Source organism: Gracilinanus agilis, chromosome 1 (genome assembly GCF_016433145.1).
Source record: "Gracilinanus agilis isolate LMUSP501 chromosome 1, AgileGrace, whole genome shotgun sequence".
Taxonomy (NCBI): Eukaryota; Metazoa; Chordata; class Mammalia; order Didelphimorphia; family Didelphidae; genus Gracilinanus; species Gracilinanus agilis.
The window spans coordinates 779,699,680-779,840,725 of record NC_058130.1 but is presented as its reverse complement, the minus strand read 5'-3'; the positions used below and the strand labels follow the sequence as shown (position 1 = coordinate 779,840,725).

At 39.3% G+C, this 141,046-nt stretch overlaps 2 protein-coding genes across 2 annotated transcripts in view; both read left to right on the top strand.

Moving 5' to 3' along the window:
• The first annotated feature begins 65,728 nt into the window (after positions 1-65,728).
• LOC123232448 (solute carrier family 5 member 4-like) lies at positions 65,729-121,574 on the top strand. Its single transcript, XM_044658896.1, has 15 exons — positions 65,729-65,863; positions 74,992-75,063; positions 76,328-76,432; positions 88,512-88,571; positions 89,012-89,116; positions 95,656-95,761; positions 98,132-98,212; positions 103,524-103,744; positions 109,398-109,533; positions 110,676-110,783; positions 112,525-112,675; positions 117,438-117,606; positions 118,096-118,311; positions 119,426-119,528; positions 121,357-121,574. Exons 1-15 carry the CDS (start codon positions 65,729-65,731, stop codon positions 121,572-121,574), a joined length of 1,986 nt encoding a protein of 661 aa, XP_044514831.1.
• A 17,827-nt stretch (positions 121,575-139,401) lies between these two features.
• LOC123232447 (solute carrier family 5 member 4-like) overlaps positions 139,402-141,046 on the top strand; it is a 55,654-nt gene continuing 54,009 nt past the window's right edge. Inside the window, exon 1 of the mRNA XM_044658895.1 lies at positions 139,402-139,545. Within this exon, the coding sequence (XP_044514830.1) occupies positions 139,411-139,545 (135 nt within the window). The 5' untranslated portion in view covers positions 139,402-139,410. The remainder of the gene's footprint in view (positions 139,546-141,046) is intronic.

The following is a 141,046-nucleotide window of genomic DNA, read 5'->3' as shown; positions in this document are numbered from 1 at the left end:
GACTAGAAGAAAGCCAGAGAAGGTAAGAATAAGAGGTGAGAGGGAGAGCATTCCAGGAATGGTGGCCAGCCAGTGAAGATGCTTGGAATTGAGAGATGGAGTCTTGGGAACAGAAAGGAGGCCAGTCACAGGATCGTAGGATCTGTAGAAGGGAGTAAAAGCATAAGAATGTTGGCTAGGTTGGAAGGAGCCCAATTATGAAGGGCTTTAAAAGACAAACAAAGGATTTTATATTTGATTCAGGGATCAGTTGTAGGATTGGAGTTCACTGACTAAAGAATGCCCTTCACAGTAATAGGAAAAACAGGCCTGTGGGGATAATGAGTTCATTTTTAGTCAAGTTGAATTTAAGAGGTCTATTAGACATCCAGTTTGACATGTCAAAGAGGCAGTTGAAGATGGGAGACTGGAAGTCAGCAGAGAGGTTAGGAGTTTGAAATAATTTCTTTTCTTTCTAAGTATTTACCAACTATCCCTTTTACGATCCTTTTTAGAATTTCCCAGGAAAATAACACTGGACTATAGTTCACAGGTTTGATTCTCTTTCATTTTTTGGAAATTGGGACCTTTGTCCTTAAATCTTGTCACCTCTCCCATTTCCCATGATTTTTCTGATTTCATTGAGGAAGCTAGGTGGTATAGTGGCTAGAGAGCTGGTCCTGGAGTCACAAAGATCTGGATTCAAATCTTGCCTCAGATGCTTACTAGCTATGTGACCCTAGTCAAGTCACTTAACTCTTTTGGCCTCAGTTTCTTCATCTGTCAAATGAGCCAGAAAGTGGCAAATCCTTCCAGTATCTCTGCCAAGAAAACCCTAGATGGAATTGGGAAGTCTTGAACATGACTAAAATGATTGAAGAACAACAACAGGGTCCAAAAGACAGAATGACTGAGGAAACAAAGGTTCAATCTTCTAAGTATATTTATTTATTAATTTATTAAAATATAAATATAAATATTGTATATTAATCCCTCTGAACAGAGAGGGACCTAGCCTCTTCCATAGATTGTATCCCAAATAAAGAGGGAGAAAGACTTTTTAAAAACTCCTTACCTTCTGTCTTAGAAGGCATACTAAGTATCAATTTCAAGGCAAAAGAGCAGTAAAGGCAATTGGGATTAAGTGACTTGTCTAGGGTCACACAGTTAAGAAGTATCTGAGTTCACATTTGAACCCAGGACTTCCCATCTTCAGGCCTGGTTTTTTAATCCACTGAGCCACCTACCTGCCCCTGAGATAGACCTTTATACATTTAAAACAATCAGATTAATTAATTAAAAGGAATTAATTCTTACTTAAAAGGAAACTTAATTACTTAAAAGGAAACAATACAATATTAAATAATCTGATTTCTAATTGAATGAAAGATTAGGGATTTTCCAACTTGAGAGTGGGAGGGGGAATAGGTGCAGTTTTCTGAATTCAGTGTCCCACTCTTCCCCAAGCATCTATGAACAATCAAAGGAATATGGAAACAATAAGTATGTGGTCTTTTAAGATAAGACAGATGGGCTAAGATGTACAATTGTAAGAAAACTCCTTGCATCGATCTTAGTATCTGATTGCATTTCTGGTTAACATAACCTAGGTCTCTAAACAGCAGGTACCAGTTGGTCCAGTTTCCCAGCCAAGCATGGCTAGGTTCAAACAATGCAGTTCCCTGAATCACATAGCCAATAAGCAATGAGTCAGGATTCACCCCTTCCCCCCAGTTGCTCTTCCCATTCACAGCCCCTTGATGCCTCTGCTTGGTCCATTCCTCCACCCGCTTGTCCTGTGACCTGGCCTCCTCTCCCCTCCTCATCCTGCTTTTTCTCCTCAGACCCTCTCCAACTTAAAAAGAATTAATTTAATTTTTATTATCCTACAGAATAGACTTCCACAGTGTAAGAGGACACTCCTAGAAAACCAACCCCCAAATAAAACCATAAACACACTGATGTGAAAGATAGCCTGCTTCGATCCGCATTCATCTGACTCCAACAATTCTTTCTCTGGAGGTGAGAGCATTCCCCATTTTAGCTCTTTCAGGATTGGCCCAGATTAGTGCATTCCTAAGAGTAGCCAAGTTTTACAGATAATCATCATCCAATATTGTTGTTACTGTGTACAAGGTTCTCCCAGTTCTGCTTATTTCACTCTGCATCAGTTCATGCAGATCTTCCCAGTTTTTCCAAAATTATCTTTCTTATCATTTCTTATGACTCAATAGAATTCCATCACCAACATGTACTACAATTTGTTCAGCCATTCCCCAATAGATGGGCATCCCCTCAATTTCTAATTCTTTGCCAACACAAAAATGTAGCTATAAATATTTTTGTACAAGTAGGTCCGTTCTGCTTTTTTTTTAAATTATCTCTTTGGGATGCAGACCCCGTAGTGCATTTCAGGATCAAAGGCTTTGCACAAGTTTATAGCCCTTTGGACATAGTTCCAAATTGATCTCCAGAATGATTGACCCAGTTCATACCACCACCACCAATTGTCAGCATATTTATAAATCAACAGGTGCATGCACTTCATTTTTCAGCAGAAGAAACTGAGCTCCAGGCAGGCCTTCCAAAGTGGTATGCTTAGAATTTATGTGATGACAGCAGGAAAGCCATATCATCAGAGACTCCATATTCATCCTGCCTGCCAGACCCCTACACTGTACCCTCTGAGAGCACCTATATGTAGATTCATAGATTTAAAGGTGAAAGGGGCTTCAGAGGCCATTTATTTCAGACTCCTCCTTTGATAAATGACTTACCCAGAGTCACTTAGCTTGTAAGTATCATTCTCATTTCTATCCTTGTTTTTCCCTTCTCAGCAGGGTGGTACAGTGACCAGAGTTATTGCTCTGTTGTACTCTCTGCCCCTTATGATTGGAGAAGATGGAGGATGATTAGTGACGAGCTCATGGGAGAATGTCCATTTAAAAGGAGAGCATCCAGGCAAGCCATCTTTTCATTTCCCACCAGGCTATCCCTTGGACTTCATCATATTCTGGCTCCAGGTCCCCATCCTTCTGCCTTCCTTTTCTAACCTCACTAAGTTACTGACTCTTTAAAAAAAGGTGACCATCTTCTGCCCTTCTTTCCATTGATAGTGCTTAGTATAATTCCTGGCACATAGTAAGCGCTTAATGTTTATTGGATGACTGACTGACTGTCAGAGGAGGACCTGTGAGATCATGGGCATATCTCTTGGAACTCAGTTTTCCATAAGAAGAGAGTTGGATTAGCTGACCTCTAAGGACTCCACTAGCCCTAGATCAAGGATTTTAGTTCTTGCCTCATTATGAGTTCTTGCAGTGCTCACATATTTAGTCCCCGGATGCTGCCCCACCTTTCCTCTAGACTTTGGCCCATGCCTGGTTTAGCCTCTCTCCCCTGCCAACATCCTTAGAGACATCATCATGATTGTTTAAGATCCCTCTAACGGAATATATTTAAGGATCCCCAAACCCCCTGAAGTCTCATGACTTACACAACCATGTGGCTTTTGGCATCTGAGACCTCATCATCCCTTGAAACAGCTCCCCCTCCCAGATCTCCAGTTCTGTAAATTCTTTCACTGAACACCCCCTTCCCCCGCTCCTACCCTTCTACAGCTCCAGCTCTGCTCCTACCTGCAACTTGGCTTCACTGTCTGAATCTTCTCTCAGTCTCCCAACTCCAGGTTCCATTCCTTCACTTGGGAGCTCAGAGATCATTTAATTCTACTCCAAACTCCTTTTGCCTTTCTTTGTAACTCTAGTTATTTTGCTTAATAAAAGGAAAATTGTTGGCTTGGACTTGAGAAATTAAGGGATTTGAAAGAGTCCACACAGAGCTCAAGTCCTCCATTCTCCAAATATTATAATGATAATGATGATAGTAATAATAGTAATAGCTAGCAATTATATAGCCTGTTAATTATATATTATATAGTCTATTTTACAAAGCACTTTACAAATATGGTTTTGTTTTAGCCTCATAAAAATTCTGAGGAGTCAGTGCTATCCTAATTTTACATATGAGGAAACTGAGGCAGAGAGGTTGAGTAGTTTGCCCAGAGTTACAAAGCTAGAAAGTATTTGGGGTTGGACTTGAACTCAGGTCTTCTTGACTCCAGGTCCAACACTCTAATTACAGATAGCTCCTGATCTTCTTCCATTTGGAACATGGTGGCCCCAAAGTTAGCAAAGTACATCATATATCTAAAGAGAGCAGCTTTCTAAAGAATAGAGGCTTCCTTCCTGTTTCAATGAGGGAGTAGCCACAAAGGTAGGAAGATTCAGGTCTAGGAGCTGTCCATTGGAAAGCCAAGGCAAATGGAATGGCAATAGTAGAATAGATGAGTTAGAACTAGAACTGAATTCTTTGCCTCTTGGCCCCATTCCCTCCTACCCTGAGCCCAGCCTACCTCAATGTTATCTTCCTCTCTTCCCCGTAAATCTCTTCTATGTTTGGTCTGCACTTCAAGGATCTTAGAAGCTTTCCAGATCAACTGTCTCATTTTGTAGAGAAGGAAACCAATCTTTAAAGAGATTCAATTACTTGTCCAAGGTCACAGTGTTCTAGCCAAATTTTCATCCCAGTTCTCTGAGTCCAACTCTAGAATTCTGTCCATTAAATCGGAAGTGATAAGAAGAGTTCACTTTTTCAGTTCATTGTGGTCCACATTTTCCTGATGAGGCAACTCACCCAATTGTGGTTTGGAACCCCAATCCTCAGACTCCAACTTCAGGGGCCTTTCCACTGCACTCCACTGTTGCTTTTTACTTATTGAAACCTATAAGGATGAAAGAGCTGACTAGCATAATGCCCAGAGTCTACAAGAGATCACAGGAACCAAGTTTCCTGTCAGAAATAAGAAGAATAGTGAACATATTTGGATTCCAGGATAAGGAATAGAGGATGACCATGTTCTTTCTTTATCTCTCTCTTCCAATCATCCCCTCTCCTTCTGACCTTCTTTTAGTAACTGTCCTTAAGCTCCTCTTCTCCTTGTTTCTTTCCACTCAAACCCTGTCTTGCTGAATGTATGTCAGCATTTGGTGGTCTTTCTGTTTTTTTTTTTAAATTTCCATCCAGGAGAATTCCTCACTTACCCTCACTTGCAAGGGTCTGTGTAGAGATGAGCCCATTGGGAATCAGGTCAAAACCTTGAGACCAGGGCAGCTAGGTGGTTCCATGGATAGAAAGCCAGGTCTGGCAATGGGAGGTTCTGGATTAAAATCTGGTTTCAGATACTTCTTAGCTGTGTGACCCTGGGCAAGTCACTTAACCCCAATCACTTAGCCCTTACCACTCTTCTGTCTTGGAACTGATGCTTAGCAAAAAAAAAAATTAAAGAACTTGGCTCAGGATCAACATCTCCTTGGTGCCTTCAGTCTGTACTTCTGCCTGTCATGGGCTGACTCTTCAGTTCTTTTCTTTTTCTTTAGAATATTTTTCCATGGTTACATGATTTACGATCCCCACCTCCCCTGCTCTTTCCTCCCCCCTCTGGAAGCTGACAATTAGTTCCACTGGGTTATACATGTATCATTGTTCAAAACCTATTTCCATGTTATTCATGTTTGCAGCAGAGTGATCTTTTAACATTAAAACCCTTACCATATCCCTATTGAACTATCATCGTATAGTGATCGATCATACATTTTTCTTCTGCATTTCTACTCCCACAGTTCTTTCTCTGGATGTGGATAGTGTTCTTTCTCCTAAGTCCCTCTGGATTGTCCTGGGTCATTGCGTTGCTGCCAGTAGAAAAGTCTATTACATTCAATTGTGCCATAGTGTATCAGTCTCTGTGTACAATGTTCTCCTGGTTCTGCTCCTTTTACTCTGCGTCAATTCCTGGAGGTCTTCCCAATTCACATGGAATTCCTCCAGTTCTTTGTTCCTTTCAGCACAATAATATTCCATCACCAACAGTTACCACAATTTGTTCAGCCATTCCCCAATCGATGGACACCGCCTCATTTTCCAAATTTTTGCCACCACAAAGAATACAGCTATAAATATTTTTGTACATGTCTTTTTTTCTTATTATCTCTTTGAAGTACAAATCCAGCAGTGGTATGGCTGGGTCAAAGGGTAGCCATTCTTTTAAAGCCCTTTGGGCATAGTTCCAAATTGCCCTCCAGAATGGTTGAACTAATTTACAACTCCACCAGTAGTGTATTGGTGTCCTAATTTTGCCACATTCCCTCCAATATTTATCGCTTTCCTTTGCTGCCATATTGACTGGACCTCTTCAGTTCTTGAGGATCTTTTGGCCTCTAGTTCTTGATTTCTTGGCTCTCCACCCAGACTTTTTTCAAAACTCCATTATCCATGGGTGTATTTGTCTCAGTGGATTTCATCTTCTGACGTCCTTAGGTCCTGTTTACAGAACCTGACTTTGATTTCTGGTACTCATATATTCCCTGACCCAATCTCATTTCCTTTCTCTCTGACTTGCTGACCAGCCCTTACTTTCAACATGTGTGTACCTCCTGCCTGGCTGCCTCCTCATTAACCAGCTTAAATACTAATGAAGGTGTTCATTATAATTAAAAGAGTGTCATTCTCTTGTTCACTGCCCTAGTCAGAGAATATATGTAGCATTGGGCTCAGTTCTATGAACAACATTTTGTGAAGGACACTGAGAAACTGGAGAGCAGATAGGATAAATAGGGGGAGAAAAGATACAAAGATAATTGAGAGATGGATGCATATGTCAGTAGGTGGATAGATGGAGAAGACTATGGATGAATGAATTGATAATGATGATGGATAGATAAATAGCCAATGAGGATGAGGATGGATATGGAGAAAGGGTCGATGGATAGATGAGTATGGAAACAAGTGTATTTGATTATGTAGATGAATGAATAAATAGGTGGGTAGATGGATAACTATATGGATTAAAGAAGGTAAGAATGAAGAAGATGGATAGATGATAAGGAAGATAGATGGATGAATAGATTGTTATGAGAAGGAAGAAGATGAGTAGACAGACAATGAGTTTGAATAGGTGAGGGGGGGGGAGAAGGATGGATGGATGACTGCATCATGTAGTCTCTCAGGATTCTTATCTGACCTACTTATGTAACTTCCTATCTGACCTACTACTACTTGCTTTAGAGTTCTCAACCTTTCCATCTGCCCTGCATTATATCTCCAGAGTTTAGCATAGTGCTTGGCTCATGATGAGGACCTCACAATGTCTTTCATTCATATGTGGAGAGGATGGATGGAAGTATAGATAGATGGTGATGATGATGATGATGATGATAAGGATTAATGAATAGATAAGGATGAAGATGGATGAATGAGTAGATGATATGGAAGATAGTGATAACAAGGATAAAGAGGAGAATGAATGGTGATGGATAGATAGAATGAATGGAAAATGGTGATGAGTGGCAGCTTATATTTATATAGCAATTTAAGGTTTACAAATCACTTTACATACATTACTTGCTTATTTCAATTTATTAGTTTTTTTCTGTGGTGGTGTTATTATTCAGTTATTATTCAGACAATATTTCTTTTGCTGTATATAATGTTCTCTTGGCTATACTCATCTTGCTCTTCATAATTTAATGTAGGCAATTGCATGCTTTTTGAAAATCAACCTCTTCCTCATTTCTTATGGTACAGTAATACTCTAACACAAACATATGCCACAATTTGTTTAGCTATCTTCAGTATTAGCTATCTGTATGAACATGGGAAAATCACAGTTTCTTTGGGATCACAGTTTACTCTTCCCAAGGTGTGGTTAATAATCCTTACACAATATTCTTCTCTGGTTTGTTAATAAAGGTGACTGACTCTGATATTCTCTATTCTAAGTATTCTCTCAGCTCTGAAATTCTAGACTTTAGAGACTAGAATTCAACTTGGCATTCCTTGTTCTATGGCTCTCCCAGCTCAAACATTTCCTCTTCTAGCTCTGACATATTCTCTTCTAAGGCCCCTCTCAGATCTACAATCTATTAGAATTGTCCTTCAAGTACCAACAGTGAAATACAGTTAGTTGTCCCTATAGATAAAAGAATTCATTTCTTTCATTCCCAATAGCCCACAGCCACTCTCTGGCTAATACCCACAAATGATCACCCATTTATTTCACAGTGCAAAGCTTTATTGCCCTTTTCCTCCTCAACATAATGGTTTGTTTGTTTAACTGATGCCCTGTGAGATTATTGAAGACTTTCATCATAACAAAATGTCATTCATTGAGCTGGGAAAATTGAGCAAACGCTGCTTGTTTTTAGTCTTCCTTTGCCAAAACTAATTATGGACTTTTCAAGTACCCTTTGGATGTGGTGTTGAATCTAATGAGGAGAGTGAAAGTAGCAAGCCAATGGAGAATAATAGTGTGCAACCCTTGGATAATCTGTTCATTCAACCTTTGACTAGAGATTTTAATGGCCCTTTGCCATGACAAGCATGTGAACAATTTCATGCAGATTATGACCCATGTTTTAGCTAACTCACAGCATCTCAGAGCTGGAAGGAATCTCAGAGACAGACCTCTAGTCCATTCATACTTGCTCTACTCCATCCCAGATGATTTACTCGGAGTAAAGGACAAAGGGAGGAAGTTAGTAGATCAGTGTACTGTGGTATCCGGGGATAGAACATCAATTTGGGAGTGAGGACAAGTCATTTGACCAGTCAGGCTCAGTTTCCCCATCTGTAAAATGGGAATAATAATAGTGCCTACCTCCCAAATGAGATATTGATTTTGTATTTTTAATGATCAATGATTATTTATTTTTTTAATTACCTGTAGAAACAATTTTTAAAAACTATTTTCAGGCATTTTGCAATATAGATTCTCTTCCTCCTTTCCTCCCTACCTCCCTATCACCCCTCCTGGAGTTGGTAAATAATCTGATATGGGTTTTATCAGTGCTGTCATGCAATACATATTTCCATATTCTTCATGCCATGATATATATACATATATATTCTTGAGTTTTTTATTATATATGTGATACATGTGTATATCACATATATAATACATATTTCCACATTCTCCATGTGAAGGTATACATATCTTGAGTTATATATATTCTTTAGTTTTTTTATTATATATGTGATAGGCACATCACATATATAATTTTTAAAAGCTCAAGGAGGGAATAAGGTGAAAACTGTTATGCTTTGATCTTCATTCAGACACCAATGGCTCCTTCTACAGCTATTGATAGTATTGTTCATCATGTGTTCTGTGAAGCTATCTTGGATTCTTACATTGCTCATAATAGCTTAGTCTTTCACAGTTGGTCATTGTACAATATTTCTATTACTGTATACAGTGTTCTCCTAGTTGCTCACTTCACTTTGCATCAGTTCATACAAATCTTTCCAAGTTTTTCTGAAATCATCCTGCTTATTATTTCTTATAACACAATTGTATGCCATTACAGCTATATACCCCAACTTGTCCAGTCATTTCCAACTGATGAACATCCCCTTAGTTTCCAATTCTTTACCATTACAAAAAGAGAGCTGCTATAAATGTGTGTGTATGTGTGCTAGTGCATCCTTTTCCTTTTGCTTTGATCTCTTTTAGATGCAGACCTAGTAGTGGTATTACAAGGTCAAAGTGTATGCATGCTTTTCTGGCCCTTTGGCTATGATTCCAAATTGCCCTCCAGAAGTGATTGTTATTAGTTTACAGTTTCACCAGTGATATATTAGTACCCCAATTTTCCCACAGCGCCCCTGACACTTATTTCCCTTTTTGGTCATATTAGCAAATCTTATAGGTGTGAAGTGGTAACTCAGAGATGTTTTAAGTTGCATTTCTCTAATCAGTAGTGATTTGGAGCATTTTTCATATGCCTAGAGATAGTTTTAATTTCTTCTTCTGAGAAATGCCTGTTCATATCCTTTGACCATTTTACAATTGGGGAATGATTTGTATTCTTATAAATTTGAGTCAGTTCTCAAACGAAATATTTGTAAAGTGCTTTGTAAACCAAATAGAATTATAGAAGTGCAAATTATTATAATATCAGCAGATCAGTGTGAGGGTTGCTTGTTCTTTTGTTTTTTACTGAACTGCTTTTTGTTCTCTCTCTTTTAGTCATGTTAACAAGGAATGGATGACTAAATATGGGGGAGGGGAAAGATACATTTGGAAATGAAGATGATATAAAAACAAAATATACCACTCCATATGGCTTTAGTTTTTAATGATTTAAATTTTATTGGTATCTTTTATTTTTATCACCTTCATTCTCAAACCTGTGAATACAAATTAATTTCTTTTTTAGCAAGAATTATTTTGCTTCTTCTAAGAGGGCAGAAATAAGAGCAATGAATGGATTAAGGCAAGGCAGATTTACAAGGGATTTCAGGAGTAAATTATGCATAAAGAGAGCTGAACCAGGGACTCTAGAGTTCTCTAAACAAAGAAGGGCAGAACATTTGCCATGAATGCTATAGAAAGGATTCTTGTTGTGAAGGGAATGGCCTAACTCACTCTGGAGACCCTTTGCAGCTCTGAGAGGCTCTAAGTCTGTGATTGACTCTGGAGACTGTTATGGTAGAGATTATAGAAATATAAATGAATTTAAGTATAGGTAAAAGTGAGTTTGAAGAGGCTAGCATCACTTCATGCTAGGAACTCTAAGACAGAACCAGTGGAAATGCGCATCGGCTAATGGGGGGAAGGTTAGGGGGGGTCAAGGGGGAAGTAAGAGCATGAATCACGTAACCATATTAACTTTTCTAAAAAATAAAAAATTATTAAATGTAAAAAAAATAAGACAGAGATTCTGGAATATGGGAGGAGAGATTTTGAAGGAGCAACTACCAATGGAACTCTTCCTCGCTTGGAGCTGAGAGAAGAAGGAGGTTTTCTCTACTGATCCTGTTTCTGCCAGCTTGTGAGTGAGAGAAGGGAAATCTTTTCATTTCTCTGGGAGTAGCTTTACTCACCAGAAGAACCATCCTGAAGAAGATCCTACAGACTCTCAAACCTTGACTAAAACATCGTGGTTCAGAGACAGTTGTTGGTATGAAGGCTGAGGGTCAAACCTCAGACCCGGCCCAGCTGGGGTTGAACTCCAACATCCAGAATACATTCTTTTCATCCTGAACCTGTCATATCCTGATAAATCAACAAAGGGAGGATTTATAGTGTCAGGAAGAATAGAGAGGGCTTTTTGGGTCATTAGCCAGAAGCAGGAAGGATTTTAGGGAGCCTCGAGAAACAGAAGAATCTTCTTTGCAGAGGACTTAGATGGGGTTGGGAAAGAGAGAATTAGTGATTAGGGCATCCTCAAACCTCAATCCTCCCTCCCTAACCCTTATTCACCAATAAACCTGTTAGTTTTTTTTTAACCCTTGTACTTCAGTGTATTGTCTCATAGGTGGAAGATTGGTAAGGGTGGGCAATGGGGGACAAGTGACTTGCCCAGGGTCACACAGCTGGGAAGTGGCTGAGGTCGGATTTGAACCCAGGACCTCCCATCTCTAGGCCTGACTCTCACTCCACTGAGCTACCCAGCTGCCCCTAGTTTTTTTTTTTTTAACAACAACTGCCTGGAAGACTTGGTTGCAGCTGGCCCAGTGTAGTAAGGCTCAGACTGCTTTACTGCACAAAAGGGGACTGAGATATAATCTACACACCTCAGTGTACCCACTATTTCTATTCACTCTTTCAACACTAGCATATTGCTAGCATATAACATAGCTGTGTGGCCCTGGGTAAGTCACTTAAACCCTGTTTGCCTCAATTCTTTATCTGTAAAATGAGCTGGAGAAGGAAATGACAAACAACTCCAGGTTCTTTGCCAAGATAAAACCCCTCAAAATGTGGTCACAAAGAGCTGGACACAACTTAAAAATGACACAACAACAAAAATGGTTGCATGTAATCCTCCACATTCTATGATCTAGGAGCCAATGGCAGATAAAGAGCACTGAGCTGGGGTTCAAGGCGACATGGGTTCTAATCTCCTCTTCTAGTAACCACACGAGTGACCTTGAGCAAGTTCCTTCCTCACTCTGAGTGTAGTTTTCCTCATTAAATGGTGAAAGGAGGCTGAAGTAGATCCGTTTTAAGGTCTCTCCCTCCTCTAGGATCCTCCTGCTTCTGACATTCTGTGCTATAAATGGAGGTAGAGTATAGTCTGAGACAGAGGATCTCTGAGTATCCCCAGTTTCAGGGACTCCTGGCAATATTCTGTTTGCACTTGGACCTCCAGCCCACCTCCCTGTAGCCAGGGTTGGGAGGCAGCGAGGTGGCACTGGCCCTGAAGACTTCAAGAAGACTTGAAATCCAGTCCTAACCCAGCAGACCTCCAGCCCCTTTTCTAGATGCCCCGAGTTCTGGAAAGGTCTTCTCTATCCTTTAAGGCTTAGTTCTGACATCACCTTCTCCATGAAATTCCCCTGGATTCTGGTAGAAGTGATCTCCTTCGAGAGATAAGGCATATTGCTCTGCTTGAGCTTTGGACTTCTCCAATGTGCTAATCACGTTCTACTAGGTTTTGTGTTTATTTGTGCACGTGTTTCATATCTTTTATTACACTCTAAAGTCCATGAGGCCAGAGATATTTCTGTATCCCCTGAATCTGAGTCCATCAGTCAACAAGTACTAATTAATGGTGGCGAGGTGGTGGATTTGGGAGTCAGTTATAGGGAGCCGTACTGCACAAAGTACAGAGACTGGAGTCAAGAATATTCCTCTTCTTTAGTTCAAATCTGGCCTCAGAGAAATAACAAAAGACAGAGTGAAGCAGGATTTCAGTCAAAGAAAACATAAAGGGATAACAGGAAATTCTGGTCTCTCTGAGCCAAGAGGGGAGAGCAGTGGAACTAAAACAGCATGAGGATCTGCCCAGTTCATGCAGAGGAGCACCCCAATACACACTGAGAAGCTTGAGAAGCAGTCAAATGCAAGCACACCCAGGGGAACCCTTACTAGAAGGGGGAACCCAGTGATCTTGACACCTGGCAGCTGAAGGGCATGATCCAGCTCAATCCAGTGCACTCATATGACACCCAGGGGAAATATTCTCTCCAAGAGTAGAGATGACCTTCAACGTATAGGCAAGATTTTTAAAAATCCCCTACAAAATGAGCAAAAAACAAAGAAAAAGTCTGACCCTGGAAAACTATTTCAATGATGGGGAAAACCAAAATGCAACTTCAGAAGAGGATAGTAATCCCAAAACAGAAATGTGTGAAGCTTCAAAAACAAATGTAAAAGGGCGTCAGGACCAAAATAAAACCTTAGAAGCTCTCCAAGAGAGGACCCCAAAACAAATAAAAGAAAAATTGTGAGAGGAAATAACATTTCTACAAAAGGTAGTACAAAATCACAAGCAAGAAAATAATCCCTTAAAAAAGGTGGATAAAACTTCAAGCAAGAAAATGATTCCCTAAAAATTAGAATTGGACAAATGGAAACTACCAACCCCATAAAACAGTAGGAAACAATAAAATATAATAAGAGTGAAAAAAGAGAAGAAAATCTGCATTATCATACTGGAGAAACAACTGATGGAAAATAGATCCTGGAGAAATAACCTAAGAATCCCTGAACTTCCTGAGAGCTATGATCAAAAAAAGAGCCTGGACACCATATTGTAAGAAATTATCAGGGAGAACTTTCCTAATTACTTGAACAGGAGGGGAAAATAAAAATTGAAATATTTTACCATTTGCCTCCTGAATTAAAAAACTCCTAGACCATTGTAGCCAAATTCTAGAGCTCCCAGGCCAAGGAGAAAATACTACAAGCAGCTCGGGAAAAATTTAAATATTATGGAACCACAATAAGAATGACAATTCTTCATCTGTAAAATGAGCTGGAGAAGGAAATGACAAGCAACTCCAGGTTCTTTGCCAAGAAAACCTAGAATTTGACAAACCCAAAGATCATTTAACCCATGGGAATTGATGACCAACGGTGATATATAGAGGGAGAAGAGGTATACCTAGGATAGGGCCACCCAGTTGATGGGAATGACCTGGATGAAGATCCTGCAAAGGAAACAGAGAAGGAGCAGTCCAAAAGGTGAAAGGGACCTCAGTGGCCTCTGAATCTAATCCAGATTTGAATTTCATCCCTTCTCTGGTATCATCCAGATATACTTAAAGAATTTCCACTGGGGAGAGGAATAGGAAGATTCATGAAATCATAAAGCATTCTGTTCAGCATTTAGTCAGTTTTCTTACTTTATTTATTTGTTTTTAAAACCCTTACCTTCCATCTTAAAATCATTGGTTCTAAAGTAGAAGAGTGGTAAGGGTGGGTAATGGAGGTTAAGTGACTTACCCAGGGTCACACAGCTAGGAAGAGTCTGAGGCCGTATTTTAACTCAGGACCTCCTGTCTCTTGGCCTGGCTCTCACTCCACTGAGCCACCCAGCTGCCCCCTAATTTTCTTACTTTAGCTTACTCATCTGTAAAATGAGAAGATCAAGCAGGAAGAGTACTGGATTTGAAGTCAAAGGAACTGCATCTAAATACTGTCCCTTTGACTCTTACTAGTTGTATGACCCTGAGCAAGTCACTTAGCCTCTCTGGGCCTCATTATCCTCATTTGTAAAGTGTGAATTTAGACCAGATGGCCTTTAAGGTCCCTTCCAGACCAAGATCTATGATCCTATAAGAGCCTTCTGGTCCCATGGTCTATGATTATGGTCTAAGTCATTTCACTCTCCTGATACACAAGCTCTCTCTTGTGGCCAAGTGGTTAACTGCAGGCTTTCCTCCAAAGGCTGTTTGGTGGAATTTTGTAGGCAGGCTTGAGGTGTGAGGGAGAAGAGCCAAGAAATACAGTTTCTACCTTCTCTTCTCCCAGTGGCCTTCTTGGAGTCTTCTATGGGGGGAAAAGTGAGGGTCTTCCTTTATGCAAGCAAAAGCTGAGGAATATAGCTGAGAGCTAGAAGGAGAATGAACCAAAGACTTTAAGGTCATCTAGTTCAACTCCCAAATTTTATAGATGAGAAAACTGAGGTGGAAGGGAAGAGACTTACCCAGGGTCACATGGTGGAATTAGGAACTCAGGCATTGAGAGGTTAAGTAATTATCCAAGATCACTAGACAACACACAGCATAATTGGAATCTGAACCCAGGTCTTCTGACTCCAATCACAAGAGCTATCTCAGTTGTTCCATACGACCTTTACAATAGCCTCTTGAGGTAGGCAGGACAATGATTCTATTTCCATTTCATACATGAGAAAAAGGAGACCTAAGGAGGGGGAGAAGTTTGTCAAAGTTGGCCCCATTAATTATTATCATTATTGAGTTTATTATTAGTGAGAGATTAGAGGCTAGAACACTAGGCTCCTGGTTCCTACTGCAGGACTGACTCAGTTCTACTTTTTCTAGGCAAAGCTCTCCCAACATGCTCTGTGGAGAAGTAAAGGGTGGACAAGGAGACCTACAGGAGAGAATTTGATTCCTTAGGTGGCAAGACCAAGTCTACTGATTCAGGACAACTGAGACTCCATTCCCTCAATGAGGCATCCCTGGCAGAAGAGACCCAGAGCAGAATAGCAAGTTAATCTTGTTTCTGTGTCTATAGATTGAACCTTTATATCCCAATACAGTTATGCCTGTCTGAATTATGCTCAGGAGACTGTGGGAGCCTGTGGGTCAAGGCATTTGCAAAGAATCTATCCATGTGTGCATGCAATCCATTCATTTAACAGAATTATTAAATACTTACTATGTGCAAGGCACATACTAGGTTTCAGAAATTTTACAAAGGCAAAAAAAGAAAATAGTTCCTGTTCTCAAGAAGTTTACGTTCTTTGGGGGGTGGAGGTGGATAATAACAATAATTACTAGCATTTATATAGTGCTTTAAGGTTTGCAAAACACTTTACACATGATATTTCATTTGATCCTCACCACAACCCTGTGAGATAGGGTGCATTATTACCCTAATTTAATATACAAAGAAACTGAGACTGAGATGTTAAATGACTTCCTTAGGGTCGCACAGCTAACAATATAGATGCAATATAATTTAAGGAGCCAGAGAGGAGTGAATAGTATCTCTCTCTCCCTCTCTCTCTCTCTCTCTCTCTCTCTCTCTCTCTCTCTCTCTCTCTCACACACACACACACACACACACAGAAACACACACACTTTTTTTAGAAAGTGTTTTAAAAAACCCTTTTCATTTGTCATCAATTCACCAACCCTAGGCCACTGTATAACCCAGCCTGCTCTAATAGACCAGATGTTTAGTTTCAGAACCACGGACAGTTTCCTGGGCTCCTTCAAGCACTCTAGAATTTATAGCCAAGTTTGCCAACATTTCATTAGTAATTGAAGGAATAAGAGGCTCACAGGTTTTTAATGTTGAAAGAGGCCTTTGGAATCCTCTAGTTTGGAGAGAACTCTCTAAATCTAGCCATTCTCATTATCTCCTGCAAGAGATTCCACTCAATTATGATAGCCTTTGAGAGCCCAGAGTCCCCTTAAAGTCAGGAGAAGGATGTTAGTCGAAGAAGAAATGACATCAATGAAACTTTTATAGGAAGAAGCAGTAGTAGTGCAAGACGTGAAAGGCCAACCTCAGCATGAGCCTAGATTCAAGTCCTGCCCCAGTCATGTGCTGGTGATGTGATCCTTGGCAAGTCATTCAACATCTCAGTGCCCCATGCAATTCCCTAAGACCCTAAGTTGCTAGGCAAATTACTAATATTCATTGATAGAGGGGCATTTATTCATCAATGGTTCACTAAACCAATGAAATCATGTACCTGGAAAGAAATGGAAAAATCCCTAAAACATTTGTAATGTTCTTTATGGCTACAAAATCCCTTATCATGTGAAAGACTTACATGAACTGATGCAGAGTGAAGTGAGTAGAACCAGAACAATGGAAGACTATGAATGACCTAGATCCAAGATATTCTTAGAGACTCATGATGAAAAATTCCATCTGCCTTCTAAGAAAGAACTGATGGAGTTGGAATGCAGATTGAAACACATTTTATTTCATTTTCTTTATTTTCCTTTCATTGGAGACCTCTTCTATAAAATGACAAATATGAGGAAATGTTTTGCATGATTGAAAATGTAGAATCTATATCATATTGCTTACTATGTTTAGGAGGTATGAGGGCAGGGAATGAGTGAGGAGGGAGAGTCAGAAGAAGGGAGAGAATTTTGAAGTCCAAACTTTAAAAAAGAATTTTAAAAATTGTTTTTTCATGTAAGAGGGGGAAAAAGAAAATATTGTCTAAAAAATAAATTAAAAAGTAGCCCTGGCACCAAATCCTACCTCTCATCTTTTTTGGCTGCATCCCCTTGTGTAAGTTACTTCACTTGTATAAGTATGAGTTTACTCATGTCCAGAGACACAGAACAGAAGGATAGGAGCTACTGCATAACATGTTTTGTGGACTGGACTCACAGAAGGGGCCCAAGATGATCAAGAAGAAAGAGGCTACCCTAAAGATGAAGATAAGGGACACCTCAGAGAAACCCTTGTGGAATAATCAACATCAATAGCATCTTTCTCCTGACTGTGGCTGTCTTCTGTCATGTTTACTTTATATAGGTTTAGCTGGTCCTCTACTGGAGACCAGGTTTCTGAAACCCAATCTCTTATACTTTCTCCATCCACTGGATTCCATGATGTGATGTTACTGGGGACAGGGGAAGAGGGCTATAATTGTAAATTATAACTAAGGACATAAGTGTACATGTTTTAAATAGAGCCTATACAAATGAAAATAATTTTCTCATTGTTAAATTATGTTTGAATCAAAATGAAGAAAGTTCCATATACTAAAACCGTTACAAAGGACAACAGCCACTTGAGTTTTCCTGGGAACTCAATTCAATTTAATTTAATGGAACCAACATTTATTAAGCACCTGCCATTGTGCTAGGTGCTGGGAATATGAAGATAAAGATGAAACAGTCCCCGCTAATGTGCAGATCTACAGAACTTGGTTCCTATGAGATTAGCTGCATTTTAGCTTCATGTGGTTTCATTGGGGGAGATATGATTTTGAAGAATAAAGCCACTAGTGTTTTGGTAGTCATTCTGCTGGTGATTTCTTTCCCCCAGATATTCACTGATGGCATCCTATCCTTTGAACCTAGACCCCAGGAATCAGAGAAAGTATCTGTGATAATTATTTGAAGAATCAGAGTTGTTGGTGACCCTGAGACTCAGAGTCAGGAAACATGGGTTGGAGTCTTATCTCTGCCAATAATTTTCTGGGTTACTATGAGCAAGGTCTTTCCCTTTCTGAGCCTCAATTTTCCCATTGATAAAATGAGGACATTGGACTAATGTCTTTCAAAGAAAAAATAGAGCTGTCCTAAAGAGGAATGGGCTATATTGAAAAATGATGATTTCCTCCTCCTTGGAGATATTCAAACAAGGGGGAGATAACCATTTGTTAGTCATATTATTGTGGGTATTCCTTTCCCATATGAGTAGCACGAGGTGATCACTAACGGCTATCCCATCCCTTAAATTCTCTTCTTTGATTGGATGGGAATAAAGGTTCCTTCATTTCTAATACAAGAGAAAGTCTGGGTCAAAGGATATAGAAGGAGAGGCCTAGGCTTAACTCCTGCCTCTGGGGCTGTCTGGCTATGTGACTCTCCCTTCTTGATGTTTCATTTTATTTCCCATGAATCTACCTTTTGTGCTTGACACATGTTCAGAGACTGGAAATATGGCAAATCTGTTATCCATCATAATTTTTAAACCATTTTTGAGTCTGGTTCACTGAGTGATTAACAATATGTAATGGGAACTTTAGTCTTTCGTTATATGAATCTCTTGTGAGAAAAGATTGATAGCTATAAGTCTTGGACTGAGAATCAGTAAAACTTGTATTTGAATTCTGCTTGTGACACTTAGTAACTCTAATCTCAAGGAATGTCAGCTTTCTCCTTTTTAAAATGGGGATAACAATGCCCCTTTATGCTCCTATGTAAGATGAAGGGCAGGTCAAGAAAGAATATGTATTCATGAAGGCCAACTTCAACTTTAGGAGGTGCCTGGACATGCAGGCAGGTGTATCATCATTCTATTACTCTGAAGTAGCAATTACCTTTGAAATCCTCCTGTTTCCCATAACATCAGGAAACAGAAGCTTTTGGGCTCTCTTTAGTACTTATCCCAAGTCACAGCTCATTCCAGGCTTTAGGATGGAAAGCAAGAGAGAAATATAATTCCAGGGATCCTTAGGCATCTTCCTGGGATATTCTCTTCATAGACCATTAGCTCCTCAAATGAAGAATATTCATTGATGGTTTCCAACTCAGCTCTTTTTAATTTTTTAATTTTTTACTAGTTACATGTAATAACAAATTTCCACATAAATTTTCTGAAGTTATATGATCTTAATTGTCTCTCTCTCTTCTTCTCTCCTCATTCCTGGACCTGGCAAATAATTCAATCTGGGTTATGCATGTATTATCGCACAAAACCATTTCCATATTGTTCATTTTGGTAAGCAAATAATCTTATAAAACCAAAACCCCCAAATATACCCAAATAAACAAATGAAAAATCATATGCATTCATCTGCATTCCTACTCCAACACCAACTCAGCTCTTGTATATTTCTTATTTGCCGTTTCTAAGATTTGTTCTTTAGACTACTCATTGCTTAAGATTATATTATTTAATCACCATTTAAGTTGAATCCTTTGTTTAAATTCCCCTTATTGACTATAATTTTCATTGGTCTATGATCAACAAAGACTATATTTAGTAATATTTACACATCTTATGTTTAACAATATTTATGAATTTGAACTTTTATGCCTTAGCAGATGGCAAGTTTTTGTAAAGGTGCCATATAAAGCTCAGAAATTGTATAATCCTTTTGATCCCCATTCAGTAATCACCAAAGTTCCCTCATATCTAACATATCTTAAATTTTATCTAGGTTCTTCTTTAATCCATATCTTTTTTTTTTATTAGATTTGCCTAGGCATGAAAGGACAGCATTTAGTTTTATAACTATTATACTTTTGTTGCCCACTTTTTCCTATACATTGATTAGCTTTTGCTTTAAGTACTTAGTTTTATGCTAATGATTCATTATAAGGTGACTTTAATTTCTATACCAGAGAAATATAATCTCTGGAAGGTGTTGCTATGATGGAAAGCCCTGAAAAGGGACTGGGCCTATTTCCCAAGCACCAATCTGTCTACCTACAGAAAGACACATCACTAGTAGTTCAAAAGAACTCTATTAGCATCGAAGATAGGGAAGGCAGTGGAGACAGTCACAGGTGAGCCACACACAGGTGAGCTCCATATGTGCCACTTTGGGGGCCTGTGGTGGTAACTAATACATTTAAGGAGGAAGTACCACTGATCACTGCTGGCCAAAACTTTTTATACTTTTCAGCAGATTATTTTGGTTTGGGAGTAAGATTCAAATAAAGTTATAGATTTAGAGCTGAAAAGTACTTTAGAGATGATCCAGCTCAACTTGATAATTTTACAGATAGGAAAATTGAGACCCAGCGAGGACAAATAGTTTGTTCAGGATCCCAGGCGTCATGGCAGACTCAGGATTTGAACCTACATTCTTTAATTCTTGTGTTAGTACTCTTTCCACAAGTACATCCTGATTTTCTTGATTCTGTGTCATGTGAGGTTTGGCTGAAAGAACTGAGATTTTTTAGGATGGAGAATATAATATTTAAGATGGACATGATAGTTGTCTTAAAGTATTTAAATCAAGGAGGCAGTCATAGGTTTTCTGCCCCCAAGGTGCCACTCATTTCAGAGCAATTATACGTTTCATGGCCACTAAAATAATTGGCAGCATGGTGTCAGGGGAAGAGTATTGAATTTCAAGTCCAATGGTATATCTTTGAAGCTTCCCTATCTGTGTGACTTTGAACAAGTTGCAATCTCTTTTGGGCATCTATTCCCTTCTCTCTATAATGAAGGATTTAGACAAGATCTCTACCACCTCTACCTACCTATGAACCTACGAACCCTCCTTCTCTGATGCTCCATCATCTGATGTCAGGAAGATATCCTAGAGCCTCTAAGGCTAGGTCATTGTAGTGCATGAATTCTGACAGGGCTTACCCAAAAGTGAGGGCAATGATGGACTGTGCTCTACATTAGTTAAGGAGGAAAAGGACATTCACCACCAATTTGACCAGTAGGACACCAATTTTTTTGACTATAGGAACTGTGAAAGATTGACTACAGAAGCACAGATGAGATGTGGTCTGCAATTGTGGAGGGACTACCCCCAAACAAATCAGAGATCATGGAAGTGTAAGAGCATTAATGGATAATTAGAAGTGAGAAGTTTGGAAGACCACTGAACCTAACTCCCTCATTTCACAAATGAGAAATCAAGGATAACAAAGGGGAAAAGATTTGCCCAAATAGCATGATAATAGAAAGAGTTGAGATTCTAAACCAGATTTTGCCTCCATATCTAGAACTGTTTCCATTGTACTACAACACTTTTCTATAATCTTGGTCTTCATTTTGTAGAGGAAGGGAGGGAGAAAAGATGGAGAGAGAGAGAGAGAGAGAGAGAGAGAGAGAGAGAGAGAGAGAGAGAGAGAGAGAGAGAGAGAGAGAGAGAGAGAGAATTTGTCCAGGGCTCTGACTCTAAATTGTTTCTTTCTCTAGTCATCATTAGTCCCTTAGCAGCTGTGAACTTTTCTCCTCTTCTATCCTGAAATCTTCTTTTAGCTTCAGGTGGACATGTTCTCTGGAGCTGTATTCATCAAGATGGTCCTTAGGCTGGATATTTATGTGGTCATTTCAATTTCTTTAGTCATCACAGGATTCTTCATACCTTCATGTGGGACCTTAGGGCTCTGGCCTCCACTGAAGGTTTTCTGGTTGATTTATTTCCTTTTAGAACACATAATCTCCACAGAAATGTTTATTTCTTATAAGGCAGGGTGAGACAGCAGAAAGATCACTAGCCTAGAGCATAAGATTTTGCTCTACCCCTTACTTTAGATTTGAGTGAAATTGTTTCAGGTTCTGTCTGTTTCTTATAAACTGCCTATTTTGAATTTTGCTTTCCAATCCATTCTATTAACCACCTCCATTTTATGGGTGAGTTCAACTTACTTATGTTCACAATTATGCTTACTAATTATCTATTTCCTTTGTTCCTAACCTCTGATCATTTTTCCTCTTTGTTCCTTGCCACCTATTTAAAAAAGAAGGTGGTGAGAAGAAAGGAGTCTGTTCAGTAGTAATGATTTCAAACTAAGCTGATCTACTTTTGTTCCCATCTTACTAATCTCCTCCCTCCATCCTGGCCCCACCACAGATTCTTACCCTTTTCCCTTTAATTCTCACTTTCACAATTGATCCTCTGAATCTGGAGTTTGTTTTGCTTAGGAGTAATACCTCCAAAGATCTAACATCCTTCCTAAATTAACCTCCCTTCTCTCTTTTCTCAAACAAATCTCTCATGAATTTAGTATATTTTTACAGTTAAATATCTGGCGTTTGCGTATTTGTGTATATACAATCTTTTTTGCCTGGTTCAAATGAAAGTGAGGTTCGTCATTGTACTTATGAGAAAGAATGCTATCCAAATTCAGAGAAAGAACAGTGGGAGTGGAAACACAAAAGAAAAACATATGATCGATCATGTTGTTCGATATGGATATGATTAGGGTTTTGATGTTAAAGGATCACTCTACTGCAAATATGAATAACATGAAAACAGGCTTTGAACAATGATACGTGTATAACCCAGTGGAACTTTTTGTCAGCTCCAGGGGGTGGGGTGTGAGTAAAGAGTGGGGAGGTGGGAGGAACCATGAATTGTGTAACCATGGAAAAATATTCTAAATTTAAAAAAGGAAAAAAAAAGAAAGTGAGGTTCATATGATTTCCATTCTCCTCATCACTTCCTTCCTGTTTATGGAGTCTTCTTTCCCCACACCCTGATTACATGAGATAGTAAGTATTTATTAAGCACTTACTATGTTCCCCACACTGAGATAAGTGCTGTTTTTAGCTTGGAAAAGAGAAGACATAAGGGTCATATGACACCTATCTCCAAGTATTTTAGAAGAAGGGTCAGACTTATTCTGGTTGGTACCAAGAGCAATGGGAATAGGGAAGTTTTAAAAGAACAAATTTAGACTCTTTGGAAAGAAAAACTTCTCAACAGTGAGAGCCCAAAGTCAGATGGGCTATGTCAGGAGGCAGGCCCCTTCCTCTCACTGGAAGCATTTGTGTAGAAGTTGTATGAAACCTCATCAAGGATAATATAGTGGGAAGATAGGAATTGGACCCAATGGCTATTGAATAAAAGGAGTTAAGGACCTTCAGTCCATTGTGATAGTTGAATAATCTACAGGAGAATTCAAATATAATCTCTCTATAGACACACACTGAATACAAGGGACAACCCAATGGAGCAGGTAGCATCATGCAAAAAGCATGTGATTAGACTTAAAAGGCTTGACTCTGATGCCTTGGTGATCTTAAGTGAGTCACCACCCTAACTTAGACCTCATTTTCTTTTTCTGAAAAATAATGGGGTTCCTTGAGGCTCTAAATCCTATATAGAAAACAATAACTGACCGTCATATGGGGCTTTACACTGTCTTGTTGGAACCTTATAATATTTCTAGGGGATCTGGGCACTATAGTTAGTACCACAGCTTTGGTGACACAAGGAGACTCATAGGTCCAACCCCCTCAGTTTGCAAGGTAGGAAACAAAAGCCCAGGTGATTTTGCCTGGACCACAGAAATTTAACAATGGTAGGTACTTAAATGTTGATTAATTAGCTTAAGTGTCAGAGCCAGAGTTTGAATCCAAGTCATCTTGACTTCCAAAGTCAGCCCTATACCTTTCTCTGTTACTATTATTGTTATTACCTCCAGTTTATATATTAGGAAATTGAGAATCAGAGTGGTTAAAAGGCAGGCAGGAAGAGGAATATGCATTTATAAAACACCTACTACATACTAAGCACTCACTTTACAAATATTATCTCATTTCATTTTCTCAACCCTTAGAGGTAGGTGCTATTTTTATGTTCACTTTATAGGTGAGGAAACTGAGGTAGACAGAGGTTAAAGGATTTACTCAGGGTCATAATAAAGGCCTGACAAAATTTGAACCCAGATCTCTCTAGACTCCATGGTGTAATAAGGGAATATTCAGGGAGGTTAATAAGGGGATTAGGTTAAGGGTAGTAGCTGGTTGGAATAGGGAATAAGGCACTGTGAATAGGGGTTTGTGAATCCCGAAGGCAGTAAAGTGAATAAGGAAGGCATAATGGTAAAGGTGGTAAATTGAGATGGTAGGAGAAGTAAGGAAATGTCTGAGTTTAGGGAATAAAAACACGGAGGTATAAAGAGTTGCAAGGGAGAGGATGAGTTAATCTAAGGCAGGCAACAACAGCAGCAGGAAACACAGACTGGATACTCAGGTTAGAGGCAAAACACTGAAGGGAAACAGACTGAGCCCTTCAAGTAAAGGACACTTTACAGAGCCAGGTTAGAGCCAGCCAAGAGGCTTCTAGTCAGTTTCCCAGGTTCACTCAGGAAGGGACTAGAAGGAAGTATTGAAGTTTCACTTCCTCCAGATGGATACCTCCAGCTTCCCTCAACTCCAGAGAGAATGTTATTTCTCTCTCTCCTCCTCCCTCTCTAATTAATCAACTAATGAAGTAGCCAAAAGGTTTTGATTAAAGACAAATGGGGTTTATTGTTTTCTAGGGTTGATTGGAAGGGATAGAGGATACAAGGTAGCCCTAACAGCCGCCTGGAGAAAGCTTCAGGTGGGGGAAGGGAGACAGGAACGTGAGACTGAGAAAGGACCAGCCTACTCAGCCCCAAGAGGGTTTGTAGCCAAAAGGGGTAGGAAAGTTGGATACAATGATTCAATAGATAAATTTGTAACAAGGGTGAGCCCTATTTGACTAAACTATCAAGTTTGAAACTAGCACTCAAATATACCCTCCTTTCAAAACTTCTCAGACATTCAGGTAGGGAAAATGAAGATGGGAATAAGGAAGACTAGGGATATTCAAAGGAAATAGTTAAACTAATAATTTTTAAAAGAAAAGCTGCAAAATATAGGCCATGTTTCAATCCAAAGAAGGAGCTCAGATTGATCCTGATCCTCTCCATGAGTTCCCAGGACCAACTGAATTTCCCAGGATTCTAAAACCCTTATCAACTGACAGAAGAACTCTGCAGCAAGGCTTGCAGGGCTGTTATGCACCCTTTTTGCACAACATTATGCCCCTTTTCTCTTTAAAATTTGCATCTTGCAACATTTTAGTAGTTACTAAAGTCTTTGTGCTTTCATTCATTCGTTGTCATCAGTTTCTAGATCTGGTATTGATTGTAAATCAAATGTTGTGTCTTCTTCTTTCATTGATTCTTTTCCATTGTCATAATTATTTACAGATGATTCTTCTAAGTGATTGGGATTGGGATAATTGTTAGGGACCAAGACTTTAAGAAAAGATAGTCACTCTTCTAAGAATAGATATCATTCACTCTTCTAAGATAAGATATTGATCATAGGCCCAGCCTTGCTTGGAGATAGTAAGACGCCACCAGAGATTTTCTATGCTCCCTTTCCGCATTCCTTTCCCCCTTAGTATCTGCCCACCCCCTTCTGCCCTCAGCGTATATATTCTTGTCATAGATCTCCAATAAACGAGCCTCGTATCCATCAAAACGACTCTGTGTCTTGCACGCGAGGTTTCCCCTCTTCTTCCCCTATGGGTAATTAGGTTGCCGTTTCCCCGGACCCCTCGGTTGTGTCCGGCTGGACCCGGACAGATAATCATTTGGGTATAAAATTTGGTGTAATATCTGATTGTTTGCTGGCTCTTGGTCTAATTCTGGTTCTGATTCATGCTCTGATTGTTGTTCTGATTGCTTCTCTGGTTCTATGGTCTCATGTATAGATTGTGGACTTTCTGAGGGCTTATTTGATTGATTGATTGGTGCTAGTTGATCTTTGTGCTGTATAGTTTCTGGGTCTTTTGGTTGTTGTTGGGACATGTCTTTTGCTGGCTTGACATGGGTGACATGGAACCAAGGATCCTTTCCGTCAATTTTGATTGCACTCGGAGAAATTAGAATTATTTGGAAAGGTCCAAGCCACTTGGGTTCTAACACAGACTTCCTAGCAAAGTTTCTGGTGTAAACATAATCTCTGGGTTGGAAGTTGTGTAGATTAAAATCAAAGGGTACTCTTTGATGTATCAAACCTAATTTGTGGAGTTGATTTAATTGTTGCTTGAGTAATTTAATATATTTGTAGAGTTTGCATTCCATACCTAGGTATGATAATTGGTGAATGCTTTGAGGTGCTTTGCCATGGAATGGTGGATGTCCATACAGCATTTCAAATGGTGAAACATGTGTAATGCTGTTGGGTTGGCTTCTTAGGTGGAATAGTGCCAATGGTAATGCATCAGGCCATTTCATGTGAGATTCTGCACATAATTTTGCAACTAGAGTTTTCAGAGATGTATTCACTCATTATGCACCCTCTTTGCACAACAATGGTCACTACTACAGCTGCTATATCAGATCATATGTGATTACTCGCCATTATAGCAGAGTATTAGGTCAGGAACAAGGTAGATTAGTAGGGAAGAATCAGGGGAACACAGGAACCAAAGGACTCTCCTAGTGGGTGATCCAAAGCCATGACAGGGAGCCAGAAGTCCAGAAATCCCCAGGGAGGATGAGAGAAGGCAGATAAGACATCAAAGCAGCAATGACTTCTATTGCCCTACAGCATGTTCCTTTCTCTGGAATCCAAATATCCCCATTTCTCTCCTTGACCTTGACAAGTGGCCTGGCCTCTAAGATTTACACTGACTGCTGACAGAGAGTCATTATGCATGTCAGCTCTTTCATCTTCACAAGCTATGATAGATATAGCCAGGCCAGGTCATGAAGGAGTTAGATGAGAGCCAGGAGCCAGAGAAACATTCCAGGCTCCGTCTGTCTACCCATTTGCTCTTGATATCTATTCCTGCTTCCTGGAAAGCTGTGATTTTATTCATGAAGGACCCTTAGGAGAGGAAAAGTCCACTTTATCATGGGAAGTAGTGTGGTCTAGCAGAGAGGTCCCTGGGACTGCATTCAAGATGAACTGGATTCCAATCCCAGTTTTGACAGTTAATTCTGTGTTCCTTGCCAAGTCACTTTCACTCTCTTTGCCTCAGTCTCCTATAAAATGAGGGGAGTGGACTAGATGACCTCTGAGATTCCTTTCAGTTCTGGATTTATGATCTCAGAATCTCAATTTCCTTATCTGCATTATGGGGATAGTAATCCCTAAACTCCTTATGTTCCAGGGGTACTCTGAGGAAAGACCTATAGAAAGGAGCACTAAGTGTCATAAATGACATTATGATGTCATTTTTGTCTTTTATTTATTTTATTTTATTTAAAAATTTTTCCTGTGGTTACATGATTCTTGTTGTCTCCCTTCCCTCTTCCCTCCCCCTCCTAGAGTTGACAAGAATTTCACTTTTATACATGTATTATATGATGTCATTTAGTGAGATATCCTGCCCCTCTCTTCTTATTCTGGGCTCACTATTCAGCTTGCAGCCAAAGTAGTATAGTGGAAAATGGAATGGCTGGATTTTGAATCAGGAGACCTTGGTTCAAAACTGCTCCTTAACTACTTATGTGGCCTTGTCCACATCACATCACTTTTCTGGGTCTGTTTCTTTCTCTAAAATGAAAGAATTCTGTAGAAGAATTGTATGTAAGCAATTAGGGGAAAATGATTTAGATTCTATCTTTTGTTATTTCTAAGTGACATCTTGACCTGTTATTTCTTGTAGTACTTACACGTGTGTATGAGTTCTATTCTGAAAGGTAAGCAGATTATAAAAGGGCATGGAGAAGATCTAAGGACATTACTCTATGTAAGTATAATACCTATTTTCTTTGAGCATGGATATGTGAAGATGGAATTAACTTTACCCTGCCTATTTAGATTTTAGCCACCAGGAATGTATATACCCCCACTTAATCCTTGAGTGTGGAGGGGGAGGACTATGACCCATGTGTGCTAGTGAGTGACAAATCAAAAGTGATTGACTGCCCCCTGAGCAGTCCAAAGCAAAGCTAAGCTGTAATTGGTCCATGTAAAAGTGGAAGGAAGGCACAGGAAATGACACAAAGAACTGCCTTTAAAAATAGTGGCAACTTCCTGTGACCAGTTTTGTCTCCTTTGAACTTGGCCTTGGAGGAGCTCCAGCTTGGGACCTCAGACTGCTCTTAGATCTTCTCTTAGGATTGCCACATGGGTGAGTGAAGAGGCTTCCTGGCTTTTTGGAGGTAATAGCCTCCAGAGAGGCCCCTCATCTTGGAGGAGGACTCATGGCTAAAACCCTTGTTTAATTTGGGACTCTGGGTCCCCCTTTGCTGGGGCCTCTGAAGCCCTGCCTGGTTTGGATTGGGCCAGAGTAATTCTCTCTCTCTCTCTCTCTCTCTCTCTCTCTCTCTCTCTCTCTCTCTCTCTCTCTCTCTCTCTCTTTCACTCTTTCTATTTTGTAAATAAACTACCACAAAAAGTCATTCTGACTTGAGTAATAATTTCAGTGATCATATAAATTTAGACCAACCCTTTAATTTTTAACCCTTTGCAGATAGAAACTGGTTCTGTTTGACTATAGATAAATTGTTTGATATATAACATGATTATCTAGCTTTTTATGAATTCCCTCCCAAGTTTATTGTTATAATAGAAGGGTGAAGCATCTTTTGGATGAAGTTACATGTTATTATCTAGCTTAGGAATAGAAGCTACATTTTGCAAAGAATGTTCTTATTGAAAACTCTTGCAGAATGATAAGATTCTTAGCTGAATCTCATCCTTCAGAGGAAGGGATTGAGAATTAAACATGGAGAAAATTAAAATAAATAATAGACAATAGCAAATAATAAATAATAACAGTAAAAATAATAGAAATGAGATCATAATTGAAATGAAAGTTTTTGAAGAAAGTAGAAAAGGAGAAATATCAGATGACTACATATGTTAAATACGTTTCCAGTTGTTTCTAAGGCATTGAGCATGTTTTAAGGCCAAGTTTAAAAAAATTTTTTTTTAGAAAAGCTAACTCTAAAGGATAAATCATTATAGATGTTTTAAAATTCCCCCTCAGTTTGTTATTGTCAGCTTTCCAAAGCAGGTATCTGGTTCAGAGAGAAGAATAGCAAAAAGTTTAAGAAACGTAAATTCTTTATATCCTTTATATCAATAGAGTTAGAATCCTAAGGTTTGAGTTTGCACTCACCATCTGAGCTATTGGCAATGCAAAATTATACTGACTGTGTTAAGTTGTATTAAGATCTATTTCTGAGCAATTTGAGGGAAAGAATTTGTTCAGTGATCCTGACCCAGGAGAAAGCAGATCTGCCAAAGTTGCTGCTGTAAGGACCAGCACGACTCCAGACTGCTGAAGACTCCAGACAGCAATAGCAAAGGACTCCAGGAATCAGGCTGCTGCACCAGGAGACTTAGGTGCTTGGACATAATAGACTGGATAGTAGGGGTTGGGCCAAATACCCCTTTCATGTCTCTCTAATGCACCATTTCTTTTGTTTGTTTGTAAGACCCTTGTGCCAGGAGGAGAGTGGCTCCTAATGGCTCCCTGAGTCAGGCCTTCCATGTAATATATAGTCATTATCTTTGGGATGCTTCATGGGGAAACTGAAGCTCAGTTTCCCCAAGAAGCAGAAGGGGGATTGTGAGAATTTATTTTTCATATACTGCATTAATTCCTGGATATTAGGGAGAATTATTGTATAGTTCTGTGTCTGGGCTCTCAAAAGTACTCAGTCTGCTGCCTTTTGCATTTTCTTTGTCCTTAGGAATCTCAAGAATGTCTTCCTTTTTAACAGAATTTGGTTAATAAATGAAGGTAATAAGAGTTCTTTTCTTGTGCATATGTTCCCCTTCACAAGGGGATGGAGAAGGCCTGAGAGTTTGATGGACTACCTCTTAATTAACCATCAACAATTAAAGATGTCTTAGAATGTTCCAGGGAAGGGCTGATAATGAGTTTCTAAGAATCTATTTATAAATTGTCTGACCCAGTTCAGGTTTTCCCTGATCACAAGAGAGCCATGGAGATCTCTATCACTTTATTGGTTATGATACTGATCTAATCAATAAATCTGATCTAATCAATAAACTCATATTCCTACTAAAAAAATCAGTCCTGAAAGAAATTCTAATCATAGCTAGATACAGTCACCATCTGGCTGGAACAAAGCAGAAACTAACCAGGTTGCTGCAGATAATGTCCACACATGGTTGAGGCAGTCGGCACAATGGCTCCACCTGGGGGAAGAATGGCTGCCCATTCAGTTCTGTCTTAGGGCAAGGATTAGAGGAATTGGCAGGTGGCTGCCATATGTCTCTGGTTTCTAGTTATTTACGTTCATTTTCATTTCACTGAATGGATCCAGTATTTTTTAGTAATGAGCCTATACTTTTGTGGTTCAATTTAGAAAGATGGTGGCACCTGTAGGATCTACCCGCTGTAGCTCTGGAGAGCACATTTTTTATTCTTCTGGCATGTGAGGTTCCTTTTCTGGTGCTTCATGATTACATGGAGGTGGCCCCGAGTTCTTCAAGGCTCTCTGAAAAAAAATGAAATCTTGCCTACTTGGAAAGACTTCGTATGTGAGTCCACTGGAAGGATGATCTAGTCACCAGCTGAGCTAAGGTTCACAGGGTAGTGAATTCTGGATCCACAGAAATTCATAGATCAACTGGCAAGCATTTATTAAGTGCCTACTATGTACCTGGCCACTGTGTTAGGCACAAAATATAAAAGGCAAAAATCTTCTAGCCCAGCCCCCAAGTAGCTAGAGCACCATGGGGTGGAATTATACTATCTTCTTTGGTGATGATATTCTAAGTGGGAACACATGCCTCACCCCAAAACAATCCATAGTCCTACAGTCTGGTAATGAGCCTCTCTGACCTTAGCCAGGCTGGTCCTTTGGCTGATTCTAAAGATGCTGAACTTTGTACTAAACCTTGCTAGCTAAGCAGGACCTGTATTCTCTGTTGTCTTCACCTTTGGGAGTCGGGGGAGTGCCTAACTTGATAATGAGACATCAGAGGAAGGCCAAATAGGAAGGCTTTTGCAGTTCAGTTAATTCCACAAGCATAAAGTTTTTACCGTGACACTGTACTGGGCACTAGGAATCCAAAAACAGAAAGGAAATTGTTCCTGCCCTCAGGGAGATTGCATTCCTCTATGGAAAACATCTCCTCAAATAAATGTGATAGAAAATAATTTGATATAGGAAAGAGGATGACCTTTTAGGGATCTGGGGTTGGAAGGACTGAGGGAGGGGTGGGAAGACTATAGGTTTGGGACACTGTGGGTACTGATGACATTCAGGAACATGTTGTCATGGTCTGAGGACAAATTCACCTTGTGTGATCAGAGAAAATTTTTCTGATAGTTCCCCGTCTTTGCAGAGGTGGGAGGATATGAAGCTTTCACCAAGAAGCACATGAAAACTATTCCATCTGTTGTCATAGATAAAAACATAACCCTGCAGCCAGAATACTACACATCCAAAGCAGACTCCACTTCCTCCACAATCCCATCACCGGAACTCTTATAGACCCGAATGCTATTGGAATGAACCTCATTGCCATTTGGTATTGGTGGACCAGTTAAGAAGCAGACTCTTGGTCATAGGGATTTTCCAGCTATAGGCTCATGTTGATGTTAGCTTCTGACTTCCACAAATAACCTCACTGGCAAAGATGGGGCAAGGGTTCTGAGCTAGCGCTCAGGGAACCACTCCCTTCCCCCTCTTCCCAGTGCCCGAGGATATTTTTTTGCATGCCCCACCCCTCTGTCTAGTCCAAAGCAAGCACTTTCTCCCTCCAGTCTCTAGGATAATCTCAGGGCTCTTGGACGGTTTGAATTTGCCCTCTGGGCACTGGAACTCTTTAAAGGTTCGCCACTGCTGGTCTATAAAGAAGGACTTAAGGACCACCTAACCTCTCTATACAATAGAAAGAGTGGAGTTGTAAATTTAGGGCTGGAAATGACCTTTGAGATCGTCTATTCCAGCCCTGCTCATTTTGCTGATAAGGAAATTAAGATCCAGAAAGAGAAAGTGATTTGTCCACAATCACAAGACTAGTAAGAACTGAAAGTGAGATTTATAGCCAGGTCTTCTAACTCCCAAACCAGTTCTCAGTCCATTGTATACTTCAGCCACTTCGTTTTACATGTTAGGAAACTCTGAGTTTAGGGATTTGCCCAAGGTCACCAAGGTAGAAAGTAGAGGAAATCCCTTGTCTGGGATCCTCTTCCTGGCCCCACTCTCCCCCTCATCTCCACCTCTTAGAAGCCTTGTCTTCCTTCGATTCTCCTCATTATCACTTGAATTACTTTGCCTTTATTTACTTGGGTACCTGGTACATTCCCTCCGTTTAAATTCCTTGAGGAATGGAATTCTTTCATTTTTATCTTTGTATTCTCCAAGCCTAATTCAACGCCTGACTTTGAGTAGATGCTTTTAGGAGGGAATATTTATTTTGGGAGGCATAGTCATAATATATAAACATATTAAAGCATAGTCTTCCTTCCTCTTCCCTCTCAATAGGTCCTCAGTCTCTGGGGAAGGCAAGAGGATTAGGTTAGTAGTTTAGCTCTATTTCCATAGAGCATAATCCTATTCTAAGTCTAAATAACTCCCCTGCAAAAAGCAAAGCAAAGAAAAAAGGATCTATTTAGACAGAAATATGCCTGGACTATTGCAATAGCTACTGGGAGTCTGCCTGCCTTGAGTCTTTCCCCATTCTAATTTATCCTTTATTTGGCCCAGAGTGATTTCCCTAAAGACAACTATGTCAGTCCTCTATTCAAAAAACTCCAATGGCTCCCTATCATTTCCATGCTCAAATATAAAATCCTCTGATTCTCAAAGACCTTCATAACCTCGTTCTCTCCTACTTCTCCAGTATTCTTAGACTACCCTCCACCCCACCCTACACTTTGACCCACTGATCTTGGTTTCCTTGTTGTTCCTTGAATAAGATATGCCTCTCTACTCCTGATATTTTCATTTGGTTGACCCCCATAACTGGAATGCTCTCCCTCCTTATCTGTATCTACTGACTTTCCTGGTTTCCTTCAAGTCTCAGCTAAAATCCTATCTTCTAACAAAAGCCTTTCCCAATCCCTCAGTTCTAGTGCCTTCCCTCTGCTGATTTCCTAGTTGTTTGCATGTGGTTGAACTTGGAGTTCTTCAAGGTCAGGGACTGTCTTTTTGCCTTTCTTTGTATCCCCAGCACTTAGAACAGTGGTTGGTACATGGCTAGTGCTTCTGAATTCCCTTCCAGCCCTGAGGACCAGAAATTCTATTAACTAGGATTAAAAAAAAGCATTTTGTTCCTCATTGCTCCTCATCTTGTGCTGCCCCTACTGCCCCACAATGTCCTTTTTAACCCACTTAATAGAATTTCAGGACTCTGGGTTTGTAAGGGAATTCAGAGGCCATCTGGGTCAACCCAAGAATCTCTGTCCTGGTATAATATCCACAGCAAGTGATCATTCAGCCTTTGCTAGAAGTCCTCCATTAATGGGGGGAAGTATATCCTGAGGTAGCCCATTCCTTTGATTACTTTTATTAAAAAGTTATATTGTTTCTATTCTATTCTATATTCCACATTTCTTGTTGCACTCTTCACTCCTTCCTTCACCAAAGAACCATCCCTAAAAATAGTAGGAAGGGGGGGGGGGAAGCATTTTAGTAAAGGCAAAACTGAACATTGACCAAGACTGACAGTGCACACAAAGTTCCACGCTCATAATGTCCCATCTCTGCAAAGGGAAGGAGGTTCATTTCTTCAACAGGAGTAAACATGATCATTACAATTTCATATACATAGCTTTCAGTTTCTGACTCTTTCTCCTCTCTCCCATTTACATTGTATTCATTGTGCAAATTACTGTCCTCATTCTACTTACTTCACTCTATATCAGTTCATAGAAATCTTCTCATGGTCCCTTGTAGTTTTCATGTCCACCATTTCTTTTCTTTCTTTCTTTTTTTAAACCCTCACCTTCCATCTTGGAGTCAATACTGTATATTGGCTCCAAGGCAGAAGAATGAATGGTAAGGATAGGCAATGGGGGTCAAGTGACTTGCCCAGGGTCACACAGCTGGGAAGTGTCTGGGGCCAGACTTTGAACCCAGGACCTCCCGTCTCTAGGCCTGGCTCTCAATCCACTGAGCTACTCAGCTGCCCCTGATGTCCAGCATTTCTTATGGTGCAGTGACATTCCATTCATTCATGTACTGAAATCACTCTCCAATCAATGGGTACCTCCTTTGTTTCCAACTTGTATTGTCACAAAAAATGCTGCTATGGACATATTGGAGTACATGGGACCTATCTTTGATCTTCCTGAAATCAATGCTTAATTGTGGGACCTTTACCACTTCTATTTTCTGGTTCCCTATTTGTCCATCTGTAAAACGAGGGAGTTGTACCAGATGATATCAGCTGATGGAGAAAAGCATGAGCCAAACAACTCTTTCAGTGAAAGTTAGTAGTTTATTAGCTAAAGATTTCATGCCTTGACTGTAAGCAAGCAATGATGGCAGGGCCTGAGTTCCTTCTAGAAAATGTGGTTATTGGGCAAAATCCAACCCATTTTCATTTACTAATGGCACAGATGACTTCTACAGAAGCGGAACATTTTATTCAAAACTAATGATTAGTCTTGAGAACAGTCAGGAAAACAGGCTACTAATTAACAAATTTTCTCATTATTCTTCTTTGCTGCCAATATTGGGTGCCTTTGTGCCTTTGGATACTTGCATATGTTTTGATTATTCCATTAAGGGGGCTTGGTCTCCCAACCTTTATGGAATGGCTTCATATGCAGAATGTTCTTCCTGGTACTGAGTGGCATCAGCATTGCCTGGGACTCTATAATGCAGGTGGCTCAGAGAGGACAGCTCTTTGACTATATCCAGTCTATCAGCAGTTACCTGGGGTCACTCATCACTGCTGTTTTCCTGCTTGCTTTTTCCTGCAAGAAAGTCAACGAGCTGATGTGTCTAAGCCTTGGAGACATTTCATTATACTAAGATATTTTGGACCTCTTCCCCTGAAGTTTAATCTTTCCCTATGCCAGTGGGTTCTGTTTCTCAAAGTTGTGACCATCCCCAGAGTCCTTAGATCTAGGCAGCAGTGAGGAAGAATTAAAAAGCAGAACTCTTGGAGGCCGTGAGCGAACCAACTAAAGGCAGGGACAAGCCACCATGTAAAGAAAGACACAGAGACCTGAGTTCTCGTCTTGCGTCTGTTATTGAACAACTATGTGATTTTAGTCAACTCACCTCTCTTTTGGCCTCAGTTTCTGCATCTGCAAAATCAGAGGGTTGGACCAGATAGACTCCGAGATCTCTTTCAGTTGTAAAAGTCTATGATCTTATGAGACCTTTGTATCTCCCCCCATTCCCAAATGAGTGCCCTGAATTTGGTTGGAACTCAACAAATACCTTGACACCTTTCATGTCCTCAGATCCCTTGGAGATTCTTCTAAGGGTCAAAAATTTCTGGAAATCGAATAAGAAGGGGTCCAGAATGACTCCAGTTGTGACAGAGCAAAGAAGTATTGAGTTATTCTTCCATTTCCATGCTGTGTACTGGGAGAGATGCAAGAGAACTCTAAGGCATTGTTTTTACTTACAGTGTCATGGAAATAAAGCTTGAAGAGTCTTGAGATAAAACATATATATGTGTATATATAATATATGTAGATATGCCAAGCAGCATTAGACTTAATAACAAGAATAACTCTAAGATTCCCAAGGTATTTTTCTCACAACAGCATAACAAAATGATACTGTTAATGGAGGCTATAAAATGTAGATTTGGGATCTTAGCTTTGATTCCTAACAAGATTCTAAAATGTGTTATTAAAAGGAGAGTTAGTGGATATCGAGAAGAGAAGGCAGTGACCACAAGTTGCCAGTATAGCCTCATCAAAAACAGACTGTGCCCAAATCACCCAATTCCCATTTCTGACAATAACCACACTGATATAAACACAGGAACTGGTCAAAAACCAAATAAGCAGACTTGGATCAACAAAATGTGGCACATATGGTCTACCTAAATTTTAGCAAAGTGTCTGCCAAAATCTTTCTTGTTACCTTTTTGTGGAAAATATGGAGAGATATGGGCTAGATAACATTGCAGTTATTAATGACCAAAGACAGTAGTCATTGATGGTTCAATGTCAACTCAAAAGGAGGTCTCCATTGTAATACTCCAAGAATTTGTGCTTGCTTCTGTATTTCTTTTCTAAAAATTTTACCTTCTGTCTTTGAATCACTACTAAGTAGTGTTTTCAAGGCTTGATAGGTCGCTGTATTTTTATTTTTATTTTTATTATTATTATTCATTCATTCATTCATTCATTCATTTATTCATTCATTTATTTGTTTGTTTGCTTGTTTGTTTGTTTGTTTATTTTTAAACCCTTACAATCTGTCTTAGAATAAATACTGTGTATTGGCTCCAAGGCAGAAGAGTGGTAAGGGCTAGGCAATGGGGGTCAAGTGACTTGCCCAGGTTCACATAGCTGGGAAGTATCTGAGGCCATATTTGAACTCAGGACCTCCCATCTCTAGGTCTGGCTCTCAATCCATTGAGCCATCCAGCTGCTCCCTGATCCCTGTATTTTTAAACATCTTTGTTTGTTTGTTTGCTTTTGAACCTTTACCTTCTGCCTTGAAATTAATTCTGTGTATTGGTTCCAAGGCAGAAGAGTGGTAAGGACTAGGCAACAGGGGTTAAGTGACTTGCCCAGGGTCACACAGCTAGGAAGTGTTTAAACATCTTTGTGAGTGATTGCATAATTGATCAGACAGTGTGCTTATCAAAGGTGAGAAATGTGAATGATATAAAGTGGGGAGGGATAGATAACATGTTAGAGTCTGGATTCAAAAAGATTTTGAGAGGCTAGAACTTTGGGCCGTGCCTAATAAGATGAAAATTAGTAGAGATAAAGTCAAAACATTCAACAGATTCAAAACACATGCACAACTTAGGGGAGACGTGGCTAGTTAGACAATTGTTTGAAAAAAGATCTACTCTGGGTTTCAGTATACCCCAGGCTCAATATGAGTCCATGTGTGATTTGGCAGCCCCTAAACTAATGCACTATTTGACTATATTAAAAGAGGCTTTGTGTCTAGAGTAAGGAAGTTCTAGTTCCATTATATCTTGTCCTGGTCTGGCTACATTTGTCAGTGCTGGGCACATATTTTAAGAAAGATTAGAATAAGATGAAGAGGTTCTAGTGGGCAACCAGGATTTGACAGTCTCCTGCATCACACCTTATGAGCATCCATGGAAGGAACTGGGGATGCTTAGCCTGAAGAAGAGGAGATGCAGGGGAGACATAGTTGTCTTCATATACTTGAAAGGATGCTAACTATATAAGGGATAAGATTCATTATGCATAGCCTCAGAGAGCAGAACTGGGAATAATGGGAATAATGGGTTGGAGTTTCAGAGATGCCAAGTTAGGTTTGATGTAAGAAAATCTTTTTCCTGAAAAATCAAATGTATCAAAAAGTCAATCAGGCTGCCTTAGGAGGGCATGGAATTTTCCTCACTTGTATTGTCAGAAGTGGGACTTGAACATGGATCTTTTCTCATTCCAAGTTTAAGACTTTTCTGAGTTATTTCTTGGTTTCTTAGTGAATGTCCAGTAGACAATTGGACCCCTCTTTTTTCATTAAAAAACATTTTTTAGACATTGTTTTATCATTCATTCATTCATTTATTTATTTAATTTATTCCATTTATTTATTTATTCATTTATTCATTTATTTGTGCTGTCTATTTGTTTTATTATTTATTTATTTATTTATTTATTTATTTATTTATTTTTAGGGATTTCCCCCCCCATGGTTACATGATTCATGTTCTTTCCCTCCTCTTTTCCCTCCCCCCTCCCAGAGCCAACAAGCAATTCCACTGGGTTATACCTGTATTATCAGTCAATACCTATTTCCATATTATTCATTTTTATAATAGAGTAATTAAAAAAATCAAAACCCCAAATCACATACCCATATAAACAAGTGATAAATCATGTATTTTCCTTCTGTGTTTCCGCTCCCACAATTTTTTCTCTCAATGTAGATAGTGTTCTTTCTCAAAAGTTCCACAGAATTGTCCTGGGTCATTGCATTGCTACTAGTAGTAAAGTCAGTTACATTCAACCATTCCACAATGTTTCACTTTCTGGGTACAAGTTCTCTTGGTTCTACTCATTTCACTCCTCATCAGTTCATGGAGGTCTTTCCAGCCCGTATGGAAATCAAGCAGTTTATCATTCCTTATAGCACAATAGTATTCCATCACCGCCATATATCACAATTTATTCATCCATTCTCCAATTGAGGGACGCCCCCCCCAATTTTCCTTTTTTTTTTTTTTTGGCACTACAAAGAGCACAGCTATGAATATTTTTTGCAAACATTTTTAATTATTATCTCTTTGGGATACAAACCTAGTGGTGATGTTGCTGGACCAAAGGGTATGCATTCTTTTAAAACCCTTTGTGGGGGCAGCTGGGTAGCTCAGTGGATTGAGAGCCAGGCCTAGAGATGGAAGGTCCTGGGTTCAAATGTGGCCTCAGACACTTCCAGACTTGCCTGGGCAAGTCACTTAACCTTCCTCATTGCCTAGCCCTTACTACTCTTCTGCCTTGGAGCCAAAACAAGACGGAAGATAAAGGTTTAAAAAAATACCCTTTCGGCAGAATTCCAAATTGCCTTCCAGAGAGGTTGGAACAATTCTCAACTCCACCAACAATGTATCAGTGCCCTGATTTTGCCACATCTCCTCCAACATTTATCATTTTCCTTTGCTGTCATACAGTTAGTCAGCTAGGTGTAAGGTGGTACCTCAGAGTTGTTTTGATTTGCATTTCTCTAATCAGGAGTCCCTCTTTTGTTAATTGATAAATTTTATTTTAACCAAGAATACAAATTAACAAACACAAGCAAATTTCCAAATATATTCCCAGAAATCAAAACAATCCTAAAGAGGGGGGCTTATGCTTCATTTACCTTTATTCTTTTGTAGAGGAAGGCCACACACTTTTAGTCTCTTAATATCAATAACTAAGCACCATGAACATATACTTATGTATATACATGTATGTATATATGTACACATATATACATACACACATATATAAGATCTCATTGAGCTTCGCAACAATCTTGTGAGATAGATGGTCATATTATCTCCATTTCACATATGAGAAAACTAAGGCTGAGTTTTGTTTCTATTTAATATTGGCTTTGTTCACATATTTACAGTTGGTTTGTGTACCATGTGCCATAGATCCACTTTCTTGACTCTATATCACTTCCTAAATTGCTTTCCATATTTCCCTAAATTCTTCATATATGTTGTTCCTTGTGGTGCAATAATCATTCATTATGTTCACATAGCACAGTTGTTCAGGATATGGTTTAGTCCCATTGATTTGCCTTTAGGAATAGTGTTGCTATGAATATCTTTGTACTGATAAATATTTTCTTCCTGTCATTAATTTCTTTGGGAGTATAAACCTAGCAGTGGAGTGACTATATCAAAGTGCAAGAAGAAATCTGTAATTTTTTTGCACAATTTCTTTATTTCCCTTTTATTTGGATCTGTGATTTCATTAGGGTAGGGAACTTTCAATAGGGAAATGCTTTTTGCCCATGCATATGGACACCTGCCCTGTAAATCAGTCACAAACAGTTGCCTGTAATGTCTAAGAATATAACAACTTTTCTAGGGTCACACTGCTAGTATATGTCAGAGACAAGCATTGAAACTAAGTCTTTCTGAGGTCATTTCTCTATCCACTGTGTCAAGCTGGCTCTCCCAATGGTTACCTAAAAAATAGCTGAATCAATTAATACACAAAAGTGAATCAGTGTATCTGATTTCCTACAGTTTAGCTAATTTTTTTTTCCCAAAAAAAGATGTATCCTTCACTGGGGTCTGCCAATATGTGGAAAATTAATATTGAATTCTGATAATTTTTATAGAAACTTTTCTTAAACCTCAGATTTCAAAGGTTTTCCAGCTTCCAAATAATTTAATCTTAGGCCTCAAAGCATCTCATTGAGCTGGCTTTTGTTATAAGCAGGGTGGAGACCTAGTCCTTATTTACCTGTAAACAAGGGCTCTTTTTAGGTTGGAAAGGTCAGCAAGCTCTAGTTCCCATTTTGAACTGTATTAATCTGGCCACCTGGTAGAGAGGAAGGGCCCTGCTGTCATTCTTTTTTTCTTAATTTTATTTACCCCCAGTTACATGTCAAAACAGTTCCCAACATTTTAAAAGGAATTTTGAGCCTTAAATTCTCTCTCCCTCCCCACCACAACTCCCCCAGATGGTAAGCAATCTCAGATAGATTTTACATGTTCAATCATGTAAAATATTTTTTCCATATTAAACCTTTTGTGGAAGGAAACTAGAACAAAAAAAAAAATGAAAAAAGTTTACCTTGGTCTGGATTCAGACTCGATCAATTCTTTCTCTGGAAGCAGATGGGACTTTTGGGGGACCATTGTATTGCTAAGAACAGCTAAGTCACACATTTTTACTTTATCCTGGTGTAATGGTAAAAGATGCTGGTCCATGCCTAATCTCTGCCCTAGTGCTTTCCAGTTTTCCTAGCAATTTTTGTCAGATGGTGAATTCTTTCTCCCAAAGCTTAGATCTTTGGGTTTATCAAAGACTAAATTGCTATGAATATTAACTGGTATGTGTTGATTACCTAAACTATTCCATTGATCCACCACTCTGTTTCTTAGCCAGTACCATATTGTTTTGATTATTACTGTTTTATAGTTTAATTTGAGATCTGGTACAGTCAAGCCTCCTTCCTTCATATTTTTTTCATAAATTCTCTTCATATTCCTGACTTTTTGTTCTTCCAGATGAACTCTTTTTGTACTTGAGAGCAGTTCATAATTTTTCTTGGAGGCTTTAGATGCAGCAATATTGGGTTTGTTGTCTCCCGAGTTTGGGTTTTGGTCTTCCCTATCACTAAAATGATGTCCTATGTTGATTTTGTTGTTTGCTAATTTTCAAGCTTTCTCTTTTCTTTTAATTTAAAAACTGTTGAAGTTGGGCTTTGTAACTATGGTAAAGGAAAGCTTCAGGTTGCTTTTGTAGCTGTCTTCAGAGCTAGCTCTGCAGATCTATAAGTTTTTCATCCAAAATCCATTTGAATCCAGTTGGTTAATCCAAAGTAGTATGATGTAAGGAGAGGTGTGTTTAATACTCTCCCAGCCTGTGTTCTGGTCTGTGATTAATCACAAGCATTCTTTTCTATCTTGGAACTATGACCAGGGTCCCCTGTTCCCCAGTGGTTTCAAGTGCTGGTGTATACTACTGCTTCTCCTCATCCTGAAACCATGGCTCAGGACTGTGACTTGGATCTGCATATGGGCAGTGCAGTAAGAGTCTTGTAGCCAGTCAGCAAACGGACCCATGTAATCTCTTTCTGAGCAGTTGTCTAACCCACCTTACCAGCTGTGGCTGAGAGCTCTAGAAGCCTTGCCTGGTGATCCTGCAATCCCCTAAGCCTGTTTTTGCAGTGAGATCATGCTGCTTTGTGCTCTACTTCCACTCCAGTGAAATAGATCTTCCATACCAGGCTTCTAAGTTGATTTGGGCTGAAAAATTATTCCAGCCCATTTTGGGGATGGATATGCTAATTAAGAATTCATTTAAAAAAAATTTTTTTTTACATTTTTTTAAACCCTTAACTTCTGCATATTGGTTCCTAGGTGGAAGAGTGGTAAGGGTGGGCAATGGGGGTCAAGTGACTTGCCCAGGGTCACACAGCTGGGACGTGTCTGAGGCCAGATTTGAACCTAGGACCTCCTGTCTCTCGGCCTGTCTCTCAAACCATTGAGATACCCAGCTGCCCCTTAAGAATTCATTTTGAGGAATTATATCACAGTTTTTGGGAGGATAATTTGGCAGAGATTAGGTAGATGAGTGTATATTCTCCTCCATCTTGGTACTGCCACATGTTGATATCCTTAAGCCTAGCCTCTTCCTGTGGAAGAAGAGTTGGAGTCTCTGGCCCCACATCCTGAGTCACTGTTGGCCAATGGGAAATGTCTTGGGATATCCAGGTTATGGACTAAAAGGAATCTCTCTCTCTCTCTCTCTCTCTCTCTCTCTCTCTCTCTCTCTCTCTCTCCCCCCCCCCCACCCTGTTCATATTGTGGAGGAACCTGCTGGCCATTTTGGATTTTTTTTTCCAGTGGTTGATTAATAAATTAACTTCAAATTAAGAAATGCTGCCTCTTGAAGAATCAGTTATTACAAATCCTTTCTGGAAACTGTAGTTAATCCAACTGCTGTGTCATAAATTGTGTGACCGGAAATATTTCCCTTACTAATTCACTTTTGTTTTTCCCATCCTCTCAGCTTTATTGTTTATGTTGGAGTTTGAGGAAGAACAAGGAAAGGCATATTTATCTAGGAGCAGATGAGATCTTGAAGAAAGATTGGAAATAGGTGTGTTAGGACCCCAGTCCTTTTTATCAACCTCAAATCATTTATTCCCACAGTGACAGTAAGATCTCTTAGCTAAAATTCATTTTTTTTTTCCTGTGTGGTTCAGTCTGGATTGGAGTTTGGGACCAGAATCAGAGCAGATGTAGGATGATGATGGTGTAGTGACATAACCATAGTCTTTTCTCCTCCCTTTACATATTTTTTAGCTAACAAGAAGGATGTGGATTCTAGCCCCAGATCTGTTATTGACTTGCTATATAATTCTTTTTTTTTAACCCTTGTACTTCGGTGTATTGTCTCATAGGTGGAAGATTGGTAAGGGTGGGCAATGGGGGTCAAGTGACTTGCCCAGGGTCACACAGCTGGGAAGTGGCTGAGGCTGGGTTTGAACCTAGGACCTCCTGTCTTGCTATATAATTCTGATGAAGTTGATTTTCATCATCAGGCTTCAGTTTTGTCCTCTATTAAGATAACAAGATCTCTCAGTGTAACAGAATGAACACTGGAGTGGGAGTTGCAGGACTGGACATGAACTTTTGTGACTCTCTCTCTGGGCTTCATCTACATCTATAAAATTAAGGGATGGGACTAATTGATATCTAAGGTTCCTTTTGACGCTAAAGCCTAAGAGCCTATAGCCTTTTCCTTGTAAAATTCAGATGAAACTGGAGAGTTCTAAATTATATCTAGGAGCTGTCCACAGTTCTAAAACTAGACTTCTGGTTCCCAGAGCCTACAACAATTCTGTCTTAATGATAAAAGACACTATCAGCTGTTCTGCTTGCTTAAATGGCTATTGCCAAAATAGCAGAATGAAAGGAAGGAATGAAAGTCACGGATGCATTTAGGTCTAGATATATTAAAGCACTAAGTATGGAAAGCACTAGTCCTCAGACCTTCTAAGAGATCCTTGCTACTCATGGATGATCCCTGCACTATAAGCAAAATAGATGGATAAAAAATAAAATCATTACCATTCATCATTTTAAAAAAAGACTTTGCCTTTTGTCTTAGAATCAATATCAAATATAAGTTACAAGGCAGAAGAGCTAGACAGTATCTGAGGTCAGATTTGAACCCAGGACTTCCTGTCTCTAGACCTGACTCTATCCACTAAGCCATCTAACTGCCCATTCTCATTCAAATACCCCTAGTTCAGTACCCTCAAGAGTCTCAGAAAAGTCATAGATTTAATTTTTTAAATTTTTATTTTTTTCAGGTTTAAGGTGATTGATTTGTTTGTTTGTTTTTAGAAAAAATTTCCATGGTTACATGGTTCATGTTCTTACTCTCCTCTTCTCTCCCCAACCCCCTCCCCCCCATAGCCAACATGCATTTCCACTGGTTTTTACATGTTTCATCGATCAAGACCTATTTCCATATTATTGATAGTTGCACTGGGGTGGTCATTTAGAGTCTACATCCCAAATCATGTCTGCGTCAACCCATGTGTTCAAGCAGTTGTTTTTCTTCTGTGTTTCCACTCCTGTAGTTCTTCCTCTGAATGTGGGTATTGTTCTTTTCCACAAATCTCTCAGAATTGTCCTGGATCCTTGCATTGCTGCTAGTACAGAAGTCCATTACATTCGATTGTGTCACAGTGTATCCATCTCTGTGTACAATGTTGTTCTGGCTCTGCTCCTTTCACTCTGCATCAATTCCTGGAGGTTGTTCCAGTTCACATGGAATTCCTCCAGTTTGCTATTCCTTTGAGCACAATAGTATTCCATCACCAGCATATATCACAGTTTGTTCAGCCATTCCCCAATGGAAGGGCATACCCTCTTTTTCCAGTTTTTTGCCACCACAAAGAGTGCGACTATAAATATTTTTGTATAAGTCTTTTTCCTTGTGATCTCTTTGGGGTACAAACCCAGCAGTGGTATGGCTGGATCAAAGGGCAGGAAATCTTTTATCGATCTTTGGGCATAGTTCCAAATTGCCATCCAGAATGGTTGGGATCAGTTCACAACTCCACCAGCAACGCATTAATGTCCCAATTTTGCCACACCCCTCCAACATTTATTACTCTCCCCTGCTATCATTTTAGCCAATCTGCTAGGTGTGAGGTGGTACCTCAGAGTTGTTTTGATTTGCATTTCTTTAATTATTAGAACACTTTCTCATATGCTTCTTTAGGTCATAGATTTTAGAGTTGGGTAGGAGATGAGAAAGGGAACCTGTCTAAGATCATAGAAAGTAGTAGTGAGAATTTGAACTCAGGTCCTCTGAATACAAGTCTAGCACTGTTTTTTGTCCTTTCCAGAGTCTCTGGTGGAAGGAGGAACATGAGCGGGTCATCATTATCATTCATAATGATATGATGGCATCTCTGCTATTAAGCTCTTACATTCATCAGGTACCTTATAATTTACAAAAGCACTTCCATGCCTATGCAATCATATGGCCATCATAATAGCCATGCTATGTAGGCAAGGTAATAGTTCTACTTTTCATTTTATAAACAAGAAAAGGGAGGCTCAGAGAGGGGGAGAAGTTTGCTAAGTCTGGCCTAGGCTCCTAATTCCGCCTGCAAGGCTGACTCAGTTCTATTTCTTATGGGCACAGCTCTCCCAGCATCTTCTCTGGAGAAGCAGAAGGTGGACATGGAGGCCCAAAGGAGAGGATCTGATTCCTCAGGTGGCAAGACCAAGACTATTGATTTGGGAAAACTTCAGACTCTATTCTTTCAATAAGACATTACTGGCAGATCAGAATCAGAGCTGCATAGCAAATTAACCCTGCTGTTGTGCCTAAAGATTCAGTCATTATGTCCCAGTGCATTTATTTTCATTTTTTCATATTTCCATAGTATTCATTTTTTGTAACTAAATAATCTTATAAAACCGAAATCCTGGGGGCAGCTGGGTGACTTAGTGGATTGATAGCCAGACCCAGAGATGGGAGGTCCTGGGTTCAAATCTGACCTCAGATATTTCCTAGCTGTTGTAAAAATTAAAATTAATATATGATAATAACTTTAAATATTATGCTTTTATAAGATTTATTAGTAGTCACTAGGAGTAAAGGAATAAAAAGGTGACAAAATAAAACCGCGTGCCCAAGCTAATCTACCTGTTCAAAAATCCCGAGTTCACAGCTGCCCTCATAGCAAGGAAAGAGAGGTAGCCCCTGAAATCCACCAGATTTATCCCCTGTCTATGTCAGTATGTAACAGCTGTCAGTGGGCTTCTGGGTAATGTAGTTTTAAAAGTACAAAATTTCCAATAACACACTGTGTGACCCTAGGCAAGTCACTTAACCCTCACTGCCTAACCCTTTCCACTCCTCTACCTTGGAACCAATATACAGTATTGATTCTAAGATGGAAGATAAGGGCTTTTAAAAAAAAAAAACCAAAATCCCAAAACATGTATATGTTTTGTCCAATTAAGCAAGTGATAAATCATATGTTTGCATCTTCATTTCTATTCAGTTCTTTCTCTGAAGATGAATAGCATTCTTTTTTCTAAGTCCCTCAGAATTGTCCTGGATCATTGTACTGCTGTTAGTAGTTAGTTAGTGTTATTATCCCTATTTTTTATACAAGGAAATTGAAGCTAGAAGGTTAAGTGCCTTCCCCAGGTCACACAACTAACAATATAAAGACAGTCTAATTAAAAGAGACAGAGAAGAATGATTAGTTTTACAAATGAGCAAATGCATGTATTTTAGAGAGAGTTTTAAAATTTTTTTCAACATTTCACATGTTATGAATTTATCACCCAGAGGTTGCTGTCTAACGTAGCCTTCTCTGGGAGGCCAGTTGTCTCATTTCAGTACCACAGACAGCTTCCTGGCTCCCTTCAAGCACTCTCCTGGATTGATAGCCAACAAGCAATCGGAGGAGCCAGAGGCTCTCAGGTTTTGGTGTTGAAATGGACCTTCAGGATCCTCTCATTTGTGGGAATCTCTCCAAACTTAGCCACTCTCATCCTCTCCAGCATGGAATAAACTGCCTGAGCTTCGACCCAATTGTAATAGCCTTTGGGAGCCCAGGGTCCCTTCCTGCTCATCATGTGCCACGGAAATAAAACATGAATGGATGAATAAGTAAATGATCAGCAGTGACTTTTCTAGCAGAAGCAGTAGTAGTTGAGGGCATAAACGACCATCCTTGGAATCAGGAGAGCCTAGGTTCAAGTCCTGCCCCTGTCACATGCTGGTTATGTGACCCTTGGCAAGTCACTTAACAACTCAGTGCCACAGGCAAGTCCCTATAACACTATATTGCAAGCCAGATTATATTACTATTCATTGATAGAGAACAGTTCCTCACCGGGGTTCACAACCCCAGTGAAATCATGAATATCAACATAAAAAGACAAAGTCTCAAAACATTTGTAGTTCTTTATGGTTGAAAGGATGAATTGGGCCACTAGGTGGTACATTGTATAGAGGATTGGACTTGGAGTCTGGAAAATCTGCGTTCAGATAGAGCTCTAGACACTAGCTGGGAGACCCTGAGCAAGTCACTTTGCCTCAGTTTCCCCACCTATCAAATGATTGAGAGAAGGATATGGCAAACCACCCCAATGTCTTCGCCAAGAAAACCCCCAAAAGGGTCATGAAGAGTTGGATATTTCCGAAATGTCTGAACAACAGAAATAGCTGCAAAATACCTTATAACATGAATGCTTCAATTGGAGTCAAGAGCCCTGGTTTCAAATCCTGCCTCCCATCTTCATCACTTATGCCACCATAGGCAAGTTACTCCACCTCATTGCAAAATGGAAATAATAGTATTTACTTCACAGGGTTGCTTTTAGCACAGAGTGAAAGAAGGTATGTAAAGTACCTTGAAAACCTTAAATGTTTACAGAAATGTTGACTATCTTTATTAGGATGTCATATTCTCATTATAAAAAGTATAAGTATCATGACCCATATTGGCCCCCAGGGATCCTGGCCCAAAGACTCAGGTTCTTTTCTTTCCTCTTTGCTAGCCTCCTTACTACTGACAGTCAGGTACATTCCCAAAAATATTTGTTATCATTTCCCTTTCTCTAAACAAATATAGAGAAAGTCATCTTTGGGACAAAGAAAAATTGCCTCGGTAATAAGAGCCTGGCTGTCTCTTTGCTATTTTCAAGCTCCTCCACCTTCTCTCAGAATTTTCTGATGCATCTTTAAGATAGAAATCATCGCTTAAGAAGATAAGAGCTGCTACAAGTTTATCTCTGACCTGCTCTATGGAGTGGAACAGAAGGAAGGGCCCAAGCTGACCCAGGAAGAGTTGTGTATGCTCCAGATGAAGAAGGTAGACACATCAGAATATGCTTTCTGGAGAAAAGCTGGTATCATCAATGGCATCTTTCTCCTGGTTGTGTGTGTCTTCTCTTGTGCTTACGTTGCAGAAATTCAGCTAGCCCTCTACTGCAGACCAGTCTACTGAAGTCCAATCTCCCATCCTTTCCCCATCCTTTAGACTCCATGCTGCATTGTCATGAAGGAGAGAAAGAGAGGAATACAGCTGAAAACTGAACTAAGGCTGAGTGTACATGTTTGTAATTAGAGCCTATTCAAATGAAAATCATTTGATCATTGTTAAATTTTGTTTGAAGAAAAATGAAGAAAGGTTTATATACTAAAGCTACTGCAAAGGGGAAGGACCACTTGAGTCTTCCTAGGAATTCAATTCAATTCAATTTAATGGAACCAACATTTATGAAGCATCTACCATTGTATTAGGTGCTGGGAACATGAAGATAAAGATGGTACATTCTCCACCCACGGGCAGACCTAAAGACTTGGGTTCCCATGAGATCAGCTGCATGTTGGCTTCATGTGGTTTCATTGTTTTTGAAGAATGAACTCATTAGCTTTCTGATGGTCATTCTGGCTGGTGATTTCTTTCCTTCAGAGATCCACTCAGGGCATCCTATCTTTTGAACTTGAGCCCTAGGAATAAGAGAAAGCATCTGTGATAATTATCAAAAGAGTTGGGGTAGGTGGTGATCCTGAGACTCAGCATCAGGAGACATGGGCAGAGTCTTCTCTCTGCTAATAATTTTTAGGATTACCATACACAAGTCCCTTCCCTTCTCTGGGCTTCAATCTCCCCATCTGTAAAATGAGTGCATTGTATTAGAGTTTTTTCAGGGGCAGCCCTAACAATCAGGGGTGTCCCAAATGGGAATGAGCTACTTTGGAAAGTGATGAGTTCTTCCTCCTTGGAGATATTCAAGCAAGAGAGAGATAACAATTTGTGAGCCATATTATTTTGGGGATCCCTTTCCCATGTGGATTAGACTAGGCCACTAAGGCCTCTTCTATCTCTTAAATTCTCTTATTCTTTGACTGGATGGTCTCTGAAAGTTCTTCCTATTTCCAACACAAGAGATCTTCTGGCACAAAGAACAAGCAGGAGAGGCCTGGACCTGACTCATTTCTGACACTGCCTGGCTATGTGACCCTCCTTTCTTACTGTATCCTTTTATTTCTCAGGAGTCTACCTTTTGTATTTGCTACCTATTCAGAGACTAGAATGATCGCATATCTGTTGTCCATTAAATAAAATACTGTTGGGGGTTTTTTGGGGGGAGAGTTAACCATTTATGAGCCTAGTTCACTGAATGCATCAATAAATATTGGAATAGGAGTAATAGGAAGTAATAGGAACTTGAGCATTTACATTCAGGAATTTGTTGTGAGAAAAGTTTGATGGTTTTAAATATTGAATTGAGAATTAGGAGGACCTGTGTTTGAATCTGCCTCTAACACTTACTGGCTGTGTGACCACAAATAATCTCTTAACCTCAATGAATCTCAGTTTTCTCCTTTCTTGTTCCTATATAGGTTGGAGGACAAATCAAGAAAGAGTATGCATTAGTGAAAGCCAGCTTTAACTGCAGGAGATCCCTGGACACCTAGAGCAAATTGCTAGAAATATTTTTGTATAAGAAAGTCATTTCCCCTTTTTTATTATCTCTTTGGGATACAGACCCAGTAGTGGTATCACCCAATCAAAGGGTATGCACAGTTTTATAGCCCTTTGGGTATAGTTCCAAGTTGTCCTTCAGAATGGTTGGATAAGTTCACAATTCCATCAACAATGCATTAGTGTCCCAATTTTGCCACATCCCCTCCAACATTTACCACTTTCCTTTACTGCCATATTGGCTAGTCTGATAGGCATGAGATGGCATCTCAGAGTTGTTTTAATTTGCATTTCTCTAATCAAGATTTATTTAGACATTTTTTCATATGATTATTGATGGCTTTGATGAAATAACATAGATAGGACTTGCCTGGGTCTTCAGTGGCCTCAGACCAAAATTTATCTGCTCTAGTCTAAGGATAGGAAGATACCCAGCAGTCATTCATAATTCACCACAATGGCTCAGCCCCTATCTGATTTTATAATCTCATTTCTTTACCAATTTCTAGTTGCTACCAACCATATATGGAGATGATCAATCATGCTAAAGTTATGGAGTATAGACATGCAAAAGACAAATTAAATACTTATAATACCAAGCAGGTGGCAGCAGAGATCTCTTCTAGTAACACTAAGACAAAACTTGTACTAGGTAGAGGGATTCCTCAGGAAATAGAGAATTGTGGAATTTCTGGGTGGGAAGAAATTTCAGGGACTGTCTAGTCAAATCTGACCTTGATCCGCAATCCCTTTTCCAACATGCCCCAGATGGTTATCTTCTTTTTCCTTGAAGAGGGCAGAAGGTAAAGGGAATGACCATTTATTAAGTGTCTACTATACAGTGCTTTTCAGATAGAGATCTAATGTAGGAAAGCTCACTACCTTTAATGGCAGCCCATTCCATTATGACACACTGAAAATTGTTAAGAAGTCTTTCTTATGAGGATCTTAAATCCATCTTTCTGTAATTTCCCCTCATTGATCCTAATTCTAGTCTCTGGAGCCCAACATAATAAGAATAATACCTCTTCCATCTGAAAATAAGAGAGGTTGACTACATGGCTTCTAAGGTCACTTCCAACTCTAGATATAGGATCCCATAATCCCTCTCTGGACCTCAGTTTTCTCAATTGTTAAAAGGCAAGGATTGGCTAGATGGATTCTGGGGTCTTTTCTAGCTCTTTTTCTACATATGACTTTATGAATCCATGCCTTCATAAGCCTAATCAATACTGAAAGACATAAAGATTTTAAATGATCACATCATACTCTCTAAGATTTCTCTTCTTTGGACTAAATATCCCTATTTTGACTATTGATGCCAGGTTACCCTTTCCAAGCATCACCAGATTATCAATGCACTTCCTAAAATGTGGGACCCACAACTGAGTATAACCTAACACTGTGATAGTGAACCTATGGCACACATGCCAAAGACAGCCAGGCTCTGCCTCCCAAACACAGGGGGTAGGAAACTGGGTCTCTGAGTCATATAAACTGCTAGGCTTCCTCCACCTTCCCTGCTGGGCTTGGGCAGCAGCCCCCTCATTCTGCCCACCCCTGGGGTGGCTGGGTGCAGGGGCCTTGGTCCCCATGGCTGCAGGAGGCAGCTTCAACCCCCCTCCCCAAGGCTGACTGGGAGTTAGGCTTTTCCCCACCTTCGATGCAGGGGGTGGGGTACTGCATACAGTCTGGAGGGACAGGACATGGGCAGGGCGTCCCTAAAAGGTTCCAAAAGGTTCACCATCACTGACCTAAACCAATGTGGTCTGGTCAGGGCAAAGCCCAGTAGGACCACTGACTCCTTAGTCCTAGACACTTAGATATCCTAAGGCAGCCCAACCTCTCAGTTTTTTCTCTGTCTTATTGTACTACCTATTCCTATTGGACTTGTAGTCTATTAACTCCTCTTTCTCCTTTTCCTCTCCATCCCAGTAAGCCTTTGTTTCCTGAAAATTGTTGACTAACTATATCTCATTTATCTCCTACTTGTGAAAGGGAATTCTTTATTCTCTTTGTCTATGTTGAGCTAATCAACCAAAAACTTAAAAACACTCCTACTTAACACTAAGTAAGGGAGTTCACAGTCACTTACTTGGAGAGTTCCACCCTTTTCACTCAGTCAGAAACTTGTGAAGCCTTTGATAAGAGCTGACATCTTCAGAGAATGAGAGGTGTGAATCCCACAGACACTGTTCCTTGGGCAGTGCTAGACAATTTGGAAACTGTGATTGGTCCCTGTGAAGAGGGGAAGGGACAAGAAGTCACCATAAAAGCAAGCCCCAAACTCCTTCAGGGAAGATTGTATTTGAGAAGATAGTCTGAAGAGATTGTCTTCTAGAGATAGTCTTCTGACTAGAGAGAGTCTTCAAGGGAGCTATGCTGGAGACTGGGGCTTGGATCGTGGGCTTGGAGCTCATCTTCAACTTAGACTGACTCTTGGACTATTTCATTGGGTAAATGAAAGGCTGACTCTTTTCCTAGTTTCCTAAGAGACTAGCTTCCATCCTGAAGGAGGCCTCATGGTTACTCACCACTAGCCTTCCTGGTTGAGAGCTAATTAATCTCTCCCTGGATTAAGCAAACCCAGAGTAAACATTTAGGTTGATAGGATAGCTAACTTCTCTAACCTCTTCACATTTCTCTACATTATTGTTTCCTCTTCATTTTGTAAATAAATTTCTGACTCAAGACATAATAAATATTGGTGACCACTTAATTTCATAAAATTATTGTCCAACCATTAATTTTCACCTTTACACACTTATGAAGTGAATTTTTGACCTTCTTCCCTTCTTCTCACTGCTGGACTCTTTATTAAATTGAAATAAGAGAAAATTTAATAAGATTTTACCTAATATTCTAGTCTGTTGGAATAATTTTGCCTTTTGACACTGTTATTGAGTATATCATTCCTAGCTCTGTAATCTGCACCAAAGTGAGAGATAAAATCACTAAGCACTGTAAGGGGTAAAAAAGGGTTTTGGTTGGGAGGATATTAAAAGGTCTGGCCACCAGGGAATTGAAGAATTATCAATCCCCAATTAAAGAATAACTTCAAGTCAAAATGACCTTTATGGAAGTTTATTTACAAATGAGGAGAGGAAGAGAAAACAAGAAAATCAGAAAGAGGATAAGATAGGATAAGTAACCTAACACACTAAGTAATTTGCTCTGTCCCCCTTGTTCAACTCAGGCAGATCCAATTAGTCTTAAGCCCAAGGCCAGAGGCCCTGAAGGGCCAGAGATGAATGAAGCAGGAGCTTCAGTCATAGAATCTCTTTTGAAAGGGAAGTTCCTTAAGAGAAGTTCAGGAAGATTTAGTCTTTACACTCACCACATGGAACTCCAAAGAAAAGATTTAAGAACAGTCTCACCAAGGTCTCAGGGTCCCAGGTCCAGCACTCCTCCAAATCCAAGTCACGAACAAGAAGTCCTTCAGGTCCAAGACATGAACAAGAAGAGTTCTCCCAGTCCAAGAAACGAGCCAAGAAGAGATGAGCTGAACTTACTGAACTCTCTTTTAAAGGGGCTTCTTTTGCATCAGTTCCTGTGCCCTCCTCTTAGTTTACATGTCCAATCACAACAGATGCTTTTCTTAGACTGCCCAGGAGGCAGTCAGTAAATTCTGATTCATCACTCACTCTAGCACACATGGGTTGCAGACCTCCCAACTTGTGAGTTAAGTGGAGTTGTTTACACTTTTTGGTGATTAGATTTGATAATGGGCAAGGTAGATTTAATCTCATTATCACAGCAATATGAGGAAAAAGCAATACCCTGATCTTTTAGTTCCTCCACCATCTTTATTCCATCATTCTACACATAAAGATGGTCACCTTCCTGATCTTGCTAACACCTACTAATACTCTATTTCATTGCTTAAGAAAAAAACAGATTGGAGTCAGAAATTTTTAGAGGAACATTAATCAACTGAGGGTTCTTGCCTCACTCAATTGATAAAATTACAGAATGTAAGGGTCGGGTAACAACACATTTGTGCCTGATAAAGAGTGTTCCCTTTTTAGGTATAGAGATAACATATTTTTATCTTGTAAAAAACATGGATCTTTCAAAGTTTGAGTGTATTGTTTTGCATCATGGCAAGGAAGTGAGACCCTGAATGGCTTATATCCTGAGTGTTCTATTTCCAGATGGTGAAGGGTGCTAAACAGGGAATGAATGGCTCATTAATAGGTTTTAAGAAAGCATAAAGAAGTGTTTATGCTTCATTGCTCCTTTTAGGAATTATAAAGAAGCTTATCTATCAAATTGATGGAACTATAAGAAACCTAATCACTAACTGATGAAGGATCACTCACATCTTGGGTGGTCTTTAAAAATTTAGTTAGCTAGCTTCACAATCAATCATAAAAGGAATCATCCTTGGCATTTGAAAGAGTTATCCCTTGCAGTTGAGAAAGGAGCCAGCTCTTGTGAACTAATTTCACTTTCCGTTTTCCTTGAGCTAGGGAAGAAGGGAGAAAATGAGGAGAGCATTTCTAATTTTAGGTATACATGAGATGTTTTTATTTATTGATTTTCTTAGTTTTTTTCAGCTGACATAAACACAGATTTTGAGAGTAGGAAGGGTTATCTAGTCCAATTCATACATGAACAGAATCATCACTATACCTTATTCTGCAAATGGTTGTCCAGCCTCTGCTTGAAGCCCTTGAAGGAAAAGGAAACTACTACTTCTACAAATATCCCAAATCATCAATTTGCTCTTTCCCTCTTTTATTCATAAAAGTATTTATAGAAATAAAATTTCTTCTAAAGGCTGCTTTAGAACCACCCCAAAAGTTTTGGTTATTTGCCTCATTGTTATAGTTTTGTTAGATAATTATTTATTGTTTCTATGATTTGCTCTTTTGCCTACATATTCATTAAAATTATATTATTTAGGGAGCAAGTAGGTGACTCAGTGGATAGAGAGGAAGGCCTGAAGATGGGAGGTCCTGGGTTCCAATGTGGCCTCAGACATTTCCTAGCTGTGTGATCCTACGCAAGATACTTAACCCAGTTGTCTGGTCCTTACCCTACTTCTACCTTAGATACTTAGCATCAGTTCTTTTTTTTAAACCCTTATCTTCTTCTTAGAATCAATACTGCATATTGGTTCTAAGACAGAAGAGTGGTAAGGGCTAGACAATGAGGTTTGAGTGACTTGCCCAGGGTCACACAGCCATGAAGTGTCTGAGATCAGATTTGAACCCAAGACCTCCCATATCTGGGCCTGACTCTCAACTCACTGAGCCACCCAGCTTCCTGCACTTAGCATCAATTCTAAGACAGAAGGTAAAGATTGTTTTTTTTTAAAGAATGTATTATTTAGTCTCTATTTAAATTGGAATCCTTTTTTCAAATTCCTTTTATTGATCATAATTTTGGTTATATTTTGGTTAGTCTGTGATCAACAAAAGCTATGTTTAGTAATGTTTACACATACTCTATTTAACAATATTTATGAATTTTATGACCTAGCACATGGTCATTTTTTATAAAGGGGCCATGCAAAGCTCAAAAGTGACATGATCCTTTTGATTCCCTTTAAATAATCACCAAAGTTCTATCATATCTAACATATCTCTCCATGTTATTTGTTCATCCATACGTATATTTATTAGGTTCAAATTGAGGTCTGAAAGAACAACATTGTGGTTCATAACTATTATAATTTTGCTGTCCATTTCTTACTGTAGTTTGATTAACTTTTGCTTTAAGTTATGAATTCTATATTGATGACTCATCATGGTGCAGAGGTGACTTTAGGTTTTATACCAGTGAAGTATAAGTTCTGGAAGGTCTTGCTGTGCTAGAAAAATTTAGAGTATAGCCCTGGAAAGGTATTGGGTCTGTTTCATAAGCATCAATATGTCTGCCTACAGAAAAGCACATCACTAATTAGCTAGACATTTCCTAAGGAATTTTTTTAAACATGGCAACCCAAGAATCTTAGATGTCATGCCATTCAGAAAATGTATAAAGAAGTGAAATAATTTCTTTGTCTATAGAACCTTTTAATATAATGTGGTTTCCCTGCCAATGTCTTTTAACTACATTTATTTTTACTGCTGCCTTCTTTGAGATGAGTATTTCTTGTAAAAAAATTGTTGGATTCTGCTTTTAAATAATTTCTGCTATCCTCCATTTTGAGGGGAGGTTAATACTATTCACATTCATGGTTATGATTATCAGTTGTGTATTTTCTTCTATCTTCTTCTTTCTTATTCCTGTCTATTTTCCTATTGAATTTAATATATTTATGCTCAGAGCTCTTTGAGTATGTGTGTATATTATATGTGTGTTTGTAATATGTGTGTGTATGTTCAACCCTCACTTGTCTGGTTAATATGAGTGATTTCATATTTGTAAACTCAACTAGATTGTTACAATTATAAATAACAGTAAGTCCTTCTCCTGTTTCCTTTGCCCTGCCCCATCACCCTTTTCTTATCCAATTTTGTAAAATAGAACAAAATCATATCTAGGCTCTGTGTTTGTCTTTTTTTAATTCTTTCCACTGGAGATAGTGAGGTTCTGAGGTTCTTGTATCTTCTTCTCCAATAGAATGTAATCATTTGGTATTTACTTAATTGTATCCTATGACTTAAATATATTTACCTTTCTAGGTTTCTCTGAACTTCTGTGTTTGAATTTCAAAGTTTCTACTCAGATCTTATGTGTAGTCATGGCAATAGTAGCAGTCTATGAGTCAGAATAGACCTGAATTTTAAATCCAGCCTTGAATACTTAATAGCTGGGTGACCCTGGGCAAGTCACTTAACCTCTGTTTGCCCCAAGTTCATCATCTGTGAAATGAAGATAACTCCTGTTTACAAGAATTGTTGTCATGATTGTATGAGATAACTTACAGAAAGACCTTTGCCAAATTTAAAGCATTATCTCTTTATGAGTACATATCCTGACCTCTTTACTATCTCCTAATCCTCCTGATAAGTTAAAGGAATCCTGAAGGTGTGTCCAAAGTGTCTTCCAAGTGTTCTGTGGTCTAGAACCAACTAAAGAAACACCTGAAGCTGGCCAAGGAGGAAGAAGCTGACAGAGTATTTGTGGAGGACTATGGTGAATGTCATTACTATCCTGGTCTGGGTCATGTGCATCTTCTATCTTACATATTGTGCCTGAGCCCTTCCCAGGAGGCAGAATAGGACCTGCCTCCAGAATTTCTAATCTGCCTCTTCTGTCTCATTCTCTTTCTGGGCAAAGGAAAGTAAGCAACTGAGTATCCATGAGAGGATAGCATGGGTGGCATGGTGTGGCAGGCAGGGTATTGGCTTTGCATCCAGACTTCAAATCCAACCTTTGACAAAAGCTAGTTGTATGATACTGGGCAAGTTACTTAACCTCTCCAGCAACTTTCTTAAAATACATGTTACATATGAATTGCTCATCTGCATTGGTAGAGAGAACTTCCACAAAGGGACTTCTGTCCTATTGAATTCATAGGTCTGAATCCTAAAGAGAAGCTAGGGCTGATGAGATAAATGTATGTAAGTTCAGTGGATAGAGTACTGGTCCTGGAGTCAAGAAGAGCTGCTGTCTGTGTGACCCTGGACAAGTTATTTAAGCCCTGTAGTACCTCTGTTTCCCTTCCAGAAAATGCAGATAACAATAACACCTATATTATAGGATTGTTGTGAGGATCAAATGTAATCACATTTGTAAAAAATGCTTTATAAATCTTTAAGTACCGTATACATGTGTAAGTCAGGGAACTTTATGAATGTGTAAGCCCAACTAGGAAACCGGGACCTAAAGGTAAAATGTTACCTGATAAATCTCTAAGTCAAATGCCACTCTCTGTCACACTTTTTTAGAGAATAATTAGAATATAAAGGGGGTCATTTAATTTAGTTCTATCTTAGTAGGAATTCTTTGCAAAAACGGTGACCATCCCCTCTAAGTGAGTTATCAAAGCCCAGAGGCTAGGTATCACACAAAAAGAAGTAGCTATTTTACAACAAGGGGGCAAATTTGACCTTCTATGTATTATTGAGACTTGGTGAAATGAAAATTGTTACTAGACCATGACTCCAGATGGATATACATGATTGAAAAGAAAGAGAATAGGAAAAGTGAGTGAGTGAGTGAGTGAGTGTGTGTGTGTGTGTGTGTGTGTGTGTGTGTGTGTGTGTAGCATTATATATTAAAAAAGCATACTCACGTGAGGAAATCTAGCAATGAAAAGTAGAAAGAATGGAGAATATCTTAAGGTTAAAGGGAAGAGAAAAGAATCCACAGACCTGGAGAAAAAAAGGAATTAGATGAAAAGTTTGGTAAATAGATCACAAACCTGGCGCAGGCTCATGATATAGTCATGATGGAGGACTTCAGTTATCTGGACATCTCCTGGACCTGCCTAAAGAAAATAGAGAAGCCAATAACTTCATGATTTACCCTACTGCTAACTTCATCCTTTAAAATATGTAATCTCAACAAGGAGAAATTCCATTCTGGATGTGATTCTCACTAATAGGGAAGGAATGCTTGGTGGAAAGAAAATTGCCAACACCCTGAATCAAGAAAGCAGATCTTTTGGAGAAGGTGACATAAGGATGCCTACAGAAACCACACACTGCATCAAAAGATCCAGAGTGAACTTTGGGATATAATGAACTGAACTGAAGGGGGTTGAACATATTACGTATTCTGAATATAAACTCATATACCAAAGGGGATTGTGTAAAGGGAACTCCCTCCCCCTAGTCATCCCAGGAAGGATTAAATTCTGAATACACAAAGGACAACAATGACACTAGTGAGACTGATAGGTTTTTGTCAATGTGTCTATCAATCATTTTTGTTTTCTTTCTCTTTTCTTTCCCTCTTATCCCCAAATTATTGTAATTCCCTCTAGGTAAAGTGCGATGTTTTACACACCTCTTGTAAAAGAAGCTTTAGAGATATAAGCTGGTTATGTGAAATGATACATTGGGGAGACTAGGCACATTAATCTCCCAAGACCCCAAGTGGGGAGATTTTAATATGGTTGTCTCCTAATAGAATCACAGGAGGGATTGTGTAAAGGGAACTCCCTCCCCCTAGTCATCCCAGGAAGGATGAAATTCTGAATACACAAAGGACAACAATGACACTTGTGAGACTGATAGGTTGCTCAGGGAATTCATGAATTAACTTGATTTTAAAATGAATTGTACAGAAAATGGAAACAAGGTCACGTAACAAGAGGGTGTTTATAAGAGTATGTCATGGACCTATAAATAGAATATCAGGAATACTGACACTCGAAATGAGCTAAAGCTGGTAAAAAAAAGGCTAAGGATGGCAAAAAGGCTTTTTAAACTAAATTGTGAGAAAAAAGTTTCAAAGAAAGAATAGAATAGAATGGGTTGCTGATAACTGACAACACAGAGAAAACAGAGCCAAAGGAAGACAACTTTTATGCTATAAATGACAGTTGATGAATTCAAGTTCTTTGGCCCAGATGAATTACATCCTCAGGTTCTGAAGAATCCACAGTTGTGATTGTTGAGCCACTGTTAGTGATAATGATGATGTAGATAATAACCACCAGAATTTACATAGCTCTTCAAGATTTGCAAGGTATTTTACAAATATCATATTTGAACTTTACAACCATGTGAAGGGGGTGCTATTATTATATTCATTTACAAAAGAGCAAATAAATAAGGAAATGAAGTGATTTTGCAAGGGTCTCACAGCTAGTAAGCATCTGAGGCAGAATTTTAATTCAGGTGTTTGTGACTCTATTATGTCATCTAGCTGCCTCAGTGAAATCAGAAAAATCATGGAAAATGGGACAGGTGATACAAGATTGGAAGACAAATGTCTCAAATTCCAAAATAGAAAATAAAATTTGTAAACAATAGACCGGCAAACTTGACTTAGTTTCATGGGAAATTTCTGGAGAGGATCATCAAAGGAATAGTTAGTAAATATTTAGAAAATGAAACTATGATTATTAATCCCTAACCTCTCTACTAATCTCCAATAACCCATCTTCAACTGCCTTAACGATATTTCAAACTAGATGACCAGTAGACAACTTAAACTCAACATGTCTAAAACCAAACATATTATTCCCCACTCCCAGCCCTCTCCTCTTCCTATTTTCCCAGTACTGTGAAGATTTGGGAGTTGGGGTGGGGAGGAGGGTATGGAATGTTCAGGGAATTCTAGCTCCTCTGATTAAGGGACTTTCCAGGCCCTTTTCAAGGTTGTTCACTCACCTTTTGTGTCCACATTTCCCCCCAACTCTCACTTGTGACTCCAAAAAGCTATAGCATACACAGAAGTCACAGCCTGATAAAACCATCACATTTGAGCTTAAACAGGTTGACAATAATCAATGGGCTTTAAAACTCTTGGTGATCTGGAATATCTACTTCAAATACGTGAAGACTTTTCCTTTCAGAATGGGTGGATGGGAATAATTTCTTCTAACAGCCATGAAGGTGGGTGAAGCAAGAACTGTGGAGAGTTTAGAGCTTTGTCAGATGTCAAAGATGCCAGTTATCCACTGCATCCCAGACCATCACCAGTGTTCCTGACTTTTGTCTTGCCACTGGATTTAGATGACTCTGAAGAGAGATTGAGACTGACAACTTTGTGCAAGTTAGTCTCACTTAATTTTGATTCACATACAAGTCAAGACATTACCCTTGTGATTTCATCAATCCTCCTCAGAAATTAGGATAGACAATAACTATTAAGTGCTCTCTTCTATTCAATCAATCCCAGTGGCTTCCTAGAATTAATTTCTGAATCAAATATAAAATCTTATGGTTTGGTTTTTTTCTTTAAAGTCCTCTAAAACTTGGCCCTTTCCTACCTAACCAGGCTTCTTACACTTTACTCCTTTCCATATATTCTATGATTTTTCTGTTCCTAAGACTCCATCAACTCAACTCTATGCATTTTCACTGGATGCCCACCCACCATTCCTGGAATTCTTTTCCCCTTGCCTCTCCCTTTTACCTTCCTTGCCTTCCCTTTAAACTAAGCTAAAATTCCAACTTTTGCAAGAAGTCTCTCCCAGGCCATCTTTATTCTTCCTCTGATTTTCTCCAATTTATCCTGGATATATCTTATTTGTATATAGTTGTTTACATAATATCTCCCTGATTAGACTGTGAATTACTTGAGCACAGGGAGTGTTTTTTTTCTTTTGTTCTATCTTTAGTTAGAAATGTATGCTTGTGGAGAACCTAGGGAGGTGACAGGTTCAAATCTGGCTTCAGACCATTGCCTACTCCTTACCACTCTTCTGCCTTGGAATCAATACATTGTATTGATTCTAAGATGGAAGGTAAGGGTTTTTTTTAAAAAAGAAATGTATATCTGTCAATTCCAAATGACATTTTAATTTTACTACAGAAGATTTCATGAGGTAATGGAACTGTCTAATTTGTTTCTTAGAGCTGTATAATTTTATGTCATTCATAGACATCAAGTAGCTAATATAACACTTTGCTTCAGCTTAATAAAGTTATTCATAACTCTTAGATGAGATGATAATAGTTTAAGACTAGACAAAATTATAATGGGCTTACTCCTTGAAAAAGAATTCCATGTTTTATATAAATTGTTCCTGACATTATTGGGCTGGCAGTATGTTTTAACAAAAAATACTTTTCCATGTGGATATAAAATATTCAGGTCCCTTCTAAATGTTTAAAGTATGTGAATAATGAATAGGAGCCAAGTCTGTAGATGGGAGATCCTGGGTTCAAATCTATCCTCAGATACTCTCTAGTTGTGTGACTTTGAGTAAGTCACTTAACCCCAATTGACTAACCTTTTCCACCTTTCTGCTTTGGAACAGATACTTAGTACTGAATCTAAGACAAAAGGTAAGTCACTCCCTATTCAATTTGGGAATGGCTGAACAAATAGTGGTATATGCTGGTGATGGAATACTGTTGTGCTAAAAGGAATAATAAATTGGAGGAATTCCATGTGAACTGGAATGACTTCCAGGAAGTGATGCAGAGTGAAAGGAGCAGAACCAGGAGAACATTATACACAGAGACTGATATACTGTGGTAAAATTGAATGTAATGGACTTCTGTACTAGCAGCAATGCAATGACCCAGAACAATTCTGAGGGATTTATGGAAAAGAATGCTACCCACATTCAGAGGAAGAATTATAGGAGTGGAAACACAGAAGAAAAACAACTGCTTGAACACATGGGTTGATGCAGACACAATTTGGATATAGACTCTTAATGACTACCCTAGAACAATTTTCAATAATATGGAAATAGGTCTTGATCGATGATACAGGAAGAAACCAGTGGAAATGTGCATCAGCTACTGGGCGGGGGAGAGAGGGAGAGCAAGAACATGAATCATGTAACCATGGAAAAAAAGTTTTCTAAAAATTAAAAAAAATAAGACAGAAGGTAAAGATTTCTTTTTAAGAACATGAATACACCATGAATTCAGAACTGAGTAGAAAGCTTTGCAATCATTAATACAAAGGCAATATGTATGTCATTGTGCTTTGGGGCAACTAAGGGGCAGAGATAATAGCAACCTGGACCTGAATATATGAGTTCAAATCCAACCTCAGATACTTATTAGTTATGTGACCATGGGCAAGTCATTTAACCCTGTTTGCCTCAGTTTCCTCATTTTTAAAATGAGCTGGAGAAGGAAATAGCAAAACCATTCCATGATCTTTGCCAAGAAAACCCCAAATGGAGTCTCAGAGAGTTGGGTGTGACTGAAGATGAATACCAAAAGTGTGATGATTACTGGATAGATAATAAGTTGTTCATTATAACCCTGTAATTTTTTGGAATACATATTTTGCTCTTCACTATGTTCCTTTCTTATAACTTCTTTTAATAACATAAGCTCAACTTTGAATGTAATTATTCTCATCCTTTGGTAATAGACATGCCTTGTCTTGTTAAGAAAGGCATTAATGTCTGAGCGTAAGGGGGTGAAGAACTTTACAAATATTCCATGTTTGGTTCCTTTCCAAAATTATTTAGATTTTTGAGCTATTTAAATGCTCCTACATTTAATCCCCAACTGACAATGCCCAGGAATGTGTATAGCCAAATTCAAGAACTACTAGAACAAGGAAAAGATACTATTAAGAAGAAATCATTCAGTTATCATGGAACCACAGTTAGGATAACACAGGACCTGGCTGTATACACGCAGAAGGACCAGAAAGCATGGAATATGCTATTCCAGAAAGCAAGGGAACTGGGTCTTTAGTCAAGAATCAACTACCCATCAAAATTGACTATATTTTTGCAGGGGAAAGTATGGTCATTTAAATAAAATAGAAGACTTCCAAACATTCCTAAAGAAAAAGACCTGACTTAAACAGAAAATTTGATGTCCAAACACAGAACTCAAGAGAATCACCAAAAGGTAATTAAGAAAGGGGGAAATTTTTTCTTAAGGGGTCCAATAAATTCAAATGATTTGTATGCCCATAAGAAAAGATGATATTGGTAACTCTTAAAAATTGCAATTATTATCAGGATATCCAGAAGAAGTATACTTAGAGGGTACAATAACAAACTGTATAGGATATGTCAAAAATATTAAAAACTAGGTGTAAAAAAAGAGGATAATACTAAGAGAAATTGGAAAAGAGATAAAATAGGGCAAATATATATTGCATAAAGAAGTGCATGGGGGAGGTGGGGAGAAGACCAATACAATGGAAGGAAGAAAGATGTTGGAGACAGTCTTCAAGAAAATTTTAATCATTACAGTGGTCAGAAAGGTTCAAATGGAAGGAAAACCTCCAACTGCAAATTCAATCATCATCATCAACAACAGCAACAACATCATCATCAACATCAACAACATTATCAATGTTTCCTGGCCCAGGAAAGATTTTTGCTGGGTGACCTAACCTATACTATGCATACTATGCAGAGTACTGAATGAGAGCCCAAAGACCTAAACTCTAGGCTTGAGTACCACTATGTGTCTTTTGGGGGCAAAAAGAAAGCCTTCTTTTTCCTAGACTCAGTTTCCTCATTTATGTATGAATGAAGCTTACCTGGATTCTTCAGTGTAAACAACAAAAATAAAATAAAATATTTTGTATTCAAAAAATAAATGGTTGTCCTGCATGAATTGGCAATATGTTGTTGTTTGACTTGGAGTTAAAGGTATTATTTTAAAAAATAATATGATTCTCTAGCCTAAAGATGGTGAGATCTCTTTCCATTTTTTGTTATGAGAGATTCCTGAAATATAATAAAAGTATTACTCTTCACAAGCCACTTAACAGATATAAAATTGTTTGCTTGCTTTCAACCATTGACAGTGAAGCATTTCTAGCCTGTGAGATATTCATATTTCTGATTTGTTCTGATGTAATCTTGCTTTTCTTGAACAGAAAGAATGAAGGATATCTATATTCATCTAGCTAAGCTCACAGGAATTTTAAGTAAGAGCAACCTACAGCCCTAGGTTATCCTGTCTTTTTATTTTTTTAGATTCATAAGACAGTTTCATCCTGCTAGCTGGAGTGCCCAGTGATGTCTCCAGAGTCTAGTTTAGTAAAAGCCTAGAATTCTCTACAGATCTTCACATGGACTTTAACAGTTTCAAGGCAAATGAAACCCTGTAGGTGCGTCATCCTGGCTAATATTCCCTCTACTTTGTTGTGGTTGCCTCACTTTCCCTGTTGGAATTTGAGGGAGTTATCATTACCATTATCATCAAATGTTGCCCACAATTTCCTGGATATATCATTAATCCATTTCAAATTTAAGGATGATGTTTTTTAATAAACATTATATTTAAAACACTCAAAGTTTCCAAATTACCAAAAAACTTTCAGTGTAGATCCCTGGATAAAGAGACTTGAGGCATATGTGAATAGGCTAAGGAGCATGCCTTCCTTTTGGAGTCACTGGGAGGATGATCATGTCCATGATAGTAGTAGGATAATTATGATGAGGGAGAGTTTGGGGGGGGGGGGGAAGATGATGTAATCAGATATGGGATGCAATCCCAGCCCCAGCCCAAAATGAAAAGTGTATCCAAGTGCATCTTACTTCTTTACACATTGCCTCAAAGAGAAGATCCTATCAATTATGGGGCACATGGAGCAATCTCAAAGTGATTCATTGGGGATGGGGGGAAGGCCGGGCTCTATTGGGGAGGGGAATAAGTGAATATTGCCTTTAGGTACCTGGATCCCCTTTGGTTTAAGTCTTTAGGGAATGAATCTAGCCCAGGCAGGAGATGCCAGGAGTAAGAAGGGCAAAAAGATGGGAGTGTTGAGAGATATGTTGGGGTAAAGGGTAGGAGTGGAATTTTGCTGGAGACAAGCCTACAATCGACTATCATAAGAACCTTGAGATGTAGCCAATCTTCCCTCTTGTTTATGCCATGGTCCCCTGGACATCAGATTTATAGCACTAAAAAGTGAAGTAACTTACCCAGGGTCACACAGTCAGTTCGTCAAAGGCAGATCTTGAACCTAGATCTTCCTCTTTTTGTCTCTAGCCTTCTAGTTATGCTGTCTCATCATTATAAGGATTATTATCTTTATAATACATATGTTATCATTATTATTAATAGCCAACATTTATATAGCACTGTAAGGTTTACAAAACACCTTATCATTTGAGTGCAGAAGGCAGAATATACACACCCAAGGATAAAGATAATATTACTTGGAGGAGCAAAGGGCCATCTAAAGAATGAGCAACCTGATGAACACTGATAAGGGGGAGAATGGCCAGAGGAGGCAGGGAAGGGCCCTGAGGCCATGTCCTTAGAGGACCTAGTGAAAGAAATGGGTATGTTTAAGTGGGAGAAGAGAAGACTCAGGGGGACATGAAGAGCTGTGCTCAATGAAGAGCTGTCATGCGGAGGAAGGGTTAGCTCTGCTCTGCCAGGTGCAATTTTCCCTTGTCCTCACCCCAGTTCCTGGGGAGTCTTCCCTCTCTCTCCTCCCCAACCTCCAAATCTCTTTCCTTTAATGAGCCACTAATTAGGGAAGCTTCCCCCTTTTCCTCACTCCTCTTCTTCGGAGCACAGAGACACCCTCTCCCCACACCAGCTGGGGCACTCTCCTCCTCTGCCCTGCCCTTCTTCTAGTCCCCCTCGGGATTGTGCCCTCCTCCTCTGCCCTCCCCTTGGCAGACCTGGGCTGATCATTAACACAGATGGCCAACAGAGCCTGGAGAAGAGCCACCATAAAGAGGTGAGCAGCGGGCTGTGGGCAGGTAGGGACTGGCCACCCCAAGAGTAGGAGAGTACTGAAGCCGGCTTTAGCTATGGACGCCACTGTGAGCCCCATTGTCTCCACTGGAACCCCCGCACCTCCCCACCCGTCGGACCGTATCAAGAATGCAGCAGACATCTCTGTCATTGTCATCTACTTCCTGGTGGTCTTGGCTGTGGGGATATGGGTAAGTGGGGGACAAGGCAGGGGGACAAGGCGGGATTGGTGGGTAGAAGGAGGCACAGCAGTGAGGAGGTGAGGGGACAGGATTCAGAGCACCCTCACTTATTACAGCATTATTATCAATGGGGCAAGCCTCTTCCTCCCTCTAGGCTGTTTCCCCAACTGTAAAATGAAAAGAATAAACTCCTGCCCCTGACATCTCATGGCCTCAAGCCTCTCTTTTCTCTGAGGTTACTGTGCTTGGACATCTTCTGCTCTAAAGTTCCTTTTACTTCCCATGCTCAGCAAGTCTATTCTTTGACTGTAGAGCTTTAGGAAGTGGGGATGAGGTAGGGAAGCTGGAGAATTGTCATCAATTTATCCCAGCAGTGGGCAGCCAGCTGTGTCCCTTTCTCTCCCCCAAACAAGGGGTAGGGCAAGGCATTTAATGTGGCAGACCAATGAGGAGAGATAAACTGCCTGTGAAGGAAAGGGAAAGGGTCCTGTCTATGTGTTCAGTGGGATGGGGAAGAAATGACCTGAATTCAAGAGTCTGGTTTTCTCATCCCATGTCCGTGGGAATTTGAATGAGTTTTTTCACCTCTTAAAGCCTCAGTTTCCTTATGTGTAAAATGGAGATAATCTCACCCATTCTATCCATCTGGCAGTCTTAAGGGACTGTAAAGCTCAATGTCAAGCTTCATAGAAATAGGAGGTATCTCAGGTTCTCCTTCAGGTCTTAGTTTCCTAATCTTTAAAATGAACAAGAGAAACCTTGTTCTACCTAGCGAGATAGACTTCCCTCAGGAAGCAGTGGGTTCTGTCTCACTAGAGGTCTTCAAGCAAAGGTTCAATGGATTATAGATTTGAAGAAGGAAGAGACTTCAGTGATCATCTCTTTCAAATCCCTCATTTTACAGATGAAGAATCTGAGATCTGAAGATTTAAGTGATATGATCAGAATTATGGATAGTAAAGATCAGAGCTGGGATTTGAACCCAGAATCTCCAACAGCAATCTAATGCTCTTTCCACATTAGAGCAGAGTTTATCCACCTCAACTATAAACAGATACCTGGAGGGTGAGACCCTTAGGCAAATTGCCTCATTCTATGGTCTCAAGCTCCTAAATCCTCCTGTTTTAATTCACATGATATAGACACCCCCTCACCTGCACCCAGTGAAACCACTCTCTTTCTCTCATCACCACCTGTCTTAGGTAAGCTCCTTCTCAAGTCCCTTCCATTTTGCTATCTAGTCTCCTCCTCCTCCCATTCTAGTTCCCAAATTCCCCTTGATCCCATATCTCTACTTGCTACACCCCTATATTCTGACCTGCACAAGACCTGGCTCCTCCTCCCTCCCCTCCCATCCCAGGAGACCCTGCATCCCTGGTCATCTTTTCCAGAGTTAGATGAACCTTTTCTCCTGCCCCGAGGAAACTGATCCAGGAAGAGAAGTGGAAAGACTCCTTGCTCACCATCAGCACTTCCAGACCATCCCCTCTGCCATCATCTCTCAACTATTTCTCCTTTTTGGAGGTTTATAGAAAGAAATTCCCCCTTCTATCCCATCCAGAGCCTGGCCAGCACTTACCAACTGACCCCTAGGAGGTCTGCACTTGTCTCACATTCTTTCTCTTCACTCCATCCCTGTCATTATCCTTGGGGACTTAGGTATACATGATGAGCAGCCTAGGTAGACTGGTCACCAGCCTTCCCTACTCTCATGACCTGCTCCTCCACTCCATACAAGATTGTCATAGCATCATAGATGAGGGGCTGGAACAAAACTTAGAGACCTATAAAGTTCACTCCCTTCATTTTATGCCTCAGGAAACTGAGGTCAAGGGAAGTGATTTGTCTAAAGTCACCTAGTAGTTGATTGCCTACAATTGTTCAACTTTCAGATTGAGAAATCTGAAATTTCTCTATGTAAGACCATTACTTCCTATGGGCACCTCTCTCTTTGTGCCTCACTCCTCCTAAGTCTATGCTTCATTCTCACCATTCTATCTAGTCCTTTGGCCATCACTCCTGCTCTGGCTTCCCTTTCCTCCCTTTCAATTCTTGATGTCATGGTTGGTTAGTCTGATACTCTCAAATCCCTTGCTCCTTTGTTCTGTTGATGTCCATGCCTCATCAACTCCCCACCTCCTCTACCCCTTCTATTCATGAGCTGCTGAACAGAATTAAAGAAAGTTATATGAAGAGTTCTGGGAGTGGAGCCAAGATGGTGGAGTGAACCAGAACAGCTCTATGTCACCATAAGAATCTTCTCTGACCAAGATTAAAATATCACCACAAAGCAAATACAGGAGTCAATGAACCAACAAAGAGACAGAGTGAAACAACTTTCAAGAAAAGAAAACCAAAAGGTAGGGAGAGAATATCTGAGGCACTGGGGTGAGAGAACAGCAGAGTCAGCAATAGGCTATAATAAGGAGGGAAGAGCAAACCAAGAGCAAGCCACATACACCACCCCTCTTCCTCACATCTGCTGTCCCAGGTTTGGAACCTAATCCCAAGCTAACATTCAAGATCATACCTGGGCAAATAGTGGTGCAAGCCAACCAACACCCCTTGAAATTTCAAACCTGTGGAGAAGTCCAGAGTCCTCGCCCAGGGAAATCTGGGCTGAAGTGGGCTGATCTGTGGGGGCCCAGACAGAAGCCAGGAATCCCAGTCTGGGCTTGGGATAAGAACATAGTTCACACTTTGGGGTGAGAACACAGTTCACATGGAGGGCCCCCAGTATCTTTTTGCCCAAAATTAAGGGTGGAGATCTAGGACAGGGAAATCAAGGATGTGCCTTATTGGATTAAGTACAGAGTGAGCCCAAAAAGTTGAGCCTAAGCCTGGGGCTAGAATTTGATCAGCTCCTGACCTGATCAAATTCAAAGTGAGATCAAAAGCTTATGGCCAAGCTTGAGGAAATTCTTTACGTTATCAGTATCTCAAGAGTCAATTGAATCAGAAGGGGGAGGGGGCTCTTAGAGCTCTCAGCCCTCAGACCATCACATCATCCTATAAGAACTGAGACTGGTAAAAAAAACCCAAATAAGCTAAAAATACCATTAAGGAAGGAATGAAATTTAAGAGGGTATCCCAACTTCCCAGAGAACAGAGTCTACCTTTAATAAGATGGGGAAAATGAGCAAACAACACAAAATCACCTAACTCTAAAGAATTTTTATGGAGACAAAGAGCAAGGTACAGACACAGAAGGGGACAGTGAAAGCAAAGGAAACACATGCAAAGTCCAAAAGAAAAATATGGATTGGACCCAGATTCTAGAAGAGACAAAAAAAACTTCAAAAATCAAATAAGATAGGCAGAAAAGTGGGAAAGAGAAATAAAAGTGATGCAAGCAGAAAGGAAAGTGATGCAAGAAGAAATGAGTCAATTGAAAAAGGAGAACCAAAAACTGACAGAGGAAAACTAGGTCTTAATAATCAGAGTTGACCATCTAGAAACTAATGATTTCATGAGAAACCAAGAAACAATAAAGCAGAATCAAAGGAATGAAAAAACAGAGAAAACATGAAATATCTTATTGACAAAACAACTGGCCTAGAAAATAGATCTAGAAGAGACTTTTGAGAATTACTGTACTACCTAAAGCCATGATCAAGAAAAACCTTGACTGCAAAATATATACCACAAATGTTAGATCCTCATGGTATTGGTAAAATTTAATCAGTGAAATGTTTCCTAAATGATGAAAGTAACATCTTAATTGTGCAAGACTTAGAAAATTCCTGATTATGATATCAAAATTCTGTATATACTATGTGTCTTGTTACCATTTATCCAGTTCCTGTCTGCAAATGATTACACTTTGAATTTTGCAGCTCAAGCTATAAATCTAATTCAGTGCTTACACAAGAGTGAAAAAGTTTCTTTAAACAACTGTGAGTTCAACCTACCACTAATCAAACTGGTGTTAGTGAAAATTTAATTCTAAATTATTAAAACAATACAATTGACCCTATATATTACATCATAGTACAAGAAATTACCAAAGATATTATAAGAAATTATCAAAGAAAACTGCCCAGAGATTCTCAAACAAGAAAGCAAAATCAAAATTGAAAGAATTCACAGATCATCACCAGAAAGAAATCCTCAAATGACAAGTTCCAGGAATTTAATAGATAAATTCAAGGGGCACCAAGCTAATGATAAAATCCTTCAAACAGCCAGAAAGAAACCATTCAAATACCATGGAGCTACAATCGGGATCACACAGGACCTAGTGCCTTCTATATTAAAGGATTGAAAGGCATGGAATATGATATTAAGGAAGGCAAAAGATTTGAGTTTACAACCTAGAGTCAGCTATTCAGCAAAACTGAGTATATTCTTTCGGGGGGGGGAGGGGAGAAATGGATATTCAATAAGATAGAAGATTTCCAAGCATTCCTGAGGAATTAGCCAGACCTAAACAAAAAATTTGAAGTCCAAACATGAGACACAAGAGAAGTCCAAATAGGTAACTAAGAAAGAGGAAATTTAAGGGACTCATTCAGGAAAGTTACACCACTGAGCCAAGTCCACCATAAATTTATGTTCTCTAACCTCAGCTGAGTTCTCACACAACAAATCAATTCTTCACTCCTCCCTGATTGAATTTCTATCTCACTCCCCACAGCAATTCTTCCAAACTTTCTCTTCTCTCCTTCAGCCTCCTACATTTCTTCTTTTTCCTGCCCCAACCTTGTCAGTGAATTTCATCACCTCATATATTATTGAGGAAAGAGAGGTTCTATGAGCTCCTTCTTCTCTGCTCGTTCACCTCACACATCTATCCTTTTCTCTTCACCCACGCCACAAACCCACTAGTGTGAGCCTTCATGATCTCTCTTCTTTCCTATTGCAATAGTGTCTCCCTGGATCTCTCTGCTTTCAGTCTGTCTCCTATCCAATCTATTCCTCCATACGACTGCTCAATTGATGCAGCTCGAACACAGATGTAATCATGTCCTTCTTCTGCTCAAGAAGCTCCTGTGGCTCCCTACTGAATCTAGGAAAAATAAAAACTCTTTTCATTGGCATGTAAAGCCCTTTATAATCTGGCTCCAGCTTCTCTTTCTGGGATGATTCCTCATTATTCCTCATCACATCCACTCCAGTTAAGTCAAAATGGCCCATCTGCTCTTCTCTATTCACCATAATATGTTTTTTTTTTATCTCTGTGACTTTGTACAGTTTGAGTCCCTACCTATAATGCCTTCCCTTATTATCTCTGTTTCTTGAAATCCTTCCTTGAAGAATCAATTTAAGTAACACCCCTGACTCTGGACCCCCATTCTGATCCCCAAGTTTCTACTCTCCTCCTTATAGATTATGCTACATGTATTTTTTGTTTACTTACCTACATTCATGTTGTTTCAAGATTAGATGATATAGGAGCAGCTAGATGGCTCAATATATATAACATTAGGTCTGGAGTGCAAATTTGGCTTCATATACTTCCTAGTTGTGTGACCCTTGTCAAGTTGCTTGACCCCAACTGCTCAACCCTTGCCACTCTTCTGCCTTAGAACCATTACTTAGTACCAATTCTAAGAAAGAAGGTAAGGGTTTGAAAAAATATTAGATGAGACAGTTTATATGGAGGGAAGAAGAGTTGCACCTACAGAAGGGCTCTTTTCTCCCAAGGAATGGCCAGGCTGGGCCAGTTACCTTGACTCTAACCAGATTCTGAGTTCAGGTCTAGCCTCTTACACACTCTGACTGTGACCACTCTTAATGCCCTCCTTGACTTTCTAAGATGTGGAGCCAGCGGCATCATGCATTGGCAGAGGGAACCTTCTATATCGATGAAATTATAAATCTAGACAGAAAAAGAAAAATATGATGTGAAGTTTTTCTTATGGCCAGCCAACACGGCTGGGTGGCTTCCTCCAGATGCTAGTCCAGGAGAAGAAATCATTCTTGAGAAAATTCCTTCATTAATTCATTTATTTGTTTGTTTGTTTGTTTAGATCTGGCTCCATTCACTCTATAGTTTTTGCATTCGCTTTGTCCTGAGGAAGGTGGCCCTTTCATAGACTCTGACAAGTTCTATACTTTCTTGTGGATGGGCGAATCCTCACCTGTCAATTTGGGGAAGAGCTGAAAGTTCGATGGACCATCTCCTAATTAGCTATCATCAATTAAAAATGCCTTGAGATATTCAAGGAAGGGCCTGAATAAGGATCTTCCCAAAATGTATCTATGTACCTGGGCCAGGAGTTTCCACTTGTATTATGATGGTTGAAAGACTCATTTGACCACAATTAGGAGATCTTGACCTGTCAATGAATAAATTATATTGAAATTAAGGAAAATCAGCATCTTGAGATAATTTTAATTGCTACATTCTGTAAGCTGGTTTTATAGTTGTTATGTTTTAATTAAAATGTGTCTAAATGTTGTGTTCTGAGGAGGAGAAAAAAGACATAATTTCCTTCTTCATATGTTACCAATATATTAATTATTAATTAACTTGAATAATAATAGCTACCATTTCTATAATTCTTTAAGGTTTCCTAAATAGCTTATTTGCATTATCTTATTTAATCCTAACAACAATTCTGTGAGCTGAATCTTATTATCAATATGGGGCAGCTAGGTGATTCAGTGGATAGAGTGCCAGCCCTGGAGTTAGGAGGATCTGAGTTCAAATCTTAATTCAGTGCTTATTGCCTGACCCTGGGTGGGTCATTTAACCTCTGTTTGCCTTTGTTTCCTCTTTCCTCATCAACAAAATGGGGGAAATTATAGCACCTACCTCCCAGGGTTGTTGAGAAGATCAAATGAAATACTCTTTGTAAAGTGCCTGGTACATGGTAAGCACTATGTAAATGGTAGCTATTATTTTCCATAATATTGGATAATTTGTTATCTATTCTTATTCCTAATAATATTGTTTTCTATAGTATAGTTATTATTTATTATTAGTGAGAAGGATAGCAACAGCTGGCATTTATATACAGTTTTAAAGTTGGCAAAGCACTTGGCAAACATTACCTCATTTGATCTTTACAACAACCCTAGGAGATTAGTGTTATTAGTATCTACATATTCTAGATGAAGAAATGGAGGCAGACAGAGATTAAATGACTTGCCCATGGTTGCATAGCTAGTAGATATCAGAGGCTGGATACCAACGTAGGTCTTCCTGACTCCAAGTCTGGTACTTTAGGCCAAAGATCAAGTAGTGAGATTCCTAGAGGTCAGAGCACCCTAGGACTAGACTTAGAAGGAAAATGTCCAATCCTTCATCTTATGGATGGAAGAAATTTAGAGATGGTAAGAGACTTGCCCAGGGTTCTAGTTCACGGTGGAGCCTGGAGTTAAATTTGGGTCCCTGGTCTCTGAGACCAGTGTTCTTCCCACTGTCCTATGCATTTAAAGCTGTCTTCAGCTGGGTAAGTCATGGACCCACTACAGAGAGACCCAGTTATTCCCCAGATGGGAGGAGGGTGCTTGGATGGATTTTGAAGCTTGCTATTGAAACTGCTCTCATGGAAGACTGGAGATTGACCTGTCACTATAGCCCCCTCGGGGTCAAAATTCTACTTTTGAACAATTACTATTCATCACTTAACATTTCTGGACCTCAGTTTCCTAATCTGCAAAATGAAGGGATTGGACTAAGTGACTTGTCCGTTTTCTTCTAGTGACCGGTCAGTCTATGATCCTATCAGGCTATTGCTATATGGATGAAGCCACAGGGGCATGACATGATTGCTGCTGGGGGATATTTCTTTTTGTTCTTTTGCTAGACCATGAGAGAAACATAGAGCAAACCTGGAGAAGGCAAAAGAGACCTTTCCTTTGAGCAGTTCAGGTTCAGAACGTAGGAGCTCAGGTTGTGGCGCCATTCCCAGGATCAAACTGAGTTTAGATTCCAATGCTGAACTGTCTCCACACGTGTCCTCTGAGGTCCCTCCTGAACAGAAGATTTTATACTGGAGGTTGAACATAATAAGGATTAGAAATCATACATTTTCTTGATAACCTCAATGGCAAATCAGTCTTTCTTAGTTTAATATAGCTTTAATATAGTTTAATTATAATTTAATATAGTTCAATTAATATTAATCAACAATAAATTAATATTTAATTAGTTTAAAAATAGTTTAATTAATTATAGTTTAATAACAGCTTAATTAATATTAATTAATGATAAATTGATAGTTAATTAATTTAAAATAGTTTAATTATATTTTAATATAGTTTAATTAATATTAATTAATAATAAAGTAATATTTAATTAACTTTAAATCATTAATTATAGTTTAATATAGTTTAATTAATAACAAATTAATATTTAATTGATTTTTAAATAGTTTAATTATAGTTTAATATAGTTTAATTAATATTAATTAATAACAAATGAATATTTAATTGATTTTAAATAGTTTAATTATAGTTTAATAATAATAAAATAATAGATTTCTATCAGAGGCAAAGTGCTCCTAAAAAGAGTTTTGCTCTCTAAAAAATATAAATAACTGAACCTATTTGAAGAGGAAGGAGACCAGAGTTAGAGAGGGAGGTTGGCATAGATGGCCCCTTCTGAGTCTTGAGATTCAGTGATTCTAGGTTTTTGAATGAAGCCCTACTGTGATGNTTTAATTGATTTTTAAATAACTTTAAATCATTAATTATAGTTTAATATAGTTTAATTAATAACAAATTAATATTTAATTGATTTTTAAATAGTTTAATTATAGTTTAATATAGTTTAATTAATATTAATTAATAACAAATGAATATTTAATTGATTTTAAATAGTTTAATTATAGTTTAATAATAATAAAATAATAGATTTCTATCAGAGGCAAAGTGCTCCTAAAAAGAGTTTTGCTCTCTAAAAAATATAAATAACTGAACCTATTTGAAGAGGAAGGAGACCAGAGTTAGAGAGGGAGGTTGGCATAGATGGCCCCTTCTGAGTCTTGAGATTCAGTGATTCTAGGTTTTTGAATGAAGCCCTACTGTGATGTGTTTCCAGAGCAGGAGGACTGGACGTTGGGGGGAAGAATCTCCCTTTGCTTCTCGGAGCGGCAGATGTCACCTCTCAGCAATCTGGGTGCCAGTTCTGTTGTATGTCTCCAGTTCTGTCCTGTCTGGTGACCTGTTTGCTCTTTTCTCATCAGGCCATGCTGAGGACCAGTAGATCATCAGTGGGAGGCTTCTTCCTGGCTGGCCGGGACATGGTGTGGTGGCCAGTAAGTATGTTCCCCTCCATCCCTTTGTCATTCATGTAAATACCAGCCATCAAAACCCTCTCCCAAGATTCAGTCTTGAGAAGCCTGAAGCTCAGGTGAAGAACTGAAATAAAAGAGAGAAGAGAAAGGAGAGAAAGGCTGGGCTTCACCTAGGACTGCACACAGAGCTTGACTTCCTTCTCTATTGTGCACTTGTTTAGAATGGAAGCAAGGAATAGGGAAAAGAAGACTTGAGTTCTTCCCCAATGACCAGGAGAAAAATACAGATGAGAAAGAAGGTGATGTGCTTGAGAGAGAGAGACTCAGTGAGGATGCCAATGGGCTCTGTCCCCCTACTCTGCCCTTTCTGCAGTTTTATTTCTTGATCCAAGATCTTTTGACCTCACCAGGAATCTGGGAGAAAAATGAATGAGAAAGGAAGGGCTATATGTCAGCTTGGGAGATCCAAGAGCCAGTGGCACATAGTAGACTGGCCAGAGTGACAAGGAGAAGTATCCAGTTACTATTGTCATGGAAAGGAGCCAAGCCATCAAGCTGGGATTAACAACCCCAAGAAAAGATGGGTTGGAATCCTACCTCTATTACTCACTAGCTGGGTAGTAACCCTCTCCTCTGTGGACTTCAGTTTCCTCTTCTGTAAAAGGAGGGAGTTGGAGTAGATATAGAAGGACCTTACTTTATGTGAATTCGATACATGTGAATTCAGGTATACATAACTGGCAATTTTAAAAAATAAAGGCAGAAAAAATACATAAAATCAAACATTTCAATTACATGTTAAATCCTCCTCAATTTCCCAAAGCACTTCACCCAGCCATGCCCATTCGCACTCTGAGAAGCATTCGTGTGTCATTACATTGTTTTGTTCCAAATATTATCAGCTCCCATATCAGTCTTCAACTAGAGTTCTCTCTTGTAACAAGCTGTATCCCCACCAGAGCAGCATTTTCAGTTTTATTAATGCTATTTAGTTATTAATAATGGCCCCAAAGAACAAAAGTAGTAATGCTATTGGGTCTGATAAGCCTAAGAAAAGTCATTAAGTGCCTTGTTATACACATATATGGAAGATTTATTAAATGATGTTTTGCTATTATGCCCAATCTTCAATTCATGTGAAGAGTTTGGGAATATAATGCCTGGATAAATGGAAGTCATATTCTATTCCCCCAAATCCCTTCTACTTCCCAAGATCCCACATTCCTATAAAAGGCTCCAGTGATTTCCCAAGCTGATTTCAACATGTTCTTCTTTTGTTTTTCAGATTGGCGCTTCTCTCTTTGCCAGTAATATTGGCAGTAGCAGTTTTGTAGGATTGGGTGGGACAGGGGCAGCCTCAGGAATCGGTGTTACACTGATTGAGACAAATGTAAGTGACACAACCTCTCTTAAGGTTACCCCCGTATATGTAGGAAGATATTCTTCTTAGTCTAAGAGAATCCTGTCTGCCAGTCAGTCAACAAACATTTATTAAGCTCTTAGAGTGTGCCAGGTCCTGTGCTGACCACCGAGGATACAAAGGAGCTGTAAAATGAGAGGATTGGATTCGATACCCTCAAGGAGCACTTCTAGCTTTGCAGAGTCAGAATTAGGCTTGGGGTAAGGAAAAACTTCCTAATAATTAGAATTATTCAGAAATGGGACAGTCTGCCTTGGAAGGTAGTGAGCTCCTCAACCCTGGAGGTCTCCAAGTGGAGGTTGAATGGGCATTTTCTATGGACGTTAAAGTGGGGATTTCTGGTGAATTCTGGATTAGAGATCCCTGAGGTCTCTGCCAGATCTGACATTCCAGAATTTTGAGTGATCCATTCATCTACCCTTCCCAACTCAGCTGTCCTCTAGTGCACTCCCATAAATCACCCTTTGCACCCTGACTTCAAGAAAGTACCCCTATCAAAAGAATCTGATCAACTAACACACACATGGTAACACATGATCACTTAAGAGACTGTTTCAACTAAATGGCATCACAATTTCCATTGACCTTATTTATTCAGTGGGTATTTATGCTACATACTGGAAATGTAGAAACAAGATCAAAGCAGCCCTTGCTCTCAAAGAGGGTACATTCTACTATGGGGTGGGGGACAATATCTTCCACTGCAAGAAAATTTTAGGGAGCACTCACAGCAGGAGGAGAGAGGAACCATCCAGGAGATAGTACTGACTGAATTTTGAAGGAAGTTAGCAGTCATCCTTCAGAGGCAGAGGGGAGGAGGAAGAGCATTTGGGGCAGGGGGAATGCCTTGTGCAAAGACAGAACTGGGATGTGGAAGATGTTCAAAAGTTGCAGCAAATCTGCCATTGTGGCTGTAGAAACAATGAATTTAGGGCAGAGAGAGGAAAAGTGATTCATTGAGAGTCACCCAGCCAGTGTCAGTCAGGACATGACCGCAGGTCTTCTAATTCTACTTCCAGAATTTTTTAAATTTAAATTTGTTCATTTTTTTTACATTAAAATGTCCAGTTAACTCCCTCCCTCCTTGCCCTCCCTTCAATAGATAAGGCATGATTTGATAGAAAACGTATGTATACATAAACTTATTTCCATTTGTCAGTTCTTTCTTGGAAGGTGGATATACCAAGTCATGCTTCAAACAACATTTCTGTTGCTGGATATAATGTTCTCTTGGTTCTTCTCTGTTCTTTCTTCATAATTTCATGGAGGTTTTTTCATGTTTTCCCAAAATTAACTTGCTAGTTCTTATAGCACATTAGTATTACATCACAATCAGACGCCACTCGTTTAGCCACTTTCCAAATGAAGGGCAGCCCCTCGGTTTCCAGTACTTTGCCACCACAAAGAGAGCTGCTATAAACAGTTTAGAACATATTGGTCCTTTTTTCTTTTTCCCTGATCACCTTAGAAAATAAACCTAATAGTGGTATTGCTGGGTCAAAAGGAATATGTAGTTTTGTAACTCTGTGTGTAATTTCAGATTGCTCTTCCAAATGATTGGATCGGTTCACAGTTCCACCAACAGTATATCAGTATCTCCATTTCTCTATGTCTCCTTCAATATTTGTCATCCCCCGCTTCTCATTTTAGCCAGTTTGACAAGCATGTGATTCAATTATTTGTGAATACCTTTGATTTCTTCATGCAAAAACTGCTCATATTTTTTGGCTATTCACTAATTTGGAATGAATAATATTCTTATTTATTTGACAAAGTTCTCTATATAGTTTAGATATGAAGCATCTGTGCAAGAAGCTATGTATAAAAATTTCCCCCAAATTTACTGCTTTCTTTCTAACATTGGATACATTAGTTTTATTTGTATTAACCTTTTTATTTTAATGTATTCAAAATTATTCATTTTTCATTTTACAATGCTTTCCATTTCTTCTTTATTCATAAATTTTTCTCCAATCTATAAATCTCATAGTAATATATTCTCTATTCTTTTAATTTGCTTATGATATTGCTCTTTATGCCTAGGCCATGTATCCATTTTGACCTTATCTTGGTTTATGGTATAAGATATTCATCTAAATCTAGTTTCTGCTGGGTTGCTTTCTAGTTTTCCCAACAATTTTTACCAAATAGTGAATTCTTATCCTAAAAACTTGGATCTTTACTTTTATCAAACACAAGGTTACTATAATTCTTTACAATTGTTTCTTGTTTCTCTGTTCTGTGGCACTGATCTGCTCTTCTGTTTCTTAACTAGTGCCAGATAATTTTGATAATTGCTTTATAATATAGTTTAGAATTTGGTACCACTAGACCTCCTTCCTTTACATTTTTTTCATTAATTCCTTTGCTATTCTTTTTTCAGATTAATTAATTAAAGATATTTTTCCATGGTTACATGATTCCTATTCTTTCCCTCCCCTTTTCCTTCCCCACTCCTGGAGCTGACAAGCAATTCCACTGGGTTATACATGTATCATTGTTCAAAACCTATTTCTATGTTATTCATATTTGCAGTAGAGCAATCCTTTAACATCAAAACCCTAATCATATCCCTATAAAACTACATGATTGATCATGTGTTTTTCTTCTGTGTTTCTGTTTCCACAATTTTTTTCTCTGGATTGGATAGCTTCTTTCTCATAAGTTCCTCTGGACTGTCCTGGGTTATTGCATTGCTGCTAGGAAAAAAGTCTATTACATTTGATTGTGCCAAAATGTATCTGTCTTTGTATACAATGTTCTCCTGGTTCTGCTCCTTTCACTCTGTATCAATTCCTGGAAGTCATTCCACTTCACATGGAGTTCCTCCTCTTCATTATTCCTTTCAGCACAATAGTATTCCGTATTCCATCACCAACAGATACCACAATTTATTGAGCCATTCCCCATTTGATGGACACCCCCTCATTTTCCAAATTTTTGCCATCACAAAGAGTGTGGCTATAAATATTTTTGTACAAGTCTTCTTCCTTATTACCTCTTTGGGGCACAACCCCAGCAGTGATATGGTGGATCAAAGGGCAGGAAGTCTTTTAAAGCCCTTTGGGCATAGTTCCAAATTCCCTTCCAGAATGGTTGGATCAATTCACACACTCCACCAGCAATGCATCAATGTCCCAATTTTGCCACAACCCCTCCAACATTTATTATTTTCCTTTCCTTTATTATTTATTATTTAATTTTTATTTTATTATAATTTATTATTATTTTCCTTTACTGTCATATTGGTCAATCTGCTAGGTGTGAGGTGGCACCTCAGTGTTGTTTTGATTTGCTTTTCTCTATTTATGAGAGATTTAGAACAATTTTTCATGTGTTTATTGATAGCTTTCATTTCCTTAACTGCCTATTCATGTCCCTTGACCATTTATCAATTGGGGAATGACTTGATTTTTTGTACAATTGACTTAGCTTCTTATAAATTTAAGAAATTATACTTTTGTCAGAGGTTTTTGTTATAAAGATTTTTCCTAATTTGCTGCTTCCCTTCTAATTTTGTTTGCACAAAACCTTTTTAATTTAATGTAATCAAAATTATTCATTTTACATTTTGTAATATTCCCTATATTTTGCTCTTAAATTCTTTACTTTCAATTCCTTTGATATTCTTGACCTTTTGTTTTTCCAAATGAATTTTGTTATTATTTTTTCCAGTTCAATCAAATAATTTTTTTGGTAATTTAACTGGGATGGCATCTAAGTAGCTTAGTTGAAGTAGGATTGTCATTTTAATTGTATTGACTGCCCACACATGAACAATTAATATTTCTTCAGTAATTTAAATCTGACTTTATTCTTACAAAAAGTATAATTATAATGTTCATATAGTCTTTGTGTTTATTTTACATAAAAGTATTTTATTCTATGTATGATCCTTTTTTAAACCATTTATTAATATTCATTTTTAACATGGTTACATGATTCATGCTCCTACTTTCCCCTTCACCCCCCGCACTCTCCCCACCCATGGCCAATGCATATTTCCACTGGTTTTAACATGTGTCATTGATGTATGATTCTTTTTAATGGGTTATCTCTTTCCCTTTTTACAGGATTTTGTTAATGATTTATAAAAATGCTTATATTTATACTGGTTTATTTTATATCCTGCTATATGGCTAAAATTATTGATAGTTTCAACTAATTTTTAGTTGAATGCCTGGGATTATATATATGTATATACATATATACATATATATCATATCATATTATCTGCAAAAAGGGATAGATCATTATCTCTTTGCCCATTCTGGTTCCTTCAATTTTTTTTCTTCTCTTATTGATATTGCCAGCACTTATAATATTATGTCAAATAATTTTAGTGATAGGAGGCATCCCTGTATCACTCCTAATCTTATTGGGAAGGATCCCAACCTATCCCTGTTAAAAATAATACTTGTTGACTAGAAGGCAAGATGGTGGAGGAGAGCAGAGAAGCTCAAAGTCACGATGAGCATCCTCTCCAACCAATCATAAATTAACACCACAAAACAAATACAGGAGTAAAGAAAAATGAGGTAAATTATATAACATAAAGAGGTGTGAAAAATTATTATGGGGAGGGGAGGATAAGGGTGGTGATGGGCAATGCTTAAACTTTACTATCATTGTAACTGGCTCAGAGAGGGGAAACAAATATATTCACTGGGGTATAGAATTATATCTTACCCTACAGAGAAGTAGAAGGGGAATAAGACAAGGGAAGGGGGAGGTAATTGGAGTGAGGGGGATATGGAGGGAGGGTGATAAAAATCAAAACACTGGTGAGGAAAAACAGAGTGAAAGGGAATAGAGCAGGATCAAAAGGGAAAAATAAGATGGAGGGTAATACACAGTTAGTAATCATAACTGTGAGTGTGAATGGGATGAACTCACCCATAAAATGGAAGCTGATAGCAGAGTGAATTAAAAAACAGAATCCTACTATGTGTTATTTACAAAAAAAAAACACATTTGAGGCAGGGTGAGACACACAGATTAAAGGTAAAAGGCTGGAGCAGTATTTATTATGTATCATCTAAAGTAAAAAAAACCAGGAGTAGCAATTATGCAGTAGCAAATAGCAGACAAAGCTAAAGTAAAAATTGATCTGATTAAAAGGGATAAGGAAAGAAATTGTGTCTTTATAAAAGGTACTATCAACAATGAAGTAATATCAATACTAAGCATTTATGCACCAAATGGTATAGCATCTAAAATTTTTTTTAAACCCTTACCTTCTGTCTTGGAGTCAATACTGTGTATTGGCTCCAAGGCAGAAGAGTGGTAAGGGTAGGCAATGGGCATTGAGTGACTTGCCCAGGGTCACACAGCTGGGAAGTGTCTGAGGCTAGATTTGAACCTAGGACCTCCCATCTCTAGGCCTGGCTCTCAATCCACTGAGCTACCCAGCTGCCCCCTAGCATCTAAATTTTTAAAGGAGAAACTAAAGGAGCTTAAGGAGGAAATAGATAGTAAAACCATAGTAGTGGGGGACCTCAGTCTTCCCCTATCAGAACTAGATGAATCAAACCAAAAAATAAATAACAAAGAAGTAAGGGAAGTGAATGAAGTGTTAGAAAAAATAGAGTTAGTAAATATCTGGAGAAAATTGAATAGGGATAAAAAGAAATATACTTTCTTTTCAGCAGCACATGGTATCCTATTGAAAACACTAGAAAGTATAGGAATAGAAGGGCCTTTCCTCAAAATAATAAACAGTGTTTATTTAAAACCATCAGTAAGTATCATTTGCAATGGAGACAAGTTAGAAGCCTTCCCAATAAGATCAGGAGTGAAGCAAGGATGCCCATTATCACCACTATTATTTAATATTGTACTAGAAATGCTAGCAATAGCAATTAAAGAAGAAAAAGAAACTGAAGAGATTAAAGTAGGCAATGAAGAAGCTAAACTATCACTCTTTGCAGATGATATGAAAGTATACTTAGATACGCCAAGAAAATCATCTAAAAAGCTAGTGGAAAAAATTAATAACTTTAGCAAAGGTGCTGGATACAAAATAAGCCCACATAAATCATCAGTATTTCTATATATTTCCAATAAAACTCAGCAGCAAGTTATAAAGAGAAACTCCATTTAAAATCACTCTAGACCAGTGATGAGCGAACTATGGCACATGGGCCAGATGCGCCCCTTGAAATGTTCTATCCAATCGCAGGACATTATTCCTAATCTGACGAATACAATGAGCAGGATACAATACAATGAAACTTCAAAAGACTTGCCTTAGAAACAGACTGACAGATGAGCATTTCTTTTCCTTTGGCCCCCTCTTTTAAGAGTTTGCCCATTACTGCTCTAGACAATATAAAATATTTGTGAATTTATCTGCTTAGACAAACTCAGGAATTATATGAACACAACTCTAAAACTCTTTTTATACAATTAAAACTAGATCTAAACAATTGAAAAACATTAATTGCTCATGGGAAGGATGAGATAATATAATAAAAATGACAATTCTACCTAAACTAATTTACTTATTCAGTGCCCTATCAAACTACCAAAAACCTTTATAGAATTAAAAAAAAATATGACAAAGTTCCTCTGGAAGAACAAAAGATCAAGAAGGGAACTGATGAAAAAAATGTGAAGGATGGAAGCCTAGCAGTATCAGATCTTAAACTGTACTACAAATCAGTGATCAACAAAACAATATGGTCCTGGCTAAGAGATATAAGGATGGATCAGTGGAATAGACTAGGGGTAAATAATCTCAGCAAACTAGTGTTTGATAAATCCCCAAATCCAAGCTTTTGGAAGAAGTACTCATTATTTGACAAAAACTATTGTGAAAATTGGAAAACAGTATAGGAAAAATTAAGTTTAGATCAACATCTCACACCCTGTACCAAGATAAATTCAATGGGTAAATGACTTAAATATAAAGAGTGAAATAATAAATTAATTAAGTAAACATAGAATAGTATACTTGTCAGAACTATGGGAAAGGAAGGAATTTAAGACCAAAGAAGAGACAGAAATATTACAAAATGTAAAATGAATAATTTTGATTAAAGTAAATTAAAAAATTTTTGTACCAACAAAACCCATGTAACCAAAATTAGAAGGGAAGCAACAAACTGGGGGGAAATTTTGTAACAAAACTCTCTAACAAAGGTCTAATTTTCTTAAATATATAAGTAAATAAGTCAAATTTAGAAGAAATCAACATTCCTCAATTGACAAATGGTCAAGGGATATGAATAGGCAGTTTTCAGATGACATCAAAACTATCAATAATCATATGAAAAAATATTCTAAATCCCTCCTGAATAGAAATGCAAATCAAAACAACTCGGAGGTACCACCTCACACCTAGCAGATTGACCAATATGACAGTAAAAGAAAATAATAAATATTGGATGGGATGTGGCAAAATTGGGACACTAACATATTGATGGTGGAGTGTGTGAATTGATTCAACCATTCTGGAAGTCAATTTGGAACTATGCCCCAAAGGCCCTAAAAGATTACATGCCCTTTGATCCAGATATACCACTACTGGATTTGTACCCCAAAATGATAAAAAATGTTTGTACAAAAATATTTATAGCTGTGCTTTTTATGGTGGCTTTAGTGTCCCATCTTTGCCATATCCCTTTCAAGTTTTGTCATTTTCCTTTTTTGTCATACTAGTCAGTCAGATAGGTGTGGGGTGGTACCTCAGAGTAGTTTTAATTTGCACTCTTTCTAATTTATAGTCATTTAGAGCATTTTTTGTATGAACATAGAGACCTTTAATTACCTTGAGAACTGCCTATTTATATCCTTTCACCACTTATCAATTGGGGAATGACTTGTATTCTTATATATTCAACTCCTTTTCTATGTATTTGAGAAATGAGACCTTTATTAAAGAGAATTGTAAGGGGGCAGCTGGGTAGCTCAGTGGATTGAGAGCCAGGCCTAGAGACGGGAGGTCCTGGGTTCAAATCTAGCCTCAGACACTTCCCAGCTGTGTGACCCTGGGCAAGTCACTCAATGCCCATTGCCTAGCCCTTACCACTCTTCTGCCTTGGAACCAATACACAGTATTGATTCCAAGATGGAAGGTAAGGGTTTAAAAAAATAAAGAGACTTGTAAAAATAAAAAGTTGTTCCCTTATGATTATTGTGTATTACTTTCTATGCTATTTATCCCTATTTAGTTTCTGATCCCCAACTCCCTGTTTTCTGTCATCCCTATCTCTTTATCTTATCTGCCCCCCTGCTTCTCTTTTTATCTTATGCATCTCCAGGAACTTAATTTTCTTCTTATTGTTACCTCCCCAATTCTCATCCCTTCTTCAGTCCCTTATTTTCTTCCCCCATTCATCTAAGTTTCCCCCACTTTTCTCCTCCTCTACCTTCCTAGTTGTTAATTGATTTACCCTTTTAAGGGTCCATTCCTTATCCCTCCCTTATCCTCTTATTTCTTTTAATAACTTACCCCCATTTCAAGGTTAGGATCAATATTGTGTATTGGTTCTAAGGTAGATCTGAAGTAAGGGCTTGGCAATGTGGTTTAAGTGACTTTTTCCAGGATCACATATTTAGAAAGTGTCTGGGGCTGGATTTGTACCCAGGACCTCCCATCAGTAGGCTTGGCTCTCAATCCATTGAACTTCCCCCTGTCCTCATTTCTTTTTTTCTCTTATTTCTTAATATAAACCTCTATTATTTTCTTCCTTATCTTATCCACTTGCTCTCTTTGTAAAAAAAATCTATATGCTCTTCTAAGATTCCCTCTCTTAATCTTTATTGTCCAACCTTCCTATCTCCTCCTTATAAGAGTAAGAAATAAAATTAATAAAGAGTGATAAAATTTAAAATATCATGGTTTCAAAGGGTTTATTGAAAGTCATTTAGAAAAATGAAGCCACTCAAGAAAGATAATAGATTTAAAGTGTTTTGAAAATTTTAAATAATAATATCTATAGTACCTTCTTCATAGGCATGTTACAAGGCTCAAGCAAGATAATATATTTAAAGTGTTCTGAATATTTTAAAGCATGTTCTGTCAGTTATATAATTTATTCTAGCCTCTTTAACTGATAAGAAAACTGAGCCTGAGAGAAAGGAAGCTGCTTAGAGAAAGCTAAGAAACATAGTAGATGTAGCATTGAGCATGGATTCAGAAATATCTGAATTCAAATCCAGCCTCAGATACATACTCTGTGACCATAGGCAAGCCACTTAACCTCTATTTGCCTCAGTTTGCTTACTCTTAAAATGGGGATAATAATAGCATCTACCTTACAAGGTTATTGTGAGGATCAAAGGAGAGATTTGTAAAGTATTTAGCCCAGTGACTGGCATATAGTACGGATAAATAAATAAACGCTTATTACCTACCCCACTCCTTGCCCTTTTCCCTTGTCTGAGGTTGCACAGCGGGTTAAGGGGCCAAGGTAGGACCTGATTCTCTGGTACATAATAAACAATATGCTTTTCTTACATGTAAAAAAAGAAAGAAAGAAAAATGAAGCCACATGCCTATTTAGTTCAAAAGCTGTGCCATACCTTCCCACCAAGCTGCTTCAGCAGGAGAGAGAGCAAGAGAGAGAGTGTACCAATCACATCCTGAGTCTTTATACCTCTGTCTACATTATCACACTCCCTGTCTACCTCATTACAGAAGAGGAATCATGGAAAATGTAGTTTTGAAAGAGTTCTAAATGTCCACAGGAAGTTTAGATCAAGGACCTCAAAATTAGCTCAAGGATCCCCAAATTTACAATATCACATTAGTTAAGACATATTTTGCCCTTCTATATGAATATATTATTTCCTCTTTTACATAGATCTGATGAGAACAAGGTACTTGCATTGCCAGCCCTCCTTCCCTCCATTGTAACATTTCTTTTATTCATGTCTGTTTTATATGGGATAATTATTCCATTTTATCTCTCTCCACTCAATTTTATTTTATTTTATAACTGATTCCAGTATATTCAATTTGGTTTTGAAGCTTCTATCTATATGTACTCCTTCAAACCACCAACTTAATTATATCATTCTTAAGATCTTATTAAATCCTTTATAATTTGCCTTTCTTGTTATCTTCTTATATTTCTTCTCTTTCTTATATATCAAATTTTCCATTCAATTTTGGTCTTTTTTTCCAAGAATATTTAAAAGTCTTTTATTTTGTTAAATGAACATTTTTTTTCCTTTTATGATGATACTCAGCTTTGCTGACTAGGTTTTTCTGGTTGTAAACCCACTTCATTTTTTCTTCAAAATATTGTATTTCATGTCCTTCATTGTTTTAATATAGAAATTGCTAAATTTTGTATTATTCTGATTGTAGCTCCAGAGTATTTAAAGTATTTCTTCCTAGTTGCTCCTTAACCTGGGAGTTACAAAATTTAGCTATAATGTTCTTATCAGTTTTTCTGTTGAGATCTCTTATAGGTGGTGATCAATGAATTTTTTCAAGTTCTACTTTATCTTGTAGTTTGAAAACTTCAGGGCAATTAGCTTTTTTTAATCATAATTTTCAGGTAGTCCAAGAATTTTTATATTATCTCTTTTTATCTGTCTTCCATGTCAGTTGCTTTGTAATAAGATGTTTCCTATCTTCTATTTATTACATTTAGTTTTATTATTTCTTGTTGTCTTAAGAAGTTATTAACTTCCCCTTGCCCAATTCTAATTTTTAAGGAATTGTTTTCTTCAGTATGTTTTGGGATCTCTTTTTCCAATGGATTGACCTTTCTTTCATAATTTTCTTGCATTACTTTTATTTTTTCTAATTTTTTCTCAATCTCTCTTGTTTAGGTTTTAAAGTCTTTTAAAAATTCTTCCAAGAACTGTTTTTGGAATTGTGCCCATTTTGCATTTTTCTTTGAAGTTTTGGAAATGGATACCTTAATTTCACTATATTCAGTATTTGGACCCTGATTTTCTTTATTTCCAAAGTAGATATGATGGTTTGCTTGTTTTTCTTATCTATTTTTAGTAGCCTATTTCTTAATTGCAAATTTTATGCTAGTGTCAGGGTGTTCCCCCTCTATGTGGGATATAATGCTTCAGGATTTAGTTTTGTTGTTGTTGTTGTCTCCTGAGCTTTCTGGGAGTCTTTGTCCTTTTTGGTTCTTCTAATTTCTATATTACAGGGTCTCCAGAAATGCTCTCACTTTCAACACTCTTCTCTTCTTCAGAGGCTTACCCTCTGTCGTAGAGCCACAATGAAAAACTCTATTCTCCTAGAGAAGAACTCAATCTCCCTCCAATTGCACTTGCTTGTGTGTATTCACTTCTCTTCTGCAGTCTCAGATTAATACTGTATTTAGTCAGCTCAGGTAGACCCTGCAGTCTTCTCCTAGTCAGTCACAAGCCTTCACATAGTCACTTGGGCTAAGGTTGATTCTAAGTCTAGGACATATACAGCTGCCTCCAGGTCCTACCTTCTGTTGATTTAGTTTTTAAACAGCTACCTAGATCCCTTCGGCTTCTTCCCAAGTTGTCTTACATTGGACAATTATTTCTCATCAACTTTTAACCATTTCTGCTACTTTAAAGTTACTCACAGGGACTATTTTAAATTATCTGTGGAGCAGTTTGGAGAAAGGCTATCTTCTGTCCTACTCCACCATCTTCCCACCTATATCCAGAGTTCTATGATATCAAATTGGGTGCTATATTATTCAAACTGTAAGGCCCTTGTGATATCTTCTAGTCTAATCCTCTCCTTTTACAGAAAAGGAAATTGAGACTCAGAAAACGTAAGGATCTAGACCAAGTTCTCATGTGTTCCTCCTTCCAAAACCTTATAGGCTTCCCTATTAAAAATGCAAAATGTCACACCCATAAGAATTATTCTTTCATGATGGGGCTTATTTTGAGCCCATTATTTAAATCTAGAACAGAGTCATTTTGGGGCAGCCACATTTCCCAATGCCCCTTTAAATCATACCATGTGGGTATCGGATGAATAAAAGGAAGAAACTTAGGATTTGGGGGAACCAAATATTGCTTAGACAGGGACAATGAGAAGATAACCCTGATTCATAAATGATCTCTCTTTGGTTTCTTGTAGGGTTTGCTATTGATTCAGGTCCTAGGCTGGCTGTTTGTACCCATTTACATCAAGGCTGGGGTGAGTACCTAAAGGCAGGGACTTCTCTTTCAAAACCCTCTATCACCATTTCTCTCATTTATAAGGATATTTGCTCATCTTTATATAATGCTTCAGGTTTTCCAAAACTCTTTAACTATAAAAATACCAAAAGATACATTGTAAGTGAGAATATTTTGTCTTCCTTTCATAAATGATAAATTCAGGCTTAGAGAGGTCAAATTATTTACACAAGGTCACAGGACCAATAGGTTCGAGGGACAAGACTTGAACCTAGGTCCCTGACTCCAAATCCCATGTTTGGATGCTGCCTTCCCACTCTTATATCAGTGTGATGGAATGAGCTGGACTGCTGATGTAATGATGATTCTGATAGGTCCCTATTTCCCCAGGTCCACTACCCAATGTCTCTATGATGCTTTGTGGTGCAATGTGACTCTTCCTTCTGTCTTCTTATGCAGGTGGTGACCATGCCCGAGTACCTGATGAAGAGATTTGGAGGGAAGCGGCTTCAGATCTATTTCTCCCTCCTTTCACTGTTCTCCTGTGTGGCCATGAAGATCTCAGTAAGTCCCTCCTATCTTTGCATTTTGGTAGAATGTAAATTCTCTGAGGGCAAGGACTGATTCCTTTTTGTCTCTGTATCTTTGTTGTCCAGCACAGCTCCTGGCACAGAGTATGTGCTTGGTAAATATTTGTTGAATTGAATTTAGGGGTGACTATCAAATGTAGGAAGCCTGGGCTTAAAGAGCTGGGAGTTATCAATGGGCATAATAAAAAGATGTTGATGTTAGGGAGGAGGAGCTGTCTCTGGTCCTGAACAGAAAACTGGCTTATTGACAGATTGGTTTGTTGATTCTTTTCTGGAAAATACCTCTTCACAGGGTCTTTGTTGATCTGTACTTTCCCTCATGATGTTGGCAGCCCTCAAGGTTGCAACACTCCATTAACACTGAGACTAGGGAAGACAGTGAAGCCAGCTGCAGGTGAACCCCAAATGGAACATTTTGGGGACCTGAAGGTTGTAACTGGGGTATGTAAGGAGGAAATACTGCTGATTATTGTTGGTGGATTGTTACACTAGTATACCCTTGTTACCTTTCAGTGGATTCTATTGATTTGGGAATAAGAATCATAAGATCATAGAATTATATAAATTTGGAAAGTAGCTTAGAGATGACTTAGCCCAGCCTACTCATTTTATGAATGGGGAAATTGAGGGGTAGAGAAGCTAAAAGTTTTGCCAAAGGTCATACAAGTAGCAAGTAGCAGAGATCAGATTTGAATTCTTGTGGCCTGACAACAATTTCAGCGCTCTTCCCACTATACTATACTGCCCTCTGAAATTTCCAGGAGCACCTTATTGGATTACTGAATCCATTATATGAGTTTCCTGGAATGATGTCTCAGCTGCCCTGCCAGGTCTAAAATATGATTCTTTGCGAACTATCTTCATTATTTGCCTCTAACATCCAGTTCCCAGGTTATGTACATGTCTTTCTCTCTTTGCAATATAAAAGACTGGTCCAGACTTTTGAATTCTAGATATATCAGCCTGAATTTGAATCAGTCACAGCCAGAATGTGTGTTGCTTCCCAAACTCAGTTTCCCCAACATTCAATGATCCTTGACTATATAAAAAAGCTGTAGGAACTTGAATAGGTCCTTTATTCTTCCTATGCTTCAATTTCTTCCTATCAAATGAGGGGGTTGGAATAGATCAGCAATTTTCTAAGTATAGTCTAGGGACTCCTGGAGGTCTTCAAGACCTTCTTAGGGTATCCATGTGGTCAATACTATTTTCAGAATGGCAGGTAGATGGCATCATAAATAGAACACTACACCTGGAATCTGAAAGTTGTTTAGTCCTTTTAGTCATGTCTGACTCTTCTTGGCCCCATTTATGGTTTTCTTGACAGAAATACTGGGCATTGTTTGCCATATCCTTCTCTAGCTCATTTTTCAGATGAGAAAACGAAGAGAAAACAGGGTTCAATGACTTGCCCAGGGTCATACAAGGTAAGTATCTCAGGCCAGATATGAACACATCAAGATGAGTCTTCCTGACTTTAGGCCTAGCACTTAATCCACTGTGCCACCCAGGTGCTCCAGTCTGGAAGACTTGGGTTCAAATCCCATGTCAGAGCAGAATAGCACCTACCTCACAAAGTTGTTGTGAGGATCAAATGAGACAATATTTGTAAAAAGTTAGAATAGTGTTTGCCCCAATAACTTTGAAGAGTTAAATGGGTCGTAAGACCAAGAAGTTCAAGATTATATATCGAAATTATGAGTCTAGATCAGTGATGGGCAAACTTTTTAAAGAGGGGGCCAAAGGAAAGGAAATGCTCATCTGTCAGTCTGTTTCCAAGGCAACTCTTTCAAAGTTTCATTGTATTGTATCCTACTTATTATATTTGTCAGATTAGGAATAATTTCTGGGCCTAGATAGAATATTTCAGGGGTCCACATCTGGCCCACAGACCATAGTTTGTCCATCACTGGTCTAGATTATATCTAAGGTTCCTTTCAGTTCAGACATGGAGATTCCTATTCATGTATGACAGGGACCCTTCACCTTTTGAGGGGGGGGGGGGTTTAAACTCCTTGAACAATCAGTCCAATGAAGCCTAGGGACCCTTTCTTTGACCTAAATTCATAAAATAAGGTATATAAAATTACAAAGGAAACTAAATTGAAATTGAGTCATTTATCTCTCTGTCATCTTTCATCTCTCTCATCTACCTATCTCTCTGTCACCATATCTGCATATCTATCCATCTTTCCATCTATCTATCTATCTATCCTTCATGGATCCCAGGTCAAGGACCCCTGATTTATAGGTTAGATCAGTGGTTGCTGAGATTCCATGAATTTTTGCTCTCCGGAATTCTGGACAGAGGCGAGACTTGATATAGATTATCTTTCATGGGTAATAGGATCTGAATAGGGAGAGAGGGGAGAGCAAAGGAGGACCTTTGGAGCAAAGTGGAGGTACGTACTCCCTCCCCCCCCCCCATTTGTGTCTCTCTTTTGTTCTGTGAAAATGAAGCAGTTGGACAAGATGGTCTTCTGAAGCCCCTTCTAGCTTGGTCCTAAACAATGTAAGCAAAGTTTGGAGGTCGAAGTGAGCTGGGGTGGGGAGCAGTGAGGGAAGGGAGATGCTGGGCCTTCCTTTGGCTGAAGGTTCAGGGTGTGGAGGAGGAAGAGATAAGTGATAAGTGCACTTGTTTATTTGGGTATATGTTTTAGGGCTTCGGATTATTCACTTATAAAAATGAATAATATGGAAACATGTTTTGCGAAATAATACATGTACAACTCAGAAAAAAAAGAACGGATACTTAGAATCAACTCCAAGATAGAAGGAAAGGGTTGAAGAAATAACTTTGTTTCCTGTGTTTTTTTTTAATTTTTACAATATAATTTAATGGTATAAGTTCTATTTTGTATTATGGTTTTCTGTGTGTGTGCCTTATTGAACTACTGAACTGCAAACTACTCCAGTACAGGGAATTTGTCTTTTCCCCCCTCCATCCACTAGCTTTTTCATACTTGTAGGAACTAATAACTCTTCGGTTATGTTGAATTAAATCCAGATTGGAAATCATTAACAAAAAAGAGTGATAAGTGATTAGAGATAAGAATGTACAGGCAGGTGAGGCCTAATTGAGGGAGCCCTTGAGTTGCAGCTCCCCACAGATAATGCCAGAATGCCAACAGCCCATGTGGAAGTCCACTCTGACTCGTCTTGTGGTGAGAGGTTTTAATGGCAATTAATCTCAAAGATGTGACTTTTTGTTCAGTCATTTTTCTGTCCTGTGTGATAAAGGACTCTCATCAGGTTTACTAATTAAGCCACAAATTCAAATGTGACTTTACCCTTTTCACAGCATCATTCTAGAGCTGACAAGAACCCAAGAGTTCATTGGTTCAACCCCCATCCTTTTCTAGAAAAAGAAAAGGACCCAGAGTGGGAAAATTACTCATCCGAGGCACACAGAGTAAGCAGAATAAGACGAGGCATTATTTAGGAGTGCACATTGAGTGGTTAAGACACTACCATAGGGAAGGAACACTCTGGCACCCAAGCTTCTAAAGCATGTCTTGGCTGTGGCTGCCCCCTGCCCTACAGAAATATAACAGCCTCTGAAATCTGTTAACAGCATTTGAAGAGCTATAGATACGGACTTCAGGAAGTTGTTGGGTTGGGGTATGGGATTAGCCCAACTAAAACAAACAAAAAATGATCAAGTTGCTTTAGAAAAATTCATAAACAATTGTAAAGAAAATTGGACTTGATTATGCCCTTAACTGATTTTCATTAAACACCATAAATATACATGCATCCAGGAGCCTTGAAGATGGGGACATCCATTAGGCACTTGGGAACAGCAAAGATGGCCTTCTTGGGCAGGACTAGAGATTGGCCTGGCCAGTACTACAAAGATGCCAACAAGAATCTGCCCTTTATGCACCTAGAAATCTCTCCAAAGTTCATTGGAAAGAGAAAAAAGATACATCCCTTGCCTGGTTCTCAGTTTCCTTCTCTGTCAGTTGAGAAAGGGGCTAGAGAAAGTGATCCCTCAGGGTCTTTCCAGCTATGAATTCTACAGCATTGGCAGGGGGACCCAAATATTTGTACAAGCCTAATACTGATGCCAGCTTGGGTTGTGTTCCAGTGGTGTATCCAGAATGAGGGAACTGGTGGTCCCACTGTCCTTGACCCTGGTCAGATGCCATCTGGAGCATGGCATTCATTTCTAGGTATCCCATTTTAGGAAAGACATTGACCAACCAGAGTGTCTGGAGATGGCAAAGGGACCAGAAAATAAATATATGAAAAAATGATTTAAGAACCTGAGCTTGGACTCTCGAGATTTAGGTGTAAATCCTGGCCCTGCCACTTACTGGCTGTGCTGCCATGGGCAAGTCACTGCATCTCTCTTGGACTCAGTTTCCTCTTCTTTCAAATGTGGAGCTAGGATCCCATCTTTGAGTTTTGTTTTAGTTTCTGTTCCAACATTCAGAACTGGGAAACAGAAGTAGGGATGGTATCTCCCAGGACAAAGCAAACTCTTACATATGCTGCAGCAGCTAATAGCCCTTTCAAAGGGCAATGATACGTGGTTGGGGAGGAGACCAGTGATGAGCCTCTAATAAAAATATCCCAGAGTTTTCTGAGTTGGATTGGAACTTGACCAGAACCCAGTAATTAGCAGGGTGTATTGGGAGCCTAGGCCCCCTCCCCCACTGCTTCCACCTGTGGAAGGGAATTTTTATTCTCTTTGTCTATTTTAAGTTCATCAATGAAGAACTTAAAGTATCCCTACTTAACACTTAAGTAAGTCACTAACAAAGAAAGTTCATGCCCTAAAAGACCACAAACACTGTCCCCCTCCACCCCACCCCTGCAGTTCTAGGCAAATTGAAAGGCTGTGATTGATTCCTGAGATGTGACAAGGAGAGCTGATGGTTGGAGAAAACTGTATATAAGTGGGAGCCTGAGAGAGATTCTCTCATTCATTGCTTGGCAGATTCTTGGCTCTTTAGCCTAAGGAGTGTGAGCTCTGGTGGGATTCGTGGAAGTCCTGGATTTTTCAGTGTCTTTAGCTCTTCAGATTTTGGCTTCCTGATCTGGACTTTGGATTCTGGTGAGATTTGAAGTCAGATTCGCATTCACGGTCTAGAGGCACTAAGATCAGGACTTAGGGTATTTTTAGCTAGGTGATATTTTCTAACTCCTTCCTATATTTCCCACTTTAATATCTCTGCCTTGCTGTAAATAAAGCTACTAACAACATTGTGACTTAAAGAAGTTAATTTTATAAACAGTGACCACAATTCTTTTTTAAATCATTATTATCTTTGCCAAAACACATTTTTAACTATTACATTTGGCCACCCAATTTTAATTATTATGAACCTTCCTCATGACACATGAAATATGGTGTTTTTCACTTATCGATAAGACCTTCAAGCTGTCCTTAAATAATATCTACTCAGGAATTTCCTCTTTCTTTTTTTGGTGGGGTAATGAGCAAATGAGATCTATACCTATGTGGGAAACTTATAGTGTTGAAATTCTTTCCATTAATGCAACTCATCTGTGATCTGGAATTATAGGTACCTGGAAATACTAAGATATTGAGTCGTTTGACCCATGCAGCCAATGTTTGACAGAGAGAAGATTTGAATCCAGGGCTTCCAATCCTTTTCCATCATGCTATCCTGTCTTTTAGTGTCTCACAGTCCTACATTCAGATAGAGATTGGACCCTCTACTTCTCTGCACAGTTCTCCTCGGTGTGGAGAGGGCAGGAGGAAGGCAGCCATAAGTTTCCTGACCCTAGATGTGGTTCCCTCTTTAGAACATAGGTCTGGAGCATCTAGGGGGTACCACAGTGCACAGAGCACCAGATTCTGATTCAGATCGACTCATTTTCCTGAGTTCAAATCCAGATTCTAGAGGGGAAGAGACTTGCCCAGGGCCACACAGACAATAATAGACAGAGGTAGGATTTAAGATAAAGCTTTCCTTCTCCAGATTCAGGGATTTTTCCCCACTACTTTGCCATCATCTTGTTCTGAATCCTTATTTGAAAAATCAGAATGCCAATGACAACAAGATCCCAGCCCAATATCCTATAGGCAATAATCCCCAGAGCCAAAAATCACACCCAAGGCATGTGATTCCAAATCCAGTGTGGCCCTCTGGACTCCACAACTTTCTAGACATCTTAGTGTGATCTTCCCATTTTATAGAGAAGAAAATTGAGACCCACGGAAGAGAAAAGTACCCCAAATCACCCAGCCAGAGAGCTAGGTTTCAAGATCAAATCCTCTGACTCCAAATTAGGTAGATTTTCCAATATGACGCCACACTGCTTCTCTATCATCTTGAAGTAAATGAGGCACAGAATGGGAAAGGGACTTCCTCAAGGTTGCACAGTAAATCCAGAGGCATAGCCAAATCAGGAGACAGGCCTTCAGCCTCAGAGACAAGGTTTCTAACCTGTAGTGGTTTCTGTCTCCAGTCATTATTAGCCCCTCAGCAGCCATGAACTTACCTTCTATTCAGTCTTGATGTCTTCTCTTATTCTCAGTCAGACATGTTCTCAGGAGCCATATTCATCAATCTGGCCCTTGGGCTGAACATTTACCTGGCCATCCTCCTCCTATTGGCCATCACGGCATTCTTCACCATTACAGGTGAGTTTTCCAGGCTTTGGCCTGTGCTGGGTATTCTCTGTCTCTGCCCTCTAGCCCCACGAGACTTTTCAATATTGGCTTGGAAAAACAAGACAGTGTCTACCATATGAGGCTATATTGAATGAATTGGGGGTGGTTAGGCTATAGGACAGCAGACTCAGAGGACCCATGATCTCTAACTTCAAGCATGCAAAGGGTATGATGAGGCAACTAAGTGGTCAGTGGATAGAGCTTCGGTCCTGGAGTCAGGAAGACTCATCTTCCTGAGCTCAAATCTAGTCTCAAACACTTACTATAATAGCTATGTGATCCTGGGCAAGTCACTTAACCCTGTTTGCCTTAGTTTCCTCATATGTAAAATAAACTATAGAAGGAAATGACAAATTGCTCCAGTGTCTTTGCCAAGAAAACCCCAAATTGGGTCATAAAGAGTCAGACATGATGGAAATGACTAAATAGCAACTTGGAGAAGAGGGATTAGGTTGGTTTGTCTCAAAAGACAGAACCCAAAGCAATGAGCAGACATTGTGAAGAGACAAGCTTGGGCTAAATGGAGGGCAGAACTTCCTTCCTGTGAGAGCTGCCCAAAGGCAGAATAAGTTGCCTCCAGAGTCAGTGAGTTCCCCTCACTAGAGACCTTTCAGCAGACTCGATAATCACTTGTCAGGGATGTTAGAATGGGTTTTCTTTGGGGGGGTGGGTCCCACTCAGTGCCCCCTTAGGCCCCTTGCAGTTCTGAGATTTTATGCTTCTGTTACTAAGATGATGAAAATTGCATCTGATTTAGTGAGACATGACTGGAGGCCTGAGTTTGAATGCTGGTTCTGATTCTGTGAAATGTTGGTCAAGTCATGATCCTTCTCTAAGCCTCAGTTTCCTCATCTATAAAACAAAAGCTGTTGAGCTAGACAGGACTTCTGAGATGATCTAGTCTCAGTCCTGTGCATCTCTGACAGCACTCATTCATTCTATATCTGTCACCTGGGCACAGCCCAGACCAAAAGGATGCAGCCCCAGGAGCTAAGACCTTGGGCATCTATTGGTTGAAGAGGAGGTCCAGGGAGCAGGGGCAAAGTCTTTAGAGGAATGGTGAAAGGAGTCAGGTAGGTGGCAAGTGAATGATCACTCAAGGGGATCCAGAAGTCCCCATACTGAATGCCGTGGTCAACCCAGTTAGACACATGGGGCAGACAATGCAGCATCATGCAAGGAATAGGTGACTGGACTTAGGGCACTTGATTCCAAATCCTAGCTTCTCTACTGGGTGGCTTTGAAGGCATCAGTGCCCCTTTCTGGATTTCAGTTTCTTCCTCTGTAAAATGAGGATGTTGGTCCCAATGGCCCCTTGAAGCTCTAAATCTTATAAATACCAACAACTGCCAGTTCCATCAGACTTCACATCATCTTACTGAGCCCCTAAGAAACCTGGGGAAACTGAGCATGACAGGACCAGATATTTGAACACCCAGAAGGGCCCTTAGAAGTTCTAGCTTCTGATTCCCTCATTTTTCAAGAAAGGAAACTAAGGCCAGGAAGTGAACATACCTGTCTAAGGCCACACAGGTCAGTGTTCAGCACATAGTCTGCTATAATTTTATGTCCTGCTGTATTTACGATCCACATTTAGTCACTAATATTTTTAGGGAACCCAAATAAAGTTCAACTTTCTCTATTGGCCAAAAAGGGTTGAACTCAAAAGAAAATGACTAGATTAATAAATGCCAATGATGAATTATCGATCTGGCAGAGCACAAATTCCAACCCAGGTCCTCTGACTCCAACTGTCCCCTTCTTTCCCTTGTATAATACTGTTATCACTATCTCCGTTTTTATACATGAAGAGATAGAGAATTCAAGAGTTTAAGGGGCTTCCCAGGTCGCCGAGCTGATAAACTGAGTTAGGATTTGAGCCCAAGTCTCTCTAGACTCTACGGTTACTGTTACAACTACTATGCCAGATCATATATGATTAGTAGGCTAATTAGGGCAGAATATCAGGTCAGGGTCATATCTTCTAATTAGTTTGTGGTCCATGTGTGGTCTTAACTCCCCACTCTCTCTAGGGCTTCTCTTCTTCCTCCTCTGGAATGCTTACCCAACCTGTGTTTACTTCAGTGGGTCAAGGTAATGTCCCCACAGGTGTGGCCAGTCTCTCTTTGACTTTGGGTAAGAACCCAGGGATATAGGGACCAAAATACTCTACAAGACAGGTGAACCAAAGCCATGGCAGGGAACCGAGAGTCCAGAGATCCCTGGGGAGTGTGGGAGAAGGGAGTTACAACATCAAAACAGCAATGGTTTCTTTTGCCCTGCAGCATATTCCTTTTCCTGGAATCCAAATGTCCTCATTTCTCTCCCTGTTCTTGGCAGGTGGCCTGGCCTCTGTGATTTACACTGATGCTCTGCAGACAGTCATTATGCTGATTGGTTCTTTCATCCTTACTGGCTATGGTAAGTACAGCCAGGCCAAGCCAGAAACCTCCTTGGAGAATGGAGGGTAGACCTGAGACAATGGGAGGGATTGGATGAGATCCAAGAGCCAGGGATCCTATTCCTGATTGTGTCTGTCTGTCTGTCTGTCTGTCTGTCTGTCTGTCTGTCTGTCTCCTCTGGGATTTCTATTCCTGCTCACTGGAGAACCGTGGTTTTCATCATAAAGGACTCTAGAGAGGAGAGGAAAGATCTACTTTATCATGGGAAGCAGTGTGGTCTTGTCTAGAGGGCGTCAGCCATGAATTTAATATGACCTGGATTCCAATCCCATCTTTGGCAGTTAATTCTGTGTTCCTGGCCAAGTCACTTTCAGTCTCTTTGCCCCAGTCTCCTTATCTGTAAAATGGGGGGTGGAGGTTGACTAGCTGACCTCTAAGGTATCTTTCAACTCTGCATCTATAATTAAACTGTGATCTCAACTCCCAGCTCTCCCCAGGGTTTCTCTTCTTTCTGTGCTGCATCTACTTCAGTAGGTCAAGGTAGTGTCCCCAGAGGTGTGGCCAATCTCTCTTTCTGTGCCTCTTCATGTCTTTGTCTCTCCCTCTACTATCTCTCTACCTCCAACCTAGGTAACATTGTGTGTGTGTATGCATTCCTACTATATGTCAGTATAGCTCCTGAGTACCACCTAGTACACTTCCCTTTTATATAAATTAATTATCATGCCATTACTAATTTTTTCTGACATAAAATGGTCACCAAACAAGATAGTAAATGCAATAATTATCATAACATTTACTTAAGAGAAGGCAAAACCAAAAATTCTCATAAATTTTAATCAAGAGAAGGTAAATTATGAATAACCAAACATCCACCCATGAACCTGAGTCACATTCCCTTACCACTGCACACTGATCTCCATGTATGGGCACACACTTAAAGAAGCATAGCAGGTATATCCATGGGTGAGGAAACCCATGTGCTTAGGACAAATCACAACTCTGGACAGTAGATCTTAATATCCTTGATTCCTTCAGGAGCAATATATAGCATAACTCCTCTGCAAGCTTCCCATTCTTGTTTTCACCTCTCTCTGGCTGGGCAAAACTATTCCTCTTCTTCTCTAAAACTAATGAAGCAATAACGTGCTCTTTTCACTCATAACCACTTTTACAAGGGGTCTCTAGAAAAGTGTTATGTGTTTAAATCTGAGAACTGACAAACTCTTCATATCTTTAAATAACAGAATATTCTGCTTCATCTAATCAGCTCCAAGCCTTATCTCAGAGCAAAGCCTAATTCTCAGTGAAACAGATGCAAAACTTATCTTTCTCCTTCTTGAACAAGGAAGGGCAATAGAGAACAACTCTAGCACTCCAGAGAAGTTTCTCCTTTCTCATGGGAATAGAGAGCACCATACATTACTATGTGACTTGTCAGCAGCTATAATATGTTTATTTCTACCATTTTGAAGGAAATAATCCTACAGCTTATCCCTGCTCTAGTTAAAGAGAGGATAGTCAACACCACCAGTTGCTCATCATACTCAGGTGGATTGCTGCCAACCCTGCTCTTGTAGATACAACTATCACTTGGCTAGAACAGACAAAAAAAAAACCACCCAAGGGTGACAGGTGTTGCTCATGAGTATATCAGAGTAGCGGCAGCCTGAAAAGTAGCTCCCATAAAGGGAGGGATTCCTACTGTTATAAGGGGGTATTGACCCTTATTCATTATTGGTTATTTCTATTTACCAATAGTTGTTATTGATATGGACAGGCTCTTGAGTTGAATATAATCCTGTGTTGACAGTTGAGAAAAGATGGTGGTTCTAAGCAGTTGAATAAAAACTTCTGTTCAGGCCAGTTATATAAAAACCTATTTATTATAATTATTAAAAGTTGGTTAACGGGGGCAGCTGGGTAGCTCAGTGGATTGAGAGTCAGGCCTAGAGATGTGAGGTCCTAGGTTCAAATCTGGCCTCAGACACTTCCCAGCTGTGTGACCCTGGGCAAGTCATTTGACCCCCATTGCCTAGCCTTTTACCACTCTTCCACCAAGAAGCCAACAGAAGTTAAGGGTTTCAAAAAATTTTTAAAGTTGGTTAAAAGGGAAAGTAAAAGGAAAAAATGGATATTGGTAAGAAAATATTCCTATTCTAATAAATTCTAAATAAATCCCAACCAAAATCTTTCCCGCAAGGGAAGTCTTCATGCTCACCAAGAGTGATCCTACTTACTCTACACTATCTAACTAAATTCCCCAAATACCTATCTTTCTATCCTATATCTAAATATTTTTACAAGCAAAAATAGAATGAACTGGATTTCTTCTCTCAATTCAGATGATACATAGGAAACTGTCAGAACTTTTTTTAGACACTTCGCTCAGCTACAGCACTATGCTGCCACCTATTGGTGAACAAAGGGGAACTGCAGCTCCACTCATCACTTGTCTGCTATGATGTTTCAAGAAATAATAACACAAGATTTTCTCTCAACTCACAGAGCAGGCTCTTGAACAACCTTCCTTATTCAGGACCATTCAGAGAGTGAGTTCGCTGGTCCAACTGTCCTTCCCAAGACCCCTTGGGATCATTTTTTTCCCCATCATACCTCTTTGAGATTCCGCTCTGACTTAAAGAAATCCAGCTCATTTCTTTATCTGAAAATTGCCTATTCATGTCCCTTGCCCATTTATTAATTGGGGAATGGCTTGATTTTTTAGCTCATTCAAACTCATCTCTCCATTCATCTATTACCCAACCTATCAATAATCCTTTATTGCTTACTTATTTAACAAATACTCATAACACTACCCATCAATCTTATTCCTTAATTTTGGTGGAGTTTTTGAATATTATCCTATTATATTTAACTTACTCTCTGCCCTCTATGTATGTATACTCCTCACTTCACTGATAATAATAAAGTTATCATGTATCTTAAGTACTTTAAGTATCTCAAGTATCATAGATAGCTCAAATATCTTAATCATCACCTTCCCAGGTAGGAATGTAATCTGTTTAACCTTTTTAAATCCCTTGAGTTTTCTCATTTCTGTTTACCTTTTTATGTTTCCCTTGAGGGTCATATTTGATCATTGAATTGTCTGTTAAGCTAAGGTCTTTTCATCAGGAATGCTTTGAATTCTATTCTTCTGTTTCATTAAACACTCATTTTTTAACCTAAAGGATTATACTAAGTTTTGCTGGGTAGATGCTTCTTAGTTGTAATCCTGGATCTTTCGTCTTCTGGAATATAATATTCTAAGACCTCCCATTCTTCAGTGTAGAAGCTGTTAAGTCCTGTGCAATCCTGACTGTGGCTCCACAATATTTCAATTATTTCTTTCTGGCTACTTGGAGTGTTTTTTCCTTGGCCTGAGAATTCTGGAATTTGGCTATAATCGTCCTTGGAGTTTTTATTTTGGGATATTTTAGGTAGATTGGTGGATTCTTTTCATTTTAATTTACCTCTCTTGTTAGAGAATAGCAGGCATGTTCCTGATGATTTCTTACAGTATGGTATCCAGGTTCTTTTTTTACCATGGTTTTCAGGTAATCCAGTGATTCTTAGATTCTACCTCAGTACATACTTACATGTCCTGTTCCATTCTCTGGTCAAACTGTTTTGTGTCTTGATGCTGCTGTGATCTCTTATTGCTACCATAGCCTGATAACTTTCCACAGTTTGGCTTTCCTTGGCACTGCAAGAAGGAGGGTAATAGAGTTGAGTTCTGTTGCAAGTCTGTCTGTGAGTGAGGCTGTGCAGCCTTGCTGTCTGTTGAGTAGTTAGAGAAAAGATATAGGGTGGGCATAGTAGAGAAGTAAATATTAGCCTTCTCTACAGTTGGGTCTTAGTTGAAGTTACTTTATCTTTTGCATATAATTACTATTTTGGATAGGTATGAAAGGTTGTAAGAATTGGACAAAATGTCTAATCCTCTATCTTGTTAATCACATGATCCAGAAATAGGACTCCCTCTTTGTAGCTCTAGAGAGTTCCCCTAGCATGTGAGTTTCCTCCTCAGAAGGCTCATCATTACATGGACATGGCTCTGCGTCCCTAAAGGCTCTGCCAGAGAAAAACAAACTCTTTCTAGTGCCACTGAGCTGGAAAAGCTTCACATGCATGTCCAGTGAAAGGATGTGTACCTAATATGTGCCTGACACTGTGCTTGACACTGGAAATTTGAAGACAAAAGTGAAGCTGCCTAGCCATTGAGGAATTAGACTTCTATTATAGCATGAAATGGTTGTTGTCTTCATTGGTAATGGGGGGAGTGCCCCCCATTAAAGTCTAATTGTGAGTTACACATGCCCTGCTCAAGGTCAGAGAGTCCAGAACATTATTTAAGACATTACCCAATTATCCATGCCTTTTGGATGAATGAAGGTCCTATTGTGGGACTTCATGCTGCTCTATGTACTGTTGGGTCTTGGTGGTCCTGAATAAATTGTCTTGTAACAACAATGCCAATAGGAAGTCAGTAACCTATGATAAAATTTTTTTCTTATACCTATATAATTAAGTCAGTCAATTAACATTTATTAAGTACCTACTATGTGACGGGAATTGTGCTGAGCACTGGAAGAGTATTGAGAAGCACCAGTTAAGAACAAACAAGAATGCGATGCTGAGGATTAGTGGGTACTTCAAAGATCAGTAATGCCATTGGTTGAATCCATTTTCACACATACACATTGATATAGAACACAGTTCCTTCAGTGCCTCATGAGACAATTTATAGAATTTCTTAGAGAAAAAAAACCCTAAATAAAATGCCCATCCCACAGAACAAATAGAGATGAGCTTCTCTGAACTCAGTCCAAGTCTTCAGAAGACAAACATGTCCATTGCTGAGCCAACACTCAATGACTTTCTCGAGATGATCAGAACCTTCCTGACCTTGTACTATCTTTGAGAGTCTGTGGTGGCCTCCCCTTGACGAGGAGACATTACCAAAGATCACATGGAAGGACTGCTGTAATCTCATAGCAGGCATTATACTAGGCACTAGGTATAAAAAGACAGGAGGAAAATCACTTCTGCCCTTCAGGAGCTTATATTCTCCTGTAACATAATATGTCCACAAATGAGCAGGATGCAAGAGAATTTGAGGTGGGAAAGAGGTAGACCTGGAGGGAATCAGGAAAGGCTTTTGCCAAGGGAAGGTGGGAAGGACAATCTTTCTGGGGCACTATGGATGTTGATGACATTCATGTATATGTGGACATATTTATTATGACCTAAGGACAGGCTCACCTGATATGACCTCTTGGCTCACATTGGAGGCTCTGTGGTAACTTTTTTCTCATTTTTTTTAGCTTTTGCTGAAGTGGGAGGGTACGAGGCCTTCACTGAGAAGTACATGAAAGCCATCCCATCTGTCATCACAGACGGAAATGTAACTCTGAACCCAGAATGCTACACGCCCAAAGCAGACTCCTTCCACCTCTTCCAGGATCCCATCACTGGCGAACTCCCATGGCCAGGAATTATCATTGGAATGAACCTTGTTTCTATTTGGTACTGGTGTGCTGACCAGGTGAGAGGTCCATAAGAGAGGAGGGCCCTCAGGGCCATTTAACTTTTCTCTATTCAGTAGAAAGAATGAGATCCTAAATCTAGAGCTGGAAGGAACCTTATATATTATTTATTCTAACCTCCTCCTCTTACAGGGAGGGAAATTGATGTCTAGAGTGGTTAAATGACTTTCCCAAGGTCATATGGCTTTTAGAAATTATAAGAATAATGGAGAGCCAGCAAACCAATGGTAGATTGAAGGGAGAGAGAGAGAAAGTCTATATGGTGAGACTCTCTTCTAGCTCTCCCCTCAGGGCCAAATATACACTGCAGAGACCTTTGAGGGGGTGTCACCCCAAAACTGGGTGACCTGGATGGTTGTGCTGCCCCATAGGAGTTAGGGGCAAGGCTTCCCTATAAGAGGAGGTATGGGAGACCCCAATCTGATTCTGAATGAGGGTGGGGTTCACACAAGCCTCCCCTGAGATCAGTCAACTTCACAGGAGGGGTCTGGCTCCAAGATGGAGGCAGCCAGACTAAGCTGTGATTCCCCTCCCCCTCATCTCTCAGGCACTCTGGAATGCTCTCTGACTAATGAATGGCTTTTATTAATCACAATTCAGGGATTGGGGAAAGGGGTGAAGGGCAGAAGGATTCTGGGGTGCCCTCTTCTCTATTTCTAAGGGGTCCATCACTTGGGTGGGAACCTTTGGGGTTCCCACTCCCAAGCATCTCCCACCTTGTCCCTTCTCCTTCTGTTTCTATTTCTATCCTTTTCTATAATTGTAAGTTAGACCGGAAAGGGTCTCTCAGCAAGGTGGATAATGGGGGAAGGAGCCCAAGAGATCACTCCCAAAATTAGCTGACTTGATGATCGAAGTCTTTCTGGGTGAGATGCGATGGGATGCCTTTGACCAGGGAATCAGGGTTTCAACATCCAAAGAAAGATCCTTAGGATGCCCTCAGGACTGGATTTGAGCTGAGATGTTCTCCTCCTCCCTCCCTCAGAACTCCTCCAGAAGTCTTTTTTCCTTCTTCCTCCTCCGGAGAATTTCCCAGAATCCTCTCTGGTCCCAACTGTCAGTAACTGTCACCAACGGCCTTCTTCTGGCTCTTTTTTGTCCCATCCCCCATCCTCACAGTATCTCGGTTTTGTGTGGTGGGACTTTTTCCAAAAGTCCCACTTAATTCATGCATCACTATTTCCTCTTCCTATCTTATGTTCCCCCTCCCTCCAAAATAATAAATCCTTATCTTGTCTTATCATTATACTAATTACCTTTCTATTCCTATTCTAAGATGGGGTTTTGGAGAGGTTGGTAAGGGGATGAGGGTTGCAATTTATATAACAATACTTACAGGGTACAAAACAATTTTGTAACACGAAAATTTTCCATTGAACCCAATGTCTAAGTTTACAGTTAAACACTTTTCTTATCCTTAAACTCTCCTAAGTTATTATTTAAAACATCTATGATTTTACATTTATGATTTTCTAATTTCCAAGAAACATTTAGACCAATCTCTAATGGATATAAAATTCTAGTTTTCAAAGATCTATCACTCTGCTTCCTTGATCTCCCTCTTTTCTCTCTCTCCATTTGTTTTCTTCTTTCTTTCATCCTTACAAGATAGAGGCAGGATTTAAACACAGGTTTTCTGACCCCAGTGTTTAGTCCACTCTATAGGTTCAAACTCTTCATTTTTCAGTTTAGGAAACTTTGGCTTCAAGAGGAAGGTTGCCCTGATAGTGCATGTAAGACATCATTTATTCCATTCCTTCCTCACTTGCCTCTTAGAAACCCTGGATTCCAGGAAAGCTCTACTCAAGGCCTTTCCCCACCCTCCTATTGTTAGTTGTTCTCAACCAGGTGAAATTCCTTTGTAAATTGTCCTCACTTACTTGAGCATATCCATTTAGAGGGATGGAAACTCCTTGAGGAAAGGGACTGTTTCATTTTTGACTTTGTATTTCCAGAGACTAGACCAGAAGCTGGCATGAAGGGAGTACTTCACAATTATGTGTTGAACTAAATTGAATTGAAGAGCTGAAATTTGAACCCATAAACCAATGTTTTGTTCTTGTTACCTACAATGAAGATAATGTCCTGGCCTGTGCAAAGCACTTTTTTCTTTACAAAGGATTTCTCATCCATTCTTTTATTGGAATATCCCAAGAATGCTTCAAGGGAAGTAGGGCAAGAATGAACAGCCTCTTCTCACAAAGAAGTGTATATATAAATGGAGATTTTGAACCTTGAACTTCATCCCCCAGAAGTCCCTTAGTTTTTCCAAAAATTCCCTTTAATCTCTCCTGCATCTCCACATTTGTGTGGTCATGTTATTGTTTTATAAGTTCTGCAACTCCTCCCTCTTGTGCTCTTCTGCACTAGTGCAGCTGAAGTTAGTTTAGCATCTTTTCACTCTAATTTTTTATGTTTGTTTATTATTAATAAAACTTCATAAAATATTTAGTTATTGAATATTAATTTTAATCTCTACAGAAGAAAACTGAAACCTACAGAACATAATTGACTTGCCCAAGGTCACAGCTAGCTCATGAGTATTGGAACCAAGAACTTCCATATTGGCATTCCAATGTCAAATTAGCAGCAACACCAAAAAGTCAGTGGGACCAAGACAAGTAAGATGAGAGGAAGGAGGGAACAGAACTATTGAGTCACCAGGTCATGGAATCTCAGAGTTAAGATGACCATTAATCCAGACTTTGCCTGAAGACCTTTAGTGTTGAAGGACTATTCATCACCTGAAATATCTCATTCCTTTTTTGAAAAGTTCTAATTTCCAAGAAACATTTAGACTGGTGCTTCCCAAACTTGTTTGGCCTCCCGCCCCCTTTCCAGAAAAAAAATATCACTTAGCACCCTTGGAAATTAATTTTTAAAAATTTTAATAGCAATTAATAGGAAAGATAAATGCACCTGAGGCCATTACTGCCTCCCTGGATCACTGCAGCATGGTGCGCCCACTTTGGGAATCACTGATTTAGCCAATCTCTAATGGATATAAAATTCTAGTTTTCAAAGATCTATCACTCTACTTCCTTGATCTCCTTCTTTTCTCTCTCTCTCCATTTGTTTTCTTTTTTCTTTCATTCTTCTTCCTTTCCCTCTTCATTTCTCCTTCTCTTTCTTTCTCTTTTTTCTTTCTCCTTTTTCCTCCTTCCCTTTTCTCTCTTTATTTTTCCCTCCCCTTATTTTGTATACACCTACACACATGCAGCCACACATGCATGTATGTACTTCCTTGCTCTTTCCTCTGTTTTCAAACACGCATACACTGATTTCTCTTTTCTTTTCAAGCAGTTGCAGTGCAAATTTCATAGGACCATGAATTCAGAGCTGGAATAGACCTCTGAGATCTTCATCTTACAGGAGGGGAAACAGACCCAGAGAAGAGAAAGGACTTGCCTAACACCATACAATAAGACTCTAACCAAAAAATTGATAGACACATGGCTACAATTCCACACAGGGTCAGACTCATTCAGCACTGAAGTGTCTTTCTGATTTGAAGCACAGAGTATCATACTGGTCATAGAGTCCATTCCCTTCACTTTACAGATGAGGAAACTGAGATGGTCACATATAGAATAAGGGTCAGAAATTGAATTTGAACCCAGATTCTCTGACTCCAGAACCAATTAGTCAGTAAACATTTATTAAGCCCTTACTATGGACTAGGCACTATGCTCAACACTGGGGGTAAGAAAAAGAGACAAAAATCCTCATTTGAAAGTAGCTCATTATCTAAAAGAGGAGACAACAAGCAAATAAATATATACATTAAAGCTATATGCAGGATAAATAGGAAATATACAAGAGAAGGAAAGCTCTAGAATAAAGAGAGTTTGGAAAAGGCTTCCTAGAGAAAGTGAGATTTTTAGTTGGAACTTAAAGGAAGCCAAGGAGGGCAGCTGGGTGGCTCAGTGGCTTGAGAGGTAGGCCTAGATATGGGAGGTCCTGGGTTCAAATCTAGCCTCAGACACTTCCTAGCTAGGTGACCCTGGGCAAGTCACTTGACCCCCATTGCCTAGCTTTTCCCACTCTTCTGCCTTAGAACCAATACACAGTAGTGATTCTATTTGTTCAAATAAACAAACTAATAAATGAAGGAAAGGAGCCAAGGCCAGTGTCAGACAGAACGCTGGGAGCCAAGAGATGGAAAGTCTTGTTCCTGGAACAGCTGGGAGGACAGTGTCTCTGGATTGAAGAGTACCTTTCGGGGAATTAGGTGTTAGAAGCCTGGAAAGGTAGGGTTTTGAATGCCAAAAGTGCATTTTGTGTTTGTTTTTGGAGGCAATAGTAAGCCACTAGAATTTTTTGAGTAGAGTAGATATGTGATCTTTAAATAAATCACTTCAGTGACTGAATGAAGAGTGGATTGGAGAAGGGAGTGGAGGACTGAGCCAGGCAGCCCCACTAGCAGCTATTACTATAGCTGAAGTGTGAAGTGATGAAGGCGTATACTGGAGTGGAAGTAGTCTCAGAGGGGAGAAGGGGATGTATTCAAGAAGGTAGAGGCGAAATCAACTGGCTTTGACAGTAGCTTCAATAGGATACGTGACAGCTAGTGAGAAATCCAGGATGGCTCTTAGAAGCACTGAGAGGATGACGTTAGCTCTATAGCTGTAGAGATGGAAGGATCAAGAGGGGGGCTTTTCAGGACAAAGGAAACCTACAAACTGCATGTTTCTAAGCAGTAGGAAATGAGCCAGCAGAGAGGAAGAGATTGAAGATAAATAAAAAAGTGGTGATGGCTGAGGATGGGGAAGTCTATTGAAGGTGAAGGAATGGAATGAGATCCCTTGAGCAGGTAGAGCAGTGAGCCTTGTTAAGGAGTAAGACCACTTCATCCTGTGGAAAAGGGGTGAAGGAGGACACAGTGGCAGAAGGTATCTGGATGATAAAAGATGAAGAATAAGGATATCATGGTGAATGCCTTTATTTTTTTCTCTAAAATATGAAATTCTTAAGGTTCTTAACTGAAAGGGTGAGGGCAAGGGGAGCCATGGGAGATTTGAGAAGAAGTGAAACGGGTTCTAAGAGCTGCTGTGGAAAGCGGAAGAGTGATTTGATAAGGGAGGTAGAGTCAGATTGCCAAGCAGCAGTGAGGGATCAGTTGAGTGTAATATCAATTTCCATGTAATAGCAATTCCTTGTGTACCTGATCTAAATGGTTTTGTGATTTTTCTCCTCTTTCCTCAAGCAGTAAGTGATGGACGGTGGAAGTGATCCAAGGCTTATGTTTGGAAGGACATAATCAGAAAAATCATACTTTCTGCCATGATACATTGTCTCTTATGTGCTTCAATACTGTATTTTGACCAGCAACAAAACAAAAAGTAGAAACGCTGTCTAAAGGGCAATATAGTCCAAATGCCTGTCTACAACATTATCAACAAGTGGTTGTTCAACTTCTGATTGAATCTATCCTGCAATGGGGAACTCACTACCTAACTTCTAGGTTGTCCTTTCCACATTTAGATAGCTCTAATGCTAGAATATTCTTCCTCACTCTGAGCTGACGGCCATCTACTGGAACTTCCAACCAATGTTTGAAATGAGAATCAGGCCAAGGGAAGGGGGACCTTATAAGTTGAGTAAGAGAGCCTGGGAACCCAACTCAGTTGGTATTTTCTGCTTCTCTGGCAGGTAATGGTTCAGAGGTGTCTCTCAGGGAAGAACCTGTCCCATGTGAAGGCTGGTTGCATCCTGTGTGGCTACCTGAAGCTACTGCCTCTCTTCCTCATGGTGATGCCTGGTATGATCAGCCGCATTCTGTATCCAGGTAAATCCTCCCTGACACTTGCTCATGCTCAGTCCCTAGGCACTATTGTGATGGTCCAAGTATTGGCTACATCTCTTATCTACCTTGTAGGACGCTTCAGTGTGATTGGTAAAGAGCGTTAAGGCTTTGCATTTCCCTGCAAATCTTTTTCATTCAAGAAATCTGCTCTGAATGAGGGGTTCTTAGCACAGGGCTTATTGAGCTTCCAAAGGAAATCTCTATTGATAACTTTGGTCAGGATGATGAATTTCCTTTTTAATCCTATCTATTTGGTATTTGAAAACATTATGTTGAGAAGGGGTTCTAATGGCTCAGACTACCAAAGGGGTCCAGGATACCCCCCAAAAGATGAAAAAGCCTGATCTAAGTAAAAAACGTTGCATACATTATCACATGAAGTCATTTTATTGGATGTTCCTGGATTTATTGTTCTTTGTTATAGGCCATTCAATCTTGGGGCAGGGACAGAAGCAGAGGTTGTCCCCCCTCCAGAATTGGTGTTATATAATCAATCAAATGGCAAACATTTGTTAAGTGCCTACTGTGTGCCAAGTACTGTGACTGTTCTGGGAATACAAAGACAAAAGTAAAAGTCACTGTCTTTAAGAGGCATATTGAAGACAGTAGTTTTTAAAATATAATTTAAGAGTCAAGACATAGGGAGCAGCTGGGTGGCTCAGTGGATTGAGAGCCAGGCTCAGAGACAGGAGGTCCTAGGTTCAAATCCGGCCTCAGCCACTTCCCAGCTGTGTGACCCTGGGCAAGTCACTTAAACGCCATTGCCTAGCCCTTACCACACTTTTGCCTTGGAACCAATACACAATATTGATTCCAAGAAGGAAGGTGAGGGTTTAATAAAAAAGAGTCAAGACATACTGGGAGAATTCAATGAAAAAAGTGCAAAGCAGAGAGGCAGGATTTTGTGCCCTATTAGCTGTTAGCACTACCCTCAAACTGGGCACATTCTCAAGGGGCCACTTCTGTGTAGGTACTTCCAGGAAGAATGGCTCTGCCCTAAGTGACATCAGGCCTCTGCCTAAACAGACATCCAGAGGTTCTTTTTCCAGCTAGCACACTAGTGGACTTAACTCCCCACACTGCTCAGACTCTGGCTAATGAGTTCTCTTTGGCTCTCTCCACAGATGAGGTCGCCTGTGTTGTGCCTTCAGAATGTGAGAAATACTGTGGTGTCAGTGTGGGCTGCAGTAACATTGCCTATCCAAAGCTGGTATTGGAGCTCATGCCAAATGGTTAGTGTCCTTCTGTTTGGGTGGTCTCTGACAAGAATGAGAACCCTTGGTCACTGAGTTTGAGGGTTGGGAGGGAGCTCAGGGGTCATCTATTACAATCTGGCCTTTACTAAGAATCCCCTCTACATCCAAGTAGAGGTCCCTCAGTCTTTGCTTGAAGACCTCCAATGGTAGCCCATTCCACTTTGGGATGACACCAATCTTTAGGGTATTTTTTCCTGACATCAAATCTAATTGAGCTTTCTTGTAACTTCTACCCCTGGCTCTTGGCTCTGCACTCTTGGGCCAAGCTGAGCAAGAGTAATCTCTCTCTCTTATAGGTCTTCTAATATATGTGCATGCACACCTATCATATCCTTGGCCCCCTCCCTGACTTTTCACCATCCTTCTTGGCTTCCTCTAGAGCAGTGATGGGCAAAATATGTCCCATGGGTCAGATGTGGCCCCCTGAAATGTTCTATCTGGCCATGCAACATTATTCCTAATCTGACAGATACAATGAGGAGGATACAATACAATGAAACTTCAAAAGAGTTGCTTTATAAACAGACTGACAGATGAGCATTTCCATTCCTTTGGCCCCCTCTTTAAAAAGTTTGCCCATCACTGCTCTAGACTCATTTCAGCTTGCCTTTTTGAGGGTAATCTACTTTCCCTTATTTTCAATGAGTTTTGCACCTAAGATTTGGGTTTAAAACTTACATACTTTGACTAGCTGTATGACCTTGGGAAAGTCACTTACCCTCTTTCTGCCTCAATTTCCATCTTTGTAGAATGAGGGAATTGAACCAGGTCCCTTCCAGGTCTCAATGTATGATCCAATTATACATTAGGCTAATCCAGAATGCCAGATATGCCTTACTTAGCTCAAGAAAGTAGAGAAAATATTAGCATTCCCATAAACTAATCTGATCATAAAAACCAGAGGAGTAGAGGTCGAGTATACCATTCCCCTCACTTAATATCAGGAGAAGGGGCCCCAGGAGCCTACCATGATGGCCTGGTTTATAACAAAGTTAATAGAGATAAGAGTGTATAAAACTAGATAAGAAATGAAGCTCAGGGAGGGGATAATGACTTCATGATAAATATGTCTCCAATTTCTCCAGGACTCTGAAGTCTACAAAGAGCCTTCTTCCCAACTATCCTTGTGAAGCAAGGAGCATAAGCATGATTACCCCCATTTCACAGAGGAGGATTTAAAAGCTCAAAGATGTGATGGAACCTTCCTACTGTCCCACAGCTAGTAAGGCAGAAGGTCTAAAATTCAAATCCAAATCTCTAATGTGTCCTAGAAAATACCCTGTCTCTGGAGTCAGAGGACCTGGGCTCAACCCTGAAGTAATTCCATGAAATATCAAAAATAAAGTACCAGAAAAAGTAACCTTTCAAAGTTTCCCCAAATGTAAATTTAAAAATCCAGGGTTCCCATATAAGCACTAAAGGTAGCCGATGCAAATTGATTATGAGTTGTTCTGCCAGCTCTGCCATTCTGCCATTCTATGTGCTGTTGTCTCTTCCAATACTAACATTCTGTATTTTAAGGCCCTTTCCAGTTCTGACATTCTCTTTCTAAGGTCTGTCTTAACACTGTCACTCACTGGTCTAAGATCTAATCAGCTCTAACATTCTGTGTTTGGATTATTCCCCAAAGTTTAGGAACTGTAGAAAGACAGACTAAAGCCACTGACTCCTAAGCACAGAACAAGATAATTTCTTCTCTCTGTTGTTGTTGTTCAAGGACTTCGGGGTCTGATGATGTCTGCCATGTTGGCATCGCTCATGAGCTCCCTCACCTCCATCTTCAATAGTGCCAGCACACTGTTCACCATAGACATCTATACCAAAATCCGAAAGCAAGCATCGGAGAGAGAGCTCTTGATAGCAGGAAGGTAACAGAGCTAATAATAATAGCATTTATATAGCATTTTCAGATTTGAAAATAGAACTGTAATCTATTTTGATCTTCATAAAACCCTGTGAAGTAGGTGCTATTAATAGTCTCACTTTACAGATGAGGAAATTGAGGCTGAGAGAGGTTATATGATTTGTTGAGAATCACATGGTATCTGGGGAAGGATTCAAACTGATGTTTTCCTGAATCTGATTTATCAGTCCGACTGACAGGGGCTCTGACCCAAGACAAATGAGATCCAAGAGTGAAGTAATACAGCAAAGCTTTATTTAGAGGAAAAGAGGTGGTAAACGGGAATGGGAGGCTGATGGTAGTAGAAGGGGTAGTGGAGTGGGGGAGGATGGTGGAGGAAGGGAGAACGAGGAGCTGGGGAGATCAGCACCAGCAAAGATGGCTAAATATTCTCCACCTGAGTGGAGATGGGTTTAGCCTCTCATAGAATGGTTGTCTGGGATGAGGTAATTTGTGTTGCCTCTATTGGTCAAAGTGGGCTAATTGGGTGAAGTTCATTGGATGGCCTTGTGGGGGTGTGGAACCTCAGTCTCTCAGGATGGGAAGTTTTCAGGTGTGATGGTCAGTGATGCAGGAGGTCATTTGTCCAGACTTCACTGGAAATTCTTGGGCGGGGGTCCTGCCAGGTTTTATTAGGGCTTTGTTTCACAGCTTGGGCAGGTGCTAGGGGAAGTGGGTCTTTGGTCCCATGATCTATCATAAGTCTAATATTGTGGCCACTGCTTCACCTAGCTGGCATTGCCCATGAGTGCTTTGGTCAGAATGTGCTGGTATTCTCTTCCTTAAAACCAATGCATATTCTATGTGATATGCAAGTAAGCAGGACTGGATGGCCTCAGTAGAAGTAAGCTAACAAGATCTAGGAAGCTATGTTTGCGATGTACTAAATTATAGAAAGCTTGGCATAATAGTTTTAGCTCTGTGAACTCAAATAGCCATAGATTCAAGTCAATTCAATGCAATTTATTTAGTACCTAATGGGGAAAAACAGTTCTTGCCCTCAAAGATCTTCTATTCTGCTAGAGGGATACACTATATACCAAGAGAAGTAAATATGAAAACTGGAAAAATAAAAATATTTAAGGTCTAATGGGAGGCAGGAATCAAGTAATCTTTCATTTAGGAAGTGGCATCTCAGCTGAGTTTTGAATGACTCTAGGGATACTATAGAATGAAGGTGAAATGTGAGTATACGCCTGATAAAGAGAACCACTCATATAAAAGCATGGAGGCTGGAGATAAAATATTAGGTGTGGAGAGCAGCTGACCAGACAGTTTGATTAGAAGAGAGAGCACACTAAGGGGAATTTATGATATGAAATTAAAAGGTGGGTAGAAGCCAGATTATAGAGGGCTTGAAAAATGACAAGATGAGAAACTTCTATTTGATCCTTATATTTGAACAATAGGGAAGTGAATGCAGAATTTTTTCAGTGAAGAGAATGTATTGATCAGATCTGTGCTTTCAGAATGTTAGTCTGCCTGCTGTTTAGAGGATAGTTTGAAGTAGGGAGACACTTTGACTCAGGAAGACCAAATAGGAAGCCATTGCCATAAGTGAGAGGGAAGGAGGCCAAACTAGGGTGGCAGTCCTATCTGCAAGAAAATGAAAGTGAACAATACTGTAGAAACAGAAGTGGCAAGATTTGGCGACTGATCACATATGAGAATCAACGAGACAGATAGAATCAAGAAATTAATAAGAATAGACAAAAGGAAAGCAAAACTACCAATCATTATATATGATAGCAATTACATATGCTATCATATATATGATAGGATATACTTAGAAGACTCTAGAGAATCAACTAAAAAGCTAGTTGAAATAATTAACAACTTTAGCAAAGTTGCTATATATAAAATATATATAAAAGTTGCTGGATATAAAATAAAGCCACTGGCATTCCAAAACACAGCAGGAAGAAACAGAAAGGGAAATTTCATTTAAAATAACTATAGTCAATGAATGGGATTCTACCTGCTAAGACAAGCCCAAGGACTACATAAACACAATTACAAAACACTTCACACAAATTAAGGTGAATTTGATCAACTGGAGAAATGTTCATTGTTCATGGGTAGTCTGAGACCATATAGTAAAAATGACAATTCTACCTAAATCAAAATATTTATTCAGGGCCAAACCAATTAAACTATGAAAGAATTATTTTACAGAGCCAGAAGAAAATGGCAAAATTCACCTGAAAGAACAAATAGTCAAGAATAGCAAGGGAATCTGTTTTTAAAATGTGAAGGAAAGGGTCCTAGTACTACCAGATTTCAAACGGTATTGCAAAGAAGTAATTATCAAAAAACAATCTGATTATTGGCTAAGTAACAGAATAATGGATCAATGGAATAGATAAGGTTTATAATATGCAGTAGTAAAGAATTATTGAAATCTAGTGTTTGCTTTGGACACAAGAAATCACTATTTAATTAAAATTGCTGTGAAAACAAGAAAGCAATTTAGCGGAAACAATGTATGAACCAATATTTCGTACAATATACCAAGATAAGCTCAAAATTTGTACATGATTTAGACATAAAGTGTTATGTCATAAGTAGATTAGCAGCACAAGAGGAAAATGTGCCTATCAGATCTATGGATAAGGGAAAGTTTGTGATCAAACCAGAGACAGAGAGAGTCATAGGAAGTAAAAGGGGTAATTTTGATTACATGAAAGGAAAAAGATTTTGCACAAATAAAGACAATGTGGCCAAAATTAGAAGGAAAGCAAGAAAATTGGGGGAAAACATTTAAAGCAAGTTCTTTGATAAAGGCCTTATTTCTCAACCATATTAAGGTACTGAATGAAATTTTTTAAAATAAGAGCCATTATCCTATTGATAAATGGCCAAAGGACATGAACAGGCAGTTTTCAGAAGAAGAAATCAAATCTACCAATAGTCACACAAAATGCTCTCAATCACTATTGATTAGAGAAATAGAAATTAAAACAATGCTGAGGTATGACCTCATCTATCAGGCTTACTAACATGGCAGAAAAAGAAAATGATAAATGCCATAAAGCAGGGTGGAAATAGATCCATAAATACACTATTGATGAAGTTTAATCATTTTGAAGAACAACTTGGAACTATGGCCACAGGCTTATAAAATTTTATATACTCTTGGACGCAACAAAGTCACTATTAGAGATCAAAGAAAGAGGAAAATGACCTCTATGTAAAAAATACTAACAGCAGTGCTTTTTGTTGTAGTAAATAGTTGGAAGTTGAGGGAATGACTATCAATTGGAGAATGGCTGAACAAGTTGTGATATATGATGTAATGGAATATTATTTTTGCTAAATTTAAGAAATGATAAGCAGGATGGTTTAAAAAACTGGGAAAACTTACATAAACTAATGCAAAATGAAGTGAGCTAATAGGGAAGGATAAATGTCACAATATGCAAAGAAGAGAAGAGGATAGAATCTACAACATATAGGCCAGTGCTCTTGATTTTTATTTTTCCCAAGACCAAATAACTGAAAAGGCAAAATAACTGAAAAAGAGAAGCAATGATCATGAAGAGACAACATGACTTCAAGAAGAATAGATAGCAACATCTTTTTATGATAGGGTTACTAGACTGACAAAAAAAGCAAATGTGTGAATATAGTTTATCTTGATTTTTTTTATCAAAGCAATTAATAAAGTACCTCCCATTATTGTTATGGCAAAGATAGATTTAGGCAAGACACAAATCCAATGGGATGAATTCAGAACCACTTAAGTACCTAGTGTCAAAGAGTAGCAACTAATGGCTTAATAGCAATGACAGGAGGTTTTTAGTGGAATGGCCCCAAGGATCTGCATTTGACTCTATGATGTTTAAAATGTTTGTCATTTAACAATGTCATGAAAGTACTGATGGAATACTCATTGAAGCTGTTCATGATACTAAGCTGGGAGGGTTAGCTGATACCCCAGGGACAGAATCGGGAACCCAACAGATCTTAATAGGCATTGGACTAGGTCTAATATGATGAAATTTGAGTAGAAGAAATTTAAAGTGCTCTACTTGAATTTCAAAACTCAATTTGATGGGTACAAGATGGCAGAGGTCAGATTTTGAATCTTGATTTTACCACTTACTGTGTGACTTTGGCCATATCTTTTCACTTCTCTTGTCTTTGTTTCCCTCTCTTCCAAAATGAGGTCTCTTCCAGCTCTACACCATCTAAGCCTAAGATGAGTCAGATTCAAAAGCTGTAAGGGAAGATAATTGATGGAAATTGGTGATGGATTAAATGTGGGGGGGAAAGCAAGACGGAGAAATCAGGAGTGACTGAGGTTTAGAGGCTGATTAACAAAAGAATGGGGGTTTCATTATTTACTACTAATCAGAGAATCCAAACTGAACCCTTATAGCGATTTAAGAGGGATTCAGGCTGACAGGTCCCAGGAAAGAAAGCCTGACTGTGTGAAGGTGGGACATATCGTCATCCCTTCCCCTTATTCCCTTCATCTCTGCCACCAGTAATACTAATCCCTTATACTTTCCCAAAATACTAATCCCTTATACTTTCCTTATACTTTTCTCTTCACTTTCCCAATCCCAATGGTGTCAGAGGTATACCAGTACTTTGCAACACAAGGCTTGTGGTCTCATGGGAAAGAAGAAGAATCCTCCTCGGGACAAAGTTCCATCATGGGAAAACCCCTAGCTAATCCACAGATTTATAGCTGTGACTTATTGATATAAATATGCTTATAGGGTGTTCGTCATCGTCCTGATTGCCCTCAGCATTGCTTGGATCCCAGTAGTCCAGGCGGGTCAAAATGGTGAACTTGTCCAGTATGTAGCATCCATATCAACCTACATTGGGTCCCCCATTTCAGCCGTGTTCCTGCTTGCCATCTTCTGCAAGAGAGTTAATGAGCAGGTCAGTCAGAATGGGGAAGAGTTCAGAGAGTAGAGGCGGGAAGGACTCTGATTGCCTGAGGAGGTCCCAAAATGCCACTTCCTCCCACATCCATACATTTGCCAACATCCCAAATTTTCAGCAGCAATAAGACATAATATATTAATAATTGTCAATTATAAATATATAGTATAAAGTGTCCTGAATTAGAAGTCAGGCTTCTAGGGGGAAATTGTTAGGTTATCTGGGACTTGGTTTTCTCATGTGAAAAACAAAACAAAACAAAACAAAACAAAAAACAAAACAAAACAAAACCAAGGCAGGACTCAGCTTCACATGCAATTCTGCCATTCTTAGAATCACATACAAAAGCTTCGAATTTTTGTTCTTGTTGTTATTGTCATTTTCGTTTTCAACAAATCTTCTATTCCACAAAATGCATTTTGGGTACTCTGTGGTTCCTTATCCTGAAAGCACCCTAAAGCCACTCACCTTGGCTTTCTTTGGCAGGGGGCCTTCTGGGGACTGGTGTTTGGATTTGCGGTTGGCTTGACTCGTATGATTGCTGAGTTTGCCTATGGGACAGGCACCTGCATGGAGTCCAGCAAGTGTCCCAGTATAATCTGTGGATGGCATTACTCCTATTTTGCCATAGCCCTCTTCATGATGACAGTCTTGATTATTCTCGGCATCTCTCTGATGACAAAACCTATTCCTGATGTACATGTAAGTATGAATTGGCCTTAACTCATCATGGAATCGTGCCCTTTTGCTGGCTTTTACCTCAGCACCAATCCAAAGATTTTGAGAGAACCCTAGACTCTCAAAGAGAAGAGGCGTTTCAAAACATAGCGTGTCAGGGCTAAGATGAAATATAGTAGAAATATGTAAGACTTTCATACTTAGGTTCAAGAAATCATCTTCCCAAGTACAAGATGGAGGAGGCATGTCCCAAGAGCAGTCGTTCTGAAAATGAGGGGCTTTGGGCACCTGAGAGCCCACTAGGAGTCCACAAGCAGCACGATACAGCTGCCAAAAAAGCTGATCATTTCTTAGTCTTCATTGAGAGAAGCAAAGTATGTGGGACTACAGCTGGAGGGCAGTGTTTGGTGATGGGAGGACTCATTTTAGCAAGGATACTGAGAAAGTACAAAACATCTAGTGAAAAGTGACTAGAGTGCCAAAGGGCTGGAAATTCATGTCCTGTATGAGGACAAATTGAAAGGATGGAGAATATGGAGGCTGGGAAAGAGACCACTTGTGGGTGGTTTTGGGAGAAACTTGATAGATGTCTTCAAGGATTTGAGGACTGTCACGTGAGATTTGTTTTATTTGGCCCCAGAGGGCAAAAGCAGGAACCATAAAAGGAAGATGAAAAAAAGGCAAACTGAGTCTCAAAATTTGTAGAAAATAGAACATAAGACATTAAAAATGGAAGAGGTCTTAGCTTATAGAATGTTGGCTAAGGGAGAACCTTAGGACAGAGAATGCCAGACCTAGGGGGGATCCTACAATAAGAATGTTAGGAGGGGCCTTAGAACAGAAAGTGTCAGAACAGGAATGGCCCTTAGAACAGGGAATATCAAATCCGGGAAAGACCTTAGAATGCAAAATGTGAGATCTTGGAGGGTTCTTGGGACACAGAATGTAAGACCTAAAAGAGACTTTAGAACATATATCTGGGAAAGACATTAGAAGATGGAGCTGGGAAAGAATCAAAGCAGGCTTCCTGGAGATAGGCTTCCTGCCTTGATCTGAAATTCATTATGACATCTTTGGTGGGGGGAGGGTACTTATTGTCATGGTCAAATAACTAACTCCTGTTGTGCTTTCTGCACAGCTATACCGCCTTTGCTGGGCTCTCCGCAATAGCCAGGAAGAACGCATTGATCTGAACCCTGAGCAGTATGGGCAGCAGGAAGCTGGAGAGCAGGTGGAAGAAGGTAATATCTGGCTAATTGTCCTTGTACCTGTGTGTGCTCCGCTCCCCTGGGCTCTCAAAAGAGACAAATTTGTGCATATAGAAGGACTCAGGGAGTCTTTTGGCTTTTCTTCAAGGCCATCTTGAAAATGGAAGCCCTTTTTTACTTCTGGCATTAAAGTGGAAACCTCTTCTCTGGTCATACAAACTTCAACCAGGACCCAGTGCTTCCTGAGCTCTATAGCATCACACTGGAGGGTTCTTTCCTTTCAGGCTCATTTCCTCCACTGACTGTCTTTAGTAATGCCAGAAAACAGTTATCATTTTCAATGGGGTATGATCAATTCCTCAGAAAAGTAGCTTTAAAGCTCATCAGAGCATGACATATTGGCTAGCATTTTGTTCTTGAAGTCAAGGAGAGTGGGATTTGAATCCTACCTCTGACACCTGTTTACTATGTGCCCACAGATGTTGCTTTATCTCTCTGAGTCTCAGATACCTCATCTGCAAAAATGGGCATGATAAGATCTATATTTCTCATTTCTAAGAATTTTTGTGAGGCTCAAGTGATGTCCTGGCAAAGCCCTCTAGCAATTTTAAATGCCTTCTAGAAATACCCATTACAGGCACATTTCCTGACTGCTTGCTATAAGTTAAGTTTTGCAGGATTTGCAAGAAGCCATGTCTGGGGGCAGGGCTGCCAGTTGGACACTTGGAATTTTGGGAGATTCCTGATGCCACGCCAGGGCATGAGACCAATCATCAGTTGGGCTATGCTCCATTTAAGGGAGAGAGAAACTGAACCCAGGGACTCATTCTGGAGCCGGGATCCAGGGTGGTGGGGACAAACCTTTCTTTCCTCAATTTTTTAATCAAGCCAAGAATCAACCAGCATACCTGAAAATTACAGGATTACTACTGAGTTTTAGGGTCAAATAACACCATTCAACAAATTACTACAAAAGTTTTATCCATCTAATTATCTTCAATCAAGCTGCAACATAATCCGTTTATAGGCAGACTGTGTCCACCAAAGCGGGGCCAAATAGGCCAGTAGGCCTGGCTGGCTCAACTCAGCCTTCAACATTCTGAGGTTGTTAGATTATGCACTTTGAGCTAAGATTAGATTTCATTTAGGGATTCCCAAAAGCCTCTTCTCTTTTCTCAGTTTCCCTTGTTATTGGATTACCTCAAGTAAAACCTTTGTTATAAAACTCAAACCAGCTACAGACCTTTTGTTGGTTGGCCTGGCAACAAGGCAGCCTCAAAGGCGTTCTAAGGGAACTTGAAGGGACAGAGTGGTGTCAAGCTTTGCTCTCTGAAACTCTGATTAAATACCATTAATTACCAATTTTAATAGACAGATGCTTTATTGACCATCATTAATGCCCTAACACGGGAGTCGGCAACCTATGGCTCTCGAGCCATATCTAGCTCCACCTCCTGACCTGCCAGTCGGGGCAGAGCCCCAGGATGTGCTCCAGGGGGCCCTTCAGCCCCCGCCCCATATTCCAGTGCCTTCCACCTCCATCCTCCTCCTTCCACAGGAAGTTTATGGCTCTAACAGCCAAAAAGGTTGCCAACCATTGCCCTAACAACACGGTTATAGTTATCATCAGTTAACCATTGATTGATACCAGGAGGCTAGTCTTCCTGAGGAACCATACTGTGATTGGTTGAGGAAATTCCAAAGGAAGTTTAGTTATATCATCTGACTTCCTGCTGATACTAAAGGAAGGCTTAAAGCTCCTCTAACATCTGGGCCTTTTTGCTTTACTCCTCCAAGTAAATACATCAAATCTTTGAGTCCCTCAATGATCATAACATTGCCTATCTCCCCTTTCCTCCAGCTGACCCTGAGGAAAAACCAGGGTGTTTCAAGAGGGCCTGGAATTTATTATGTGGGCTGGAACCAAAGAAAGGCCCTAAGCTGACAGAGGAGGAGGAAGCTGCCCTGAAGAAGAAGTTGACAGACACATCCGAAAAACCCTTCTGGAGGAACGTGGTCAATGTTAACGTCATCCTGCTCTTGACTATGTATGTCTTCTACCACGGTTATTTTGCCTGAGCTCTGCCTGGGGCTCCAGAGCCTGGAATACCTGTCTGCCTCTCCCCTCTTTGTCCCTTGCTGGGTTGTAGGAGGGCTGTAAATAGTGTTAAGATTAAAATTCTCTGGAGGCTGTAATTCTCACAATAGGCATAATTGAAAGTTGGTGAGATAGACGGGCATAAGCACAAACCTGGGTCCTTAATTCTTGAAAAGAACCCATTGATCTCAAATCCTTAGACAGTCATTTATAGTTGGGCAGGGTCTGGTTTCTTTCCTCTGCTACCTCTATTGTAGGTAAAGGTGGGCCTTTGGGATGTTTTAACTTAGGCAAGCATCTAAAGAGAGACTGGACTGAACGTGAAATCATCTTGGGCCACTTTCAAGTGTCTTATGATCTAGGATACAAATCTGGATGAACTCTAGCCCAATATAGAAAAGAGATCACCAGAACTTTGCAAGGGAATCTTGTTTTCCTTGGCACAAAGAAGAGGAGACATGCCACCCTTGGGCCAGAGACAAGTATGGGACCCCACAGATCACCATACGAGGAAAGGAAGTGCCAGCCATCAAACTCGGGGGGGGGGGGTGGGCAATAGTCTCTCTCCTCCAAGGGTTTCTTTGTAATTAGTTCTCAGAACTTCACCCTTGTTATATTCATAATCTGGGAAATGATGGATGCCACCTTGACTGACAGGGATGGCAGTTGGAAGACTCGGAATGTTCCCAGGTGCCATGAGCCAGGGGCAAATGTCGGTTGGCAACACAGTATAAATACCCCTGACAGCCACTTTGAGGGAGGCTCTCTGGAGGTCTCTGGACAGGAGTCTCTGGATTGGGAATCTCAGAGTGGGTGGTGAAGGGTGGAAGGGAGGTCTATGAAGAAGAAGGTTGGAATATCTCTGAAGCTATTTCCTGAGAGACTGTGAGAGCTAGTGCATCACCAACACTGATAGTGAGAAAGCTGAGAGAATAAGACCATCAATACAGCTGCATCAATAGCTTCCCTATTCTCTGGCTTGGCTGTGGCCAGCCTGGCCAGGGAGCGGGCGTGAGCAAATCTCCAGCTTTCACTTGATCAATAGCCTCCAGTCCTGATTGTCAACTAGTTTATAGATAATAGATCAATAAGGTCTCCAATCCCCAATCCTTGTCCTTGTTATCCTTTCCCTGATTATAGATAAAGAGTGTTCAACAAGTACCTTCCTGAGTGGTTTATATCACGGCCCTTGGGAAGGAGTCAAATGCAGTCAGACCCCAAATGTTATCCAAGGCAATCAATAGCCCAATACTAATCTATCCAACCCCAGGTTGGACCTGGAAAGGTTACCCATCTATCTAACCTCTCGAGGGTCCTTCCTGGGCAACTGTTAGAGAGAAAGAGATAAATTACAGCAGCTGAGATCAGAGTTGGTGTTCTTCCATCATCTGCAGCTGAGGAGAATACAGATAGATACAACAACATCATTGTACATCTATACATTCTCCCTTGGACCCCTTTTTGTTTATAAGAGTTTTTGGCGAAGCCAGAGGGCAAAGAATCTAAGCTAACAACAGGGAAAAGGAAACAAGATGAGGTTGGCAAGAGCAACTTTAATTTCACCACCATTTCACTGTTTGCCTATTCCTTCACCCAAGGTATAATAATGCTATGGTTTCAAATCATCCCAGAGTACTTTATAAAAATAATAACACTATATGATGCTTATAAGTACTTGGCATTCACTATGGCAGTTTTCCTGTCATGTTTACTGACAATTGTAGTAATGTTTGTGACAACCATTCAAGGGATTTGGGCATTGAAGAAAACAATTCAATTAATCTTTGGGAAAGGCAAACAAAACAATGAAGATACGTTTACTGTGATGAAGGAACAACTTGGGCTGATGGTGGAAATCAATAGCAAGATTAAACAGGGACAGGCACTGGATGAACATACTATCTTACAGCTAGAGATCATAGAGAATGCATACAAGCCTAAGGTCAAAGAGAACTCCAAATCTAAGGTGGTGAACAGTTGTACCCAGATAGATTTTGAAATTAGTGAGGCTACCCAGACTGAGGAAGGAGCAGTTGCCCCTACCACTGTGTCATTATTCCCAATAATAGATCAGATTCAATTTAGACCAATGGTGAACCTGTCAGCATGAAGACATATAAAGCTTTTACTGCACAGGATTTGAAAGTGCTAAAGAAGAGGTTCCCCAAGTATTTCCTGTCCCCATACAAATCAGCCAAGGAGTTAAAAAGGACTTTTAATAGTTTTATTCTTCCTACTTGGATGTTGAATTTATTTTAGATGAGTTTTATACCCCAAGTGAAAAAGCCATATTTATTGCTGAAATAAGAAATAATCCGGATTTGGTTTCGTGGCCAAAAGCACATGAAGGAATTGACTTAACAGAGCCTGAGAACATGAGGGCACTCTTAAAATGTAGAGCAGACTTACTTGAGGCTATAAAAATACATGCTAAAAGACCTAATGGGTGAAATAAGTTTGAAAAAATGAGGCAGGCTGAGGATGAACACCCTAGCTTATTTTTGGACAGGCTTATAGAAAATTCAGAAAATTCCCTAGGCTTTAATAAGGACCAATCTGAGGAAGCTCTACCACACATCCAACATCAATTCATAAAAGGAACTAGCATCCCAATTCAAGTCTATCTTAAACAGAGTTGTCCACAGTGGGAAGAATTATCTCTAGAAGACATTAGAAAACATGCAACCTATATCCATGAGTCCAAAAGCAAGGAACAACAAATTAGAACTGAATTAGACTCAGAAAAGGACAGAACTATCCAGGAGTTAAAAAGACAGCTGAAAGAAATCAGAAGAGAAAAGGATCATGAAGAGTTTTAAAATTTTGTGTTGCAGGCAGCCAGAGACCATGAAATGAAGCAAAAAGAGAATTATTCCAACCAAAAGAGGTCTTATAACAAAGTCCAAAAATGTTTTTATGCAACAGGCCCAGCCATTTGATTAAGCAATGTAGATTCAGAAAGCAAATAGATTTTTCCAAGGACAAAGCAAGCGATTACTAGAAAAAGACTTTTGTGAACAGCAAATGGGCTAGCAAACCTCAAAAAACAGAAGCTTGTTGTCAGCATGAGTGTAAATCTGTAACAAGCAAGCCATCTTTGGAAGAAATGGAGAAATTTTTGAAATTGGAAGCCAGGCTGAGAAATTTATGAACTTTAATCCCTAGTACAGTTGTAAAGAAATAATAATAATTGTAGAGAGAGCAGAGAGCTCAAGAAGCAGAATGAGGCTATTATTTTAAAGATAGGCAATAGTGATAGAAATCAATACACCACACTAGAAAATCGAGATAAGTCCACTGCTGAATTAGAAATGGAAAATGAATTGAGGCAATTACACAGAGAAATTTATGGGGAGAGACAATCTCTTATAGAAAATGCTGAGGTGTCACAGACTTCTATGGAAAAGGAAGGAGTGAGACAAAATGGCAAGGGATTAGCTAGAATTAATACAGACTTAAGGCTAACCAGCCAGAAAAGCTTTGTTGCAGGCAGCTAATTAAAAGCCATGCAGGGGAAAGAATTGGTAAAAAAAAAAAAACCAATCTCAGGAAACAGTGTTTTGCCAAAGAGAAAAATGTAATTTTGTTAAGATTGACCGCAGATAGTGTAATGGAGAACCAAAGAGAAACACAGTTTCAAGCTCAAAAGTCTAAGTCAGAAACCCCCATAACATCCATGAGTAAGACAATATCCTGACTAAACCCAGAAGCTCAAAGTTTCAAACCTAGAAGCAATGTAGCAGGTCTCCAAGTTTTAAAACAACCAGGCAAAGAAAAATTTCTTAAAGTGAGGGGATGCTGCAAACCTCAAGAATGCTCAGTAGCTGAGAGAAACAGACATACTCTCTGAACACAGATAACACTCAAAATATCCCAAACTTAGAGCTAGAAATTTCAGTAGTGGTGGAAGGGGAGAAAAAGGCTTCTAATTCTTTCCCTGAAAGAGGAAACTTACAAAGCCCTACAGTGAGGAGAGAAAAAGATCAATTTCAAACTGTTGTTCAAGAGCAGCCATGTTTGTCAGTTTCTGAAGATTCTATTCTAGGCAGAGAAACTCAGCAGGGAGGGGGAGGGGCAGAATCAAACACTCAACAGGAAGTGTATATGGGGGCAGCCATTTTACCGGAAGTAACACCATCTCCAGAGTACTGTATATCTCCTAATAGAGAGGCATTAGATTCTGAGATCATTACTGTACAGCCACAAGTAGAAGAGAATCAAATACTTTCTTTGCACAATAACACCACACACACAATAGGAATCAATGGTGAACAAATTCAAGGGATTGTGGATACAGGAGCAGATATCAGCTGTTTAAAAAATCTCCCTAGGGATTGTGAGATTCTTGGAACAATATTAGTGAAGGGAGCATCTGGGATACCCCAAACTGCAACAAAATTCAAGCCAAAAATAGTGAAATTTGGTCCAATAGAATTTGACCACCAATTCTTATTTTTACCATCGTGTCCCAATAATTTAATAGGGAGGGACATCCTATGCAAATTAGCAGCTACCATCTATTGTGAGCCAGATGGTGAGATCTATTTGCATCTCCCTAAAAGATCACTGAAGCATCATCCCAATCTATGCTTAGATAGGATAACAGATGATCATAGCATCTTAGTACTGGAACAAGATACCATCTACAAGATTCCATATACACTACCCAAAGAGGTCTGGGCCAGTAGTTCATCAGATGTGGGTAGGATCCTATCTGCTAAGCCAGTGAAAATTAAAGCGAAATGAGGAATGCCACCACCTAGGGTTCCTCAATTCAAATTAAGCAAAGAGACTGTGGCAGGAATAAAACCAATTATCCAAAGCTTATTACATCAAGGGATATTGGTGTATGGATTTTCAGAATTTAATACTCTTATCTTGCCCATAAAAAAGGCAAAGTTAGATGCTGAAGGAAACACCCAGTGGAAAATGGTACAAGATCTTAGGGCAATAAATTCTTCCATGGAACAAATCCATGCTGTAGTTCCAAGCCCATCCTAGATAATTGCAGAAATTCCACCAACAGCAAGATGGTTCACTGTCATAGATCTGGCCAATGCCTACTTTAGCGTCTCAGACCACAAGGACAGCCAGAAATTATTTGCATTCATTTGCATTCAAATGGAGGGGAAGACATTATTGTGGAGCCGTCTCCCACAAGGGTTCATAAATAGCGGGAGCTTGTTTTGCCAAATACTACAAAAAGATCTTGAATCAATTTCTTTCACTGCCAGCAAACTGGTGCATTGTGTAGATGACATCCTACTAATGTCCCCAACAGGAGATATCTGTCAAAAAGATAGCATACACCTAATAGAAGAACTGTATAGGAGAGGTCATAAAATATCAAAAAATAAGATCCGGTGGGTTAGAGATAAGATTGAGTTTTTCAAATTCACATTGCAAGATGGCACTAGAAGCATATCCAAGAGAAGAATAGAGGATATACAGAAATTAAACTTACCTAAGACCAAGAAGCAATTAAGGGCATGACTAGCTTCTGTAGACAGTGGATACCTGGTTTTTCTCTCATAGCAAAACCTCTAACAGAGATAACCAGGAAAGACATCAAAGAACCACTGAAGCTAACAAGGGAACACAAAAATGCCATAGAAAAATTAAAGAAAGCAATTTTGTCTTCTTCTGCATTAGGCATTCCTGACCACAATAAACCATTTCATCTGTATATCCATGAGGATAAAGGAATTGCCTGTGCAGTGCTCATGCAATACTTAGGTAGCAATCTAAGACCTATAGCCTATTACAGTTCAACTCTCGATCCAGTTATGCAAGGAACAGTTTCCTGTTTAAAGATCATTGCTACTGATGCTCTAATGGTTAGGAAAAGTTCAAAGCTAGTTCTGAGAGGGGAGCTGAGATTGTATTCCCAGCACCAACTTGAAACCATGCTAAGGAATGCAAATCTGCAAGATTTCACATCACAATGTTTCTCTCAGTACCAAGCAATCTTACTAACAAAAGAGAACTTGACTTTCCATGGATGCAAAACAATTAACCCAGCAACTCTTATCCCTGAGTTACCATTAGAAGGGGATAGCCTTCACAGTTGTAGTGACACACTAGAGATCATGCAAAAGACCAGAGAGGACCAGTAAGATATTCCCATGGTCCAACCTGACCTCATATTCTTCTGCAATGGCTCGAGTTACCAACATAATGGGCAAAGATTTTCAGGAGCCGCAATTACAACCCAGAATGAAACCCTATGGTTTGCAACACTTGAGCCAAACATCTCTGCTCAAGGCACAGAAATTATGTCCTTATTACGTGCCCTCCAGATTGCTGAAGGTAAAGCCATGAACATTTTTACAGATTCAAAATACCCCTTTGGTGTTGTCCATGCATCAGGGGAAATCTGGAGAAATCAAGGGTTCATAAATTCAAATGGGAAAGCAATAGCATATGGAAAACTAATAAGTGAATTGTTGCATGCCATACAGTTACCATCAAAGTTGTCTGTGATACACTGCTGAGCCCACCAAAAGCTCATGGGACCAGTACAATTGCGCAATTACAGGGAAGATATCACTGCAAAGTTTGCAGCTAGATTTGGACCTAAAGCTATGTTCCACTTATCCTTAGTAGATAAAGATCAATTGCAAGAAGCTTATTCACAAAAGGAAGTGAAATATTGGCAAGAAAATCTTGGAGCCAATCTAGCAAATGGAGTATGGATTTCTATCTCTGGAAAACCATTTTTGTCAAAATTACTGCACCACACAGCTTGTGCAGCAATTCATAGAAGAGGCCATTATGGTGTATTGGCAATAACTGATATAATTCGCAAGAGCTGGATCACTTTGGGCTTGACAACAGAAGCAAAGTCTGTGAAAATTGCAAAGAGTGCTTGCAATATAATCGAGCTGGACAAAGGCTTACTGGGGAAAGCCATTGGCCTACACAGCTTTCGAGTGTTTACAAATAGATTATGTCACAATACCCAGATGTCAAAACTATAGGTACATACTTGTGATAGTGGATAAACTAATCAAATGGCCAGAAGCATTCCCTGCTTAGGCAGAATAATGCAGCATTCGTAGCAAAGATCCTACTGAGAGAGACAATTCCAAGATTCTCTATTCCTGCTGTTATTTCATCTGACTCTGGTAGTCACTTTGCAAATTCTATTCTTAAGCAAGTCTACCAGGTACTAGGAATTAAGAGACATTTAAGTTCCATCTACAGACAGCAGTCATCGGGAGCCGTGGAACATACTAATCAAAGACTCAAAATTATGATTGGGAAGATTTGCACACAAAGTCATCTCAAATGGCCAGAAATGGTTTCCTACAGTTCATACTCAGCCATTGACACTGAAGTATTTCTAGGCTGTGAGAGATATCCATATTTCTGATTTGTTCCAATGTAATCTAGCTTTCTTGGAACTGGAGAATGAAAGAAATCTATATCTACAGAACTAAATTCACAGCAGTTTTAAATAAGACTAGTTTCTTAGAATCATAGAACATGTTCATCCTCTTGGCTAGAATGTGCAATCAGTGATGTCACCAGAGTCTAATTTAGTAGAAGCTTGGGATTCTCAATAGGTCTTCACATAGACTTTAACAGTCTTGAGTTATATGAAGCCCCCTTTGTATATCACCCTGGCTGGCATACCCACTACTTTGTTGTGACTGCCCTACCTTACCCTTTGGGGCATGGAATTTGAGGGAGTCATTAGTATCACCAAACGTTACCCACATTTTCCTGTATATGTCATTAATTCACTAAAATTTTTTTCTTTATTTTTTAATTTTTCAGTTACATGAAGAAATAATTTCTGACATTTTATAATTTAAGTTTTCTCCTTCACTACCCTCCCCCCCAACCAGGTTGCAATGAATTTCCTGGTATAGGTTATACCCACATTTTCATGTGACATATTTCCATAATGCTTGTGTCATTATAGAAGTCATATATCAAACATACAATAGAAATGTCGTGAAGGAAACATAGTGGATGATGGCATGCTTTGATCTGGCTCTGACTCCAAAAGTTCCTCCTTTGGCTGAATTCTTAAGGTAAAAACTAGGGATAACTTATATTTTTATCTGGGTTCAGAAGGGTGAGTAGGAGACAGGAATGGACAATAGTCTGGGACCAAACAAGTTAGGGAAACTGGGTTTGGCAGTTTGGGGAATGGCAGTTGACAGGTGTGACTATTGGGCCTTAACTGTCACACTGATCCACCCAGCCAAGGAGTCTGTGAAACTAATAAATGAGCAGACTAACAATAGGTTTTATAAACAGGGTTTAATCCAATGAGCTATTGTCTGAAAGAAGGGAAAAGGGGGTTCTATTCTACCAGTCTATGGGCAAGCCTCAGGGTCAGGGAATGGACTTATCTACACTAAGCTAGAAACTATAGCAGAGCAGGGCACAATGGAGATCAGGAATGAAAGTGGGATCCTCACTGCGGAGTCCTGTCAAAATCCAGTGATGATACAGCTTTCCCAGGTCTTCAGCCAGTACTCCTTCAGTTGGGTAAGTCAGGGAGCTAAACCAGCTTGAGCTGACCAGCAACTCAGGTTAGGTTTTATAGTCTCAACCTAGTCTCCCACAGGCAAATGACTTTCCTCCTTCTGGATATCAGGATATCAGGATACAAACTCCACTTCCTCTGAGGTCTCCCAGAGGGTCAGTTACCACTTGTCCCCAACCACCATGGAGTCCATCTCAGAGAGAGAAGCACAACTTCCTGCTTCCCCATTCCATTTAGAATTCTCCAGCCCTGCTTGCTAAGCCTCACAGCTAACTAACCCTAAGCATCTTATTAATTTATCTTACAACAGAATCCACTACAAATTTAAGGATGATGTTTTTAATAAACATTATATTTAAAATATTCAAGGTCTCCAAATTACACAAAACCAGAAAATCTTTCAAAGTATAGAGACCTGTGTATAGTTAGAAATATCTTGAATCGTAGTTCCAGGTTAAGATGGTGGCAGAGTAAAAAGCAGCTGCTTAACCTCTCCTAACCCACACATATAGGACTTCTCAAGAAGACATAAAAACAAATCCAGACAAACAAAGGGACCCCACAACAGGGCTCAGCATTGAAGGTATATGGGATCGGGGCATTTCCATGCTATAAGGGGGTGAAATAGCTCTCACTAAAACACGAACTGAGCAACCCTTCCCACCACCACCCCCCATACCACCTACAGGGCCAAAGCAAGGGCACAAAAGTTAGAGCAAGTTTGGGGCATCCATTAAGTCCTTGGCAGCTACCTGGGATCACCAGGGCCTGCTCCTGAGAACAGCAAGACTTAAGACCTCAAGAGACTAAAGAACACCCAGACTTTGAACACAGACCTTGAGCACAGGTGTAGATGGAGCTGCAGACCTAGATCCTGAGCACAGGCACAGACCTTGGGTGGGGATCCAGTGCAGAGGGGTGCATGACTGTGGAAGAAGCACCCTGAGACTGTTAAAGGAGCTTTGGGCAGAGGAACAAGCAAGGGGACCACCAGGAGGCTTGACCCTGAGAACAACTAGACCTGAGACTTCAGGAGCCTAAAGAGAGCAGACAGACCCTGGGTGTGAGGATAAAGCTAAGAGGGTGCTGGGCTAACAATGGCAAGCCAGACACAAGAACCCCAGAAGAGAAAGATCAAGAAGAAATCTTTAACACTTGACAACTTTTACACAGAAAAAATCCAGACAACAGAGCAAACAGCAAAGGAGAACAAACAAGTAATCATATCCAAACCTTCCCAAAAAATGAAAACTGGTCACAAGCTCTTGAAGAGTTCAAATCTGAGATTATGAGAAAGATGGAAGTGATCTGGCAAGAAAATAACAGTTTAAAAGGCAGAATTTCACAGTTGGAAAGTGAGGCTCAGAAATAAAATGAATTGATAAGCAAATTGAAGACCAGAAATGACCAGCTGGAAGCCTTGAAGAACCAAACAGACCAGATTGAAAAGGAAAATCAAAAGATTATAGCCGAAAACCAGTCTCTAAAGGCTAGAATTGGGCAATTAGAAAAAGATGCCCCCAAATCAAAAGAATTGATAAGCAAATTGGAGACCAAAATAAAATAGCTGGAAAACAGGATAGACCAAATCAAAAAGGGAAATCAAAATATTATAGCAGAAAACCAGTCTCTAAAGATACGAATTGGGCAAGTAGAAGCCAATGATCTCTCAAGACAGCAAGAACAAATAAAACAAAGTCAAAAGACTGATAAAATAGAAGGAAAAATTAAATATCTCAATGAGAAATTGACAGATCAAGAAAACAGGTCTAGAATATGAGAATCATTGGTCTTCCTGAAAAAGCAGAAATTAATAGAAATTTAGACTCCATACTAAAAGAAATTATTCAGCAAGACTGCTCTGAAGTTCTACAACAAGAGGGCAATATAGACATTGAAAGGATCCATAGATCACCCTCTACACTAAACCCTGAAAAGACAACCCCCAGGAATATAATAGTCAAATTCAAGAGCTTGCAAGTAAAAGAAAAAATTTCACAAGAAGCCAGAAAGAGACAATTCATATATCAAGGAGCACCAATCCGGATCACACAGGATCTGGCAGCCTCCACACTACAAGACCTCAAGGCTTGGAATGTGATATTCAGAAAGGCAAAAGAACTGGGTCTACAACCAAGGATCACCTACCCATCAAAACTGACTATATACTTCCAGGGGAAAGTATAGGCATTCAACAAGATAGAAAATTTCCAAGTATTTGCACAGAAAATACCAAGACTAAATGGAAAGTTTGATATCCAACCACAAAAACCAAGAGAAACATGAAAAGGTAAATAAGAAACAGAGAGGAAAGAAAGAAAACTCTTATTTTCACATTTGACTCTTTAAGGGCTTCAATAAGATCTAATTATTCATATTCCTAGACGGAGAAATGTTATGTGTAATTCTCTGTAGTGAACTCTATTCACTATTATAGTATCCACTATTATAGTAATTAGAAGAATTATTCATAGGGAGATGTTGGAGTACTAAATGGTCTAATATGATATGGGGGTGGGTGAGAAGGAGGGGGTGAATAATAGATGGTATCAAGAGAAACTTGAGTGAATAAGAAAAATAGGATATTCTATTACACACAAAGAGGGCATGGGAAGGGGAGGGGATGAATACTATTATAAGGAGAGGAAGAGAACATTAAGAGGTAATATTTAAACCTTATTCTCAGTGGAATTAACCCTGAGAGGTAAGAGTAGCTATATCCATTGGGATATAGAACTCTATCTAACCCTACTAGAAAGTCAGAAGGGATAAACCAAGAGAAGCAGCGGAGTGGGGAGGTCAAAAAAGGAGGGGAGGAGAAGGGGGAGGGAATTCATTAGGCCTTGAAAATAAAAAGAGGGGAATAATAAAGGAGGGAGTAGAAAGGGTAGTAAATCAAAGGAGGGGACAAAGGTTACTGGTTTAAAACAAATCACTGGTTTAAAAGGAAATCGCGTAAGAAGAAGGGGCAGAACTAGGAGAGGATACCAAAATGCTGGGGAATACACAACTGATAATTATAACTCTGAATGTGAATGGTATGAATTCACCCATAAAACAGAAGCAAATAGCAGAGTGGATTAGAAACCAAAAGCCTACCATATGTTGTCTACAAGAAATACATATGAGGCAGGTGGACATACACAGGTTTAAGGTAAAGGGCTGGAGCAAAATCTTTGGGGCTTCGAATGAGAAAAAGAAGGCAGGAGTGGTGATCATAATTTCTGACAAAACCAAAGTAAATATAGATATGATTAAAAAAGACAGGGAAGGTAATTGCATCCTGCTAAAAGGCAGTATAGACAATGAGGAAATAAGAGTGCTCTATATGTATGCACCAAATGGCATAACATCCAACTTCCTAAAGGAGAAACTGGCAGAGCTCAAGAAGGAAATAGATAGTAAAACCATACTAGTGGGAGATCTAAATATTCCTCTTTCAGATCTAGATAAATCAAACAAAAAATAAGTAAGAAAGAGATAGGAGAGGTGAAGGAAGTCCTAGAAAAATAAGATTTAATAGATATGTGGAGAAAAATAATAGGGACAAAAAGGAATACACCTTCTTTTCAGCTGCACACGGTACATTCACAAAGATTGACCATGTAATAGGGTATAGAAACATTGCAAACAAATACAAAAGAGCAGAAATAATGAATGTAACCTTCTCAGATCATAATGCAATAAAAATAATAATTAGTAAGGGCACCTGGGTAGGCAAATCAAAAACTAATTGGAAATTAAATAATTTGATTCTCCAAAATCAGTCAGTTAAAGAAGAAATCATAGAAATAATCAAAATTTCATTGAAGAGAATGACAATGATGAGACATCCTACTAAACTCTGTGGGATGCAGCTAAGGCAGTACTCAGGGGGAAATTTATATCCTTGAGTGCATATATTAACAAATTAAGGAGGGCAGAGATTAATGAATAGGGCATTCAACTTAAAAAACTAGAAAGCGAGCAAATTAAAAAACCCTCAGATGAAAAATAAATTAGAAATACTAAAAATCAAGGGAGAAATTAGTAAAATCGAAAGTAAAAGAACTATTGAATTAATAAATAAGACAAGAAGCTGGTATTTGAAAAAACAGATAAAATAGACAAAGTACTGGTCAATCTAATAAAAAAAGGAAAGAAGAAAACCAAATTAACAGTATCAAAGATGAAAAGGGAGACCTCACCTCTAATGAAGAGGAAATTAAGGCAATCATTAAAAACTATTTTGCCCAATTATATGGCAATAAATATAGCAATCTAGGTGATATGGATAAATGTTTACAAAAATATTAATTGCTAGATTAACAGCAGAAGAAATAGAATACTTAAATAATCCCATATCAGAAAAAGAAATTGAACAAGACATCAAAGAACTCCCTAAAAATTCGCCAGGGTCTGATGGATTCACAAGTGAATTCTATCAAACATTCAAAGAACAACTAATCCAAATACTATACAAGTTATTTGATATAATAAGCAAAGGAGTTCTACAAAATTCCTTTTATGACACAAATATGGTACTGATTCCAAAGCCAGGTAGATCAAAAACAGAGAAAGAAAACTACAGACCAATCTCCCTAATGAACATAGATGCAAAAATCTTAAATAGAATATTAGCAAAAAGACTCCAGCAAGTGATGAAGAGGATTATCTACCATGATCAGGTGGGATTTATACCAGTAATGCAAGGACGGTTCAACATTAGGAAAGCCATCCACATAATTGACCATATCAACAGTCTAACAAACAAAAATCACATGATTATCTCAATAGATGCTGAAAAAGCCTTTGACAAAATACAGCACCCATTCCTATTGAAAACACTGAAAAGTATAGGAATAGAAGGACCTTTCCTAAAAATAATAAACAGTATATATCTAAAATGAACAACAAGCATCATATGCAATGGGGATAAATTAAAGCCTTCCCAGTAAGATCTGGCATGAAACAAGGATGCCCATTATCACCTCTTTTATTTAACATTGTACTAGAAACACTAGCAGTAGCAATTAGAGAAGAAAAAGAAATTGAAGGCACTAAAATAGGCAATGAGGAGACTAAGCTATCACTCTTTGCAGATGATATGATGGTCTACTTAAAAAATCCTAGAGAAACAACTAAAAAGCTAGTGGAAATAATCAACAACTTTAGCAAAGTTGCACGATACAAAATAAATGCACACAAATCATCAGCATTTCTATATATTTCCAACACATCACAGCAGCAAGAGGTAGAAAGAGAAACACCACTTAAATCACACTAGACAATATAAAATACTTATGAATCTATCTACCAAAACAAACACAGGAATTATATGAACATAATTGCAAAAGGCTTTCCAAACAATTAAAACTAGATCTAAACAATTGGAAAAACATTGATTGCTCATGGGTAGGATGAGCTAACATAATAAAAATGACCATTCTACCCAAATTAATTTATTTATTTAGTGCCATACCTATCAAACTACCAAAAAACTTCTTTACTGCATTAGAAAAAACTACAACAAAGTTCATTTGGAAGAACAAAAGATCAAGAATATCAAGGGAAATAATGAAAAAAAAAACGAGAAGGAAGGTGGCCTAGCAGTACCAGATATTAAACTATACTATAAAGCAGCGGTCATCAAAACGGTATGGTACTGGCTAAGAGACAGAAGGGAGGATCAGTGGAATACACTTGGGGTAAGTGATGTCAGCAAGACAGTGTATGATAAACCCAAAGAGCCCAACTTTTGGGACAAAAATCCACTATTTGACAAAACTGTTGGGAAAATTGGAAAACAATATGGGAGAAATTAGGTTTAGATCAACATCTCACGCCCTACACCAAGATAAATTCAAAATGGGTGAATGACTTGAATATAAAGAGGGAAACTATAAATAAATTAAGTGAACACCAAATAGTATACTTGTCAGATCTCTGGGAAAGGAAAGATTTTAAAACCAAGCAAGAGTTAGAGAAAATTACAAAATGTAAAATAAATGATTTTGATTATACTAAATTAAAAAGCTTTTATACAAACAAAAAACAATACAATCAAAATCATAAGGGAAACAACAAATTGGGAAAAATCTTTATGACAAAAAACTCTGACAGGGGTCTAATTACTCAAATATACAAGGAGTTAAATCAATTGTATAAAAAATCAAGCCATTCCCCAATTGATAAATAGGCAAAGGACATGAATAGGCAATTTTCAGATAAAGAAATCAAAACTATCAATAAGCACATGAGAAAGTGCTCTAAATCTCTAGTAATTAGAGAAATGCAAATCAAAATAATGCTGAAGTATAACCTCACACCTAGCAGATTGGCTAAAATGATAGCAGGGGAGAGTAATGAATGCTGGAGGGGATGTAGCCAAATTGGGACATTAATGCATTGCTGGTGGCGTTGTGAACTGATCCAACCATTCTGGATGGCAATTTGGAACTATGCTCAAAGGGCTATAAAAGATTGCCTGCCCTTTGATCCAGCCTTATCATTGTTGGGTTTGTACCCCAAAGAGATCATAGATAAACAGATTTGTACAAAAATATTTATCGTCACGCTTTTTGTGGTGGCAAAGAACTGGAAAAGGAGGGTATGTCCTTCAATTGGGGAATGGCTCAACAAATTGTGGTATATGCTGGTGATGGAATACTATTGTGCTCAAAGAAATGAAAAACTGGAGGAATTCCATGTGAACTGGAAAGACCTCCAGGAATTGATGCAGAGTGAAAGGAGCAGAGCCAGAAGAACATTGTACACAGAGACTGATACACTGTGGTAAAACAGAATGTAATGGACTTTTGTACTAGCAGCAATGCAATGATCCATAACAATTCTGAGGGACTTATGGAAAAGAATGCTACCCACATTCAGAGGAAGAATATAGGAGAGGAAACACAGAAGAAAAGCAACTCCTTGAACACATGGGTTGAGGCAGACATGATTGGGGATGTAGACTCGAAACTACCACACCAATGCAACTAACAACAATTTGGAAATGTCTTGATCAATGACACATGTTAAAACCAGTGGAAATATGCATCGGCCATGGGTAGGGGGAGAGCAGGGTGCGGTGAAGGGGAAAGTAGGAGCATGAATCATGTAACCATGATAACTTTTCTATAAAATAAAAATTATTTTAAAAATAAATTAAAAGTTTATTGGATAAAAAATGAAATATCTTGAATCCCTTAAAACTATATTACCCAAACTTCCTTTCTGTATTACCTAGAATGGTTTACCTTTTGTTTACATTTGCTTGGTCATGTTTGTATAAGTTCTGAGATTCTGCCTCACTCTTCCACTTTTACTCTTGGAAGCAGGCCGTTTAGTACCCTTTTAGCTAGTATTTTTGTTAGTTTATTATTAATAAAACTTTATAAAAATATAACATTTAGTTATTGAATATTAATTTTAAAATCCACACCTAGATAAGGAGAGTTGAGTCTTCTGGGAAGGACATGGGGCATATCATCCTTTTGGAGTGACTGGAAGGATGCTGGTGTAATAGGACAATTGTGATGAGGGGAGAGTTTTAGGGGAAAGATAATGTCAGAACTGTGGTGTAATCCCAGCCCCACCCCAAAAGAAAAAGTGTGTCAAAGTATATCTTACTTCCTTAGCCATAGTCCCAAAGGGCAGATCCAGTCAGTTAAAGGATGTAGGGAGCAATTTAAAAGTGATTGAGTGGGAGGGGGCCAGTGGAGGATGTCAGAGAATACTGCCTTTAGGTGTCTGGATCCTCTTTGGTTTAAGCCTTTAGGGAATGAATATGACCCAAGCAGGAGCTACCAGGAGTAAGAGGGCAAAAAGAAGGGAGTGCTCAGCTTTAACAGGTAAAAGGGAGTGATAGAATTTTGTTGGAGACAAGCCCACAATTGACTATCATAAGAACCTTGGAATGTGACCAGTCTTCCTGACCTTCCCTTGTGTTTATGCCAAGTTTCCCCTTGACATCAGCTTTATAACACTAAAAAGTAAAGTGACTTGCCCAGAATCATACAGTTTGTCAGAGGCAGACCTCGAACCTAGTTCTTCCTCTTCTCAGCTCTAGCTTTCTAGCCATGCTGTCTCATTCTTATAATTATTATTATCATTATAATATATGTCATCATTATTATTAATAACCAACATTTATATAGCTCTGTAAGGTTTGCAAAGTGCTTTGACATTTAATTGAGGAGAGTGGAATATACACACCCAAGGATAAAGATAATATCTAACATTTCTTAGTAGGTACATTGGAGAGAGAGGAGTAAAGGGACATGTGAAGAATGCCTGAAGGGCCCTGATAAGCTGGAAAGTGGCCAGAGAAGACAGCTAGGAGGAGGAAGGACCTTGAGATAATGCCCTCATCCATTGAAAGAAATGGGTATGTTTAACCCAGAGAAGAGAAGGCTCAGGAGGACATTAGACTTGTATTCAATGAAGTGCTATGATGTTGAGGTGGGGTTAGCTTTGACCTGCCAGGCCCCAGGAGGACACAACAAGGAGCCATGGGGTAAAGTTGCAAAGAGGCATCTGTTTCCTCTGTTCCAAAGAGGAATGGATGCCCCACAAGAGAGGTGAGAAGGCAGGTAGCACCACCTCACTTGGGACCTTTAGGCATAGACTGGAGGATGACTTGGTGGAGAGTTTTCAGAAGGGAACCTCAGCCTACCTCATGGAGTTAAAAGATGGAAAGGTGGCTTGGATAGTGTCCTGAGGACCCAGTCCTATGAGGCTCCACTTGGCATCCTTTTGACCAGGGAGGCACAAACTCCTGAAGAGGAGAGTTCTGGCTTCTCAGCATTGGGGATTCAGGTTAGAGTATAATTCTCCCAGCATTGGCCCCTACCTAATTTAACTTCTCTGGTAGTGAAACTAAAGGAACCTGAAGGGATCAGTCCTCAATGTACATTCATGCTACCCAATTTTCCCTCTCCCCCCATTCCCATTCCTGAGTATTACTCTCCCCACTTCCCAGCCCTCCAAACGCCTTTCTTCTAATGAGCCACTAGTTGGGAAATCTTCCGCCTTCCTTAACTCCTGCTCCCTCTGACAAAACCCTTCTCCCCAAGCCAACTGGGGTAGTCTCTTCCTCTGCTCTGCCCTTCTTCCAGTCCCCCTCTGGATTCTGTCCTCCTCCTTTGCCCTGCCCTCCTTTGCCCTCCCCTGGGCAGATCTGGGCTGATCATTAACACAGATGGCAGATAGAGTTCAGGCATAGCCTCCATAAAGAAGCCAACAGTAGGTCTCTAGATAGTACTAGATTGTCTGTTGGCAGGTAGGGACCAGTCTGCTCCTGCTAGGAGAGGATAGAAGCTTCTTCTGCCACCATGGATGTCACTGTGAGCCCCAATGTTCCTGCTGGAACCCCCACACCTCCCCACCCATCTGATCGAATCAAGAATGCTGCAGACATCTCTGTCATTGTCATCTATTTCTTGGTGGTCTTGGCCGTGGGGATATGGGTATGTGGGGGACCCGGGCCAAGGGCAAGATGGGGGACTGATGAAGATAAAGGGGCACAGCAGTGAGGAGGTGACAGAACTGGTTTGGTGCTCTCTCACTATGACACTATTACCTAGGGGACAAATCCCTTCCTCTCTTTGGGTCTCATTTCCCCTATAAAACTTTCAGCTAAATATCATGTGCCACTGTGGACAGTTGAGATATAAAATAGGGTCATTAAATAGGGTTATATTAGCAAGGCAGTTTCTCTAGACCAGGAGACTTTCATCCTTTGTGACATAGGTCCTCCTCTCTATTCCTCCACCCTGTTCCACAGGGGCAGTATGGGCCTTTCTCAGAATAATGGCTTTAGATGAATAAAATAAGTATATAAAAATCACAAAGGAAACCAATTTATATTGAAATTAAGATGTGATTTTCCTTATACAAATGAATGGAGTCCTTGAAATCTACCCTTGGGCTCATTGGGGGTTCATAGATCCCAGGCTAAGAACTCCAACTCTAGAAGCTGGCTAGTCTTCCTGAAGATGTCCCTGATGTTGGGGTTTTGAGAAATAGATCTTTCAAGGGACTTTAGGGTCTACCTTTCTTTTACAGATGGGGAAACAGAGACCCATAAAGGCAAAGTAAAATCTGATCAGTTATATTTTCTGCAGTTTCTAAGAGTGGATAACTGAGAGGTATGAGAGAGTTTGGGAATTAAACATGATTAAGTCAATATTTCTTTTTGCATAAAATACAAATTCTCAGTAACTCAACATTATAAATATTTAATAAAACCTATATGGAATTTTCTTGGCAAAGATAACAGCGTACTTTGCCATTTCCTTCTCCAGTAGATTAAGGCAAGCAGAGATTAAGTGATTTCCCCAGGATCACACAGCTAGTAAGTCTCTAAAACCAGACTTGAATGGTCTTTCTGATTCCATGTCCAATGTTCTATCCACTGATCCATCTCTTTGCTTAAAAACATTAAGAGAAAATACTATTTGAAGTAAACTTTAAAAGTCAGTCATCAATAAGCATTTATTAAGGCTTCCTATGGACCAAAAACTGTGCTAAGTGCTAGGTATGCAAAGATCAGACTAAAGACCATCCCTTCCTTCAAGGGGCTTACACTCTAATGGAGTAGACAACTTGCAAATACCCATGAATATGAAAGATTAATACAATATAAATGGAAAGTAATCTGAGAGAAAAGGCACTAGCTTTGTAAAGGATCTTATAGTTACAGATGATACTTGCTGATGATTTTAAATAAATATTACTCATTATTTTAAGGAAAAGCCCTTTTATTCCTATACTTTCTAGTGTTTTCAATAGGAATGGATGTTGTATTTTGTCACAGGCTTTTTTCTGCATCAATTGAGATCATCATGTGATTTCTGTTATTCTGATCATTGATGTGCTCACATATGCTTTCCTAATATTAAACCAGACTTGCATTCTTGGTATAAATCCCACCTCTTCATAGTGAATAATATTTGTGATAATTTCCTG

Bases quoted from the DNA above. Each gene is read 5' to 3' on its own strand.
- LOC123232448 (XM_044658896.1), top strand. From the start codon at position 65,729: ATGGACGCCACTGTGAGCCCCATTGTCTCCACTGGAACCCCCGCACCT. The intron at 112,676-117,437 runs GTAACAGAGCTA...ATATGCTTATAG, and splicing joins GAGCTCTTGATAGCAGGAAG to GGTGTTCGTCATCGTCCTGA. The intron at 119,529-121,356 runs GTAATATCTGGC...CCTTTCCTCCAG, and splicing joins TGGAGAGCAGGTGGAAGAAG to CTGACCCTGAGGAAAAACCA.